Source organism: Salvelinus alpinus, chromosome 24, assembly GCF_045679555.1.
Source record: "Salvelinus alpinus chromosome 24, SLU_Salpinus.1, whole genome shotgun sequence".
NCBI classification, from domain to species: domain Eukaryota; kingdom Metazoa; phylum Chordata; class Actinopteri; order Salmoniformes; family Salmonidae; genus Salvelinus; species Salvelinus alpinus.
The window spans coordinates 3054569-3198747 of NC_092109.1; the positions used below are offsets into that span (position 1 = coordinate 3054569).

The 144179-nt window shown below is 42.6% G+C and overlaps 3 protein-coding genes across 5 annotated transcripts; all 3 read right to left on the reverse strand.

Annotated features, from left to right (window-relative positions):
* Positions 1–39202: 39202 nt before the first annotated feature.
* Positions 39203–59675, reverse strand: LOC139552013 (proteasome subunit beta type-7-like). The gene is made up of 8 exons (XM_071363349.1): positions 59470–59675; positions 58024–58117; positions 56329–56426; positions 55898–56038; positions 51229–51344; positions 44899–44957; positions 40588–40739; positions 39203–39450 (listed from the first exon to the last, which is right to left on the reverse strand). Exons 1-8 carry the CDS (start codon positions 59529–59531, stop codon positions 39339–39341), a joined length of 834 nt encoding a protein of 277 aa, XP_071219450.1. The 5' UTR covers positions 59532–59675; the 3' UTR covers positions 39203–39338.
* Positions 59676–82300: 22625 nt separating this feature from the next.
* Positions 82301–93514, reverse strand: LOC139552014 (zinc finger and BTB domain-containing protein 43-like). The gene is made up of 2 exons (XM_071363350.1): positions 93426–93514; positions 82301–91754 (listed from the first exon to the last, which is right to left on the reverse strand). Exon 2 carries the CDS (start codon positions 91733–91735, stop codon positions 90320–90322), a length of 1416 nt encoding a protein of 471 aa, XP_071219451.1. The 5' UTR covers positions 91736–91754; positions 93426–93514; the 3' UTR covers positions 82301–90319.
* Positions 93515–137460: 43946 nt separating this feature from the next.
* LOC139552015 (putative nuclease HARBI1) lies at positions 137461–141224 on the reverse strand. 3 transcript variants are annotated; one of them, XR_011670367.1, is made up of 10 exons: positions 140446–141223; positions 140182–140358; positions 140030–140091; positions 139861–139947; positions 139732–139773; positions 139490–139663; positions 139375–139410; positions 138723–139277; positions 138330–138441; positions 137461–138235 (listed from the first exon to the last, which is right to left on the reverse strand). XR_011670367.1 is itself a non-coding variant. In XM_071363351.1 (9 exons), the coding sequence occupies exons 7-9, from the start codon at positions 138789–138791 to the stop codon at positions 137865–137867; spliced, it is 552 nt and encodes a 183-aa protein (XP_071219452.1). In that variant the 5' UTR covers positions 138792–139277; positions 139375–139410; positions 139490–139663; positions 139732–139773; positions 139861–139947; positions 140030–140091; positions 140182–141223; the 3' UTR covers positions 137461–137864. The 3 variants fall into 3 exon arrangements, 1 of the variants encoding a protein (XP_071219452.1); XR_011670366.1 differs by having other exon boundaries at positions 138538–139277; positions 140182–141224; XM_071363351.1 differs by having other exon boundaries at positions 140182–141223.
* Between the last annotated feature and the right edge of the window lie 2955 nt (positions 141225–144179).

Below are 144179 nucleotides of genomic sequence, written 5' to 3' on the forward strand. Positions count from 1 at the left end.
CACAGGCGGGTGAGGCAGAAGGATGGATACACACTGCAGCCAGGGAGTCCTCAATGTAGGTCTCCACAGCCTTGGTCTCCGGACCCGACAGTGAATACTGCCCGGGAGAAGATCAAACCCGCAGTCATAGGGTCGATGTGGAAGTGGCCCGGGCCTTACTGAAAACCTCCCGGAGGTCGAGGCTACTTCCGAGCCCACAGGAAGACGTCCAGAGAAAGGCTGCGCCGACTTCAGGCAATGGGCGTGGCAGAACGGGCTCCAAACCTATGATAGCACCAGCAGTCCAGTCGATGAGGGGATTGTGTCGCTGGAGCCAAGAGAATCCCAATACCACGGGAACCTAAGGAGACTTAATGAGCATGAACTGTATAGCCTCGCCGCCTCGCTGTTCCCTGACACTCGCAGGTTGATGGGAGTTTTTTGTGGGTGACCCTGCCTGTAGAGCACCCATCCAGCGCTGTAGCATCCATGGGAATGGAGAGGGGCTGAGTGGGGATGCCCAGCTCTGACACCAGGGTAGTGTCCATGAAACTCTCATCGGCCCCAGAGTTGATGAATACCCGGAGAGATTTTGACTGGTTCCCCACGGCATGGAATGGGGTGGGGAAGGGGAGAAAGAAAGTTCTCTGTATGGCCCACCAGATTACTCGCACCTACCGGTGAGCTTGGTCTTTTAGAGGACAGGTAGACACAAAATGACCAGTAGTCCCGCAATACAGACAACTCTTTGTGTTAATTCTGCATAAACATTCAGCTTGGTGACAACCTATCTATGATGAGTTGCATCGGCTCGGGCAGAGGCAGCTCTTGGGGGAGCTCAGGTAGCCTCGGATTCTCTCGGAAACGTAGACGTCGGGGACTTCCGGGATGACTCAGAGGCGAGGTGGAATCCTTGGGCGGGTGAGGGTGACCGGAATCAGACCTCCTCTCCTTCCTACGTTCCCGTAGCCGCCCATCGATCCAGATGGTCAAGGCAATGCACGTGTCAAGATCCGGTTCATGTTCGTATACCTCGACGACATCCTCGTTTTCTCCAGCTCAGCCCAAGAACAAGTGCTCCACATCCAACAGATCCTCCAGAGCCTCCTGGAGAACCAGCTTTTTGTGAAAGTGGAAAAGGGCGAATTCCATCGCTCCACCATCTCCTTCCTTGGTCACATAATCCCTGTGGGTAATGTGCAGATGGATCCCGGTAAGGTGAGATCGGTGGTGGATTGGCCCCAACCTACGTCCAGAGTGCAGGTGCAACACTTCCTGGGATTTGCCCATTTTATCCGGGGTTACAGCACCCTGGCGTCCACATTTTCTGCACACCTCTCCCAAGGTTCCGTTCACGTGGTCCCCAGCTGCTGACCGGGCGTTCCTGGACTTCAAGCACCGCTTCACCACAGCTCCCATATTAGTCCATCCTGACCTGTTCCATCAGTTCGTGGTGGAGGCCGACGCTTTAGATGTCGGAGTGGGGACTGTCCTGTCCCAGCGTTCTGCCCTGGACCTTAAGATGCATCCCTGGCCTTCTTCTCCCATTGTCTTAACTTCTTGACGCTAGGGGTCAGATTCTTTTTTATTTTTAAAATAACGTTCCCAAGGTAAACTGACTATTTCTCAGGTCCAGATCGTAGAATATGCATATAATTTACAGATTAGGATAGAAAACACTCCAATGTTTCCAAAACTGTTAACTTCTCTAGGATAGGGGGCAGCAAATTCACTATTGGATAAATAGCATGCCCAATTTCAACTTCCTTCTACTCATCCCCAGAATATAAGATATGCATATTATTAGTAGATTTGGATAGAAAACACTCTGAGGTTTCTAAAACTGTTTGAATCATGTCTGTAAGTATAACAGAACTTATGTAGCAGGCAAAACCCAGAGGACTAACCATTATTTTATTTATTTTTTAAGTCACTGTCTGTTCAATGACGTTTCATTGGAATACTGGATTTCTAATCACCCTGTGTTCAGTTCCTACCGCTTCCACTGGATGTCACCACTCTTTGGAAATAGGTTGAGGTTATTCCTTTGTGCAATGAAGAAGTGAGGCCACCTGGAAACAGTGTAACGTCATGTGTACTGTTTGAGAGTTGCGCAAGACTAGAAAAGTAGCGTTAGTTTGTTGATCTCCTGTATTGAAAACAGATAGACCCGTCTTCAATTTGATCGATTATTAACGTTTACAAATACCTTAAGTTGTATTACAAAAGTAGTTTGAAATGTTTTGGCAAAGTTTAGAGGTAATTTTTGAGATATTTTGTAGTGACTTTGCGCAAATTGGAAGCAGTTTTTTTCTGGATCAACCGCGCCAAATAAATGGACAATTTGGATATATATGGACGGAATTAATCGAACAAAGGACCATTTGTGATGTTTATGGGACATATTGGAGTGCCAACAAAAGAATCTCGTCAAAGGTAAGGCATGATTTATATTTTATTTCTGCGTTTTGTGTCGTGCCTGCAGTGTTGAAATATGCTACACTCTCTTTGTTTACTGTTGTGCTATCATCAGATAATAGCATCTTATGCTTTCGCCGAAAAGCCTTTTTGAAATCTGACATGGTGGCTGGATTCACAACGAGTGTAGCTTTAATTTGGTATCTTACATGTGTGATTTAATGAAAGTTTGCGTCGGTAGCGTCCCACATATCCTAGAGAAGTTAAAATATTGTCTGTGAGCATAACAAAACTGATTCTGCAGGCGAAAACCTGAGAAAACCTAACCCGGAAGTGATATTAAAAAAAAATCTGTTTCCTGGCCAGTCTTTCTTCCATTTAAAGGGGTATCAACCAGATTCCTTTTCCAATGGCTTCCTCAGGCTGTGAGCATGCTGTAGACATATTTTCAGGCTTTTATTTGGAAAAATAAACAAGATCTTTCAAAAGTAGTCAGGTGTCCTCTGAATAGTTCCTGCGCGCGAGAGGGGAGCTCTCCATTTTCCTTTTCTCTCTTATTGAATAGGTTACGGTCCGGTTGAAATATTATTGATTATGTTTGTTAAAAACAACCTGAGGATTGATTATAAAAAACATTTGACATGTTGCTACGACAATTACGGATACGTTTTGGAATTTTCGTCGAACGGAACGAGGCTGTAGTTTTCTCAACATAACGCGCAACCCAAATGGCGTTTTTTTGTTATAAAAGTAATATTTATCGAACAAAAAGAACAATTGTTGTGTAACTGGGAGTCTCATGAGTGCAAACATCCGAAGATTATCAAAGGTAAGCGATTCATTTTATTGCTTTTCTGACTTTCGTGACCAAGCTAACCAAGCTAATATAAGGCTAACTGTTCTAGCATTGATTGATACACTCACAAAAGCTTAGATTGCTTTCGTTGCAAAGCATATTTTCAAAATCTGACACGATAGGTGGATTAACAACAAGCTAAACTGTGTTTTGGTATATTTCACTTGTGATTGCATGATTATAAATATTTTTTGAAATATTTTTTGTATCTGATACGTTTGGGAATTTTCTTCTGCCTTTCAGCACCGGAATGAGGCTGTAGTTTTCTCAACATAACGCGCAACCCAAATGGCGTTTTTTTGTTATAAAAGTAATATTTATCGAACAAAAATAACATTTATTGTGTAACTGGGAGTCTCGTGAGTGCAAACATCCGAAGATTATCAAAGGTAAGTGATTAATATTATTGCTTTTCTGACTTTCGTGACCATGCTAATTTGGGGCTAGCTGTTGTAGCATTGATTGATACACTCACAAAAGCTTGGATTTCTTTCGCTGTAAAGCATATTTTCAAAATCTGACACGATAGGTGGATTAACAACAAGCGAAGCTGTGTTTTGGTATATTTCACTTGTGATTGCATGATTATAAATATTTTTTGTAATATTTTTTAATTTGGCGCCCTGCAATTCAGCGGTTGTTTAGGAAAATGATCCCGTAATCGGGATCTGTGCGCAGAGAAGTTAACGCCACCGAGAGGAGTTACAATGTGGGGAATCGTGAGCTTCTCGTGTTGAAGATGGCATTGGAGACACGGGTTGGAGGGGACGGAACATCCATTCACTGTGTGGATGGATCACAAGAACCTGGAATATCTCTGCACTGCCAAGCGTCTCAATTCCAGGCAATTTCGGTGGGCCCTACTTTTCACCTGGTTCAACTTCTCCCTCTCCTACCGCCCGGCGTCCAAGAATGTCAAACCGGATATGCTTTTATGCCACTATAGTCACGCGGCTACACCCTCAGACACCGAGACCATCCTTCCTACCTCGTGTCTGGGGTTTGGCACTCATCTGGGGAATTGAGAACCAGGTCCGTGAAGCGCAGCGTTCCCAGCCAAACCCCGGGGGGGGGGGCAAATAACCAGAAGTTTTGGCTTGCCTGGCTTGCCTTGCCTGCCACCCGGGTTCCCGTCGGACCCTGGCCTTTGTGCAATAACGTTTTTGGTATCCCACCATGGTCCCTGACATCTTTGCGTTCTTCGCCGCCAGCACTATCTGTGCTCAGAATAAGACTCCTCGGCAAGCTCCGGCTGGCCTCCAACTACTTCCTGTCCCTCACCATCCCTGGTCACATAAATCCCTGGACTTTGTCACTGGTCTCCCCCATCTGATGGCAACACCGTTATCCTTACAGTGGTGGACCGGTTTTACAAAGCCGCCCATTTCATTCCTCTCCCCAAGCTACCCTCAGCCAAGGAGACAGCCTAGCTCATGGCACAGCACATCTTCCGGATCCATGGACATCCGGTGGACATGGTCTCCGACCAGGGTCCTCAGTTCTCGTCCCGGTTCTGGAAGGTGTTCTTCACGCTCATTAAGTCGTCGGCCAGCTGGTCCTCTGGGTTCCACCCCAAGTCTAACGGCCTTTCGGGGCGAGCCAATCAGGACCTGGAGACGACTCTTCGTTGTCTTGTCTCCGCCAACCCCACCACTTGGAGATCGTGTGGGTAGAGTACACCAGCAACACCCTTCCCTACTCAACCACTGGTCTCTCGTCTTTCGAGTGCTCGATGGGTTATCAGCCACCGCTCTTCCCTGAGCAAGAGGAGGAGGTCAGCATACCCTCAGCCCAGATGTTCATCCGCCGCTATCGCTGTACCTGGAAGAGAGCCTAGTCTGCTCTTCTCAAGACCAAATCAAATTTCATTGGTCACATACACATGATTAGCAGATGTTATTGCGGGTGTAGCGAAATGCTTGTGCTTCTAGCTCCAACAGTACAGTAATATCTAACAAGTAATATCTAACAAATTACGCAACATATACCCAAGCGATGACAGAGCGGAACGGACTAAGATACAGTAGAATAGTATAGAAAACAGTATATACATATGAGATGAGAAATGCAAGATATGTAAAAATTATTAAGTGAATGAGATACCGTAGAATAGTATAGAAAACAGTATATACACATGAGATGAGTAATGCCAGATATGTAAACATTAAGTGATTGAGATACCGTAGAATAGTATAGAATACAGTATATACATATGAGATGAGTAATGCCAAATATGTAAACATTATTAACCTCTCTAGGGTATGTGGAACGGTAGCGTCCCACCTCGTCAACAGCCAGTGAAACTGCAAGGCGCCAAATTCAAAACAACAGAAATCCCATAATTTAAATTCCTCAAACATACAAGTATTTTACACCATTTTAAAGATGCACTTGTTGTAAATCCAGCCAAAGTGTCCGATTTCAAAAAGGTTTTACGACGAAAGCACACCAAACGATTATGTTAGGTATGAGCCAAGTCAAAGAAAAAGACAGCCATTTTTCCAGCCAAAGAGAGGAGTAACAAAAAGCAGAAATAGACATAAAATTAATCACTAACCTTTGATGATCTTCATCAGATGACACTCTTTTGACTTCATGTTACACAATACATGTATGTTTTGTTCGGTAAAGTTCATATTTATATCCAAAAATCTGAGTTTAGGCAGGATGCTACTGTCTCACTTGGCAAAAAGCCTGAGAAAATGCAGAGCGCAAAATTAAAATTAATTACTATGAAAATTACTATAAAAATCAAACTTTCATTAAATCACACATGAAAGAGACCAAATTAAAGCTACACTGGTTGTGAATCCAGCCAACATGTCAGAATTCAAATAGGCTTTTCGGCGAAAGCAAACGATGCTATTATCTGAGGATAGCACAATAGTAAACAAAGAGAGATAAGCATATTTCAACCCTGCAGGCGCAACACAAAACGCAGAAATAAAAATATAATTCATGCCTTACCTTTGATGAGCTTCTGTTGTTGGCACTCCAACATCACAAATGGTCCTTTTGTTCGATTAATTCCGTCGATATATATCCAAAATGTCCATTTATTTGGCGCGTTTGATCCAGAAAAACACTGGTTCCAACTCGTGAAACGTGACTACAAAATATCTCAAAAGTTACCTGTAAACTTTGCCAAAACATTTGAAACTACTTTTGTAATACAACTTTAGGTATTTTTTTACGTAAATAATCGATAAAATTGAAGACGGGATGATCTGTGTTCAATACAGGATTAAAACAATCTGTAGCTAGCTTTCTGGTCATGCGCCTCTAACAAACAGTACACAACAAGTGACCCTGATTCAAAATGGCCGTACTTCTTCATTACACAAAGGAAAAACCCTCAACCACTTTCTAAAGACTGTTGACATCCAGTGGAAGTGGTAGGAACTGCAAGAAGGTCAATCTGTATTCCCAATGAAAATCCATTGAATAGAGAGACCTAAAAAAAAAACATTCTGAATGGTTTGTCCTCGGGGTTTCGCCTGCTAAATAAGTTCTGTTATACTCACAGACATGATTCAAACAGTTTTAGAAACTTCAGAGTGTTTTCTATCCAAATCTACTAACAATATGCATATCTTATCTTCTGGGGATGAGTAGCTGGCAGTTGAATTTGGTATGCTTTTCATCCAAACGTGAAAATGCTGCCCCCTATCCTAGAGAAGTTAACAATGTGTCGACACACAAGTTAACTTCTCTATCTTAGTACATACATTTCACACTTACTTCAGTAACCGGTTATGGGATAAAGAAATAAACAGACAAGTGTTTATATTTAATATAAGCAATATTTATTATACTTATCGATGTTATGGATGAGCGCGTTGTTTGTTTGTTCTGTTTCACTTTCTCTCCATCTCTGTAGCTTCCGGGTATGCTGGATAAGGACCCGAGCTAAGGGAATGGGCTGACTTTGTAATGCCTGTCCCGAATGGCTCATTAATGTAAATGGGCTTATTGAAAGACACTGTCAGTAGTGATGTAATTTTGTAAATGTTATGTTGTGATATTGTTTCATAAACGTGTTGCAATGTATATACTTTAGTATGTTTAGTTAAATGGAAAATGTAGGTTCGTATAGGTATTTGCTCAATTAATTAGGGTTAATTGTTCTGAGGGGAGGGGCTAGCCCTACAAAAGGAGCCTCTCTTTTAGTTCATGGGGAGGCATTTTGGATTGAGCTGTGGATGGGGTAGCATTGTTTTTAGCTGGCTCATAAGGTATATGTTTGATGGCGGTACTGTTGTTTTTGTTCCGTAATCACTTTGTAAATAAACACCCTTGCACAGAAGAACTTTTGCGGCGCCGCCATCTTTTATTTTGATAGAGGTTAGGTTTTCCAGTTTAGCCTTCTGGCCTACTCTACGTGACACCCTCCACAAGTACAAACAAGCGAAGCGTCAGTATAGAGACAAAGTGGAGTCGTAATTCAACGGCTCAGACACGAGAGGTATGTGGCAGGGTCTACAGTCAATCACGGACTACAAAAGAAAAACCAGCCCTGTCACTGGCCTCAGGAGGCTGAAGAAATTCGGCTTGTCAACAAAAACACTTACAAACTTTTACAGATGCACAATCGAGAGCATCCTGTCGAGCTGTATCACCGCCTGGTACGGCAACTGCTCCGCCCATAATCGTAAGGCTCTCCAGAGGGTAGTGAGGTCTGCACAACGCATCACCGGGTGCAAACTACCTGCCCTCCAGGACACCTACACCACCCGATGTCACAGGAAGGCCAAAAAGATCATCAAGGACAACAACCACCCGAGCCACTGCCTGTTCACCCCGCTATCATCCAGAAGGCGAGGTCAGTACAGGTGCATCAAAGCGGGAACCGAGAGACCATCAGACTGTTAAACAGCCATCACTAACATTGAGTGGTTGCTGCCAACATACTGACTCAACTCTAGCCACTTTAATAATGGAAAAATGTATGTAATCAATTTATCACTAGCCACTTTATATAATGCTTACATACCCTACATTACTCATCTCATATGTATATACTGTACGCTATACCATCTACTGCATCTTGCCATCTTGATGTAATTAAATGTATCACTAGCCACTTTAAACAATTCCACTTTATATGTTTTCATAACCTACATTACTCATCTCATATCTATATACTGTACTCTATACCATCTACTGCATCTTGCCATCGTGATGTAATGTATCACTAGCCACTTTAAACAATGGCACTTTATATAATGTTTTCCTACCCTACACTACTCATCTGATATGTATATACTGTACTCTATACCATCTACTGCATCTTGCCTATGCCGCTCGGGCATCATTCATATATTTTTATGTACATATTCGTATTCATTTCTTTACACTTGTGTGTATAAGGTAGTTGTTGTGAAATTGTTAGGTTAAATTACTTGTTAGATATTACTGCATGGTCGGAACTAGAAGCACAAGCATTTCGCTACACTCGCATTAACATCTGCTAACCATGTGTATGTGACAAATACATTTGATTTGATACAGTAAGAGCAAAATAATCAAAACATTTCCACACCCTAATTGTAGTCTAACCAATACCCAAAAGGAGATTCAGTGAAAATAAAAATCTTGTTGATTTATCAAGACCAGTCCTCATGCTTGTCTCAGAGCAGCGCTGTCTTGACCTCTGAATGTTGTATTTACATCAATCCACTTGCCTCTTCCATTAATTTTGAAAGAGTATTTGCCAGTACGCAACAATTTGTTTACCTTCATTAGCTTACTTGTTCCAATATTTCTGTTATTCAGTAATATTTATTCCCATAGTAGTTTGTTATGGATCCATATGGAAAATGACATGCGCAAGAGACGGTGATAATATTTTTCATGGTGTCCAGGTCAGGATAACCAAACATTTCTTTATTAATTAAAGAACCAGGCTCATCAAGGAGGTACTACTACGATTACACTGGTCAGCCGTAAGGGGAGTTTCCAATCTTCCACCCCTCTCCATGATATCCTGTTGTGGGGTGACCGGTCCAGAACTCTTCGGGTGCTCATAGACTCTGGGTCTGATGAGCTTTATGGACGCTACCCTGGTGTCAGAGCTGGGAATCCCTCTCCATTCCTATGGATCACTTTCTGTGCCTGGTCACATATATCCCTGGACTTCGTCACTGGTCTCCCCCCGTCTGATGGCAACACGGTTATCCTTACCTAAAGGACTCTCAGACAATGAAAAACAAGATTCTCTTTGGCCTGAATGCCAAGCATCACGTCTACAGGAAACCTGGCACCATCCCTACGGTGAAGCATGGTGGTAGCAGAATCATGCTGTGGGAATGTTTTTCAGAGGCAGGGACTGGGCGACTAGTCAGGATCAAGGGAAAGATGAACAGAGAAAAGTTGCAGAGAGATCCTTGAGCGCTCCAGAGCTCTCAGGACCTCAGACTGGGACGAATGTTTACCTTCCAACAGGACAATGACCCTAAGCACACAGCCAAGACAACACAGGACTGGCTTCAGGACAAGTCTCTGAATGTCCTTGAGTGGCCCAGCCAGAGCCCGGACTTGAATCCAATCGAAAATCTCTGGAGAGACCTGAAAATAGCTGTGCAGTGATGCTCCCCATCCTACCTGACAGAGCTTGAGAGGATTTGCAGAGAAGAATGGGAGAAATTCCCCAAATACAGGTGTTCCAAGCTTGTAGCTTCATACAAGCTTGGCAACAGCAATCATGCCCAAAAAGACTCGAGGCTGTAATCGCTGCCAAAGGTGCTTCAACAAAGTACTGAGTAAAGGGTCTGAATACTTATGTAGATGTGGTATTTCAGTTTTTTTTCTTTTTTTTTCTTTTTCTTTTTCTAAAAACATGTTTTGTCTTTGTCATTAGTGAGAGAAAAAACACGATTGAATCCATTTTGAATTCAGGCTGTAACACAACATGGAATAAGTCAAGGGTATGAATACTTTCTGAAGGCACTGTATATCCGGTCACAGTCAGAGTGACACCCGTAGAGGTCAGGAGGTGGGCTTTAAACTGGATGAAGGACTGCTGGAGGGAGAAAGATGAATGAGTATCTTTATGGAGGTATGGGCAATAGCTACCTACCTCAGATGGTATTGCTGCTCTGATACATAGTATCATTATGTGATAATAAAGGACCTTGAGCTCAATCAACCCAATCTTGCCGGTTCCCCAAAACTTTCTTCCTACAAATGATCACTTCTTCACAGTCACACAAATATAATATACTTCCCCTCTAATCACTTAGTCTGAATGTTGTAAAAATAAATCAAAATCAACTAAACACTCTAATTAAAACCCCTAAACAAGGCAAGATGTGCAAAATAAACTGTTTTTCCTCTCCTCCGTGGTAGAGGGCTGGGCCTTAGCCATTGTAATCCGGAGAATCCCCAGTCTGTTCTCCCCCCGACCATCACCCAGGTATTCTTGGGATGCTTAAAGTGCGCAGCGCTACCAGCTATTTTTGAATGCTGACGGGAGAAGGGGAAACAGCCGCAAGGGGCTGGAGCTGATGCATCACATATTAGTGTCGTCGCTAGCACTGTGCCTAATATAGATGCTCGCTCTCTTTTAAACGCGCTGTTTGTTTTCACTGGATGAGAGATTAAAGGAGAGCAGAAGACGACACCGTTTCTGAAAGCACCTCCTGGAGTCCCCCTGCTGCTGTTGCCATGATTATTTATTTGTTGATGTGTTTCTTAATTTGATCTGTAGAGAAGATTGAAATAAAAAAATACAGGGAAGATCTACTGCTGCAGTTTCCTACTTGGATTTTGATTTATTTGCTGGACAGGAACACTTGAAAAGTGAGATATGATTAATGTATAACAATTGTAATTGCGATACATTCCCCATCCAGGGTATATCTAAACAGAAGCCAAGCCAAACCTGTGTTAAAGTAGCATAATGCACAACCGCAACATGAGAGCCATAGCCTGCCGAGCTAAAGCCCGAGTGGTTAATTCCTCAATAGAACACCATGTAGGGGCACTACAGTCCCCACAATTGCCAAGTAAAACACTTTAGCTCCCCACTACACATCCATCCGGTTGGTTAAAGTCGCTGCCAGTTGGCAGAGGTCTCAGACTCCAGTAAGTGCCTACAACTGACTCATCAGTTGGGGGGGATCGGGGGAAGAGAGAGAGAAGGGAAGCCAAATGCGAAGGAAAAAAATGCTTTCCATTCTCGGGGAGACAGGGAGCAAGTCTTGGCCATGCCCATGCATGCTGTTATTTTGTAGCCCTTTCCTGCAGGCAAATGATCTAGTGGCCTCATGGATAGAATTATATTAATATTTTTCACAATGATAATTTTTCTGTGTCACAAGGTTTTGTTATATTTCAGTCTTCTGTGATGTATATAAAGTGTCAATTGAATAATAAACTCAAAATGGAATACATTTCAACTCTATATCTGACATGGTGCATGTGTCTTCTTGTTTTAAGATCATAACCTTGTGTGTGCGGTGTACACTTTTGTTTTAAAGTAGATTTGTTGAAGACTATCAAGAAACACTGATTAGGTTAATTAAGGAGCCATGTGTGGTCCTGTCATTTCTCATCATACTGGGTCATTTTGTGACTCATGTTTTCTTCCAACTAGGTTGTTTGTCATTTAAGTAGCTCCAACGAACTTGGCTAATTGCATCTCTGTCATCAATAGTAATGTAGTCACATTTTCACTCCTTACTTCCCTGTTCAGTGGAAAAGAGTAACAGAATAGGCTCCCTCTACGGACGAGTGCGAGGAACAAGAAAAGGGGTAAATCAATCGAATAATCCGCTTTAGTTTAACGCTGTCAAAACTGTCAAAGGTCCCGGACTGCATCCCCAGCTGAGTCTGGCAGGTCACCCGGGTGATCTCCTCCCATTCAGTGCCATTGACCCAGGCCCAGGGCAAAGCCAAGCCAACTGGAAGTCATTAATGTCGCTCAGTGACCACTGGGTAGCCATTGTCCTCGTAGTGCAGGATGAAAGCAGAGAATCCAGGGATCTAGGTCAGTGCCGGGGCCATCGGCAGCCAGTATTGGGCTATTGCTTTTAATTGCCTTAATCAGTTAAAGTGGGTGGGGCCAGAACGTGGTTTACAAGGACCATCCCCATTAACGCAGAATCCCCCCCATCTTTTAGATGTAGCAGATGTCAATCATTTTGCTCCCCCCTCACCCAGCCATCACTGTGTGGGGAAATGGGGAAGGGGGACTGGTTGTACCTACTACTATGAAGTTGAGAGTCTAATTAGGCTTGGTGCTTTAAGTTTGTGTGTGTGTGTGTGTGTCATTGAACATGGGTGTTGCAGGTTTGTATGAGTCGGTGTGTGTGACTGAGTGTGTGTCAGAAGCAGCCTTGAGTGCAGTATTGCTGTATAGGGGAGTGGCTCATCTGTCTGTCTGTGTCTGCCTGCCTGCCTGCCTGCCGCTGGTCTTGGAAGCTTTTACAATCGGCAGCCTTTATTGTGGCGCTGTCATGGGATGTGTGTCTGCGAGGGGCTTGGTTTGTGGTTGAGGCCCTGACACGAAAAGAAAGAGATGAGTGGAGTGAAAGCAGGCCGCGTCCTCATTTACAGTAAGCGGGAGAAGCAGCTCCCGCTGTGATCCTTTGATCTGCCCAAAAAGCCTCTGGTCTTTAGCATTAGACGATAAACAAGTCTTAAAGAGCAAAAAGCAGCTTTTAGTCAGACAACTGCTTGGGAATGGAGCACGCTTCATTATATAGCACTGCACAAGTGAAGATGGTCACAATAATATAGTGGGTGTGTGTGTGAACACACACTCAATATACTATACTATGCCACTTTCACATGCTAGTTGGAACTAGGAAACTCGAAAAAGTTGCTTTTGCCACATGTAATTATTTGCAGGAAATTGATAAAAATTAAGCCTGGTTTGTTGTAATGTGCTAAGGTAGGCCTACTGTACTTTTATATTTGTATGAGAGGGTTAATCATTGATAAATTCTAAATCAATTATATTTAATTACCTCTGAAATTCCATGAAAACGATAGAATGACAAAGTAAATAAATATGCAGGCTATAGCAGCCTATAGGTAGGTAAATGGTGATTTCGTCCCTGTCTTCTCTCTCTCTGTCAGTGAATAACTGCAGGTGTGTGTGCAGAGGCCGGTCGATCGGAGGCTTGACTACTTGATCGGGCCAAATCCGACATAAAAAGAACAGACACAGACAGAAAACTCTACCAGGGGTTGCTAAAACATCTGTCCTCAAAGCCGTTTGCTAATGTGCAACGCACTTGAACTGTCCGAGTGCTTAGCGTACAAAAAACGTACCATCTCTATTGCGGATGCACACAAGCTGATCCACTGGATGAGCCTTATCACACCAACGAGATAGAGGATCCACATTTACCATGTTTGCCTTTAATGTTCATAAAACTCCATGGACCCCCATCTGGTGCAGTGGAACTCAGAAATATATGTGGTTACTTGGTTACTGTGCTGTCCTTTCAGCACCACGATTCGAAGGACGCTCAGATTGCTTAAAGTAACCCTGATCAAGATCTGTTGCCTATGCCTAATAGTCCTACCCATCACATTAGTATTACAAATAGATTATAACTTATCACAATGGTGCTAGTTTAGGAAAGTTAGATCAAAGCTGAATCGATGTCTTGCAAGATCAGATAATGGTTCATTTGTATTTTAGCATAGTAGTAGTAATGTTACACCAGAAACATCTCCTCAGTCATTTCTTATCTGAAGCTTTGATTAAAACAAAAATAGGCCTACAAGAAAGGCTAATAGTTTGTCAACACCATCTGCTTTAATTTGCTCACGAAACAGTAAAACGTGAAGAAATGTCTTTCACGAATGACAGTGATGATGGACTATTTTGAAATGAGGTATGCCTAACTTGGTGTTTGAGACAATAGCTGTTGGCAAAGGCAGAAGTTGCAATTGGAGGATGGATTTTATGCATAGGGCTATTCTACAATGATATTCAATAGGCTACATCAGTCGGTACAAACACTGATTAAGAAATGATGATGTCGTAAAAAAAAAAAGAAGCTCCCTCACCTAAAATAAATTGCATTACACCGTTTAATTGTCTGCACATGCTTGTGAATTGTTGCATTATTTAAGAGTGCTAAGTGCTTTGGTTCCATTATTCAAATGTGTAATATGGTTAAGATGAAAAGTCACTTGCATAGTAGAAGCCCGCTTACTGGCAACACTGGGATGTTTACGGTAAATGTCTGTTGCCAAGCCCCAAACCCTATCTCGGCACAATTAAATGTACAAATTATGTAAATTGAAATCTAGTTGAGAAAAGCCCCTAAGCGAGAGAGAGAAATGTGTATAAGGAATGAGGCTGCTAAAATTGTAGTAGTTGCTGACGGCTTTGCTCCTCTCTCTCTCTTCCCCCTTCTCTCCCTCTCCTCCCTCTCCTCTTTTCCCCGCTGTGGGGGAGAGCTGGCCTCCATCCATCATCCCTTCACAGAGATGTAGTTCAGTGGGCCACTGTCAGTAAACCTGTTGTTTTCTAAAGAAACACTCACCCAGTCCAGGGACTTTGTTTTTCTGATATCTGAATTGTCTAAATACATGCGTTTAAAATACTGTATATATCTTTTTCTGTTTGTTTCAGCACAGAATGTGGGGGAGGGGCAGAAGAGGAGCAGGGCCTGGTGTGATAGAGGGTGAGAGAGAGAAAGTAGACAAACTCTCACAAGTTAGACAAACGTGTTGCTGCAATAGGTTATCTATCATTTCGTGGTAGTGTCTGTATTGACTGCATCAAATTGATGTAAAGAAGCTAGCTAGCTACACTAGCCAGCTAAGTTAGCTAGCAAATTGAGGGTATTTTGCTGCGCTCCCCATCCCTGTCTACAACAACAACCACTCTATTCATATTCAACAACAGCCTACCGGTTGGTTGATCATTGTAGCCTACTCCTTCTCATTTAGCCAAGTTAATTATAATTCCATTTTGCATTGATTAGAAATCTCCCACTTCACTGGCTACACATGGAGACTCTGACTGTACTGTAGGCTACCTGTACTGCCTTTTTTATGCGGCACACCCATAAAAACTGCCATAAAACTGTTGTTTTATTCATATTTGAAATGACATGGTATATCCTTGTAAACTCAGCAAAAAAATAAACGTCCTCTCACTGTCAACTGTGTTTACTTTCAGCAAACTTAACATGTGTAAATATTTGTATGAACATAACAAGATTCAACAACTGAGACATAAACTGAACAAGTTCCACAGACATGTGACTAACATAAATGGAATAATGTGTCCCTGAACAAAGGGGGGGTCAAAATCAAAAGTAACAGTCAGTATCTGGTGTGGCCACCAGCTGCATTAAGTACTGCAGTGCATCTCCTCCTCATGGACTGCACCAGATTTGCCAGTTCTTGCTGTGAGATGTTACCCCACTCTTCCACCAAGGCACCTGCAAGTTACCAGATATGTCTGGGGGGAATGGCCCTAGCCCTCACCCTCCAATCCAACAGGTCCCAGACGTGCTCAATGGGAATGTGATCCGGGCTTTTTGCTGGCCATGGCAGAACATGGACATTCCTGTCTTGCAGGAAATCACGCACAGAACGAGCAGTATGGGTGGTGGCATTGTCATGCTGGAGGGCCATGTCAGGATGAGCCTGCAGGAAGGGTACCACACGAGGGAGGAGGATATCTTCCATGGGACGCACAGCGTTGAGATTGCCTGCAATGACAACAAGCTCAGTCCGATGATGCTGTGGCACACTGCCCCAGACCATGACGGACCCTCCACCTCCACTTCAATCCAGCTTCAGAGTACAGGCCTTGGTGTAACGCTCCTTCCTTCGACGATAAACGCGAATCCGACCATCACCCCTGGTGAGACAAAACCGCGACTCGTCAGTGAAGAGCACTTTTTGCCAGTCCTGTCTGGTCCAGCGACGGTGGGTTTATGCCCGTAGGCGACGCTGTTGCCGGTGATGTCTGCTGAGGACCTGCCGTACAACAGGCCTACAAACCCTCAGTCCAGCCTCTCTCAGCCTAAGGCACGTTCACGCAGATGAGAAGTGACCCTGGTCATCTTTCTTTTGGTGTTTTTCAGAGTCAGTAGAAAGGTCTCTTTAGTGTCTTAAGTTTTCATAACTGTGACCTTAATTGCCTACCGTCTATACACTGTTAGTGTCTTATCAACCGTTCCACATGTGCATGTTCATTAATTGTTTATGGTTCATTGAACAAGCATGGGAAACAGTGTTTAAACCCTTTACAATGAAGATCTGAAGTTATTTCGATTTTTATGAATTACCTTTGAAAGACAGGGTCCTGAAAAAGGGACATTTCTTTTTATGGTGAGTTTATATGGAATCGGTGTTAAAGTGTTAAACCAATCAAAATATATCTCAAAGTAGCCACCCTTTGCCTTGATGACTGCTTTGCACACTCTTGGCATTATCTCAACCAGCTTCATGAGGTATTTACCTGGAATGCTTTTCAATTAACAGGTGTGCCTTGTTTAAAGTTCATTTGTGGAATTTCTTTCCTTCTTAATGCATTTCGGCCAATCAGTTGTGTTATGACAAGGTAGGGGTGGTATACAGAAGATAGCCCTATTTGGTAAAAGACCAAGTCCATATTATGGCAAGAACAGCTCAAATAAGCAAAGAGAAACAACAGTCCATAATTTAAGACATGAACTTTGAAGGTTTCTTCAAGTCGCAAACACCATCAAGTGCTATGATTAAAATGGCTCTCATGAGGGCCACCACAGGAAAGGAAGATCCAGAGTTACATCTGCTGAAGAGGATACATTCATTAGAGTTAACTGCACCTCAGATTGCAGCCCAAATAAATGCTTCACAGTTTAAGTATAAGAAACATCTCATTATCAACTGTTCAGAGGAGACTGTGTGAATCGGGCCTTAATGGTCAAATTGTTGCAAAGAAATGACTACTAAAGGACACCATTAAGAAGAGACTTGCTTGGGCCAAGAAACATTAGCAATATTATTAGACCGGTGGAGGCCAAATGTAATATTTTTGTTTTCAACTGCTGTGTCTTTGTGAGACACAGAGTAGGTGAACGGATGATCTCCGCATGTGTGGTTCCCACCGTAAAGCATGGAGGAGGAGGTGTTATGGTGTGGGGGTGCTTTGCTGGTGACACTGTCTGTGATTTATTTAGAATTCAAGGCACAATTAACCAGCATGTCTACCACAGCATTCTGCAGCGATTCTCCATCCCATCTGGTTTGCGCTTAGTGGGACTATCATTTGCTTTTCCACAGGACAATGACCCAAAACACACTTTCAGGCTGTGTAAGGGCTAACTGACCAAGAAGGAGCGTGATGGAGTGCTGCATCAGATATCATGGCCTCCACAATCAAATTGAGATGGTTTGGAATGAGTTGTCCCACAGAGTGAAGGAAAAGCAGCCAACAAGTGCTCAGCATACGTAGGAACTCCTTCAAGACTGTTGGAAAAGCATTCCTCATGAATCTGGTTGAGAGAATGCCAAGAGTGTGCAAAGCTGTCATCAAGTCAAAGGGTGGCTACTTTGAAGAATTTCAAATATAAAACATTTTGATTTGTTTAACACTTTTGTGATTACTACATAATTCTATATGTGTTATTTAATTGTTTTGATGTCTTCACTATTATTCCACAATGTAGAAAATAGTAAAAAATAAAGAAAAACCCTAGAATGAGTAGGTTTGTCCAAACTTTTGACTGGTACTGTATGCTGATGATATGGATATCAAAGAAAAATATCTCAAATTAATATGCAACTATTTAAACAACCTCATTAGCATGAGAAGCAAACATGTGTTTTACTTACCTATCTAAAAGTGGATATTTTCCTTCCCAAAAAATGTATTCCGCGCTCGAATCAAAACTTTGCTCACTTACAGAGTCCTCAAACGATATCATAACCACCATCGATAAAAGACAGTACTGTGCAGCCATCTTCATCAACCTGGCCAAGGCTTTAGACTCTGTCAATCACCGTATTCTTATCGGCAGACTCAATAGCCTTGGTTTCTCAAATGACTGCCTCGCCTGGTTCACCAACTACTTCTCAGATAGAGTTCAGTGTGTCAAATCGGAGGGCCTGTTCAATTCTCGGGCCAAACTCTTTTCTCTGTATATATCAATGATCTCGCTTTTGCTGCTGGTGATTCTCTGAACCACCTCTACGCAGACGACACCCTTCTGTATACATCGGGCCCTTCTTTGGTCACTGTGTTAACAAACCTCCAAACAAGCTTCAACCCCATACAACACTCCTTTCGTGGCCTCTAACTGCTTTAAAACTCCTGCTTTGGCTGCCTTAACTTCCAGTTCTCTGCTGCCAATGACTGGAACGAATTGCAAAAATCACTGAAGCTGGAGACTTATATCTCCCTGTCTAACTTTAAGCATCAGCTGTCAGAGCAGCTTACCAATCACTGTACCTGTACACAGCCAGTCTGTAAATAGCACACCCAACTACCTCAGCCCCATATTGTTATTTATCCTCTTGCTCTTTTGCACCCCAGTATCTCTACTTGCACATCATTATCTGCACATCATTCACTCCAGTGTTAATGCTAAATTGTAATTATTTTGCCTCTATGGCCTATTTATTACCTTACCTCCCTACTCTTCTACATTTGCACATACTGTACATAGATTTTTCTATTGTGTTAATGACTGTACGTTTGTTTATGTGTAACTCTGTGTTGTTGATTTTGTCGCACTGCTTTGCTATATATTGTCCAGGTCGCAGTTGTAAATGAGAACTTGTTCTCACCTGGTTAAATAAAGGTGAAATTAAATAAATAAATTAAAATAAATTAAAAACAGAGTCCTCATCTATTCATTCTGTGTCACTCTCCCGGTCAATTTCGGCAAGAATATCATCCAAATTTGCATACTTGGACTTCGAATTAGCTTTCCACTCTTAGTAGCCATGTTTTACTTTTCAGTTTTGAGAAAAGTTTGTAGAAGAGAATGAACCACTGCGTAACGTGAACTACCGTTCGTCCTGTTTGCTTTCCCCTTGAGAATGAACACTGTTGCGCACAGCTCTAGCATGATGGCTGTTTGTCGTACAGTGGGCGTTCACATACTGCGGGAAAGCCCAGCTCATTGGTTATCTATCTAGCTATATTTCAAAACTATAGGTGGTAATTTGACCAAGACACTGTCAATCAAGTGAACACCACTCGTCTCGTTGGTGCATAATGATCGCTGACCTTCATTGGCTAATTGACATGTTGTGTTGCCAATACGTAATGTAGAATGATACAACAAGCTTGGTTGCCTTCTAGAATGTCTGAGGATTGCACAGAAACTGACCTTGACCGGGTTAAAGAACATTTTGCCGAATAGATTTCATACATTGTTTTGTTGCAAGTTGAAAGAGTTGGAATTCATCGAAAACTCTGTATGCAACATGGATCGTGTAAGTATATAAAAAAATGTATTTTCTCAAATAAAACTATGCTATATTCTATCTCTGGGACCCTCAGGATGACAAATCAGAGCAAGATCACTGAATGTAAGTACATTATTTACTGTCAGAGGTGAACGTATCAAACCAGTTGCCTTGATAAAAGTGTTTTGTTGTTGTGCACTATCCTCAAAAAATAGCATGGTCTTTGTTTGCTGTAATAGCTACTGTAAATTGAACACTACAGATAGATTAACAATCATTTAAGCTTTCTGACAATATAAGACATGTCTATTTCCCGGAAAGTTGGTTGTTGTTTACAACGCCATTCTAGTCACATATCGCATATTGAGCAGCAACTGTCCCGATTTCAGGACACTGATCCTGCAGAAGTTTAACAAAGAAACAGCTACTCCTACTGTATATGCCTAATTTAGAGTTATGTATGTAACTTTAATTGTGATACAAATGTTGGGCTATATGTTCAGATTTTTTATACATTCTAAGGCTGCATGATGCAACTCTAATGATGATTTGAAAAAAGTTGCATGAAAGGCATGAGCTCTACCTATTTTTTTTACCCAGGTTGTACACACTTCATCAGTCTCTCATTCAGAATTTGGAAAGCACTTGATATTGCCTCAAATTTCCTGGCCGCATCCCTTTGTATGGCGATATTCCCCCTAAAGGAAACCATGCCTTTTGCAGCCATTTGCCGTTGTGCCTTTGGGCTGAATATAATAATTATAATTCCCTTCTCCCCGCTGCGTGCAGAAGCACCTCTCACTCACATGGCTCTCAGTCACGTGATCGGGTTGTAACTTCTGGTTCCAACTCACACTCAAACACGTAGATCCCCTGAATGAGGCTCACTTTCCAGCCCACTTTCCAGCTCACTCTCAAACACATAGATCCCCTGATTGCAGCTCACTCTCCAGATCCTAATCACCTGAATTCTGATCACCTGTTCACACACCTGTATGTCATTATCACACACTATTTAGTTCAGTTCTTTGCACCCCATCATTGTGAGGTATTGTTTGTTTTGTGGCACACTTCTAATCGGAGCTCTGTTTTTCCCGTGATTTACTCCTCCCGTGTATGATAGTTTTTGCCTGCCTCACTAACAACGCCTTTGGCCTATTCCATGCCTATACTTTAGCCTATCAGATTTCCTGTTATCAACCTATTGCCTGATCTCCCGGATGGCGTTACTAGCCTTTTCCCTGCCTGTACTGTTGTCTTTTTGGACCCCCTGTTTATGACCTTCTGCCTGCCCATGGACCCAGCTACCTGCCTCTTCCTGTGGTCCTTTACAAATAAACACCAGCTGCACCCTGCGCTTGAAACCGTCTCCCATCGTGTTCATTACACGGGTCTTTCTCATAGGCTACAAGTGAAGACAGACACATCGGGGAGGCAACTGTGCACGTCCTTATCCAATTCCGTGGCACCTATTCAAGATATTGGAAGAACTGTCCACATTTACTTTTCGTCAGCCAACAAGATGAGTAGGACTAACGAACAGTAAAAGCACTAGCCTATGTCAATCTACTATCCCCCATAGTACAAAAGTTGACCTATTCAGTGCGAGAAATAAATATTCCAAACATAGTCCTTGACAGTTGTGGGATGCGATAATGAGCCTGTCATTTTGTGTAGGTAATCCTGTCTAACGCTGCTTTTTTTCAAATGTATCGTGTAGTAAAACTTAAAAGACTCAACTATGCTAGTATCCATTTCAATAGAACGTCACTGCAACAACTGCTTCAGAGCACTCTCATCTGAGTGTGCCAGAGTGCAGAAGAACTGATGCATTTACAAATTAAATTGTTGCCAGGTGCACAGTTAGTCAACGCTCTGGACTACATGAAAACAGCCTAACCAGCTCTGCTAGGGTGAGTAAATGGGTCAGAGTTTGGGTTGGGGTTAAAGCTTAAGATGATTCTTATGGCATTGCACACGGTCAGCGTGAACCAGAGTGACTTGACACAACAACGGGCACGCAAGCAGTATAAACAAAACGGAAACGAAACAGAATGTCTTATTTAATGAAATGGTTTGCATTCTGCCGTGAAGCATTTATCCATGTACATGGGTAAGAGTCTAGCCACAGTTTCTAATTTTGTCAAAGTTGTTTTCATTGCCAGGTAAAGCTTACTGTTAGCTAGATAGCTGACAATAGATGGCTGGCTCGCTAGCTAACATTATGCTGATGATCTGTGTAGTAATGTTATCTCAGAATGCCATTTCACATTGCTAGTTATTGCTTAACATTAGCTAGCTAACTAGCTAACATTGAAACTATTTGGTTAACTTTAGCTAGCTATGACAATCGGTTTGTATTGCCAGTACTCTATGGATTAGAATTATGGTTCATTGTTTAGCTAGCATGTCTAAACAAAAGACTCCACTTCACCAGATGTTTACATGACCCATTAAGTTAGCCAGGTGTGTGTGATTAAAATATTTTTCAGCATCAGTAGAACATGCCTGACTCTCCTCCACCAGTCTTACAAGGAGAATGGTCTAATGCCTCCCATCAAGAAGAGAGCTGGCCCAAGCAAGCACAGGTTACACCTGAAGCATGAGGACTTGCAGCGAGTGGTGAACTTCATCAACAACCACGCAGAGGATAATGCAATAGTATTACCAGGACTCCACCCAGGACACAAACACTTTGGTGGAAAGCTGCTGCCATCCAATGTGACAAAAGCAGCAGTGTGGCGTCTCTACAAGGAATCAATGACAACACTTGGTATGTAAAGCATAAACAACACGTGTTGATTATTTAATTGATCTACAACATGATTGGCACTACTTTTATTAATCTCACATTATTTCTGTATTTTACAGTTACGTGTAGTCTGGTTGTGTGTTATAATTTTAACTTCCAGTTTCCAAGATTACATTTCTGTATGCAGTGCTGCTGCTCTGAACATTTGTAGGTATGTGAAACTTACCTGACAATGATCAACTACAATCAACTACTTGATTGATGAAGGCACGTCATCCAGCAAAGGCAGCAGCGCAGTCATCAACTACATGCACCAGTTCTTCACCGACTACGGAGTTGGGGAAACACGTGTGGACCTGAATTGTGAAAACTGCAGTGGCCAAAACAAGAACAAGTTTGTGCTCTGGTATTGTGCCAGGCGGACCATGCACAAGCCCCACCACAGTATGGACCTTCACTTCCTGATCACAGGCCACACCAAGTTTTCCCCCGACTGGTGCTTCAGCCTCATCAAGCAGCGCTTCAGAAAGACCCGAGTGAACACTTTGTCTGAGATTGCTGGTGACGTGAAGGACATCACTGTGACAGGGGTCAACATCCCACAGCTGGTTGGACTGGAGGATGGTACGGTGCTGGTGGAAAGCTATCTGCTGGCAACAATACCTGACTCCGTACTTCAGGCCGCTGCCACAGTTGAAGCAGTAGCAGCACATCAGGTGAATATCATTTTCATTGCATTGTATGAGGTTATTCTTCTTATCTAAACTTGGGAGGTGAATTGATGTTGTGCAGGGTTGTAATGTCTTCTGTTTTTTTTGTTATTCCCTGTTTTACAACTTCGATGCTCTGGAGCCTGGTGTTGTTGCCAAGGAGTGTTCGGACACACAGTTCATACGCATAATGTTAGCCAGCAAGCCAGCCATCTAACCACAGCTAACGTTAGCTAGCTAACAGCAAGCTTTAACCTGGGGTCTTTTGTTTAGACATGTCACGTTAACGTTAGCTAGCTAGCTAAACAATGAACTATAATCCCAATCCATAGATTAATGTTACTAGCAAAACAAACCGATTGTCATAGCTAGCTAAAGTTAACCAAATAGGTTCAATGTTAGCTAGTTCTATCATCCTCCAGGAAGTAGTCCATCACAACTTTTCCCCACTGACCTTTGTCGATAGTGCCTGACATATTCAGAGCAGAAATGTTATTGTGAGCAGTAGCAACATATTTGCAGTTCTCCATGGCTAACGGTATATATTTTGAAAAAACTGCAGTAGCAAGGATTATCTATGCATAATGAGCAGCTTAATTTATAGACATAAGATGCTACACCGCAGACCAATCTGAAACTCATCTCTCGGCATGTCCGGCCACTCATTATCTCAACCAATCATGGCTAGCGGGAGGGTTGCTTACTTTTTCTTTGGCTAAACCAACTAGGCTCGTAATTTAACAAAAATTATTCGTATTTACAGATGGCATAAAAGTTTGTTTTTAATGCACATGAAAGTTCACATGTTCGAGAAGGCATTTCTGCCAAAAAAACAAATTTTTATCAACAAAAAAAGTTTACTTTCAAACAGCTCTCCTGTGAAGTCGTGACTTGCGACATATGCCTAGTTTCCTGAAACGGGTCACAAACGGTCTGGATATTTATGTAAATCTGATATTTCAGAATTGTATTTGTAATAAATTTGCAACAATTTTGGCTTTGTCATTATGGGGTAATGTGTGTAGATTGATGAAATTATAATTATTTTTAATAGACTTTACAATAAGGCTGTAACGCAACAAAATGTGGAAAAGAAAAGTGGTCTGAATTCTTTCCGAATGCACTGTATGTGTAAACATTTTTGGATTTAGAATGGACTGTTATCATGCACCGGTCTCGAAACAGGGGCAGCGGGGGAAAAAACATGTAATCTTTGCACTTAAATAGCCAATGGAGGACGCTTTTCCCGTGGTTCATTTTCATGCCAGCCAGGTAGGTTATACTCTTGTTTTAAAGAGAAGCAATGTGCTTAATATTAGGAAGGTTGAGAAATAAATATAGTAGGCCTAGCCTATAAAAACTGATGGGATCCTCATCTTTTTAATAGAGGTCATCACTCTGTTTCCTCACGCAATTGCATAGCCTACAGAAATGTTGCGCAACATGAGCTCATGGGCTCTCATGAAGTGTTTGATTACATTTTCGATTACATTTGCATTGATGTCAGAGGGATTAGAGCGACAATAGAGTTCAGAGTACCAGGCAGTTAGCACGTTTGGTAGGCTACTAATGATCATCAACAGCATCAGAGCTTGGAGAAGCCTAATTAGTGACATATGATATCCAAGATGGCGCAGCAGTAAGACATGTTTGTTTTTGTCCTGTGTAAATAGTTTTTTTTCGGTTTTTGTATACATTTCAATGTATTTCAATCTCTTTTTTTTCATTTACGGATTAAATATATCTTCCCGCAACCCGCCTCACCCAATGTGGTACGGATCTGCTATTTTTTTTTAGACTTTATAACTGCAACCTTCATCAGAAGCTAGCCATCAGAAGCTAGCCAGCTAATTAGCTACTAGCTATTTAGTCATTGTTAGCCACTGCTAGCGGTCTTTACCTTTAGCTCAGACACCAGCCGCTTTAGCCCGGATAATACTTGCCAGTCAGCCCTGAGCATATCAGACTGCTTTTTCCCGACTACATCACTGGATTCCTGCCGCAAGCTCTGGACCATTACACCGGATCATGGCAGCTAGCTAGCTGCTACCGAGTGGTTATTGTGGCTAGCGCCCTTGTCCAGAAGCAAGCACCAGTTAGCCTCAAGCTAGCCTCGAGCTAGGCCCATCTCCCGGCTAGCAAACGAAGTACACCAACTACAATACCTCTCTTGCCATTTGGCCTGGACCCTTTGTCGACACGGAGTCCAGCCGATCCATCACGACTGATCTGCTGGTCTGCTGACGTAATTCGGCCGATGTGCTCTCAACCAGCCTCTGCGTCGTGGATGTCGGTGAAGAAGCATCTGCTAGCCCAGGCCCGCTAGCTTTTTTATGCTCGTCTAGCGTAGTAACGATTACCGAACGGCTCCCTGTTTCATCTATTGATGCTCATTGGACCCTATGATCACTCGGCTACACAGCTGATGCCTGCTGGACTGTTAACACGATACTTAATTTTGTTTATCAATCGTCCCCAGCCTCAAACTCAGGCCTTGTGTGTAGCTAACTGACCCTCTCTGCCCATTTATCACCATTTACCCGTTGTTGTTGTCTTAGCTGTTTACCATTGTTGTCTTACCTGTTGTTGTCTTAGCTCTCCCAAAAAACACCTGTGATTGCTTTATGCCTTGTATATTGTTGTTTAGGGTAGCTCTCATTGTTTTATTTTACTGCGGATCCCCCAGTCCCGCTCAACAGGCCTCAGATAGCTCCGTTGTCCCACCCCCAACACATGTGGAGACCGCACCTAGCTTAACTGGCGCCTGCAGAGATGCAACCTCTCTCATCATCACTCAATACCTAGGTTTACCTCCACTGTACTCACACCCTACCATACCCTTGTCTGTACATTACGCTATGAATCTTTCCTACAATGCGCAGAAACCTGCTCCTTTTATTCTCTGTTCCCAACGCAATAGACGACCAGTTCTTATAGTCTTTAGCCGTACCCTCATCCTACTCCTCCTCTGTTCCTCTGGTGATGTAAAGGTTGTGGTGGCATTTTCTTGTATTACCAAATGAGGAGAGAGAGACAAACTTCACACACCAGTCAGTTATACTTATACTACATCTTTAATAAACTTTAAGCTTTAGCCTTTGACTTTCAACAATTCACTATCTATAATGAATTTTGAGAGTCACTACAGAAAAATACTAAGATCTTTTATAGCCAAGATACACCCCTCTCAACTTACATGACGAACCAAAGATCTTAGGAACTCTTCACAAAGGGACTTTTACTTGAGAAAGCCAGATAGCATTCGCTATAAATTATCGCTCAGTTTGGTCTCTAAAACGAGGTTCTAATCTCGTTCCTGGTACTTCATAGTACAAAAACATTACCTCATCCAAGGCATAACTCAATTGTTAACTCTAAATACTCCCATCCCAAGTAAACCCCCTCTTGACCCCACTCCTGGACAAGCTCACTGAGGGCGAGTGAGCCTCTAGGTCATATACTATCCCAGGATAAGCGCACAGACATTGTGGAGACAAGTAATTGGTTCCCCATTAATCACGCCATCCCTTCACATGGTTTAAGAATAGGTAAAGACACATTCACATATGAAGACAATGTTCCATTCTGTCTTCTTCCCTTTCTGATATTCTGCATAGCACCAGGGACATGTGAAAGACAAGCCTGACCTCTCCACTCTCTGGGCCCCAAGTGACTGAGCCCTAGCTGAGGGAAAAGTGCCATTGCCAACACTATAGTCCAAAATGATCCATTCTAATGACACGTATCTCACATAAGCATATTATGTAAATAAAACATCTTATGTAAATAAAACATCTTATTTATCTATGTTTGCCAACTAATTCTGATTCATCCGCCACAAGGTCAACCCAGGCCCTGTGTGTCCCTAGGCGCTCTCATTTGTTGAATTCTGTAACTGTAAAAGCCTTGGGTTCATGCATGTTATCAGAAGCCTCCTCCCTAAGTTTGCTTTATTCACTGCTTTAGCACACTCCGCCAACCCTGATGTCCTTGCCGTGTCTGAATCCTGGCTTAGGAAGTCCACCAAAAATTCGGACATTTCCATCCCCAATTACAACATTTTCCGTCAAGATAGAACTGCTAAAGGGGGCGGAGTTGCAATCTACTGCAGAGATAGCCTGCAGAGTTCTGTCATACTATCCAGGTCTGTGCACAAACAGTTTGAGCTTCTACTTTTAAAAATCCATCTCGTCAGAAATAAGCCCCTAACTGTTGCTGCTTGTTATAGACCCCCCTCAGTTCCCAGCTGTGCCCTGGAACCATATGTAAATTGATTGACCCCATCTATCTTCAGAGTTCGTACTGTTAGGTGACCTAAACTAGGATATGCTTAACACCCCGGCCATCCTACAATCTAAGCTAGATGCCCTCAATCTCACACAAATTATCAAGGAACCTACCAGGTACAACCCCAAATCTGTTAACATGGGCACCCTCTTAGATACCACCCCTCATCACTGTCAAACGCTCCCTGAAACACTTCTGCGAGCAGGCCTCTCTAATCGACCTGGCCCGAGTACCCCCACACATTGACTCGGTACCGGTACCCCCTGTATATAGCCTTGTTACTTTTTATAATTTTTTACTTTAGTTTATTTAGTAAATATTTCTTAACTCTTGTTGGTTAAGGGCTTGTAAGTAAGCATTTCACAATAAGGTCTACACCTGTTGTATTCAGCGCATGCGACAAATACAATTTGATTTGATTTGAACAGGCATGTTATTATGTAGCCATAATACTCTCCTCTTCAACAGAGTGTATTATGGCTGGCTAGAGTACTGCACTTGTTGTGGTATACTGTAGCTATATTTGTGCTTGCGTTTTTCCAGGGAAGTATACTCAACAATACCAGATCATGTACAGTGGGCCATCCAATAGAAAACGTTTTTAAAAAATTTGCCATGGGGGAAAAAAATGAGTTTTTCTTTCTCAGTCTCTCCCTGTTACAATCTGTTATCTTCATAAATTAAAACACACCAGATAGAAAACTCCCACCACAGACCTTCTTGAACCTAGCTAAATTTCCAAAAACAAACAGTGTTATTAAAATTATATGACAGAGAGTTTTTCTGTTTAAATGTCAACCAACAGAGACCAGACTAGGGACTGGATTTAAATATTATCACAAAAGTATCGCGGAAGATCACGTTATAGCTCCATTTAAATTGAAAGGCAATGTTCTCGGCTCAATCGGAAATTACCTTTACATTTTAACGCAATCCGCTATACGGATTGAATCCAGCCCTAGAACATAGAACCTGGACTGACGCTTTTTCTTTCTCCTGGCACCTCACAGCAGTTGAACTACCCCAACGTGATTAAATATCTGAATATTGAGGACAAGCTCAACATCGTACTGGAGCTAGCAGACACCGGCGACCTCTCCCAGATGATCAAGGTGAGCGCCGAGGTTAGAGAGAGAGAGAGAGAGAGCGAGTGAAAGAGAGATTGTGTGCGTTTAAATGTCAACCAACAGAGACCAGACTAGGTGTTTGTTTGGAGAGATGCCATTTTTTGGGGGTGGGATGTGTGTGAGAGAGAGAGGGATGAGGAAAGGAGAGCCCAAGGCTCTGACACGTCTGACAGACAAGACCTCTCCTTAGCCTCGCTGAGGCTCCAACGGCCTGACACTGTCACACCCCATCACACACACACACACACACTCTCTCTCCTCATCGGTCCACCTTCATTTCTTCTTGACTTTCCTCATCTATTCTCTTCTCCTCTTTGTCCCTCTGCGCATCTGTTTTTCTCTACCTCTTCTTATCTCGCTCTCCTCTCCTCTTGCCTCTCTCTTGCCTCTGCATTTTCTTCTTATTTGTTCCTCATCTTTGCACGTTGTCCTCTCTTTGTCCGTCTCTCTTCTCAACTCATGTCCTTGTCTGTCCTGCTCCTCTCATTGCCACAAATCACTCATCTTTGTTATTTTCTCCTCGTCATCTCCCTTCCCCAATCGTCAGCTTTTCTCATGGATTATTGGCCAACCCTTCTCTCCCTCTCCAAGTCTCTACTTTTCCTCCTTTTCTATTCTGTTCTTTTCTAGCTCTTCTTTCTCCCTGTTCCTGACATTTTTTTCTCTCCTAATTTTCTCTCTTAATTCACTCAACTTTACCCTTGAAGGCACTCAGTCTCTCCAGTTCACACACTGTACAGAACTGTACTCATAACGTGCAAATGTCTTTCGGGGCACCTTTCTCTCTCTGCAAAGTTCCCAAAAAGTTCAAATCCAAACTGTTCCCCATCTTCAGTTTGACTTTCTCCTTGTCTTTTCTTTTATCAAGGCATCATTATGATGTAGAAAGAGATTCCTAATTCTAGGCTCTCAGCTCAACCAATATGCAGATCAGTCAAAAACATCTCTTGCTGGCGGCAAATTTCATAGCTATCATTAAAATACGCGCTTAATTCCAACAAAAAAAAACAGAAGTTTGGTGGCAGTAAAAAGCGGGAAGAAAATAAACATTTGTTGTTTTGGGTCATTAAACAAAGTTTTGGCAGTTTAATTAGCCAGATTAGTGTTAATTAGGTGCTTGGCTCTGTGCGTGGGTGGTGTCAACTCTCGTTAGGCTGCCTCTGCCAAATGGCTTCTCATTACATTTACATTTACATTTAAGTCATTTAGCAGACGCTCTTATCCAGAGCGACTTACATTACGCACTCAAACAGAGGCAGGGAAGGGGCTAAATGGTAATGCACAGATTAATAATTCTTCAGATATTCCACACTATTTTGGGGGCTGTCTGACATTGAATCAGGGGGTTTTGAGAGAGAGTGTGTAAGGGGAATACAGGTTTTCCTCGCAGCTGTTTCTATCTATTTTTTTCTAACTTCCTCTTCCTCCCTCTCCTTTAAGAAAAAGATGCGGCTCATCCTGGAGAGGACAATATGGAAATATTTTGTCCAACTGTGCAGCACCCTGGAGCACATGCACTCCCGCAGAGTCATGCACCGTGGTAAACTACCACTCATTCACTAATTCTTCCTCTTTTTTTTTTATCTCTCCCACTACCTCCACCTTTTTTCTCTTACGACTTTTAAACCAATGTTTTTCCACCAATTTTAGCAAAGCCCACCTACCTTTGCCAACTTTTCTTTATTCAGTATATTAAATGCATTGCCAGCGACAAAGCCTCTAATTTTATTTCCGCCGAACGACCTAGTCATGATTGCGGTTCAATTCTGCCTGCTTAGTTTGAAATGTAGCCGTAACGATGAGGCGGCTTTACACTCAGTTCCCATTACTACTGTCCCTCCTGGCAGTTCTAAACTTTGCGAGGTATGTCACTTCACCCATCCCTTCGCATAGCCAACCACATTCACTGTTTTCTTAACCAGAACTGGATGGACCAATAAAGAATTACTGTGGGAATAAATATCACTGTGTGACGAAAATATTGGAATAAAGTAGGGCAATGCAATTGAAGGCATCAAATTCTTGCTTAGGCCTACTGAAACTCCCAAAGTCATCCAATGTAATACATTTTAAGCAATAGCCTACCAGTGCGTGGTCAACTATTTCAGCACGGTTTTGTGCTGCTTTGGGGATTTGTCTTGATAAATCAATCAATGTCAGATTTATCTTTTCACAAAATCTCTTTTTGGATATTGTTTAAGCTACAATTAGGCTGTGGCAATGTTAGCTAAATTGAGGCGAGTGTGGCTCATGATCATCTTGTCTAGATGGCTCATTTATTTATCAGAACATTTTGTTAGCACTTTATTACTTACAGTATTCAGCTTAACAGGTGGATTATTTTGCTCTTCGCTTGCAGTCGCTTAGTATCCTAGGCCTACTCCCTACCTAAAGCCTGTGACTTGCCTTAATCAATCTATGTGATTGTGTTTCACGGACTCTCCATCTGTATAGTCGGTTCATTCTGTGGCTGGGTAAATCGGTGAAGGTGGTATAGCTCATCGATCCGTTTGCTCTATCTATCACTGATCAGAAACATTTAGCATGCATTAATGTAAGCTAAATAACGTGCAGGCCTATTAGTTTGCTCGATCACATAGGCAACTCCAAAAGCCAGCAGAGGTTGTGAAATATGAAAACGAGACACATCTATATTTGAGTCTCAAATATAGATTGCTATTTTTTTTCCAATCGGTATCATGATGAAGATACTCTCAATGTAAAACCCTACGCCTGCTCCTTAACAAAGCGGAGTGAGGGAGGCAAACAGATGAAACATAGATGAAAAAGCATGGGCTTGCCTTGGGAAAGTCTGTCTGTAAAGGGGATCTCTATCATTCCTCCCTTATTTCCTCCTATGGCTTGAGAGGAAATGCAGCCAGGTCACCCGTGAAACAAGTCAGTGTTCGACATCCATCCATCGATTTTGTTTTTAGCCTGTCCCAAACCTTAACCCTTAACCAGTTGGAGTTAATGCCTAACCTTAAGACTTCAGAGTTTAGGCCTAAACTTAAATTAAAAAAAAAAAAATCCCTAACCCTACCACCCCTCCCCTAATTGGAGTAGAGTAATGGACAACAATACTTAGGCTTCTACTTACAGCTAATACATATTATATATATTTTACGGACACAGTATATTTGACGTTAGTTTGCTTTTTTAATGCTAAACTTAACCCTAACCTTAACATTTTGAGTTAACCCATAAGAATCGAAGTCCTGTCTAAGCCATGGGGGGGGAGGGGGGTACATCTAAGCTATATGGAATTGATTTAAGAAGGTCCTATTAAGGATTATTTTGCTATTTGATTTGGAATTTTAAGACCCCTTGAAACATTTTTATTTGGCCTTACTGCTATTAGCCCATACAAATGCATTGAATAGCAGATTCACTACATGGGACAACAGATAATAAAGCACGTTTGTTCTGAAGTGTCTGTCCTATATCTGAGAGATATAAGAAAGATCAGGATACTATACATTTTTTAAACATGTATTTAACCCTTATTTTTGTCACTAAACAATCTCCATATATACTTCCATACATTTTTTCAACTGGTACCGGGGGACCTTCAGACGAGTCTTGTGAGGCCTGTGGGCGTCCTAGAGCAAAACAACCGACATGTACGTGGGAGTCTCGTCTTTCCACAGAGGGGTCATATTAACGTGAAGCCCAAACGGTTCAGACGCTACAGACAGAAGTTAGCAGATCGGGTGTACCGACCTCAGACGAGTCCCATCAAGCCTGTAGACATCCCAGAGCACTTTACATTTGTATTTTTTTATTTCAAAAAAATAATCCCTTAAACACACCCCTCCCCTAATTGGAGTAAACTAATGGAAAACAACACTTCCATCTATATACTGTACATTTTATGGACAAGGTATACTTTACATGAGTTCTCTTTTTTTATGCTAAACTTAACCTGAAACACTTCGAAATTTGTCAATTTGAACAACTTCGAAATGTGGTGTTTGAGAAACATGGATGAACATATAATTCTGACATCAGACTGTGAGAGCTTGTTGAGGAAATGTGTTTCCTAGGCAGGTAAGTGAGTTCTCTGGTGGGAGGGATTCAGGTCAGAGTAGATACAGGAAACAGATTAGAGTAGGGGTAGCATTTTTGCCATGACATCAGCTCCAGCCTTGCCACAGGTTTATCTCTCACAGGAAGAGGTGAGGCTGGGTCAGAGGCAGTCAACAACACAATCGCCGGTCAGATCGTTGAAACCACAGTGCCCCACACATCCACTCACACAATCGAGGGAATAGTTTTGCCATAGCCGACTATAACGGGGACAAGTGCCAACAGAGGGTCCTTAGGTTGAGAAACACTCACCTAGAAGATTAAATGTATTTTATAATCTTAAAAGGAACATAAAACTACCATATCAATGCAAAGACATTAGATGTCTATTCTATATGATAATCCCAGTATTGTTAACAGCCAGGGCTCCCTTAAAAGTGAATTCTATCTCAATGGGACTCATCTGAATACAGAAACAATCCAAAAATAACTGGCTGTCTGTTCTCTCTCTCTGACAGACATCAAGTTGGATAGGAAGTGTTGATCTTATACATGACAGCTTCTTCACCCTTAGCTAGGGCAAACTCTCACGATTTATTGTCCACTGAAAAAAATATAAACGCAAGATGGAACAACTTCAAAGATTCATATAAGGAAATCAGCCAATAAATTCATCAGGCCCTAATCTATTGATTTAACAGGACTGGAAATACAGATATGCATCTGTTGGTCACAGATACCTTAAAAAAAAAGTAGGGGCGTGGATCAGAAACCACCATTTGCCTCATGCAGCGTGACACATCTCCTTCGCATAGAGTTGATCAGGCTGTTGATTGTGGCCTGTGGAATGTTGTCCCACTCTTCAATGGCTCAAGTGCGAAGTTGCTGGATATTGGCGGGAACTGGAACGTGTACTGTCGTACACGTCGATCCAGAGCATCCCAAACGTGCTCAATGGGTGACGTGGCTGGTGAGTATGCAGGCCATGGAAGAACTGGGCCTCAAGAGCTCGTCACGGTATCTCTGTGCATTCAAATGCAATTGTGTTCGTTGTCCATTGCTTATGGCTGCTCATACCATACCCATGGAGCACTCTGTTCCCAACGTTGACATCAGCAAACCGATCGCCCACACGATGCCATGTCTGCCTGGTACAGTTGAAACAGGGGATTATGCTGTAAAGAGCACACTTCTCCAGCGTGCCAGTGGCCATCGAAGGTTAGCATTTGCCCACTGTTGGTTTTCGGCGCCGATCTGCAGTCAGGTCAAGACCCTGGTGAGGACGACAAGCATGCAGATGAGCTTCCCTGAGAAGGTTTCTGACAGTTTGTGCAGAAGTTCTTGCAAACCCACAGTTTCATCAGCTGTCGGGGTGGCTAGACTCAGACGATCCCACAGGTGAAGAAGCCGGATGTGGAGGTCCTGAGCTGGCGTCGTTACACATGGTCTGCTGTTGTGAGGCCAGTAGGACGTACTGCCATATTCTCTAAAATGACGTTGATGCGGCTTATGATAGAGAAATGCACATTAAATTATCTGGCAACAGATCTGGTGGACATTCCTGCAGTCAGCATGCCAATTGCATGCTCCCCCAACTTGAGACGAGATGTTGTGTGACAAAACTGTACATTTTAAAGTGGCCTTTTATTGTCCCCAGCACCTGTGTAATGATCATGCTGTTTAAATCAGCTTCTTGATATGCCACACCTGTCAGATGGATGGATTGTCTTGGCAAAGGAGAAATCCCACTAACAGGGATGTAAACAAATTTGTGCACAACATTTGAGAGAAATAAGCTTTTTGTCTTGTCTAGGAGTTCTGAAAGTCCTCTTCGGTCTGTTAGAATATTTTTGATGGACTGTAACATGTCGTACAATGACCAATACACTGAATGGCTTCTTGTGTCGTCCACAGTTGCGAGACCTGGTCAGCATGTGCATCAGCCCTGACCAGCGCCCTGACATCGTGTTTGTCCTGCAGATATCCAAACAGATGCAGCTGTGGACCTCCAGCACAAGCCCCAGGATCCCTCCACTAAGCGCCTCAGTCCTCTGAGTGGACCCCTATCCTGACGACTGAACCTCAGACCACCAGACCCACTGCTAACCTGCCTGGCTTGGTCTCACTGGGACCTGGTTGTTTAGTTCGTGTCTCAGCAATCGAGAAACTGATGAGACGATGGAGACTTTGGCATGTCTGGACTGAGCTGTTTTGCCAATTCTTTTCTTTCTCTTCAAATGACTATTTGCAATGACTATTGCTTTTGTCCTCAATGGCCTGGGGAGTCGCTTTGACGGTGATAATGGGACATTGTGTTTTTAGACTATTGCTGTGATTCTGGCAAATGAAGGCATCTTGTCTGGCCTCTTCACTAACGGAAGAGAGCTCTGTCTCATGATGATGTCACAGAGGGTACTCCAATCAGCTAGGCAGGCCTTTTTTGACTAGGCAGGGGTTGCGTTCCAAACCGATCCCCTGTCTCTTTCAGGTAAACCATGTGGATTCACTCAATTTTCCTGTGACATGTTGAACCGAAAGCTTAGATACAAATATACATTTTTTTGCTTTATTGTTTTAGTCCACACATTTACCATTGTTTAGAAATCATGCTTACTTTTTATGTTGCTTTAAATAACTCGGATCTGTATTTTGCATATCATTGTGTAATGTCATTTGTGATCCTAAGGAGGAATTTGGTTGAGTAGGCTTTGTTTCAAAATTAACCTTACCATACATGCAAAGCATTTTGGAGTCAACGCTAGATCCTCCCAGGTCACACCTCTAGTGAGTTCTCTGTGACATCATGAGAAGACGCTTGCTACCACAACCAAGGAAAGAGGCGCTGGTTTGAAATGGACTTCAGGACTTGATGATACAATGTCTTCCTTTTCAAGGACATCAAATGGCATAACATGCCACATTTTTCCAGTGCTGATTAGACACAAAAGTATGTGGACACCCCTGCAAATTAGTGGATTTGGCTATTTAGGCCCCCCCTCTGATAACCAGGTGGTGAATCGCATCTCTGCATGTCTGGCAGACATATCAGTGTGGATGACGGATCACCACCTCAAGCTGAACCTCGGCAAGACGGAGCTGCTCTTCCTCCCGGGGAAGGACTGCCCGTTCCATGATCTCGCCATCACGGTTGACAACTCCATTGTGTACTCCTCCGAAGGTGCTAAGAACCTTGGCGTGATCCTGGACAACACCCTGTCGTTCTCAACTAACATCAAGGCGGTGACCCGTTCCTGTAGGTTCATGCTCTACAACATTCGCAGAGTACGACCCTGCCTCACGCAGGAAGCGGCGCAGGTCCTAATCCAGGCACTTGTCATCTCCCGTCTGGATTACTGCAACTCGCTGTTGGCTGGGCTCCCTGCCTGTGCCATTAAACCCCTACAACTCATCCAGAACGCCGCAGCCCGTCTGGTGTTCAACTTTCCCAAGTTCTCTCACGTCACCCCGCTCCTCCGCTCTCTCCACTGGCTTCCAGTTGAAGCTCGCATCCGCTACAAGACCATGGTGCTTGCCTACGGAGCTGTGAGGGGAACGGCACCTCCATACCTTCAGGCTCTGATCAGGCCCTACACCCAAACAAGGGCACTGCGTTCATCCACCTCTGGCCTGCTCGCCTCCCTACCTCTGAGGAAGTACAGTTCCCGCTCAGCCCAGTCAAAACTGTTCGCTGCTCTGGCACCCCAATGGTGGAACAAACTCCCTCACGACGCCAGGTCAGCGGAGTCAATCACCACCTTCCGGAGACACCTGAAACCCCACCTCTTTAAGGAATACCTAGGATAGGATAAAGTAATCCTTCTAACCCCCCCCCCTTAAAAGAGTTAGATGCACTATTGTAAAGTGGTTGTTCCACTGGATATCATAAGGTGAATGCACCAATTTGTAAGTCGCTCTGGATAAGAGCGTCTGCTAAATGACTTAAATGTAAATGTATTTCAGCCACACCCATTGTTGACAGGTGTATAAAATCGACCACACAGCCATGTTATCTCAATAGACAAATATTGGCAGTAGAATGGCCTTACTGAAGAGCTCAGTGACTTTCAATGTAGCACTGTCATAGGATGCCACCTTTCCAACAAGTTAGTTCATCAAATTTCTCCCCTGCTAGAGCACAATGCCAAGCGTCAGCTGGAGTGGTGTAAAGTTCGCCACCATTGGACTCTGTAGCAGTGGAAACGCGTTCCCTGGAGTGACGAATCACGCTTCACCATCTGGAAGTCCAAATCTGAGTTTGGGGGATGCCAGGAGAACGCTACCTGCCCAAATGCATAGTGCCAACTGTAAAGTTTGGTGGATGAGGAATAATGGTCTGGGGCTGTTCTTCATGGTTAGGACTAGGCCCCTTAGTTCCAGTGAAGAGAAATCTTAACACTACAGCATACAATGACATTCTAGACGATTCTGTGCTTCCAACTTTGTGGCAACAGTTTGCCCTTTCCTGTTTCAGCATGACAATGCCTCCGTGCATAAAGTGAGGTCCATACAGAAAGGGTTTATCAAGATCAGTGTGGAAGAACTTGACTGGCCTGAACAGAGCCCTGACCTTAACCCATCTAACACCTTTGGGATGAATTGGAACCTCCGACTGCGAGCCAGGCCTAATCGCCTAACATCAGTGCCCAACTTCACGAATGCTCTTGCGGCTGAATGGAAGCAAGTCCCTGCAGCAATGATCCAACATCTAGTGGAAAGCCTTCCCAGAAAAGCTGAGGCTGTTATTGCAAAGGGGGGACCAACTCCATAGTATTGCCCGTGATTTTGGAATGAGATGTTCGACAAACAGGTGTCCACATACTTTTTAAGGCTCATGGCCTGAGTTTTGTAAAACTTTAGATTACATTTTTCAATTATGGTTATTTGCAGGTAACTGATTGGGGGATGGATGTTTGTTTGTTGTTGCTTGATGCAATGTCATAGAGCTGGCACAATTACCATATAAGTGACGGATATGGATAAAGACCTGTCATGAAAATGAAATAACCATCAAAACCGGTTAAAAACAACAAAAAACTGTGAAACAAACAGCTGACTGAAGACAGGATGGCCGGTCATTCGTGCGCTTGAGTCCGTTTCTGCTCTAACATGGACTCTATATAACGTGATTAAACTTTGTTGCTCCTTGCTGAAACAAGCAGTGTTGTAGCAAATGGTTGCCTAGACAACATCCCCCTCTCTTCAGCAGCAGCATATGAGGTCTGGGGCAGAGGAGAAAATGTGCATTTTTTTTTATTTTTTTGCTAGTCAAACGGTTATTACGGTGACCAGTCATTTTTTTTATACATTCAGACGAACACAAACATCATCCCACCTGCTCACACCCTCATATCCAGCACCTGCATCATTCTCTGCCACATGGCCTCAAACTGCACCATTTTGTTTGTCGCCCACTCACTCTCAACACTTAAAGCATTTTACCAACAACGGAGGATTGGTTGATTTCCGGTTTAAGCATACATTTTTTCAAGATGATTGACAAGAAAAATATCATCCAACACATTGGGTATCTCAATGCACCCTCATATGCCATGTCTTGAAATATGCAGAGACGGATTAAAAGTACATTTACATTAGCTGACCAATAACATTCATCCAAAAGTACACGACCGTCACAGCCCTAATGCCATATTGTAATTGCGTTGATAATGAAAATGCAGTTGACTGTGTACTTATGACTTCATTCATTGAAGCGTTTGATTTTGTTAGACAAAGATACTTTACATGTAGGAAAAGCAAGATAAGAACAGTTAGAATAATGCTTATCAAAACATTTAGAAAATGTATGTTTGAGCTGGTACATCGCAGTACCAAAGTACAAAGCATGTTTGAAGATTACCTTAACTTGACACCTAGTAGAATTGTATTATGTTTCTGCCTTGACAGCATTATGCAATCAGGTGAACATAAAGATGCTAGATGGAGAGGGCAAAAAACACAGTACTAATATGTTAGCAATTCTACCAGACTTGTAAAATATTAGCACTTGCAACTACTTTATTGTTTATTGCAATGATTTTTCACTCAGACGTACTGTGTGGAGGCAATAACTTTCATTTGGGGATTTGACATACATTTTTGTGATTTGTGGAATTTCATTCAAGTGTTTCCCTTTTTGCATTTTGTAGTAGATAAGTGGAAAATGTGTGGCGGCTTCTTACTTACATTAGACCCAATTTCAATTCCTTTCTTACCCGAAGTGTGTTTGCGTCATAAGGCAGCGAGTTATATTTCACAACCTACAATGTAAGCTGTCAAAATAAGGAATTTGATAAGTGACTTGATTTACAAGGAATATGGAGGATTGTCCTATATTGACTAGACTAAACTGACTGCAATCTGTCACAATCCTGGAACACCACTGACATTTGTTGACCTGTGATCTTTAGATACTCACCCAAGAGATATCCATCGTCTGCACCAAAGTGTTTTATGCAGCAGGATCAAGTAACTCACTAGCAGACTACTAAATACTATAAGGAACTCATATTTCCCGTTTTACTTTTTTTTATAGATTTCCTAAAACAGACATTGACTTGTTATTCATATTATCTCTAACTTTAGCATAAATAATAATTCAAGTATTTGTCAAACTGCCAGCTAAGCAATTCAATAAGAGATGACATGTTCAAACACTTAGGACACATTTAAGACTTAAGAACTCAAACGTTTTATTATAAACCATGAAAAAACATGCCATTTTCACTGAAGAAAGTAAGGGCGAAGTTGGGGAGGGACATCAGAACAGTCACAATAGTAATTAGCAGAATGTTAGTGATGCTTCAAGAGGTATCCATAGTCTGTATGGTCTCCTCCACCACCTCCAGATCCAATTTGGTCACAGCCTTCGTCAGGACTCCGGTTGTTCCTCGCTTGTACTTGTAATTACCGGTTCTGATTGGAAAAAGAAAGACATTTGTTTCCAAAATATTATTGATTCAACACAGCAGAGACAGGTCTGATGAGCTTCCCGGGAGCTGGTTCTTGGACGCAAAATGAAATGTTACAACGGATGTTAAACACAAAAATGGCTTCCACCAGTCGCATAACTCTGGAGAATCCATCTTTATTTTTCTCTACTGCGACACAGCCACGGGCCTTTGTTGGGTTTACGACAAAAACAACAACAACCATGCAAATAAGTTGTTCTATGTGAAATTCAACACAAGCAGCTTTAGAGGGCAAGATAAGGGTACGCACTTGCTGGGTTAAGTGTGTTAGTAGTCAAACGGAGTACTCAGAGGTGGGTGAGACAACGCTATGGTAAAGTCTACTGCACTCCACACAGACCTGTGTCTTTATTACTCACTGGTGGGGCAAGGCTTCAAGCTCATACACACGTCTTCAAACAAAAACAGGCCAAAGTGTTGAGTCATTCAACATGTCAAAAGGTAATGCATTCTTAACAGATTAAAGGCCACAAAATTATTACAACTCATTCAGAAACGAGACTAGATTATTCAAAAGATGCACTGCTATGGGGGAAAAATATTCTCCGTCATGGGTAAATAAAGGTTTGGAAGTGACCGCACTCTCAAAACGTGCAGTGGTTTGGAAGTGACTGCACTCTCAAAACGTGCAGTGGTTTGGAAGTGACCGCACTCTCAAAACGTGCAGTGGTTTGGAAGTGACCGCACTCTCAAAACGTGCAGTGGTTTGGAAGTGACCGCACTCTCAAAACGTGCAGTGGTTTGGAAGTGACCGCACTCTCAAAACGTGCAGTGGTTTGGAAGTGACCGCACTCTCAAAACGTGCAGTGGTTTGGAAGTGACCGCACTCTCAAAACGTGCAGTGGTTTGGAAGTGACCGCACTCTCAAAACGTGCAGTGGTTTGTGCCACTTGCGATTGTGTTCTTATTAGAGGCAATTCTTCAGTACATAATTGTGTTCTACACATTATAGATTCTGACAAGTGTGGACCATCGCAGCCACACATTGGGGACTACCAAGGGAACAGCATGGAGACAAGCAATGGGACAGTCTGGGGGGGACCACGTTACGGGAAATTATGAGGTGGGTAGTTGGCTCTACCTGACCCCTTTCTTGTTGGCCATGTCGTGGGGCCTCAGGTAGTCCACCCTGCCCTTGGTGATGACACACAGGTCAATGTTGCTGCCCGAGCCCAGATCGTTGAAGATGCCGGCCGCGATGGCATCCCGAACCAGCCGCTTGGCATCTTCCTCCTAAAGAGAGAACAAACATCAACACCATCATTACTGTAACCATGATCATCAATCTCATTGTGTATTGAGTGAATTAATCCAATGCGTATTCATTCAATTACTGCTTCAGATTGAGAGGATAGAGGAGCCCTTAGTATAAACCTTTTGCACACGTCCGTCACATCGTTGTGCTTGGATGAAATGGGCTAGAGCTGCTGCTTCTTCTTATGGGAAGAAAACAACTCAAGTTGAGCTGTAAGTAGCGAGTGGTGAGTCCCAACAAGCTAAAAATGCCATGGGAAAAGCAAGGGCTCCCTCTTATTGGCCATCACTGGTAACAGCAGTAGAGCCTTCCTGAAGTAGAGATAAATGCTGATTTCCAGCATTCCTCTCAAGGCCCTGTGATAAAAAGCATAACTTGACGGATGCATTTAACAATGGCTAGGTGAGGAGCCGTGCTCCCAGGTGAGCTCTTCCACAGAGACTCTCCAAGGTGGATGCCATTGCCATCTCATAGCGCATTAATGTGCTTCAAAAGAAGGTAGGATTCATATAGCCCCAAAAAATGCTGCATCACAATCAATAAAATATATATTTATTTTACATTGGGAGCACCAGTGCTACTCCTGATTATTATTAGTATGTTTTTGTTGTTGCTCTGACTGTACATGTGCTAAGTTGTTTTAGATTTTAAAAAAGGTAGCAAAGAAAACAGTCTATGACTTGGGTGACTGGTCTCTGACAATTTTATGGGCTTTCCTCTGACACCACCTATTATATAGGTCCTGGATGGCAGGAAGCTTGGCCCCAGTGATGTTAAAAACATCCTAAAGATTGATTCAATACATCGTTTGACATGTTTCTACTTACTGTAACGGAACTTTTTGACATTTCGTCTGCTTTTAGTGAACGCGCTTCGTGACTTTGGATTTGTTTACCAAACGCGCTAACAAAAGTAGCTATTTGGACATAAATGATGGATATTACCGAACAAATCAAACATTTGTGGAACTGGGATTCCTGAGAGTGCATTCTGATGAAGATCATCAAAGGAAGTGAATATTTATAATGTTATTTCTGACTTCTGTTGACTGCACAATATGGCGGATATATTTTTGTCTTGATTGGGCTCTGAGCGCCGGCCTCAGATTATTGCATGGTGTGCTTTTTCCGTAAAGCTTTTTTGAAATCTGACACAGCGGTTGCAATAAGGAGAAGTGGATCTAAAATTCCATGTATAACACTTGATCTTTGATCAACGTTTATTATGAGTATTTCTGGAAATTGATGTGGCTCTCTGCAAAATCACTGGATGTTTTTGGGACTACTGAACATAACGCGCCAATGTATACTGACATTTTTGGATATAAATATGAACTTTACCGAACAAAACATACATGTATTGTGTAACATGAAGTCCTATGAGTGTCATCTGGTGAAGATCAAAGGTTAGTGATTCATTTTACCTCTATTTCTGCTTTTTGTGACTCCTGTCTTTGGCTGGAAAAATGGCTGTGTTTTTCTGTGATTTGGTGGTGACCTAACAATCATTTGTGGTGCTTTCGCTGTAAAGCCTTTTTGAAATCGGACACTGTGGTGGGATTAACAACAAGATTACCTTTAAAATGGTATAAAATACTTGTATGTTAGAGGAATTTTAATTATGGGATTTCTTTTGTTTTGAATTTGGCGCCCTGCAGTTTCACTGGCTGTTGACGCTAGCGTCCCACATACCCTAGTGAGGTTAAGAACAAATTCTTATTTTCAATGATGGCCTAAGAACAGTGGGTTAAAGGCCTTGTTCACGGGCAGAACAAAAGATTTTTACCTTGTCAGCTCAGGGATTCGATCTTGCAACTTTTCGGTTACTAGTCCAACGCTCTAACCACTAGGCTACCTGCCGCCCCAACGAAGTCTATGGTATCTACTAGCATGCTAGCAGTTAGCATAGACTTCGTCATTGCGTTAACGCTAGTCATTGCGTTAACGCAACTTCCTGCACACAGAGACATTCAAATTGTATCCATGACGAAAAAGTATTTTGGCCTTACTGCTATTAGCCCATACAAAAGCATTGAACAACAGATAGTACCAAAACAAATCTAAAAGGAAGTTTGTTCTGAAGTGTCTGTCCTAGATCTGAGAGATATAAGATCAGGAAACATTAAATTATAAAAATAAAAAAAATCATGTATTTAACCCCATATTTTAGGCACTAAAACAGTCTCCATATATACTTCCATAACTGGTTTCAACTGGTCCCGGGGGACCTTCAGATGACTCGTGAAGCTTTTGGGCATCCTAGAGCAAAACAACCTACATGTACGTGTTCTCATGAGTCTCACCTTTCCACAGAGGTGTCATATTAGTGTGTGGCCCAAACTGTTCGGACGCTACAGACGGAAGTTGGCAGATCAGCTGTACCGACTTGAGGAGACCCAAGACGCTTGTGTGTGTGGGGGGGGGGGGGGGGGGGTCATAGAGCAAAACGGAGAACACCATCGCATTCGTGCAAGTCACCTAGAGTGGTGATAGTTTTTAGGCCAAACTGTTCGGACCCTACAGACTTTTGTGAGAAGACCGTTTTTCGGGATGTCTCATGCTCTGACAAACTCTAGCTCTTTCACCAGTGTTACATAGGCGGATGCGGTGGACTGAGAGGCATCCAATGCAAAAAAAAATGGATACACTATATAGACAAAAAGTATGTGGACACCCCTTCAAATTAGTGGATTTGGCTATTTCAGCCACACCCTTGTATAAAATCGATCACACAGTCAAGCAATCTCCATAGACAAACATTGGCAGTTGAATGGCCTTACTGAAGAGTTCATTGACTTTCAATGTGGCACTGTCATTGGATGCCACCTTTCCAACAAGTCAGTTCATCCAATTTCTGCTCTGGTCAACTGTAAGTGCTGATATTGTGAAGTGGAAACGTCTAGGAGAAACAACGGCTCAGTTGCGAAGTGGTAGGTCACAAGCTACCAGAATGGGACTACCGAGTGCTGAAGAGCGTAAAAATCATCTGTCCTCGGTTGCAACACTCACTACAGAGTTCCAACTGTCGCTGCACACAAGCCTAAGATCACCAAGCGCATTGCCAAGCGTTGGCTGGAGTGGTGTAAAGCTTGCCGCCATTGACTCTGGAGCAGTGGAACCGCACTCTGGAGTGACGAATCACGCTTTCAGTCCGACGGTCTTGCAGTACGACGGACAAATCTGGGATTGGTGGATGCCAGAACACTACCTGCCTCAATGATTAGTGTCAACTGTAAAGTTTGGTGGAGAAGGAATAATGGTATGGGGCTGTTTTTCATGGTTCGGGTTAGGCCCCTTAGCTCCAATGAAGGGAAATCTTAATGCTACAGAATACAATGACATTCTCGATGATTCAGTGCTCTCAAATTTGTGGCAACAATTTGTGGTTAAGGCCCTTTCCTGTTTCAGCATGATAATGCCCCCGTGCACAAAGTGTGGTCCATACAGAAATTATTTGTCGAGATTGTGCAGGCCAGTCAAGTTCTTCCGCACCAGAGATCTGACCTCAACGAAAACCTTTGGGATGAATTGGAACGCCGACTACGTTCATTAACACCTGCTCTTTCCATGATAAACAGACCAGGTGAATCCAGGTGAAAGCTATGATCCCTTATTGATGTCACTTCAATCAGTGTAGATTAAGGGGAGGAGAGAGGTTAAAACATTAAGCTTTGGGACAAGGATTGTGTATGTGTACCATTCAGAGGGTGACTGGGCAAGGGAAAATATATAAGCGGCTTTGAACGGAGCTCACTGGTTTGTGTCAAGAACTGCAACGCTGCTGGGTTTTTCACGCTCAACAGTTTACCGTGTGTATCAAGAATGGTCCACCACTCAAAGAACATCCAGCCAACTTGACACAACTGTGGGAAACATTGGAGTCGACATGGGCCAGCATCCCTGTGGAATGTATTCGTCACCTTGTGGAGTCCATGCCTCAACGAATTGACGCAGTTCTGAGGGCACTCAGTGTATTTTCTGCAGTTGTATCATAGTTTACTTATTTCAAGTTGTGAGTTTGATTATTATTGCTTAAAATAGAAAAGTCATTACGCAAAATACAGGCAAGGTATGGCCTCCATTATGACATTTGAAGATGTGTGTGGTGGATGTACAAAATGGGCCAGGTCCAACTCACCTCCATGTCTTGCTTATAGCGGTCCTCAAACACTGCCATGGCAGCCAGAGAGCCAGAACCTGGGAGAGAGCAGACACACAACAACTGCATGGTTAATGACTGTTGGAATGACAAAAAAATTACACAAGTAACCAAGATGAGACCAACAGTCAGTGACCAAGACGTGGACCGAATAGTTTACAACAGTTGCAGTGGTAAGTAAATGTTGAGGACCACACATACAGCTTTGAGAAACACTTAAAAATGCTTCTTACAACAAAAGGTCCCTCACAAAACTTCCTACTGGTAACCATGACTGAATGGCTATCTGGTCCAGGTTTCAGCTGATCTTGCTTATTTTGAACGCACACTTCTTTAAAAACCATCTCTCCCTAACGGAGTCTCTGGCGTCCATTTTATAAAGCACATCAGACATGTGGGGCAATTAGCCCGCTGAAGAAAGTGCTTATCTGTGACAAAAGCAAGATGCAGGAAGTTGAAAAATCCCTTTGTTTTGGTGGAGACAGGCCATTAGGACTTCTCTACAGCTGTGTCTTAACTTAAGAGGGAAACGGAGAAGATTTACCTACATTTTTCAATCCCTTTAGGAGATTTAGTCTTGTTTTCTCCCTTCCCTTCTCCCTCTCTTTAATCCCACAGCATCCATCATGCCATCCTCCTCTCCGTGCTGCCAATATCTTGTTTCATAGCCAGGTTCCCGGGGGAGGCATTAAGAAGCACACCAGCTGAGTTTTGCTGTGGTTTTCCCAGTATGGTAGAAGGTGAAAAGGAGAGTAAAGGCCTGGAGACCAGTTGCTTGGCTACCCAAACTCAGCTCTGGCGAAATCCTACGCCTTGCCATACGGACGTTAGTTTATTCTTCACAATGAATCTGGATCTGAGGAATTTCCCCGATGATTTCTAGAACGCACACACATTCAAACCGTTTTGATTGGTCCCAGAAACCAATGGGTTGGGCCATAGCTAGAACACACGTGGGTAAAGCAGCATTTTGAACATTCGTCATTGGCTTTGATCCTCTGATTGGTTAGAGATGATCCACTCGCTGATTACTTTGTTTTGTAAAACACCCCACATTGACGTAACAGCAAACGACTTCAATGATGGCAGTCGTAGACTGAAGTATGTAGCAACGGCAGAAATTAGTTTGAGTCGTCAGGCAGAGACCAGTGCACCCGTGTTTTCCATAAGCGCCTAAAAAAAACTGACGATAATTCATTGTCAGACGGCTACCTTCTCCACTTCATAAGTTAACTAGTCTTATTTTCAATTAAAAGGATACAATCCCTAGACAGAGAAGTCTTCATAGCCAGCCGGCCCTGGAGACGCATGAGGCGGTGCACAATTGGCCCAGCGTCGTCTGGGTTAGGCTAGCCGGGATTTCATTGTCCCATCGCGCTCTAGCGACTCCTTGTGGCGGGCCAGGCACCTGCAAGACGACTTTGGTTGCAGTTCTATGGCGTTTCCTCTGACACATTGGTGCGGCTGGCTTTCGGGTTAAGCGAGCAGTGTGTCAAGAAAACGTTTTTAAAAAGGCTGTACAGCATTCCCCTGCTAGAATGAACAATATGCATCTTCTACCAATCCATTGATAGGACAGGTGTCGGTCAATCAATAAGTGAGCAATGACAGGGAAGCGGCTGGTTTGTCAGTGATGTCTGTCCCATTTCGTCGTACAGGTGTTATTTCTTGTGCGCTTTGGTTGGCTACAGTAAAATGTATTTTAACAGAAGGAGAGCATGAAGCTTATTCATTGTCTTCCGTGAGTGAATTAATCGTTTTTCAACCACTCCACAAATTTCTTGTTAACAAACTATAGTTTTGGCAAGTCGGTTAGGACACCTACTTTGTGCATGACACAAACAATTTTCCAACAATTGTTTACAGATTATTTCACTTACAATTCCAGTGTGTCAGAAGTTTACATACACTAAGTTGACTGTGTCTTTAAACAGCTTGGAAAATTCCAGAAAATTATGTCATGGCTTTAGAAGCTTCTGATAGGCTAATTGACATCATTTGAGTCAATTGGAGTCAATTGGACATCCACTGGTACAGTGGATGTCTTTCAAGGCTTACTGTCAAACTCAGTGCCTCTTTGCTTAACATCATGGGGAAATCAAAAGAAATCAGCCGAAACCCCAGAAAATAAATTGTAGACCTCCACAAGTCTGGTTCATCCTTGGGAGCAATTTCTGAAAGCCTGAAGGTACCACGTTCATCTGTACAAACAATAGTACGCACGTATAAACACCATGGGACCACGCAGCCGTCATACCGCTCAGGAAGGAGACGTGTTCTGTCTCCTAGAGATGAACGTACTTGTATGAAAAGTGCAAATCAATCCCACAACAACAGCAAAGGACCTTGTGAAGATGCTGGAGGAAACAGGTACAAAATTATCTATATCCACAGTAAAACGAGTCCTATATTGACATAACCTGAAAGTCCACTCAGCAAGGAAGAAGCCACTGCTCCAAAACAACCATAAAAAAGCCAGACTACGGTTTGCAACTGCACATGGGGACAAAGATCATACTTTTTGGAGAAATGTCCTCTGGTCTGATAAAACAAAAATAGAACTGTTTGGCCATAATGTGGTGTCAGGAAAATAACCTCACACTCAACGTCAACAAAACAAAGAAGATGATTGTGGACTTCAGGAAACAGCAGAGGGAGCACCCCCCTATCCACATCGACGGGACAGTAGTGGAGAAGGTGGAAAGTTAAGTTCCTCGGTGTACACATCACGGACAAACTGAATTGGTCCACCCACACAGACAGCGTTGTGAAGAAGGCGCAGCAGCGCCTCTTCAACCTCAGGAGGCTGAAGAAATTCGGCTTGTCACCAAAAGCACTCAAACTTCTACAGATGCACAATCGAGAGCATCCTGTCGGGCTGTATCACCGCCTGGTACGGCAACTGCTCCGCCCACAACCGTAAGGCTCTCCAGAGGGTAGTGAGGTCTGCACAACGCATCACCGGGGGCAAACTACCTGCCCTCCAGGACACCTACACCACCCGATGTCACAGGAAGGCCATAAAGATCATCAAGGACAACAACCACCCGAGCCACTGCCTGTTCACCCCGCTATCATCCAGAAGGCGAGGTCAGTACAGGTGCATCAAAGCAGGGACCGAGAGACTGAAAAACAGCTTCTATCTCAAGGCCATCAGACTGTTAAACAGCCACCACTAACATTTAGTGGCCGCTGTCAACATACTGACTCAACTCCAGCCACTTTAATAATGGGAATTGATGGAAATTATGTAAAAATGTACCACTAGCCACTTTAAACAATGCCACTTAATATAATGTTTACATACCCTACATTACTCATCTCATATGTATATGTATATACTGTACTGTATATCATCCACTGCATCTTGCCATCTTTATGTAATACATGTATCACTAGCCACTTTAAACTATGCCACTTTATGTTTACATACCCTACATTACTCATCTCATATGTATATACTGTACTCTATACCATCTACTGCATCTTGCCTATGCCGTTCTGTACCATCACTCATTCATATATCTTTATGTACATATTCTTTATCCCTTTACACTTGTGTGTATAAGGTAGTAGTTGTGGAATTGTTAGGTTAGATTACTTGTTGGTTATTACTGCATTGTCGGAACTAGAAGCACAAGCATTTCGCTACACTCGCATTAACATCTGCTAACCATGTGTATGTGACAAATAAAATTTGATTTGATGTCCATCGTTATGTTTGGAGGAAAAAGGGGGATGCTTGCAAGCCGAAGAACACCATCCCAACCGTGAAGCACGGGGGTGGCAGCATCATGTTGTGGGGGTGCTTTGCTGCAGGAGGGACAGGTGCACTTCACAAAATAGATGGCATCATGAGGTAGAAAGATTATGTGGATATATTGAAGCAACATCTCAAGACATCAGTCAGGAAGTTAAAGCTTGCTCACAAATGGGTCTTCCAAATGGACAATGAGACCAAGCATACTTCCAAAGTTGTGGCAAAATGGCTTAAGGACAACAATGTCAAGGTATTGGAGTGGCCATCACAAAGCCCTGACCTCAATCATATAGAAAATTTGTGGGCAGAAGTGAAAAAGCGTGTGCGAGCAAGGAAGCCTACAAACCTGACTCAGTTACACCAGCTCTGTCAGGAGGAATGTGCCAACTTATTGTGGGAAGCTTGTGGAAGGCTACTTGAAACATTTGACCCAAGTTAAACAATTTAAAAGGCAATGCTACCAAATACTAATTGAGTATGTAAACTTCTGACACATTGGGAATGTGATGAAAGAAATTAAAGCTGAAATAAATCACTCTACTATTATTCTGTCATTTCACATTATTAAAATAAAAAGTGGTGATCCTAACTGACCTAAGATAGGGAATTTTTACAAAGATTAAAATCAGGAATTGTGAAAAACTGAGTTTAAATGTGTCTGTAAACTTCCGACTTCAACTGTATGTGGTAACAATGAGTTGAAATCTACGTATTATTTTGTGGCACATTCATTTATTTTCATAGGCCTACAGTCAGCCACGGAGTTGACGCGCATAGGCTATTTACAGTTCTTTGATTGACGACCGAACAGCTTGTGTTGACTAGTTTATAAAAGGTGTCGAATTGACTGAATTCCAGCTCCTATATCCCTTTGTTATTCATAAAACCTACCAAAGACCTTGTTTGTATTTTCCTAGGACCCGAAACCCATGTCGAGACTTGCCAGTGGCAGCTAAAGTGACTTGTTTGCCATTGTAGTCAAGTGATGAGTTGTTTGCGAATGAATAGCGGATCTTTTAGATGAACGGTACCGAAACAGCGAGAGAGTCTTTCCTTTGGCTCCCTAATTTTCATACTGGTAGGCTACTACTGCTTTTTCAGCGATGATCTGAAAATAAATTATGAAAACTATTGATGAAGAATTTGAATCCTTACTGCAGGAGCAATAGGTAGTAGAGAGAGACTCATTCTGGTCCAAAAAGCTAATAATGTCATGATGCATAAATTGTATTATTATTAAAGATACTGATATAGCCCTACTGATATGATTGAGGTGTTGACAATGGAGTAGACAACTGTGGTTTCTGTGTAGCAATTGTGTGGGCGAGCAGTTTGCCTATCTGCAGTAAAATCAGGAGGGCATTTAGATAGATTTCCAATTCAACAAGACAGGGGAACTAAGTAGTTTGACAAAGTTTAATAGTCAGTAACTAGTCTTTAAAATATAGCTAGCAATTATATAGCTAGTTATTTTCTATAAACCCAGCTAGTCCACTTTGCTAAGCTAAGACGAACTCACCTCAGACTTATGGTGGGAATTAACGTTAGCTAGCTTTCCCCCCAGCAGTTTCAATCTAGCGAACAAGTTAATCTTAATGGCATTTTCTCAACTCCATCAACTAGATGGATAGTTAGCGAACATATTTGTTTTCCCTCGCATCTAAAAGCTGCCTGATAGAGCTGGCCAGTTGATAGTAAAGTAGAGTGAATGATAGTCAGCTAGCTGCAATGCCAATGTCTAGCCAGGAAGGAGTTCATATAATGTAGACTTACCGGTGAACAACAGTGTGCACTTCTACCACTGCCCAGTCTAATCGACCGCTTGCTGAACACGGAGGTTTGAGCAATTTTATCCATTCATCGCTTGATATTTTCAACTTTTGCCATAGCCAGTTGGCAAGCATACTAAAATATCCCCTTTGCCAGTCAAAATATTTAAGAACTGTTGCAGTGGCGTAAACGACAGGGTTTGAATGGACACTGCCAAGATTTGAAATAGCTGTGTTGAAAACATCCTCACTCACATCTTCCATGTTTACTAGTTGGCGCGTGTCCACACATATCATAAACAAGGGTGAAATTAGCAGAAGGAAGGGAATTGGCAGTGTTTCCTTTTGCGAGGGAGGAGACTTCGCTTCTTCCTTCACACAACGGAAATCACAATTTCACAACACATCCCCCCAGAAGTTACACGGGAAGTGACAAACTTTGCAAGAATTTTACTTCTGGGTAACCGAGATTAGGGGTTAAGGTGACTAGGCAACAGGATAGATAGATAAATATGTAGTAGCAGCAGCGTATGTGGCAAACGCTGTCAAAAGAGGTCAATGCAGATAGTCCAGGTAGCTGAGGTCTGAAGCACCTCCTTCAAACAAAGTGATAATCCGAGAGAGCAAGAGTGCAGATATAGAGTGCGAGAAGAGGGATACAAAGTGATTAGGGAAAAAAGGAAAGAGAAAGAGGATAGGAGATGGAGAGCAACAGATTACAAGAAAAATTGTTGGAAAGAAATGAGAGCGGTAACGGTAAGTATTAGCTGGCAGACTCACCCATGGTGACGTAGGGCAACCTGTCGGTGGAGCCGTGGGGGTAGATGCTATAGAGATGGGGGCCATTGCAGTCCATTCCACCCAGAACCAGGGCAGCACCGATGTGGCCTTGGTATCTGAGGACGCAAACAGGGGTGTCAATTGGGTATGGCAGTCGCTTTACACTAGCTCAACACCAACAATTTAAAATAGGCTACTAAAATCATTCCAATCCTGAATAAAAGGAAACTGCAGTTTAGATGCCTAGGACCAGGAGGGGAGGCGGTTTGTATGGCTGGCTGGTTTTATGGAGATTAGAGACATATATATAATAACAACAAGATGCTCATATCTCCGTCCTTACAATCAGAGTCATTGTCCCAAAGGCAGAAAGGCAGACGACAAGCTTAGGTCCAAAATAAGCCCATAGAAAAGCATTGGGCTTATTTTTGACAGATTTTTGGCGAGAGTGAAAGCACTTGCTTCGCCTCTTCCTCTCTGTGGAGTGTGCATCGACGCAGCTGCAGGGAACAGCAGGACGTTTAATCAACATATTGCAGAAGATGGCTGTAGTAGATGGCTTTGGCTGTGTAACTGTTGTTTGACTTGGCATGAAACTAAACTAGAGATTGAATTCCGGCGCTGAGCTAGTGCATAGCAGGGAGCTAATTCTTGTATAACGTGTTTGTAGAATGTTAAGTCCCCTGTTGACTGAGGTGAATGAAGCTGAAATGTATATTTTTGGGTGTAGTTCCCCTAAATTTAAGTGCCACCAGCCAGAGACCGTTGTTTTGTTAGTATTGTTTCTGTAGCACTCATGTGATTGCAGACTTTGCAAAACAAATGACCACTGGATTGATGGAAATAATCATATTCTGCCAGGTAGCCATAGACTACTTTATAGTTAACATTTAATTGAGAAGGTTTTGGGGAAAGCTTTTCCATCTCTACCAGAAGTTGGTCATCAATAGCATCATTGCCAATGCCTACACCGGTGTAGACCAGTGGTCACCAACCTTTTCTTAGTCAAGATCACAGAGTTAAAGTGCAAGCAGAGATCTACCGCTCATATCGATACTTTTCTACTCATTCGTTACAGCTGCAATGCTGGTTGTAGCATGAGTGGAAGTAGGAAGAAGATGCATTTTATGGCTTATAAAAGTGTTGAATAAAAAAGTGTGTTGACAGTGCCGAGTAAGAAATGAAACACGAACACACTCAAAAACAGCAGCTCTTTGCTGTATTCATTGAATCTCACTCTAGTCATGGTTTTAAACGTCTTGACATCTCACAGTATCAGCTTTACAGTATCAGCCATCCATTTTGCCAGCGGTAGGCATATAGTGCACTTGGATTTCCTCTCAGGCCCCGCTGGTAAGGCAAAGTTTGTACCTACAGCCACATGAAATGTTAACACTTGGCCTACCTGGCCCGCAGTGCAGTTGAATCCCGTGCACCTACCGCCAACAGCGCGAGATGAAAAAAAAAAAAAAAAAAAGGAACGCAAGGCTTTATCCTTGGGTTTTTTACATAAATGTTTGGCGATTGACTAGGCATGCCTTGGAGATCAACCAGTTGGTGACCACTGCTGTGGGGCAGTCCTGTGCCGTTTCAGAAAGTTGCAGGAAAATATGAATCACTGATGCATTTTGTTCATTTCTTATGATTAACTAGGGCAAATTAACTAGGCAAACTAGTTAAAAACATTTGAGTCCCTACACACCCGGTATTACTGTTACAGGTACAGTTGATTTCAGGTTCCCATTCCTTTGATACATACAATGCATTGCAAAATAATTCAGACCCCCTCAGATTTCTTCTAGGGCTGTCCACGATAAAAAATAAAAAGTATGTCGACCGAGAGTCATTCTGTAATTTCGACCAACTCAAGCTTGGTTCCCATCTTTGATAGTGTCGCCATAATATTTGAATTGAGGAAGTGTGATCATAATCATTAGGATATTTTATCTATACGTCGTAAATGCCCCCAAGCCTTCAGATGTGAGCTAAACAGTGCACTTGCACTTTAGATGCATTTTAAGGCTATGGATGCAAAAGTGAATGCTTGTATGCTGCTTTGCAATCTATTAACAGTAAGGGTTACATTAAAATAGGCGCAATATTTCTTACTGATGCATTTGGCAATATTCAATTCATAGACAAAACATATGAACAAAAGCATTCACTGTGTAAGTTAATACATGTAGGCCCTTCATATATAGGCTATTTATCAAATCAGTTATTGTTCTCTTGCTCAAACCGTGAGCAACAGCTGTCAAACTCAGACATTTCTCTGAAAACACAGGGATGTCGATTCACATGGGACTAGTATTATCGGAGGACCTAGGAGTTCGCAAAAATAGAGTAGGTTACTCTGGCTGGAATTGTTAGTCTCCTGCCATGTTACAAATTTACTGACATGGAAGATTCGGACGGGACTAAAATAACAGATATGGTGTTTGGGCTTGTGCAGATAACAATAACCGATCACCCCCAGTAAAACTAATCGTGTCCGAATAGGGCTTAAGGCAAGGGCTGTTTCCTCCTATATGCTGCCTCACCCACATTGTTTTCAATCCCAATATGCTGGTTATTTTTGCAATTATGCACATAGCAACATAGGGAAAGACGCCAATTCTACGGCGCACTGAAGATTATGTTCCAGAAACGAGGACAGCGATCATATCCAAAGCGGGAGAAAGTACATTTGTTAAAAAATATTCGATTGATTAGTGCTGCACCATTAATTCAGTATCGCGTCTTAGAGTGATGGACTGTGCCATCCCTGTGGCTTCCGCAATGGATTAGTCCACTGAGACAAGAGCCAATCAGACAGGTGAAAATGATAATAATTGTGACTGCTCGACTAAAGAAATCTTGGTCGACCAACAGCATATCGACCAAACAATCGATCAGTCGACTAAATGGGATCAGCCCTAATTTTTTCAAAATACTCTAATGTCAAAGTGGAAGAATATACACTACATACACAAAACTATGTAAACACCGCTTCAAATTGTTGGATTTGGCTATTTCAGCCACAACCGTTGCTGACAGGTGTATAAAATTGAGCACACTGCCATGCAATCTCCATAGCCTAACATTTGCAGTAAAATGGCCTTACTGAAGATCTCAGTGACTTTCAACGTGACACCGTCATAGAATGCCACATTTCCAATTTCCAGCACAGTTGCCCCGGTCAACTGTGCTGTTATTGTGAAGTGGAAACATCTAGGAGCAACAACGGCTTAGTCTCAAAATGGTAGGCCACACAATTGCACAAAATGGGACCGCTGAGTGCTGAAGCGCGAAAAAAAAATGCCTGTCCTCGGTTGCAACACCGAGTTCCAAACTGCCTCTGGAAGCAACGTCAGCACAAGAACTGTTAGTCGGGAGCTTCATGAAATGGGTTTCCATGGCCATGCAGCCGCACGCACACAAGCCTAAGATCACCACGTGCAATGCCAAGCGTCGGTTGGACTGGTGTAAAGCTTGCCGCCATTGGACTCTGGAGCAGTGGAAACGTGTTCTCTAGAGTGATGAATCACGCTTCAGCAAGTCCCAGCAGATAATGTTCCAAAATCTATTGGAAACCCTTCCCAGAAGAGTAGAGGCTGTTATAGCAGCGAGGGGGGGGAATTCCACATTAATGCCCATGATTTTAGGATGAGATGTTCAACTTACATATTTTTTCATGAACTAAAATATAATCGTTGCATAAGTATTCAGCCCCTTTGTTTAGGCAAGCCTAAATTAGTTTAAGACTAACAAATCCCATAAATTACATAGACATAATAGGGGTTGACATGATTTTTTAATGACTAACTCTTCCTTTGACCCCCATACATACATATGTAAGGTCCATCAGTCAAGTATTGAATTTCAAGCACAGATTCAACTTAAAATTGAACCTTTATTTAACTAGGCAAGTCAGCGGAGAACAAATTCTTATTTACAATGACAACCTACACCGGCCAAACCCGGATGACGCTGGGCCAATTGTGCGGCGTACTATGGGACTCCCTATCACGGGCAGTTGTGATATAGCCTCAAAGAAGGGCAGTGGTTAGTAGATGGGCAACAATAACAAATCAGAAATTGAATACATCACCTTAAGCATGGTCAAGTTAATAATTATGCTGTGGATTATAAATTAAACCACCCAGACACATCAAAGATATAATCATCCTTCTGAACTGAGCTGTAGGACAGGAAAGAAAGTGCTCAGAGATGTTACCATGAGGCAATTGGTGATTTTAAAACAGCTACAGGGTTTAATGTCTGTGATGGTAGAAAACTGAGAATGGTAGAAAACTGAGAATGGATCAACATTGTAGTGACTCAACAATAGGGACCTAAATGACAGAGTGAAAAGAAGAATACTCATATACAGAATAAAAATATTCACAGCAACACACTTTTTGGCCTAAATACAAAGACATTGGGAGAGGAATTCACCTTTCAGCAGGAAAATAACTTACAACACAAGGCCAAATAATCTACACTATAGTAATTTACCAAGACGTCAGTGAATGTTCCTGGGTGGCAAAGTTACAGTTTTGACTTAAATCTGCTTCAAAATCTATGGCAAAACTGGCCTGCCAAGATCCCAACATCTTGACAGAACTTGAAGAATTTTGAAAAGAATAACGAGCAAATATTGCACAATCTCATTGGATGGGTGGTGTACCTGAACAGCATCTGCTTGAGCATGCGGTTGGCAGTGGCCACGCGGGGCAAACGGCCCGTGGACAGGGAGTGCAGCTCCAGGTTGGAAGAGATGATCTGGGTGGTCATCTCAGTGTCTGCCGCTGTGCCCGCTCCACAGCAACTGGATGGACACAAAACATGACACAGTGGAGCCTAGGATTACGGCGTTGACATGCATTTATGAAACTAAGCTTTAAATAAATGTTGATATCATGTGACGCGTCAGTTATTGTCTAAAGACTAAGACAACAGCACGTATTCCGTGTATAGTTCACTGAAGCACAGCGATACAATGTCATTCACACATCAACCATTATCATACCTGTTACACAGTGGTACACCACAATACTGTCAAGCCATTCACACAAATAATCTAAAAACAGAATTTAAAAAACAAAGGGGGCCACTTACTAGATGTTGGGGGAGATGTAGTGGATCTTGGAGCAGTTCTTATCTGCCACAATCATGCCTTCTGTGGCCCTGGTGTCAGCACCAAGAACTAGCCCATCCTTCAGGGATGAAAACAACGTTCAAGCAAATAGTATAAATAGCTATTTTTGGAAAACATTTTTGGAAAAGAGTAGCCACATTGCATGCATTTCTTGCTTAATGTTTGATAGCTCTGAAGTAAAAAATAAAATAAAAAAAAGTCATACATGACATCACATTTAACCAGATACAGGATAACAGGATGGTGGAATCATAGAGCGCTCAGTCTGAATTTGGGCTATTTCAGGAAAACTTACCATGCCTTATCAGTACATTTTTGGAGTGTGATCTTTATCACTTTGGTAGAGGTGAAATACACTGACCAAAAATATATACGCAACATGTAAAGTGTTGGTCCCATGTTTCGTGAACTGAAATAAAAGATCCCAGAAATATTCCAGAAGCACAAAATGCTTATTTCTCTAAAATGTTGGGCATAAATTTGTTTACATCCCTGTTAGTGAGCATTTCTCCTTTGCCAAGATAATCCATCCACCTGACAGGTGTGGCATATCAAGAAACTGATTAAACAGCATAATCACTACACAGGTGGACCTTGTGCTGGGGGACAATAAAAGGCCACTAAAATGTGCAGTTTTGTCACAACACAATTCCACAGATGTCTCAAGTTTTGAGGGAGCCTGCAAATGGCATGCTGCCTGCAAGAATGTCCACCAGAGCTGTTACCAGAGAATTGATGTTCATATTTATACCATAAGCCGCCTCCGTTGTTTTAGAGAATTTGTCAGTACTTCCAACCGGCCTCACAACTTCAGTTTGCTGAAGTCAACATTGTCAGAGTTCCCCATGGTGGCAGTGGGGTTATGTACGAAAGCATGTTCCAGTTCCCACCAATATCCAACAATTTCGCACAGCCATTAAAGAGGAGTGTTACAACATTTCACAGGCCACAATCAACAGCCTGATCAACTCTATGCAAAGGAGATGAAGAGCTGCATGAGACAAACCGTGGTCACACCAGATACTGACTGGTTTTCTGAACTACTCCCTACTTTTGTTTTGCCCCCTTTTCTCCCCAATTGCGATCTTGTCTCATCGCTGCAACTCCCAACGGCTCGGGAGAGGCTAAGGTCGAGTCATGCATCCTCAGAAGCTTGACCTGCCAAACCACGCTTCTTAACACCTGCCCGCTTTACCCAGAAGCCAGACACACCAATGTGTCGGAGGAAACAGACAGCCAACTGACACCTGAAGTCAGCCTGCAGGCGCCCAAGTCCGCCACAAGGAGTCTCTAGAGCGCAATGAGCCAAGTAAAGCCCTCCCCGGCCAAACTTGGGGACGCTGGGCCACATGTGCGCCGCCCTATGGGACTCCCGGTCATGGCTGGTTTTGACCCGGGTTCAAACCCGGGTCTGTAGTGACGCCTCAAGGACTGGGATGCAGTGCCTTAGACCGCTACGCCACTCGGGTGGCCCCTACTTTTTTTTAAAGGTATCTGTGACCAACATATGCGTATTTGTATTCCCAGTCATGTGAAATCCATAGATTACAGCCCAATTTATTTATACGAACTGTAACTCAGTCAAATCTTTGAAATGTTTTTGTTCAGTATAGATGCATAAGGTGAGAACGTTATGTAAACAAAGTCATCTTTACTTTAAAAACAACCCCAACGATTGTGGTTCCTGTTTTCCGGGCAGCAGGCATCCTACATCCTACTTTGGTAACTTCAGTTTCCAAGACCGCATTCCTAAAACAAGAAACATGGTCAGAAACAGACTGTGCTAGAAAGTAATGGACACATGATAGCTATGTAGTCTGTCACTATTAACACGAATGTGGACAAAATGATGCGGTAATTCAATATCCAATGTAATGGTAAATATTCTACACCCATTGCACACAACAATCTTAAATAGCTATCAATTTACCTGGGCAGACTGTAGCTAGTTTGATAATCTGCTGCATTATTGGTGTGGGTTGCCTGACAGACTGTGATACCTCTGGTTAACAGTCAGATTAATGGCTACACGTTTGTTAGAACATTTCCTCTCACAATCTCTACAAGCCAGAACATTGAATACAATTATATGTTAACTTACTTTATCCGTTGTCCATGTGGTTTTGCAGGTAGGAATGCGAGACAATATATCCACAGGAAAGTATAATTAAATCAACTTTTCAAAGCCTGGTGGTGCATTTATTTTTTTATCGCATTTGTAGAACCATGTAAACACCTCGCCGAGCTCGGCAAGTATGCATGAGTCTTCTGCGTGTATTTTTATATCGTGTGCATGTTTTACGTGATGGAAATATGAATCCACTACCAGCGCTTAGAAAAGTTAATGCAAATATACTTCCCTGTGGATACATTTGTTTGTCTCACATTCCTACCTGAAAAAGGACCAACCACACTCAAAACCGGTAAAGTTCAAATATAATTTTATTCAAGTTTCTGAGGTAACGTTAGTGAGTGTAAACTTTCCTGATCCAAACGCACATTTTTGCTCGATGTAGAATTCAATGGAATTCAACGTCGGGTATTCAGGCTACGGCTGCGTATGCGTGTTTGAGTGCAAGAAGGCAAGCCAAGTCAACGGGAAATTAGGTGATACCAAAAATGTGACAACTCAATATACATTTTCATTATGAAATTCAACACTGCAGTGACTAAACAATTGGTAGTCAGTTAAGTTAACTAACGTTCGCTGGCTAACTAAACTTTCTAACACAAGGCATGCATTGTTTTCCGCTAGCCGGCTAATACTAGCTACAATGAACGTTAGCTCTATAGCTACGCTAATTGTCAACAAACGGTGGCTAACTTTCAGTCAGGGTTATTTATGTGAGTTTGAAAACAGTTTATCAAAACGTAAAAATGTCGCAGCCTACGAAATCAGTTTGATGAATTAATGGAACATTCTAGGTAGAAAAAACAGCTTTTAGAAATGTCTGAGTCATTTAAGCAGGCCGTGAAGAGGATGGATTGGCAACATCAAATAACTCAGAGAATACATTTCAAAATTATTTCAATATTTCAAAGTCACAAAACATGTGGACATGCGCCGCGTTTTTAAAAATTAATTATCGATGAGTCCTTACCTCTTACAATTTTCGAAACTGAAACCTCCAAGCTGCGTCTGGCACACTGACAATGTCGACATTTTTCCTGTACTGAATTCCAGCTTCCGGGAAGCGTGCCTCACTAAAGCCAAAGAGGAAGAGGCGAAGCGAGAGGGATGACTGACTGAGGTATGAAGAACATAACTGGTCCCAAAACCTGTCTGCTCCAGCAGGTGACGTTTTTCGTTTTTTTCGCTCATCAAGCGATGAGTTTTTGTATGATGGTCCAAAAACTTTTAGCGAATACAACCACCAACGTTTTCTTATGGGAAGGTCGCCCTGGTAGTAGCTAGTTGTAGGTTTTTATACAGTAACATACCCAAGACCAATCTTTGAGTTAATTTGACCATTGGAAAAAAAAAGCTTAAATACGGCAATGCGGGTTGGATTGAATTGAGTCCCTAGTCTTTCATTTTCAAGAGCAACGATGCACTTTTTTCTTACCAACACAATAAATAACGCAATATATGGAAGAGTATTAGGGCCAAGTGAAGAGAAAAATAAATAATGAACGGCTATGGGTGTGGTACTTGGATATTTTTGGGGGCAGGACAGTACTTTAACCCTAAACCCTGTCTAAGCCGGTGTGTGTTTCTAAACTAACATATGGAATTGTTTTAAAGTGGTCATACCAAGGATTATTTAGCTATTTGATTTTGAATTTTAAGACCCCTTAAGGTACCAAAAATAATCTAAAAACAATTATTGGATGAAACATTAAATTTGACATTACTGCTATAAGCAAATAGAAAGACATTGAATAACAGATTCAGTACATGGAACAATAGAAACATCTAAAGGAAGTTTGTTCTGAAGTGTCTGTCCTATATCTGAGAGATATAAGAAAGAACAGGAAACATGTATTTTTAATTTTTTACATGTATTTATCCACTTTTATTTTTAACTGGTACCAGGACCTTCAGAGGAGTCTTCTGAGGCTTGTGGGCGTCCTAGAACAATAGAGTGGTCATAATAGTTTGAAGGCCAAACTGTTCGGAAGCTACATAGGATTTTGTGAGAAGACTGATTTTCGGGATGTCTCATGGTCTGACAAACACCTCTAGCTCTGGCACATTTCACCACAGATGCAGAAGGGCGATATCGGTGGATGCTGTGGTGGATTGAGACTCAGCCCATGCAACAAGAAAAACGATAATATCTAGTTTAAACAGACGGACTATGATGGGTATTTTTTATTATGTTAATTAGATTTCCACGAGGGCGCGTCCAATGTAGGCTAACATGCTAACCACACCGCTCGCGTCACGTGACGCTTGACGCGCTGCAAGTTCCACCTCTCCTATCTCCTCATTGGTTTTTAGGAGCATATACCCACGTGGGCGATTGAAAGATGAACTGAGGTCCACACTCCAGTCCAGTCGGTAGTGGTAATGCACCTTAAAGTTGGTTGACAACCGCCATATAAAATCCAAAGAAAAATAAGAAACCTGAAGGAGGAGAGATACTAGAAACAGGTAACATAACAACCCAAGGTTTATATTCCAGGACAAATTAGCTAGCAACAGCAAGCTAGCTGGCTAAATTGCCATAAATGTTTAATGCTTTTTGACATGTCCCCAAATTAATATTTAGAGAATAAAGTGGCAATATTTCAAGAATAAAGTAGAAATACCATTTTGTGAATAAATTGGCAATATATCGAGAATAAAGTTGGACCGAGTTTGGTAAATCCTGCCTTAGAGAGTAACAGCTAGGCCAGCAGCCTATTTGTCAAAACGAAAGGTTAACTTACAATTGTGTGCGTAATGGCATGGTGTTTTATGTACATTTCCAATGAAGTAACCTCATAGGCCTATGCTTATTATCTTGTGAATGCAAGTCACGGATTGCGTGGAGAAGGATACCGAGTCCCTGTCGGGCTCATGGGCTGCCCCCAAACCCCTGTCATGGACCTTGCACAGGGCAGGGGTTTGGGTAAAGCCCCGTCTGAGACACCAATTTTACGGCAGTGACGTGTATTCATACATGGATGCCAAGGGAAGCCAGGCTTCCCCAAAAAATTGACCAAGAAAACATACGTAATTCAATTCACAAGAGGCTGAATGTATCTCACCGGAGAAAGCATCAGAGCGAACGAAAAACGCCATCTATCTGCCTCTGTCTGGTCATAAAGAGAATGACATTGTTGCCGCCCGTAGCATTGAATTCAAGGGAAGCCAGCAAGCATTTGGCCTCCCTTGATGAAAAAAAGTATAAAATAATAGCCAATCACTATTGAGCTAAACTGAGCTAGCTCAACTGTGAATGGTCCTGGCACACCAAAAAAAAAGTGTCAAGGGAAGCCAGCTTGGATTTAGCATCACTCCTATCAAAACCCATTGAGAGCATATGTAATTGACAGAAAAACTTGAATTGTTGTATCTCGTTGTGTTGTTGTCCTCTGGTGGCTAGCTTGCCAGCTAGCTAAAATTTGCCCTTTCCTAAATTAGCCATGGATGGAGATAGGGATTTGGACTTGTGATTTAACTTAATTCTCCGTAATGGCCAATGATTATAACAGCGATTCGGATTCAACCATTAATTCATCCACTGTTTTGCCCCTGACCTGAGAGAATGAAAGTTCAATATGTAGCTAGATGTAGAAGGCTAATGTTAACTAGCTAAAGTATCCCATGAATGGAAGTTAGGCTAGCAAGGAAGCATTTTAGCCAGGTAGCCTAGGACTACAAAAAATAAAAGTGTTAACTGTACTGTATTACAGAGTGATAGACCGTTTTCCTTCACGAATGCACACGCACACAGAAATCAGGACCATTGACAGCTACATCATATTTAGCTTACGTTGATTGATCTAAATTGTTTATGGTATCTTATAGTGGGTTACTTTATTAGACTATGCAGTGGTGATTTGATGATGTTGAAATGTTTAAGTTGAAATGGTGCTGGAATAGTGGAGGCAGCTCCGGTTTTCTTTGTGACTTACATTAACTCTCTGTGGTTCTAAATCAATATTTGTTTAGTGGTCCGAAAATTTTGGAAACTTTAACTTGCTTGACCATGCTGTAGGTCATGTAACTGTCTGTTAATGTACATGCAATATGCTTTGTGGACTGGTTGCTTACCCAGTGATTATACCCACGCACCACTACTGTCCAAACCAAACCTTAATTTACTCGTTGTGACACACTCAGATTCCAAACTCAGTTTTAGACGATACTGGCTTTATGACCAAAATGTTCCTATTTATACTTTGTAGTAAATTTTGACACTGGAATAAATGTTTCTGACTCATATCAATGCCACATAAGACGTTTTCAAAGGGATTCATTCGTTTTTAGGTGCAGTCGCTCTTTAAAGGACAGGCTGTACCTTGCAGGGCTGGGTACTAGGTGGGAAGATGTCATAGGAAGAGAGGAACGATTGGTCCAAGAAAATCACTGTCACTTCCCCTTTAATTTTATAATTTGGGGGCAGTTCCATAAATAGTGAAGCAATTCTGCAGCCACTTGACCCATTGGAAATTGATGGAAGAGGATCCAGGATCCAGAAAAATCCCCTTTAAAGCTAGATTCCACAGTTGAAACAACAACAAAGGATCACTCTGCCTCTGTTTTGGTAAAAAGCTGAGGGATGGACCTGGAGAAATGTAACTACCCACTGGGCACACACTGGTTGAATCAATGTTGTTTCCACGTCATTTCAATGACGTTATGTTGAAGCAATGTGGTATAGACAAACTGATGTCTATGCCCAGTGGGCACTCTCAAATATCAATATCAAAATGATAGTTTTGAGGCAATATCGTGTTTGTTTACATTTACGATGTTTACAAACATTGGAGTAAAACAAGCTTATATTTTGGGTTCGACAGTTGAACTAAGCTCATGAAGCATTTATAAGTTAAGATTCTTCAAGAATCAATATCTCATACATTTTTAAGTAAAAAAAAGTGTGATCAATGATTCTTGCTTTAAAGCAAATTTACACCTACATTGGGAAGATTTTACCTGGTATATTGCACATACAGGGTTACTAAAACCATTAAAGGAGATTTGATGGAAACGTATAAATAGATAGAATTTGTAGATAATTGGCCCTCTTTCTGGGACTCACCCACAAACAGGACCAGGCCTGGTCTGCTGAGGAGTGACGGACTCCATCCTAGCTGGAGGGGTGATCTCATCTTATCCATGAACATAGACAGGGCTCTAACTCCTCTAGCTCCACAATGAGATAGGGTGCAGGCCAGGTAGTAGGCTGTTAGCCAGCCTGACAGCTTAGTGGAGTCTGCCACTAGCACAGTCAGTGTTGTCAGCTCAGCTATCCCCATTGAGACCGTGTCTGTGCCTCGACCTAGGTTGGGCAAAACTAAACATGGCCGTGTTCACCTTAGCAATCTCACTAGGATAAAGACCTCCTCCATTCCTGCCATTATTGAAAGAGATTGTTATATCTCACATCTCAAAATAGGGCTACTTAATATTAGATCCCTCACTCCCAAGGCAGTTATAGTCAATGAACTAATCACTGAGTATTCACGTTTTTGGTGACTTTAATTTTCACATGGACATGTCCACAGACCCACTCAAAAAGGCTTTCGGAGCAATCATCGACTCAGTGGGTTTTGCCCAACATGTCTCCAGACCTACTTACTGACACAGTAATACTCTGGACCTAGTTTTGTCCCGAGGAATAAATATTGTGGATCTTAATGTTTTTCTCATAATCCTGGACTATTGGACCACCATTTTATTACGTTTGCAATGGCAACAAATAATCTGCTTAGACCTCAACCGAGGATCCTCAAAAGCCATGCTATAAATTCTCAGACAACCCAAAGATTCATAGATGCCCTTCCAGACTCCCTCCACCTACCCAAGGACATCGGAGTACAAAAATCGGTTAACCACCTAACTGAGGAACTAAATTAACATATTAGACCAAAACATGCCAGGTTGCTGCCGGTGTGGACAGTGGTCTTAGCTGTACCCTGAATAATCAACCATTTAGACCAGTATAAGGACGGTAATCCAGACATCACAAATGGTTTAAAGCTAAAGACTTGTATACGTGCAGCGTGAGCTGAATACGTTACGAAATGGTTTAAAGACTACAATGTCAGAAAATGGTAAGACCCTCTGAAGAAGACTACACAGGAACATTCAGTCTGCAGCTGTTTATGCACTGTTAGCCTAGGAAACTCAAACGAAGGTGAGAGACAAGGAACAATTTCCTTGCCCCAGGAGGGCAAGTCATGACACTAGGGAGCTAGTTTCTTATGTATCTATAGGTATCTCTAGGCTATCTATTCTAAACAAACAGAGCGAAGGACATAGGCCGTCTCATCTTGCAGCAATTACAGCTGCAAGTCCCTTGGGGTATGTCTCTATAAGTTTGGCACATCTAGCCACTGGGATTTTTGCCAATTCTTCAAGGCAAAACTGCTCCAGCTCCTTCAAGTTGGATGGGTTCCGCTGGTGTACAGCAATCTTTAAGTCATAACACAGATTCTCAATTGGATTGAGGTCTGGGGCTTTGACTAGGCCATTCCAAGACATTTCAAATGTTTCCCCTTAAACCACTCGAGTGTTGCTTAGCAGTATGCTTAGGGTCATTTTCCTGCTGGAAGGTGAACCTCCGTCCCAGTCTCAAATCTCTGGAAGACTGAAACAGGTTTCCCTCAAGAATTTCCCTGTATTTAGCACCATCCATCATTCCTTCAATTCTGGCCAGTTTCCCAGTCCCTGCTGATGAAAAACATCCTTACAGCATGATGCTGCCACCACCATGCTTCCCTATGGGGATGGTGTTCTCGGGGTGATGAGAGGTGTTGGGTTTGCGCCAGATATAGCGTTTTCCTTGATGGCTAAAAAGCTCAATTTTAGTCTCATCTAACCAGAGTACCTTCTTCCATATGTTTGAGGAGTCTCCCACAGGCCTTTTGGCGAACACCGGATGTATTTGCTTCTTTTTTTCTTTAAGAAATTGCTTTTTTCTGGCCACTCTTCCGTAAAGCCCAGCTCTGTGGAATGTACGGCTTAAAGTGGTTCTATGGACAGATACTCCAATCTCCACTGTGGAGCTTTGCAGCTCCTTCAGGTTTATCTTAGGTCTCTTTGTTGCCTCTCTGATTAATGCCCTCCTTGCCTGGTCCATGAGTTTTGGTGGGCGGCCCTCTCTTGGCAGGTTTGTTGTGGTGCCATATTCTTTCCATTTTTAATAATGGATTTAATGGTGCTCCGTGGGATGTTCAAAGTTTCAGATATATTTTATAACCCAACCCTGATCTGTACTTCTCCACAACTTTGTCCCTGACCTGTTTGGAGAGCTCCTTGGTCTTCATGGTGCCGCTTGCTTGGTGGTGTGCCTTGCTTAGTGGTGTTGCAGACTCTGGGGCCTTTCAGAACAAGGGTATATATACTGATATTATGTGACAGATCATGTGTCACTTAGATTGCACACAGGTGGACTTTATTTAACTAATTATATGACTTCTGAAGGTAATTGGTTGCACCAGATCTTATTTGGGGGCTTCATAGCAAAGGGGTTGAATACATTTGCACGCACCACTTTTCTGTTTGTTTTTTTATTTTAATTATTTTTTGAAATAAGTTTTTTTTTTCTCACTTCACCAATGTGGACTATATTTGTGTATGTCCATTACATGAAATCCAAATAAAAATCCATTTAAATTACAGGTTGTAATGCAACAAAATAGGAAAAATGCCAAAGGGGATGAATACTTTTGCAAGGCACTATATGTAGTAATCAATGTATAATCTATCCTGTGTGTGTGTTTATGTAATTCTGTGTGATTATTTAGTTAGTAAATAAATAATTAAGCCAAGTTGTGTATCGCTGATTCATCATGGAGACTAGGGTTCGTGCAGATTTTTTGGATATTACGATGTTCAGAATGAGAATTGAGATATATGGAAGAAGGTACTCTGGTTGAGATATATAATAATTGAACGTGGTGGAACGGAAATGGTGCTCCACCAAACCGGAAGTCTTCCGACTAGCTTGGAAAGACAGTAACGTGCAATATCGAAGAGCCCTCACTGCTGCTCGATCATCCTATTTTTCCAACTTAATTGAGGAGAATAAGAACAATCCAACATTTTTGATACTGTCGTGAAGCTAACTTAAAAGCAGAATTCCCCTAGAGAGGATGGCTTTCACTTCAGCAGTGATAAATTCATGAACTTCTCTTGACACATTCATGAAAATTGTAATGGCCTCTAAACCTTCAAGCTGCATACTGGACCCTATTCCAACTAAACTACTGAAAGAGCTGCTTCCTGTGCTTGGCCCTCCTATGTTGAACATAATAAACAGCTCCCTAACCACCGGATGTGTACCAAACTCACGAAAAGGTGCAGTAACAAAGCCTCTTTTGAAAAAGCCAAACCTTGACCCAGAAAATATAAAAAACTATCGGCCTATATCGAATTTCCCATTCCTCTCAATTAAAAAAAAAAAAAGCTGCAGCAACTCACTGCCTCCCTGAAGACAAACAATGTATATGAAACACTTCAGTCTGGTTTTAGACCCCATCATTGCACTGAGACTGCACTCGCGAAGGTGGTAAATTACCTTTTAATGGCGTCAGACCAAGACTCTAAATCTTTGCTTGTGCTCTTAGACCTTAGTGCTGCTTTTGACACTATCGATCACCACATTCTTTTGGAGAGATTGTAAAGCCAAATTGGTCTACACGGACAAGTTCTGACCTGGTTTAGATCTTATCTATCGGAAAGATATCAGTTTGTCTCTGTGGATGGTATGTCCTCTGACAAATCAACTGTAAGTTTCGGTGTTCCTCAAGGTTCCGTTTTAGGACCATTATTGCTTTCACTATATATTTTACCTCTTGTGGATGTCATTCGGAAACATAATGTTAACTTTCACTGCTATGCGGACGATACACAGCTGTACATTTCGATGAAACATGGGGAAGCTCCAAAATTGCCCTCCATGAAAGCCTTTTTTAACTTTTAAACTCGGACAAAACAGAGATGCTAGTTCTAGGTCCCAAGAAACAAAGAGATCTTCTGTTGGATCTGACAATTATTCTTGATGGTTGTACAGTCATCTCAAATAAAACTGTGAAGGACTTTGGCATTACTCTGGACCCTGATCTCTCTTTTGACGAACATATCAAGAATATTTCAAGGACAGCTTTTTTTCATCTTTGTAGACATTGCAAAAATCTGAAACTTTCTGTCCAAAAAAGCATCCATGCTTTTGTCACTTCTAGATTAGACTACTGCAATGCTCTACTTTCCGGCTACCAGGATAAAGCACAAAATAAACTTCAGTTAGTGCTAAACACACCTGCTAGAATCCTGACTAGAACCTCCAAAAAATATCATATTACTCCAGTGCTAGCCTCTCTACACTGGCTGCCTGTTAAGGCTAGGGCTGATTTCAAGGATTTACTGCTAACCTACAAAGCATTAGATGGGCTTGTCCTACCTATCTCTCCGATTTGGTCCTGCCGTACATACCTACACATACGCTATGGTCACAAGACGCAGGCCTCCTTATTGTCCCAATAATTTCTAAGCAAACAGCTGGAAGCATGGCTTTCTCCTATAGAGCTGCGTTTTTATGGAATGGTCTGCCTACCCATGTGAGAGACGCAGACTCGGTCTCGACTGTCGTGACGTGACGATCATTAATGTGATGACATGCTATTTATCGAATAATTAACTATGTTTAATTATAAAGTGATTAAATTAATCATGTAACAATTAACTCATTAGTAACCTGGGGCATCACGGGAAAAGTTTAATGAGTTACCGTTTCCGAAATTAACTCAAGAATATCAGAATCTCTATCATAGCAGTCAATCATTTCCTCATATCAGTCTCACTCTGAACGTCGTTGACTTCAAATCTGCATGAACCTTAGTCTAAATGATGATTCAGCGATACACTAATTGGCTTAATTATTTATTTGCTAACTAACTAAATAATCACACAGAATTACATAAACACACACAATATAGCTTGAATTGATTACTAACATAATGCAATGAAAAGTCCCTAGTGGACAAACCCGATATTAAGGCTTGTTACACAATGAAAGGCATGAGGAAAGAAGGAGTGGGAGAAGGAGAGACAAAGTAATTCAACTATCATACATACAGTTGAACAATACCCTCATGGGAATGTGAATACTTTGCACATGAACAACCGCTCATTCGAAATGAATTGCAATGTATATATTTACGCTTAGATGTCTTTGTCTTTTTCTCTCTGTTGAAACTCCTCGATCCGTCTGTGATGAATAGTTTGACAGAAAGTTTCTGGTTGTGTAAGTCTCTGGCTGTCTACCAGAGGTCACAATGTCCTTAGTAGTTGTAGTAGTAGGCTTTCTTTGTTCTGGAAATGTTTGTTAGAATGGATACATCAGACATTTTAATGGTCGTTTGATAAGATCTTCCTCGTGTCTTTGCTCAAAATTCGACTACTTTATATGTAGAGCTGCAGGAGGTGCATGTCTTAGTCTAGTCTTCTTCACTCGTTGACTTTCAGAGGGTCTTGTAGTTTTAACCATTTGTCACATATTCAGCTCGCACTGCACAAACACTACGGTTCAAAAGTTTGGGGTCACTTAGGGAAATTTCCTTGTTTTCCATGAAATTAGTTGCAAAAGATTTTAATTGAAATAATAATTGTGTCCTTCAAACTTTGCTTTCCTCAAAGAATCCTCCATTTGCAGCAATTACAGCCTTGCAGACCTTTGGCATTCTAGTTGTCAATTTGTTGAGGTAATCTGAAGAGATTTCAATCCATGCTTCCTGAAGCACCTCCCACAAGTTGGATTGGTTTGATGGGCACTTCTTACGTACCATACGGTCAAGCTGCTCCCAAAACTGATCAAAAGGGTTGAGATCCGGTGACTGTGTTGGCCACTCCATTATAGACAGAATACCAGCAGACTGCTTCTTCCCTAATTAGTTCTTGCATAGTTTGGAGCTGTGCTTTGGGTCATTGTCCTGTTGTAGGAGGAAATTGGCTCCAATTAAGCCCTGTTTACAGGGTATGGCATGGCATTGCAAAATGGAGTGATAGCCGTCCTTCATCAAGACCCCGTTTACCCTGTACAAATCTCCCACTTTACCACCACCAAAGCAACCCCAGACCATCACATTGCCTCCACCATGCTTGACAGATGGTGTCAAAGACTCCTCCGGCATCTTTTCGGCATCTCACGAATGTTACTCTTTGTGATCCAAACACCTCAAACTTAGATTTGTCTGCCAATTACACTTTTTTCCAATCTTCCTCTGTCCAGTGTCTGTGTTCTTTTACCAATCTTAATCTTTTATTTTTATTGGCTAGTTAGAGATATGGCTTTTTCTTTGCAACTCTGCCTAGAAGGCCAGCATCCCAGAGTCGCCTCTTCACTGTTGACGTTGAGACTGGTGTTTTGCAGGTACTATTTAATGAAACTACCGAGTTGAGGACTTGTGAGGCATCTGTTTCTCAAACTAGACACTCTAATGTACTTGTCCTCTTGCTCAGTTGTGCACCGGGGCCTCCCACTCCTCTGTGAAGGGAGTAGTACCCAGCATTGTACAAGATCATCAGTTTCTTGGCAATTTCTCGCATGGAATAGCCTTCATTTCTCAGAACAAGAATAGACTGACGAGTTTCAGAAGAAAGTTCTTTGCTTTTTGAACCTGTAATCAAACCCACAAATGCTGATGCTCCAGATACTCAACTAGTCTAAAGAAGGCCAGTTTTATTTCTTCTTTAATCAGGACAACAGTTTCAGCTGTGCTAACATAATTGCAAAAGGGTTTTCTAATGATCAATTAGCCTTTTAAAATTATAAACTTGGATTAGCTAACACAACGTGCCATTGGAACAAAGGAGTGATGGTTGCTGATAATGGGCCTCTGTACGCCTATGTAGATATTACATAAAAAATCTGCCGTTTCCAGCTACAATAGTCATTTGCAACATTAACAATGTCTACACTGTATTTCTGATCAATTTGCTTTTCTTTCAAAAACAAGGACATTTCTAAGTGACCCCAAACTTTTGAACGGTAGTGTATGTTTAAACCCTTTTCCATGAACAGGGTCTACAATCATGTTTTAGGCAATATTCACCATGCCACTAGTTCAGCCCATGAAGGGAGAAACAATTTGTGTGTTATAATTGTATTTCAAATGTGAAATAACTTTTTTGGCTGATTTCCCTGAAAATGGTCCACAATCATGTTTTGGGCAATATCAACACTGCAACTACGTCAGTATATGACAGGAGAGACACAGTTTGTTTGTTACAAATGAGAAACATATTTTTAAACCATTTTCCATGAACAGGATCTAAAATCATGTTTTATGTTCAGCACTGGAAGGACTAATGTAGGATACTATATTTAATGTTTTCAAACTTGAAATAACTTTTTAAGCTGTTTTACATAAACTAAAATGGTCTAAAATCATGATTTAGGCAATATCCACCATGCCACAACTTCAGCATATGATGGGAGACACAGTTTGTGTGTTACAAATGTGAAAGAGTTAGGGTTAGGTTTGGGTTTAAGAGGGTTTCTGTTTATGCTGGTATCAAACCTTGGGTTGCACAGGCCTATGACAACTTTCTGTCCCGTTTCTATGTTGTACATCTGACCGGACTGGAGAGGGTGGGAGAACATGAGCCCGAGAGCTCCGAGGGGCCACCCATAACAGTTGGGTAACAGTTCAATAACAGGATGAAGATAATTATTAATAAAGTGCTGAGGGTAAAAAGGTTTAACTTTTTTTTATTTATTATATAATAAAATCGTAATAAAACATGCAAACTGGATCAATTAAATAAATAAATCATTAAATAAGTACATCATTGTAAATCCCACCAAGGGATGAAGTGCTACCAAGATAAGTGCTATGCTAAATTGCTTGATATAATACAATTAAATATAAAAAAGACAAAACCAGATTGAGCAAATAAATACATCATTTTTTATTTGAACTTCCTCCTCGTGTTGGTGGCCCCTCCAGCTCTCTTAATTAGGCCCTCACTAACTCCCACAGTCAATGCTTCATACTACTCCTTACTATTCATACCAAGTGGAGCCAAGGTCTTAAGTTTTGATATCCACCTGGATTCAGCTGCTCTTCCCTGGCCTGTGGTCCAGGAAGCTTTCATCTCCAGATTCATCTCCAGATGAAACCCACTCTGAATTCCTGGAGTGGGTATGTTGTGTTTGGGTGAAAGCGACTTTGAGTCTGGAATGAAGGAGTCTGTTTATGTCAGAGAAGGTGCTGATAATGGGTATAATCTGGGGTTCTGTGTCTGTTGGGGAAATAGGAACAGTGGGTCTGGGAAAAGTCTGAGGGTGGAGGACAGGGATAGGATGGGGGGGATAGGTATACGGACCCAGAATCGGGAAAGGGATAAGAATAGATGTGGGCGTTTCGCCCAGGTTAGAAGTCAGTGCCTGGTCCAGAGTTCTGCAGGGAAAGTTATGGAGGTTAGGGTTAAGGTTAGGGTTAGGGTTGGGGTTCGGGTTAAGGTTAGGGGGAATCAGGCAATCTGTTCTGGGTGAGGTCTGCCAGTGTGTTAGGGTTGGGCGGATCAAGCATTCTGTTCTGGGTAAAGCCTGTTAGTGTGTTTGCCTTTATATACCTCAATGACCGCTTTGAGCATCCCCTCTTCCCCAATACACTAAAGAGGGTCTGTGTGGCTGAATTAAAGTATTTCTGTTGTGTACGTAGTCTATGAAATCGAATGAGTTGTGATTTGACAATGCCAGTGAACGTGTGTTTTGGGTGATAACTGGACTTGTGGAGTAGGGCGTGTGTGTCTGTGTCCTTGAAATATACTTTTGTTTGTAAAGAGACGTGTCAGTATCTGGGGAAAAAAGGTTGTGTCCAAGAAGTCGATTGTATGTGTGTGAATGACATATTTAACTGTTATGGTAGGATGATTGTTATTTAGTATTTCAATGAATGTTGTGAAATGTACCAGATCATGTTCCCACACTCCGAAGATATCATCCAGGTATCGTCTATAAAACATGGGACGCAATGGGCATTTAGCCAAGGCTGTCAACTCCCAGTCTGCCATATAAATATTAGCATAGGCTGGCGCAAACCTTTTACCCATCGCCGTCCCATGAATCTGTAAGTAGTGTTTATTATTGAATGTGAAATCATTGTCTCTTAATCCAAGTTGTAGAAGCTGTAGGAGGTGTGAGTCTGGTCTATCTGGATCTGGATATCTCCGGAGTGCAGATTTCACTGCTGCTAAACCTGACAAAATATCTATGTTGGTGTTGTCACGTTCTGACCCTAGTTCTTTTGTATTTCTTTGTTTTAGTTGGTCAGGGCGTGAGTTGGGTGGGTTCTATGTGTTGTGTTTCTATGTGGGGTTTTCGTTTGGCCTGATATGGTTCTCAATCAGAGGCAGGTGTTTGTCATTGGTCTCTGATTGGGAGCCATATTTAGGTAGCCTGTTTTGTAGTGTGTTTTGTGGGTGATTGTTCCTGTTATGTTGTTCATGGTCGTGTGTTCACTATTTCGGGACTGTAGCGTCTTCGTTTATTCCGTTTGTTTATTGTTTTGTTCTTTCTTAAAAGTATCCAAAAAAATATGAATACTCACCACGCTGCACATTTCCTACTCCTCAGATGAGGAGGACGAAGACTACCATTACAGAATCACTCACCAAGAAAGGACCAAGCAGCGTGGTGACGAGAGGCAGCGATACCTGGAGAACTGGACTTGGGAGGAGATATTAGACGGAAAGGGACCCTGGGCACAGGCTGGGGAATATCGCCGCCCCAAAGCAGAGCTGGAGGCAGCGAAAGCCGAGAGGCGGCAGTATGAGGAAGCAGCACGAAAGCGGGGATGGAAGCCCGAGAGGCAGCCCCAAACATTTCTTGGGGGGGGGGGGACATGGGGGGTGTGGCTAAGCCAGGTAGGAGACCTGAGCCAACTCCCCGTGCTTACCGTAAGGAGCCGAGGATGGAACCAGAGCCAGTCGGGGTGGAATTAGAGGTGAGCAAGGGGAGTGAAGCAGAGACAGTGAAGGAATTAATGGGGAGATTGGAGGAGAGAGAAATGAGGGAGTTGCTGTGTTTGTGCATGATGCACGACATCCGCCCGACGGAGCGTGTCCGGGATTTGATGTCACCTGAGTCAGCTCTCCATACTCGTCCTGAGGTGCGTGCTAGCCGTCTGGTGAAGACTGTGCCAGCCCCACGCACCAGGCCTCCTGTGCGCCTCCCTAGCCCTGCACGTCCTGTGGCACCTCTACGCATCAGCTCTCCTGTGGCAGCCCCACGCATCAGCTCTCCTGTGGCAGCCCCACGCACCAGCTCTCCTGTGGCAGCCCCACGCACCAGCCCTCTGGTGCCGGCGCCACGTACCAGGCCTCCTGTTCCTGCTCCCCGCACTCGCCCTGAGGTGCGTGTTCCCAGCCCGGTACCACCAGTTCCGGCACCACGCACCAGGCCTACTGTGCGCCTCCAGGGTCCAGTATGCCCTGTTCCTGCTCCCGCACTCGCCCTGAGGTGCGTGTTCCCAGCCCGGTACCACCAGTTCCGGCACCACGCACCAGGCCTACTGTGCGCCTCCAGTGTCCAGTATGCCCTGTTCCTGCTCCCCGCACTGAGCCGCCCGTCCGTCCAGCGCCGCCTGAGCCGCCCGTCTGTCCAGCGCCGCCTGAGCCGCCCGTCCGTCCAGCGCCGCCTGAGCCGCCCGTCAGTCCAGCGCCGCCTGAGCCGCCCGTCCGTCCAGCGCCGCCTGAGCCGCCCGTCCGTCCAGAGCCGCCCATCCGTCCAGAGCCGCCCGTCTGTCCTGAGCCGCTAGAGCCGCCCGCCAGTCAGGAGCCGCCAGAGCCGCCCGCCAGGAGCCGCCAGAGCCGCCCGCCAGTCAGGAGCAGCCAGGGCCGCCCGCCAGTCAGGAGCAGCCAGAGCCGCCCGCCAGTCAGGAGCTGCCAGAGCCGTCCGCCAGTCAGGAGCTGCCAGAGCCGCCTGCCAGTCTGGAGCTGCTCTTCAGTCCGGAGCTGCCCTTCAGTCCGGAGTTGCCTTTCAGTCCTGAGCTACCCCTCAGTCCTGAGCTGCCCATCAGTCCTGAGCTGCCCATCAGTCCGGAGCTGCCCCTCAGTCCGGAGCTGCCCGTCCCTCTGGAGGTCCCCATAGTCAGAATGCAGTGGTGTGGGGATAAAAGTGAGTCCCCTCTCCAGCAGTCGAGTCTCAGAGGGTGATAAGTGAAATGTGGATGAAAGATTAAGGATGTTTGTGTCTTGGTGGAGGGGCTGTGATGTAGGCATACCCTCCCTCACTATTTTAGCTGTTCCATCCAATGTTTAAGTATTTTTGCCGCCGTATCTGATGTCCAATGTGTGTTGCCTTTCTCTGTGTGGAAATCTAAATGGTGGATTTCTAATAGGGGGTTGTAGTGTGTGACGATGTGTGAGTTAATATATTTCAGCAGGTTTGTTGTTTCTCTGACAGGTGGGGTGAGTAATTGATGATGAGGAAGTAAATAGTTGCATTGGGATACATCGCTGTTGCTTTACTGTGAAGTGATTGCAGTTGTCCTATGGGTGTTTGTTTCTGTGTTTGCACTTTGTTGTTCAAGCCCAGAGACAGCACAACCACCTTGGTGTTGTGATTTGCGGTAGATTTTGCCAAGAACCCGGCAATGTGGTGGAACTGTGCTCCGGGATAGCTATCAATTTGGATGTGTTTGTATGGATGTTAAGGTATTCTGCTCAAGTTTGAATCTCCAATGATGGCAATCGGGTTTGTGAGATTTTATTTGCCAATCATACATTTTTCTGTTTGTCATGTGTCATGGGATGTTCTAATCATGTGAAAGAGACTTTGTCATTTCTTCAAACAATCATCCTTATTTAATATCGAGTAATTATTGCAATAATGAAGCTGGTCGACCACACACTCGGAAGTGTGTGTTGCCGAGAGCTTAACCTTACAGAGGAATCCTGGTTCTTGTATATCTGACGCTAAAAATGCTTAGTCATTGCTGGTTCCACCCCTCCCATGCAGATTGGGGGCATCATAAGCCACCTCGGGTTCATCTTGTGGTTATCTGCACCTGGTGTTGTTTTAACCCCCAACCTGGCTTAGTTTCCCAGATGCAAGAATGATTAGGGACAATGAGAGATTGTTCTACTCCTAAGCTATCTCGAGTAAAACCCATGTCCTTGACCATATGCCCAAATTAGCTGCAGGGAGCGAGAGAGGAGACTATGCCTTTACAAAAACACAGCATTAGTAGAACAGAAATGTCTTACTATTTGTTAAGTATTAATTGTTAATTATTAATATTAAAACAAATCAGTTTTTTCTCTCACACATGTCATGTCTAGTGGGCCGGTACAAGAGTGGGGGGGGGGGGGGGGGGCTGGGGATGTTGGGGTGGAGTATCTTTGTGAAGGCAAGGGGGAGTGTCTCACAGTAGGCTCTGGAAGAACCCTATTTTTTGGAGACAGACTAAGTGGGGTGGGTAAGAGGTATCTGGTGTGTGGAGAGGTTAGTATTGGGGGAAGGTTCAGAAGGGAAAACTGTTGGGATTGGTTTTCCCCTTGTTTTCTCCCATCATCACAACTTTTTCCACCTTTACTCCTCTTTCCATAATCACCACCTCAGAGGGGTTTTGTGGTGTATTTGTTTGGGCCTCTGTGGGAACAAAAGTGGAGATGTTAGTGTCTGACCCAGAGAGGTCAGAAATGTTTAGATCAGAATGAATGGCTACATTACTGATAATTGGTGTTTGGGGTGATTGTACTGTCTCCAGGGCCACAGTCAATGTGGGGGCATTCCGGGAGTCAAGTTGACTGCAGAGCCTGTGAATCACCTGCACCTGGACCGTAATGGTCTTAGTCTGGGCCGTGGTGTGTTTTGGCTGCACCATGGACTGGAGAGTTGGAAATTCCTCCTCTCTTAACTCAAAATCTACCACAAATTCATCAGGGTCAGGTAGTGGGGAGGTAATTACCTGGGGTTAGGCAAGGGGACCCCTATTAGGAGTTGGGGAAGGTAAGGGTGGTATGTTATCTAAGGCCTTAGCCAGTGTCGGAGCTACGGGCATGGTAGCAGTGCCAGGTGAGGACATAGAGTACCAAGCCAAGGATGGAGGTGAGGCTTGTTTGCTAAGGACGTACCTAGAAGCCGAAGTTGGTACTTTTTTAATTTCTCCAAGTCTGGGAGCTGGTCGAGAGGCCCGTGCTAAGGCGAGTCGAGTGAACCCAGAGTGGAGGGTAGTGTCTTGGCTAAGGCCTGTGGGGAGGACCCTGAAGTTATAGTTGGTAAGCTGGTCTTGACTCTGGCTTGTGGAGGGGACCATGAGGGTTGAGTAGGTGGTCTGGCCTGTGCTAAAGCTTGGTTATTTTCAGTCTCGGGGGTTGTGATAGGAGGAAGGGAATGGTGTTTGGTTGCTAGTGCTCAAGCACTAGTGGATGGTGAATCCTCTAACAGTGATTGCACTATGGGAACTGTACTGTCACGTAATTTGTGCTTACTGCTGTCTGGAAGGCGCTATTGTTGAACGGGAAGCCTGTAGGGGATAGAGTGTTTAGTATTGCCTGGTAGTGTTCGCACAATATATGCATATTTGCTGACATCCATTTTTTTGTATAGTCAGCTACTTTCTGCTTTGTCTCTATGTTAGGGGATGATGGTTTAATGAAGTCTGTAAGTTTAGTGACCTGTTTCATCATCCCAACTGGAAATGTCTGAGTGTTGAGTGCATGATTTGTTTGTGGGGAATGGCTTGTATCAGTTTGAAGTAGGTCTTGGTTGTATATCGAGTGGAAGATGTTATGTCGGCTGTTGTGTTTTGTACTGTAGTGTGGGTGTTTGTCTCCCCCTCCTGAGGAAGGGTGTTTAAAACCCGGCTAATGTTCAGTCACATACAAATTATAGTTGTTGGATTATGTTTACTGCCTTCCGTGGGTGATAAAACCTGGAAAAAGGGGTATTAGCACAGATGGATGTTACAACCAACTTGACTGTTATACTGTGAAAGTGGTGAATTCCTTTAAAGTTTTATGGATTCATTATCCTTTTTGTGTTGGCTGGGAGCGACCCAGGTAGTTTGTGTTGTTTGTTATCTTATTGATTTCTGCATTGTGTTCTTAGGTTGTCTTCGGTTGTTGGTTCTTTTTAAGTTGTATCTTGTTTCCTCCCAATAGCTGGATTAAAATTTGACTTTATTATTACAACTTCCAAAAGATAATTAAAATAAGTTCACTATATCAAACACAATTTAAAAAAGGCCTGACGTTTCACATACATAATGCTTCTTCAGAGGCTAAGAGTGAAAGGATATAAATCTTAGTTGGAAGGGGTTTGGGGGTGGGTTCAACCAGTTACAAGAAGGGTATTGGTTCATATTTACCTCTGTTATTCTTTCTGGGAGAATGATGTGTCCTAGTTTGATTGGATCTTAAATTATTGTTTGCTAGCTTCTTATGGCTGGGTGGCAGTATTGAGTAGCTTGGATGAATAAGGTGCTCAGAGTAAACTGCCTGCTACTCAGTCCCAGAAGCTAAGATATGCATATTATTAGTATATTTGGATAGAAAACACTCTGACGTTTCTAAAACTGTTTGAATGATGTCTGTGAGTATAACAGAACTCATATGGCAGGTAAAAACCTGAGAAAAATCCAACCAGGAAGTGGGAAATCTGAGGTTTTTAGGTTTGCCTATCCAATATACAGTGGTCATATTGGTCATATTGCACTTCCTAAGGCTTCCACTAGATGTCAACAGTCTTTAGAACCTTGTTTGATGCTTCTACTGTGAAGAATGAGGGAAGGAGAGCTCTTTGAGTCAGGTGTCTGGCATGAGCTGAACATGCGTGCTCACGTGAGAGCGACCTGCTTTCCATTGCATTTCTGAAGACAAAGGAATTCTCCGGTTGAAACATTATTGAAAATGTATGTTAAAAACATCCTAAAAATTGATTCTATACATCATTTGACATGTTTCTACGAACTGTAATGGAATTGTTTGACTTTTCGTCTGACCTGTGCGTCATGAATTTGGATTACTGGACTGAACGCGTAAACAAAATGAAGGTATTTGGACATAAATTATGGACTATACCGAACAAAACAAACATTTATTGTGGAACTGAGATTCCTGGGAGTGCATTCTGATGATGATCATCAAAGGTAAGTGAATATTTATAATGCTATTTCTGACTTCTGTTGACTCCAAAACATGGTGGATATCTTTATGGCTAATTTGGGCTCTGAGTACTGTACTCAGATTATAGCATGGTGTGCTTTTTCCGTGAAGTTTTTTTGAAATCTGACACAGCGGTTGCATTAAGGAGAAGTTTATCTAAAGTTCCATGTTTAATACTTGTATCTTTTATCAATGTTTATTATGAGTATTCCTGTAAATTGATGTGGCTCTCTGCAAAATCACCGGATGTTTTGGAGGCAAAACATTACTGAACGTAATGCGCCAATGTAAACTAAGATTTTTGGATATAAATATGAACTTTATCGAACAAAACATACATGTATTGTGTAACATGAAGTCCTATGAGTGTCATCTGATGAAGATCATCAAAGGTTAGTGATTCATTTTATCTCTATTTCTGCTTTTTGTGACTCCTCTCTTTGGCTGGAAAAATGGCTGGGATTTTCTGTGACTAGGTGCAGACCTAACATAATCGTTTAGTGTGCTTTCGTCGTAAAGTCTTTTTGAAATCGGACACTGTGGTGGGATTAACAACAAGTTTATCTTTAAAATGATGTAAAATACTTGTATGTCTGAGGAATTTTAATTATGAGATTTCTGTTGTTTTGAATTTGGCGCCCTGCACTTTCACTGGCTGTTGTCATATCGATCCCGTTAACAGGATCTCAGCCGTAAGAAGCTAGTTAAGCAAATGAATGCACATTTAAATCATTATAGTATAGCTTATAAACTAGTTATGTAATTCTAAGACCTGTTTACAGTTGGTCTAGTGTATGTAGCTTAAACTGTTAAAGAGCTCTACCATTTTAAAAACCAACTATTTTAAGCCATTGACAGCCATTTCGTTTTATGCAATTTCAAATAGTTATAATGCACAGTAGTAATGTTCGGTGGCAGGACTTCAGCTATTATAAGACCTTCCGTGTAAAAAAAACAAACCTGGAAATTATAAAAACTATATTCGCTTTTGGCTGAAGCCGAAAACGACAGGAAATTCAAAAGCTAATTTGACCTATGCACTAACAAGGCTTTTCAGCATAAGCAGTTTGACTCCTGCTAGAGTACTGTAGCTTTTCTGATCTACTGTACTTCAACAACAGATGTACTCACATTGGATAGGTTGATTAGGACTCAAACCTTCTCTCAAACAGCCTAATATGTACTCCTAGAGTAGGAGGAGTAATGGATCCCAGAAAGAGTAACTGCTGCTTTCGCAACAGCTTACGGGGATCCTAATAAAATACCAAATGTAAACATGTTTTTCAGGTAAGACACACATGCAATCTGCCATCTGGAAATCTGTTCAATATTCCTAATCTTGATATATGGTTCTTAAAAGGGGCAATCTGCAGTTCAAACAACAAAGCCGGGCACCCAACCACTGTTTTGGCAAAAAGCTGAATAATTGGTGGTGGAGAAATAATAATAATGTAACCACTCTCCCATATAACTATGGATACAAAATGACAATTTTAACCATATTCAGAGGCAAAACCGTGTTTGTTTCAAATTACATTGTTTACAAACAATTGAGTAGAACAAGCATATATTTTGGGTTCTGATGGGATATGACAATTGGACTAAGCACATGAGGCATTTAATATATAAGTTATATTCTTCAAGTATCAATGGGTATGTGTAAATAAGTCATAAGTAAAGAAATTGATTAAGCAATTACAAATTGACCCTTTAAATACTATAACTTATAAATGCCTCAAGTGCATAGCGCAACTGTCTTACCCTAACATAACCCAAAATATAAGGTTGCATTACTCCATTGTTTATAACAGGAACATAAACCATGTATAGCTTGAAAATATGTTCAAAAGCTGTCAACTAACTTGTCTCAGTAGGCTTATGTATTAGGCTTGGTCAAATGTAGGGTTTAAGGAGCTGTTTTGCAGACACAGATTACACCTAGTCCTGGACCATAAATGTTCCATCGATCTTGCTTTTTAATCCAGGACTAGGCTTAATCTGGGTCTGGGAAAACCTCCCCATAGTGTTTAAATGAGTGGAATGGGATTATGTTTTACATGAAAAAACACATTTATATTACCAAGTACATGAAAGTGGTAAACCTACTCTAGGAGTACATATTAGGCTGTTTGAGAGAAGGTTTGAGTCCTAATCAACCTATCCAATGTGAGTACATCTGTTGTTGATGTACAATAGATAATAACGCTACAGTACTCTAGTAGTAGTCAAGCTGCTTATGCTGCAAAGCCTTTTGCATAGGTCAAATAAGCTTTAGAATTTCCTGTCTTTTTCAGCTTCCGACAAAAGCTAATATTTCACTTAAAACATCGTTTTTTGTATCGATAGTATTATACAGTATACTACAAAATGTTGTTATAAGCACTACACAATTGAGGAATACTACAGTGTGTAGTATAGAATTCTACAGAATACTACAAAAGTCTATAGTCAGTACTACAAGATTGAGGGATACTAGCGTAGGATTCTACAGTATATTACAGTTTGCTTCAGAATTCTATAGTAAGTACTACAGTATTCTATAGTAAACTGTAGTATTCATTTGTGGGGTTGCATGGAGGGACATGTCAATGCTGAATTATGGCACTTTAAGCAAGTCTTTATTCCTCTTAAATATCTGATTTATTGAATTTTCCACATTGTCTATATTAAAAAGGGCACTTCCTTTAATATAACAGACTCTTAAAATGCAATACTGGTTTACAATTTTTACATAAAATATAAAAGGTATGCAAAAGACACTCTTTTAATGGAACGACCTGTAACGGTCTGTGGCTTCCTAGTCTAGTGGTCAATATGGAACCTGAGACTCAGCACGCATTGAAATGAGAAGTGAAAGTGAGTGATTAGTTACAGTGCCTTTAGTTACAATCTATTTAATCCATTTTGAATTCAGGCTGTAACACAACAAAATGTGGAATAAGTCAAGGGGAATGAATACTTCCTGAAGGAAGTAAAGCATCATACTTTCACAAAGGTGACATGATCAGTATGAGGATTATGTCATGTGGGTCAACCACACGCGGTAATAGGAAAGGTAATAGGAAATACTTACTACATTCTGTGGTTGTCACAATAACAGTATCGCAATACTCTGAAGTATCTTAGAATGGAAACACAACATGAAGCTGACCTAATTTCTTGAGAATTTTTTTCAAATGTTGCAAACACGCAGTTCAACATTGCAGCTGACTTTAAAGGTGAGTCGAGACTGACTGATTTACAAATCCCCTTGGTTAATAAATAACCACTCTGTCAGTCACAAGTTACCCATGATACATGACGGTTTTTATGTTCTCAAACACGGCCAAAGCCTTGTGTTGTCACCTAGAGTCACATTTGTTTATTCCCAAGCTATATCACACAATATTTTACATACAGCAGGTTTTTTAAAGGACCATAGAGTTCAGTCTGCTTTATGTTTTATTTTTGCCATGGAAAACTCAGTGCCGTGGTATCGCAATACTGGTATCAAGACAACCCTACATTATTTGACCGTCTCAAAATACACCACCCTGTGGTAGGGTGTCATAGGTTGTTCCATTTACACAGCATAAGAGAAATAGCCCACAGGTAATATCATTTAAATAATTAATTTAACCTAATGAAGTAGAGTTTTCCAAACAACATCACCTAAGAAATGTTACACAGGGCGCAAACTTTTATTGCTGAAAACATTTTGTTTGTACAAAACATTCACAAAGTTCTTCTGTAAGAAGAAAATATCCAAAATGGTGACAAAGAAAGTTTTAGGAAAGAGTTCTGGAAAAATGTGAGCAACTTTTATTAGATAGTCAAATCTAAAGACACATGCTAATTTATGTGTGAGGTAGTTTTAATTTCACCACTAATATAATATAATAAAAGCAGAAACATCTTCCCAAACAAGCTCAATTGGTCCTATTACTTTGCTCTTTATTTTCCCAGGACACCTGTAATACAGTCACAAAAGTAGCAACTAACTACTGCTAAATCTCAGACTGTTCACTTTAATTTGATTTAACAGTACCTAGGCCTATCATTGAGGAATTTATTTTCAATTGATGATTAGATGACATTTCTCCAGATAACCCGAAAACCTACAGAACTTCTGATAAATGCAATGTGGCAGCAAATACCGTAGCATCATTTCAAATACCATATTTTGTACCGCATACAGTAGACATAGAGTTCCTACTTTGAATTAAAATGCACCAATGTTAGCTTTCACATGAAAAAGACCGTCACTCTAAAATGATTGTCTTTTGTTTCGTTAGCAGCCGATACAAAAAATACAATTTGCATACTTGTAATCAAGAATGCTGAAATATTATGAAAAATTACCTGTTCCAGACACTTGCAATACCTTTGTTGGTCCAGGTTATTTTCACCTTACAGCAGGACAATAACCTAAAACACAAGGCTGATCAGACACTGGAGTTGCTTACCAAGATGACATTGAATGTTCCTGAGTGTCCTAGTTACAGTTTTGACTTAAATCTACTTGAAAATATATGGCAAGACTTGACAATTGTCATCTAGCAATGATCAACAACCAACTTGACAGAGCTTGAATATTTTTTAAGAATAATGTGCAAATATTGTACAATCTAGGTGTGCAAAGCTCTTAGAGATTTACCCAGAAAGACTCACAGCTGTAATCACTGTCAAAGGTGATTCTAACATGTGTTGACTCAGGGGTGTGAATACTTATGCAAATGAGATATTTCTGTATTTCATTTTCAATACATTTGCAAACATTTCTAAAAACATGTTTGATCATGGAACCTGATCAAGGGATACTAACATGTGTAGTATCATATTGTACAGTATACTACAAAATGTCATCACTAATATAAAGGAAGCAAAAGCAGAAACATCTTCCAAAACAAATTCAGTTGGTCCTGTTGTTTAATCATTATGTTTTTTATCCTCAAAATGAAGATAGTTTGCTTTTTATTTCCCAGGGCACCCGTAATACATAGTCACAAAAGTAGCAACTAGTGCAAAATCTTAGACTGTCCACTTTATTTTTCTTTAACAATACCTAGAAAGCTATTGGTGAACAGATTGTGGCATATTCCTCGTTGTGGTGGTGTAAGTACCAATTGTCACCTTTTTTACAAAACATTTTAGGATTCAAGGATCATATCTTAAATGCAAAATCCATTAATGCGTGCTGATTAAAAAATAACAATATATCAACAATGTCAGTCATAAATTATCTAAAAACAATATTTATTAGGCTATAAGAGTAGTAAGAAACCACAAACTATATTCAATATGTTGATTATCAGATGTTGTGTAACTACAAACTACCGTACAGTAATCTTTTTGTGCATTTGTACATTTATTTATACCTACTTCCCAAAAATATAGTTAAATATTTTATGATAAATATGTTGAGGTTTTAGTATATGTAATTGAGGTTTCCAGTTAAACATATAACATCAATCAAATCATGTTTGAATTGAAATAGTATAAACTGTAAAACAAACCTAGCAAGCAAAACAGCCTACTTGAACCGCAAAATTCTTATGACTTATCCCAGGCATAATTTAAAAATGAGGTATACTACCTTTCTTGTATTGTTTTTCACATAACTCTTTATGTGGCTGACTGTACAAAAGTGTGAAGAGACTATCTAGCAGGTAGCCTACTGGCAAAAAGTCACGAGAAAGGCATGCTCTGGTTCAAAATAGGTTTAAGTGCCTTTAAGAATACTATTTCCAAAACTGAAATGCATGACTCATTAAACTTAAAGTAACTGTCCCGGGAAAACCTAACTTTTAAAAGTATATATTCCGTTAACTCATACCCAAATAATTTTGTTGACTCGTCTTAAAAACACTTAAAAAACTCCACCTCAAACTTGTATCTCAAACAAATACTTGCTATTTACTCATAGAGAATGATGTCATCCTGCCTCATTGGCTGAGCAGGGCAATCTTCAGTCAACTTGCATCAACATTTTTAATGACCGGTATACACCCACACCATTCTGTTGTTGGGGTACGCACACACAATTCCAACCCAGAAAAGCTGCGTTTTAACATGCTTAATTACCCATTTTTGGAAGGAAAAGTATTTCACTCAAATTGTCATTAATTTTAGGGTCATATTTCATAGAAATCTGGAACCACTGGATGGTTACTTTAAGTATGTTCAATATGTCAAAAACATGTGCCAATATCATAAGTACTATTCCAATTACATAGCTCAACAGCCTCACAAGTTATATTGACCTAACTTGGGCTACACAGTACATTGGCACACCTTAAACAATACTCACCATCATTGAACCTACCATCATTTTCTACAACTGTACAAGTATGTCAAAGATACACTGTCTCATTTACATGATTCCACTCCCAAAACCATGAATAAATAAACTATTAATACACGATGAACAGGAGAATCCCTGATTTTCAAGGTGACAGATATGAAAAGTCATCGGAGGATAAACAAGTACGGTTTCAAAATGGCAACTCCTCTGTGGAATGGCTGGCTAACTGACAAGATAAATGGCACTACTCTCCAACATCCAGTCCTGAGAGCGAAAAAAACGCCCTACCACATAGTTAACAAAAGAAAGGCCCATATATGGTTTAAACCCAGTAAATATAATGGCTTTAGCCAGTGTGCTATTGATGTGTCTATGTGAGAACCTTGAGGTAACATGGTACCCACATTAGTGTGACCAAACCCATTCGTGCTTCAAAGTCTATTTACAGTGCCTTCAGAATGTATTCACACCCCTCGACTTTTTCCACATTTGGTTGTGTTACAGAATTAATTAAAACATTTATTAAATGTAGATTTTTTTTGTCACTGGCCTACACACAGTACCTGATCATGTCAAACGTTGAATCATGTTTATAAATTTTTTACTAATTAATAAAAAATGAAAAGCAGAAATGTCTTGTGTCAATAAGTATTCAACTCTTTTGTAATGGCACGCCTAAATAAGTTCAGAAGTACACATTTGCTTAAAAGCCACATAATACGTTGCATGGACTATGTGCAATAATAGTGTTGAACATAATTTTTGAATGACTACCTCATATCTGTACCCCACACATACAAATAATTGTATGGTCCCTCAGTCAAGCAGTGAATTTCAAACACAGATTCAACCACAAAGAACAGGGAGGTTTTCCAATGCCTCGCAAAGAACGGCACCTATTGGTAGATGGGTTCCAAAAAAAAAAACACACACATTAAATATCCCTTTGAGCATGGTGAAATTATTAATTACACTTTGGATGGTGTATCAATAAACCCTGTCACTACAAAGATACAGGCGTCTTTCCGAATTCAGTTGCCGGAGAGGAAGGAAACCGCTCAGGGATTTTACCATGAGGCCAATGGTGACTTAAAACAGTTACAGCGTTTAATGGCTGTGATAGGCGAAAACTGAGGATGGATCAACAACATTGTAGTTACTCCACAAAACTAACCTAATTGACAGAGGGAAAAGAAGGAAGCCTGTACAGAATAAAAATATTCCAAAGCATGCATCCTGTTTGCAAAAAGGCACTAAAGTAATACTGCAAAAAATGTGGTAAAGCAATTAACTTTTTTGTCCTGAATACAAAGTGTTATGTTTGGGGCAAATCCAATAGAACACATTACAAAGTATCAATCTCCATATTTTCAAGCATACTGGTGGCTGCATCATGTTATGGGTATGCTTGTAATCGTTAAGGACTGGGGAATTTTTCAGGATAAAAAAATAAACTAAATGGTGCTAAGCACAGGCAAAATCCTAAAAGAAAACCCGGTTCAGTCTATTTTCCACCAGACACTGGGAGATTAATTCACCTTTCAGCAGGACAAAAACCTAAAACAAGCCCAAATCTACACTGGAGTTGCTTACCAAGAAGACAATAAATCTTCCCGAGTGGCCGAGTTCCAATTTTGACTTTAATCTTCTTGAAAATCTATGGCAAGACCTGATAACGGTTGTCTAGCAATGATCAACAACCAATTTGACAGAGCTTGAATTTTGAAAAGAATAACACGCAAAAGTTGCACAATCCAGGTGTGGAAAGCTCTTAGAAACTTACCCAGAAAGACTCACAGCTGCTACAAAGTATTGACTCAGTGGTGTGAATACTTATGTAAATGAGATACTTCTGTATTGTATTTTCAATAAATTTGCTAACATTTCTAAAAACATGTTTGAACTTTTTCATTATGGGGTATTGTGTGGATGGGTGAGAAGTAGAAGAAATTAAATGTTTTGAATCCAGGCTGTAACACAACAAAATGTGGAATAAGTAAAAGGGTATGAATACTTTCTGAAGGCACTGTACATGCACTCCATGTTTCTCCTGTTAAGTAGCTTTAGCAGTCCACACACCACAATTTCTGAGGTTCTGATTCCGACTCGGCAGATCTGAGTTGCTGACTAGACTGCAAAGCTGGCGTCCCAGGATTCTGATCTTGGATCAGTTTGTATGTGACGGTTGGCTCAGGCCGCTGCCCCGTTGTAAGTCTATAGGGTAAATCCATTTGAAGTCAATCACTTTTTGACAGCATCCCTTTTGATTTAAACAACACTTTCAATACATGTTTGCCCATGGAAGAAGTGATCAGAAAGTGACTTTTTGGACCTGAATGCCCAAACATTCAGAAGATAAAGGTGCTCAAAGTTGACCCATGTCACCATACCATGAGACATCCCTGTCTTCATTACTGATTTTTTTTTAAAGATAAACGGTTGAGTTTGATGTCATTTAAAAGATGACAAAGTGTTGTCAAACTATTTCATGATTTACCTAAAATTATATTTAACCTTTTTCACTTGTGAGTTCCAAATATCTCTAACGGTCACACCAGCGTGAGTTGTTTTATACACGTGATGTCAGAATTGTTTAATTTTACCTTTATTTAACTAGGCAAGTCAGTTACGAACAAATTCTTATTTTCAATGACGGCCTAGGAACAGTGGGTTAACTGCCTTGTTCAGGGGCAGAACGACAGATTTTTACCTTGTCAGCTCGGGGATTAGATCTTGCAACCTTTCGTTTACTAGTCCAACGCTCTAAACACTAGACTACCTGCCACCCCAATGAATGCACTCAATGTTAATGAATGTGATCGTTCAGTAAGAGGACAGTTAGCCTATAGATAATTAGCAGGCTGCGAGGGTTATGTTTCAACTTGTCAATGTAAAATTATTTTCTAACAAGTTTTATTTTCTAACAACAGCTTGAATTCAGATGTGTTCCACCTTCTCATTAATTCACATAGAAGTAGCCCGTTTCACTGTTGTGGACAATTTATGTTTGAGACTTTACTGAACCGGACAAACTTCTCTCTTCGAGGAGAGCCCAAGCCAAGCACTTCCCCAGTGTTTCTGCAGATCAAGTCTGCAGACATTTGTGCAGTCTTGCACAAACTTTTTCCCCATGGCACATTTTCTGGCTGGTGCTCACATTGCCTTCATTGTTGTTTCCTTTACAAATAATAACTTTGGACTTGTGTGTGTTCCTATCAAAGTAAGTGCCTTATTTTCTGTATATCATGTTGTAGTTTCTACTGTAGCATACAGTATGTATGGAGCATAACGTATTTACTGTTTTATTCAGGTTTATAGTACTGGTGACAAAATGCATTCCAATTATTGCATAGATTGTAATTTTAATGGACACCTATGATGTAAAATACTATTTTGAAGGTTGTACTACTATTTTCCAGCTATGTATGGCTCCATGTTTGTTGAAATTTCACAATGCATTCTGGGTGTCACAGAAACGTCTGTTAGACCAAAGATGTTATAATGAGGTGAAGGAATGGTTCACTCATCTTTCGAGTAATCTTCCGAAAGTGAATGATCGCAGACGACACACCCCCTTCATCACGCATACTGCAAAACAGACCAAACTCATCTTGTCTCCTCTTATCTTTGGTTGACGCAGAAAACTAACATAGTGGCGCGTACAAACTACACATCGTCTAAATAGTTTAGATTTTTTGAAAGTATTTACTCTATTATTTCAATCAATGGTGAGCTCACCGTGATGTAATGAATTGTAAATAGTAATATGACCGCTTGTGTTATGTCAATCTTTCCTCAGTTAGTGCTAATACTAATGTAGCCTACATTTTCCATTTGGATGATTGTGTTATGCTGTCGCTACTTCTGTGAATGTCTCAACATTGTATCCAAAAATAAACTGGTCACATTCAGGATATAACTTTGAAAGGACTGTGTTTGTGCTAAATGTTTCTGTGAAAAAAAGAGTGTGGCTAGCTCAAACACTGACTGTTGCATCAATCGAAACTGAACGTTCTAAATAAGCGTTCTAATCACACTGGTTTGAGCGTACGCTGCAGGGATCACACCCGTTTGTTGGTACGTGTCAAAGGATAAAATAAAAAAAATAAAAACATTTTTTAAACCTTTAACTTTAATTATCAAAAAATGTGTAAACTCAGATTTTTTTTTTCTTCATATTTGGATATTTAGCTTAGGCCCTATTTCACATCATCTGAGGTTTTTGTGTTTTGCCCACCAACAGTTGAGACACAACTTGCTCTAGAATACAAGGTGGGTATCATTTCAATCATAGAAATTTAATGGACCTATCCCTTCAGACCACTGCAATTTAGCTGTGTTTAAAAAATAAATAAAACATATTTAACCTTTATATAACTAGGCAACTCACTACTGAATATCCTCCAGGTACACCACTGAAATGATAATTGAATAAAAATGTTAACTTCTAACTACTACCAGTCTACCACAAAGGTGACCGCCGGTCGACCCACCAATAAATGTAAACTTAAATGGTCATGTCTATTCTATTATCTATGTTTCCAATTATCTATGTTATCTATGCTCCGTCAAGATTGTGGCTTTGAGTCCCACGAGGGACAAGTACTTTTATTTTTAAATAAAAATAAATAAATAAATAAAATTACTCACTACTGTAAGTCGCTCTGGATAAGAGCATCTGCTAAATGACAAATGTAAAAATATAAATTCCTATGATTTCAATAGGTTTCCTATGGAGGATTGACAGTATAATGTAAAACAACAGATATTCCCACTCAAGTCAACATTCTCTGATGTCTGGACCTCCAACCATCTTTGTGGTTCCACTTGAAATTTAAATGTTATTCCCATTTTACTACATTTATTAGCCAAACCATTATACCCACCCTGTATTCAAGAGCATGTTGTGTCTCAACCGATGGCAGGCACAACACAAACACGTTAAAGGATGTAAAATAGGAGCTTCCACGTTTTTAGATCATTGACGTTAAAGGAAAAAATATATAAAATAGTTTGACAACCCTGTTTGTAAGATTTTCAAATTATATAAATCTAATCCGTTTATCTTTTCCAGTGATGAAGACATGGATGTCTTATGGTATGTTGGGGTATGAAAAATGGGTCAACTTTGACCACCTTTATCTCTTGTACATGTTGGCATTCAGGTAAAAGAAAAAGCTGTTTCTGAGCACTTCTACAATGGGCAAATATGTATGTAAGGTTTTGTTCAAATCAAAAGGGGTGGATTAACCCTATATCCACCTAAACTGGTCATCCAAGCAACTGTGTGTTAATCTGATCCAGGATCAGCAAATCTGGGCAGCCTGCTTAGTGAAACTGATACGGGACTGTGGGAGATGACGAGGTGAACTGTAGTTGGAAATCTGATCTGGGGTCAGCAGATCTGGGCAGCCTGCTCGTTGACGGCAGGCCGGGCCTGGTGGGCCCTGGTGCAGGAGGACGTGTGTCTGTTGAAGCTGTCCCGCCACATGAAGCGCTTGGCACACAGGCTGCACTCGTAAGGCTTTACACCCGTGTGAATCTTCATGTGGCCCACCAGGTGGTGCTTCATCTTGAAGCTCTTGCCGCACACGGCGCAGCCGTATGGCCGCAAGCCAAGGTGCATGCTCATGTGCCGGTCCCGTTGGCTCTTGTGGGTGAAACTCTTGCCACACTGGCAGGGGTACAATTTGTAGACCACTGAGGCAAAACCCGAGTGGGAGGTCTCTTCCTGGAGGCCACTGGGGTTTCCTTCCAAACCACCGCCACTCTCCTCACCCCCGGTTGCCCCTCCTAGCAGGTTGTTCTTCAGCCCAAGCGGGGTTCCTTCGGCCTTATCGGCGGAGAAGCCCTCCATGGAGGTGCCATAAAAGTCCAGCGGGTCCTCCTCCAGGCGATCCTCCAGCTGAGCTGCCAGCTTCTCGTCGATGCTGTGGCTCAGGGAGCTCTTGCTGGCCGAGGCCTGGGAGTGGCTAAAGTTCATCTGCTCGGGGTCAGTAACCGCTGGGTCCCCGCTAAACAGAGTCCCGCCGCCCCCGCAATCCTCACGCCTCTCTGACTTCACATGGACCCATTTTCTGTGGCCCATGATGCTGGGTGGGACGTAGGCTGGTCTGGAGTACTGGTAGTCCCCCTCACCAACCTCCTCGTCATCCCCGTCCTGGCTGGTGGCCTCGCTACCTGAGCCGTCGTGGTCGACCGGCGGAGAGCAGCTGCCGCCGGGCTGGATGCTGTTGTTCTCCAGAGAGGATGGGGAGAAGCTGTTCTCCAGGAGCTGATCCATTTCCATCTTGGCAAAGCCCTCCACTGCTACTCCGCCGGCCTCCAGGCCCATGGAGTCATCCCCAGGGCTGTGGTAGCTGCTGTCCCCAGGGGAAGGCCTGTCCCCAAGCCCACCAGAAGACTTGTGCGCTAATGTTCTTGCGCCGCTTCCTACCACCTCTAACAGCTCAGTGCACTTGTCCACTACGTGCCACATCTGGAGGAAGCTTGCTGCAGTGAGGAACGCTACCACTTCGCCAGCCGGTAGGTGCAGGGTGCCTGTGTAGCAAGAGAGGAGGAGGCGTTCGAACACACATGGGTGCATGACGTCGGGTAAAACACAGCGGGCGCTGTTTTTGAGGAGGACCTGGTCGCAGAAGTAGGGCGAACTGGCGGCCAGGACGGCCCGGTGAGCGCGGTACTGGTGGCCCTGGATGACCACGATGATGTCACAAAGCTGGCCTCTCTGCCGTTGCTGGTTGAGCTTCTGAAGCAGGGATCCGGAGAAGTTTGGGAAGTCCACGCGGAGCACGTTACCCTCGGACTCCATGGCAGCCAGGGTTCTAGATCTAGAACATGTAGAACATCAACAAGTCATTCATTATGTTGAAGTTAAATATGTGGGTTCTAGATCTAGAGCACATAGGTATTAAGGTACTGTAACGACCCTGGGTTTATAAGCGCGGAAATCGACCCTGCCGCACGAGCATGCTTTTGCGGCACAGTCGATAGCGCGCCGGACCTCGGGCTAGAAGATCGAGGGTTCGAGACCTGCTCCCTGCTGTTTCATTACAGTACATAGGCCTAGTACTTTGCAATCGACTCATGTTTTAACTTTGCGAGCACAGTTTCTATGATTTTCCTTATATCACTGACAAAACAGAAAAATGCACTTTCACTCCCACTTAGCTAGATGTGATAAAAGCACAATACTTGTGATTAATTTATTTTAAACTGGCATGGATAGTTAGACAAATATTTCATAATTCTATTAATCATGAGATCACATGGAGTAGCTAGAACTTGCTAAAGATGGCCATAAAATTTACATAAGTGGGATGTACTCACTAACCACCTTCGATCCACAGTTTTCATGTGAGCAAAGTAATACTGTACAAAAACGATTGTTCTTATTATTACGAAAATGAATGACAACTGTGATGGAAACAGGAAGGTTCGGTACAATTTTATAAATGCCTACAGATAACGTGTTCATTCCACATGGTGGGACCTTTTTGTGTCGGTAAAATGTATTATGCGGGAAATGGCGGTGGAAACGCCTTCATGCGCAAATACCGGTTTAAAAACCATCATATTGAAGCAAACTTGGGAGTCACGCGAAGATATGGTGTGTGGTCCTCTCACTACGACTCGGGAAACCATGCAGTTTATTAGGTTACAGATTAAGTTAATTATGAGGAACTTCACAGGGTGCTGAAAGTGCACGCTATGAGCTTCATGGTCCTTTCCAATAAATATCGAGGGACTCATTCTGGTGACATGATGATCGATGCTTGACAAAAACAAATATCCATAATAATCTCATAATGTAGACTAGCCTACGCGCACTGTATCTGCGAGCTGATGGTTAGAACGCATGTGCCAAGACCATAGTAGGCAGGCTATTTAGGCAACAGTTTTTGTGACAAAACTATTGGTTGAGTTGAAAATGCGATGGAAACACATTTAGATTTGTATTCTGTACATGAAAACGCAATACAAATGTAATGCTGTGTGTCTACGTCATCAAGCACTGTTTTTTCTCCGCAACAAGTCAGTTTTGGTGGAAACACTCCACTTGACGGAAAATGCAAATATTTTCTTTATGCAGATTTTAGAATATTCGCATGAAATCTGTCGCCAATAAGATGGAAACCTAGCTAATGATACTCAATGATAGAAGCTGTTACCAAGCAAATACAATTGAATACTCACAATGAAGAAAAAACGTAGGTAAGCAATATAGGTTTGGATTTCAACATCTGCAAACTGTTATGTGCAGATTTGCATTCAGAACACTGTGTGCAAGTGTAAACATTTCCATTTCCCGTGTGATTCACAAGATGCTGAAAAAACAATGTTGCAGAAGCTGGCTAGCTGAGCTATGGCGCTAACCCAAGTAGAATGCACTGAATACATCAAATTCTTACGATCATGATGAATTCCTAGGTTTTCAAGAATTACTGACCATACGTACATATCTATGAGTCGTACATGCATGAAAAATAGAGTTGTCTCACCTTTGATTTCATTTTGATCTTTTGATTTAGAATACAACAGTCACCTCTCTTCCGAGTTCCACCGGATTTCTTTCAGTTTACGTCATCACGTAGCCAAGAATCGCATGGCGCGTTATGAGCAATGTAAACAAACCCGCCGGCAGCCCGCCCCCACTGTCTGGTTTCCACAAGATAACACAGCGACAGTCAGATTCACAGTCACAAATCAAATCAAATCGAATGTTATTTGTCACATGTGCCCAATACAACAAGTGTAGACCTTACCGTGAAATGCTTATTTACAAGCCCTTAACCAACAACGCAGTTCAAGAAATAGAGTTAAGAAAAAAATGACTGAATAAAATATAGTAAAAAAATTAATAAAAACGAACACAATAAAATAACAATACCGAGGCTATATAAAAGGGGTACCGGTACCGAGTAAATGTGTTAGTCGAGGTAATTTGTACATGTAGGTAGGGGTAAAGTGACTATGCATAGATAATAAACAGAGAGTAACAGCAATGCAAAATCAAATGTAAATAGTCCGGGTGGCCATTTTATTAATCGTTCAGCAGTCTTATGGCTTGGGGGTAGAAGCTGTTAAGGAGCCTTTTGGACCTAGACTTGGCGTTCCGGTACTGCTTGCCGTGCGGTAGCAGAGGGAACAGTCTATGACTTGGGTGACTGAAGTCTAAGGCAATTTTTGGGGCCTTCCTCTGACACAGCCAAGTTAGTATATAGTGTCTTACAGCTGGATGCCGAGCAGTTCCCATACCAGGCGGTGATGCAACCGGGCAGGATGCTCTCGATGGTGCAGCTGTAGAGCTTTTCTAGGATCTGGGGACCCATGCCAAATCTTTTCAGTCTCCTGAGGGGGGAGTCAACTTTTGCTACAAAAATGTGCTTTTAGGTCTTAATTTAAGGTTAGGCATAAGGTTAGCAGTGTGGTTAAGGTTAAGTTTAGATTTAAAATCAGGTCTTAACTATTGACGACCCAACTGTCTGGGTTGCCATATCAGTTAGAATTGCTGGTCAGGGTTCCGGAAGGTTGTAGGAAGTTTATCTGACATATTCTTACTCCTGTAGATTCCTAATGTTGACCTACAACAATGTCTTTATTGTAAATTGTAAAAGTTGAAATAATGAAAGATATGACTTTCAAATTACATGTTTCTGTTAATCTCATCCTATATCAACAAAATGAGAAACAAAATACTCCCTTGTTTGTGCAATGTAGTGAGACGATGAGCTGATATTTGACAGAAAAAATAAGAGGGAAACAGTTATTTGATAGGCCTATTCTTCCAACCTCATTCATACATCTTTGTAAGAAAATAAAATTGGCTTATTTATGAAATGAGGTGTGAACAACAGCAGGTGGCACTATTGAATGAACCAAGAGAGCTTTCAGATGACTGCATGTCCGTTTGGGATCTTTCACAGGGCAGGCCTAACCAGTGAACTGTACTAATGTCTTGACCCGTTAAAAGTAAAGAATGACGAAATGTCATATTTCTCTGATGACAGTCATTATGCATTATAATATGGTTTGAACACTCGACACCTTACCCCTTTGCTCCACCATTACAGTCAACTAATTGTATAAATAAGAGAAAAAAATTTTTTCCCTTGCGCAATTAGCTCCAGACAATTATCGTAAATCCAAGATTCCTTGACACGGCACACACGCACACACAAAACACACATACACACACACAGAGGTGTCATGCCTATAAGGGTCCCTCAGATTTGTCCAGTATATACAGTTGAAGTCAGAAGTTTACATACACATAGGTTGGAGTCATTAAAACTCGCTTTTCAACCACTCCACACATTTCTTGTTAACAAACTATAGTTTTGGCAAGTCGGTTAGGACATCTACTTTGTGCATGACACAAGTAATTTTTCCAACAATTGTTTACAGACAGATTATTTAATTTATAATTCACTGCATCACAATTCCAGTGGGTCAGAAGTTTACATACACTAAGCTGACTGTCTTTAAACAGCTTGGAAAATTCCAGAAAATGATGTCATGGCTTTAGAAGCTTCTGATAGGCTAATTGACCTCATTTGAGTCAATTGAGGTGTACCTGTGGATGTATTTCAAGGCCTACCTTCAAACTCAGTGACTCTTTGCTTGACATCATGGGAAAATCAAAAGAAATGAGCCAAGATCTCAGGAAAAAAAATTGTAGACCACCACAAGCCTGGTTCATCCGTGGGAGCAAAGTACAAATCAATCCCAGAACAACAGCAAAGGACCTTGTGAAGATGCTGGAGGAAACAGGTACAAAAGTATCACAGTAAAACGAGTCCTATATCGACATAACCTGAAAGGCCGCTCAGCAAGGAAGAAGCCACTGCTCCAAAACCGCCATAAAAAAGCCAGACTACGGCTTGCAACTGAACATGGGGACAAAGATCGTACTTTTTGGAGAAATGTCCTCTGGTCTGATGAAACCAAAATGGAACTGTTTGGCTATAATGACCATCGTTATGTTTGGATGAAAAAGGGGGAGGTTTGCAAGCCGAAGAACACCATCCCAACCGTGAAGCACGGGGATAACAGCATCATGTTGTGGGGGTGCTTTGCTGCAGGAGGGCCTGGTGCATTTTACAAAATAGATGGCATCATGAGGAGGGAAAATTATGTGGATATATTGAAGCAACATCTCAAGACATCAGTCAGGAAGTTAAAGCTTGGTCACAAATGGGTCTTCCAAATGGACATGACCCCAAGCATACTTCCAAAGTTGTGGCAAAATGGCTTTAGGACAACAAAGTCAAGGTATTGGAGTGGCCATCACAAAGCCCTCACCTCAATCCTATAGAAAATTTGTGGGCAGAACTGAAAAAGCGTGTGCGAGCAAGGAGGGTTACAAACCTGACACAGTTACACCAGCTCTGTCAGGAGGAATGGGCCAAAATTCACCCAACTCATTGTGGGAAGCTTTTGGAAGGTTACCTGGAACATTTGACCCAGGTTAAACAATTTAAAGGCAATGCTACCAAATACTAACTGAGTGTATGTAAACTTCTCACCCACTGGGAATGTGATGAAATAAATAAAAGCTGAAATAAATAATTCTCTCTATTATTTTGACATTTCACATTCTTAAAATAAGGTGGTGATACTACCTGACCTAAGACAAGGAATTTTTACTAGGATTAAATATCAGGAATTGTGAAAAACTGAGTATAAATGTATTTGGCTAAGGTGTATGTAAACTTCCGACTTCATCTGTATGTATGGGGGGAAAAACATGTTAAATGGGTTCCATCGCATCCTCAACTCTACTGATCATACCAAAAATGTTGTGTTAGTTATATAGCGAGTGTCTCCACTCTGGGAATGGCACATAAACTCTAGCCAACAGCGCCAGTTGCTGTTGGCTAGAGCTCACATATAGCCTACATGATAGGATTATTATTATGGACAAAATAGTTTAATTATTTTTATTTGGCAGCCTAGCTTCTATGATCATGTCACCAGAATATGACCAATATCATGTCACCAATAAATATCGAGACCCTTGATATTTACTGGAAAGGAGCATCAAGCTCATCACCTTGCACTTTCACCACCCTGTGAAGTTCATAATTTATTTAATCTGTGGTATTAAATGACTTTCCAGACGAGTCGTAGTGGGAAGAGTACACAACATGTCATCGCGTGACTCCAAGTTTACTTGGATATGGTGGTTATTATATCAATATTTGCGCATAAATGTGTTTCCACCGGCATTACTCACATAATTAATTTTACTGACACAAAAATATCGTACCTAGTGTTGTTTTGTCGTCATTTGGAAAGAGTACCGAAAATGTTCTGTTTCCATCAGGCCTGTCATGACATTTTTTATCCAACATGTACTTTACTCGCACTAAAAGGTTGGAAACCGGGTTAGTGTGAGATCAGTTTTATTGGATAATAATCTTTTCAAACATAATGCATTCTTCTGATTCCTCCCTTCAGGTGCTGATTCCCTAACCCTAACCCAATGCAGATATTCTGGGTAGCCAATGTGCGGGGGCACCTGTTGGTCAGGCTAATTGAGGTGTTCATGAATATATAGTTAAAGTGACTGCATATATGATAAACAGAGAGTAGCAGCAGCGTAAAATAGGGTTTGGGGGAGAGGGGCACACAATGCAAATAGTCCGAGTAGCCATTTGATTATCTGTTCAGGAGTTTTATGGCTTGGGGGTAAAAACTGTTGAGAAGCCTTTTGGTCCTAGACTTGGCGCTCCGGTACCGCTTGCCATGCGGTAGTAGAGAGAACATTCTATGACTGGGGTGGCTGGGGTCTTTGATCATTTTTAGGGCCTTCCTCTGACACCGCCTGGTGTAGAGGTCCTGGATGGCAGGCATCTTAGCCCCAGTGATGTACTGGGTCGTACGCACTACCCTCTGTAGAGCCTTGCGGTTGGAGGCCGAGCAGTTGCCGTACCAGGCAGTGATGCAACCAGTCAGGATGCTCTCGATGTTGCAGCTGTAGAACCTTTTGAGGATCTGAGGGCCCATGCCAAATCTTTTAAGTTTCCTGAGGGGGAATAGGCTTTGTCGTGCCCTCTTCACGATTGTCTTGGTGTGTTTGGACCATTCGAGTTTGTTGGTGATGTGGACACCAAGGAACTTGAAGCTCTCAACCTGCTCCACTTCAGCCCCGTCGATGAGAATGGGGGCGTGCTCAGTCCTCCTTTTCCTGTAGTCCACAATCATCTCCTTAGTCTTGGTTACGTTGAGGGATAGGTTGTTATTCTGGCACCACCCGGCCAGGTCTCTGACCTCCTCCCCATAGGCTGTCTCGTCATTGTCAGTGATCAGGCCTACCACTGTTGTGTCGTCTGCAAACTTAATGATGGTGTTGGAGTCGTGCCTGGCCAGGCAGTCGTGAGTGAACAGGGAGTACAGGAGGGGACTGAGCATGCACCCCTGGGGGGCTCCAGTTTTGAGGATCAGCGTGGCAGATGTGTTGCTACCTACTATCACCACCTGGGGGCGGCCTGTCAGGAAGTCCAGGATCCAGTTGCAGAGGGAGGTGTTTAGTCCCAGGATCCTTAGCTTAGTGATGAGCTTTGAGGGTACTATGGTGTTGAATGCTGAGCTGTAGTCAATGAATAGAATTCTCACGTAGGTGTTCCTTTTGTCCAGGTGGGAAAGGGCAGTGTGGAGTGCAATAGAGCTTGCATCATCTGTGGATCTGTTTGGGCGGTATGCATATTGAAGTGGGTCTAGGGTTTCTGGGATAATGGTGTTGATGTGAGCCATTACCAGCCTTTCAAAGCACTTCATGGCTACGGACGTGAGTGCTACGGGTCTGTAGTCATTTAGGTAGGTTGCCTTAGTGTTCTTGGGCACAGGGACTATGGTGGTCTGCTTGAAACATGTTGGTATTACAAACTCAATTAGGGACATGTTGAAAATGTCAGTGAAGACATCTGCCAGTTGGTCAGCACATGCCCGGAGCACACGTCCTAGTAATCCGTCTGGCCCCGCAGCCTTGTGTATGTTGACCTGTTTAAAGGTCTTACTCATATCGGCTACAGAGAGCGTGATCACACAGTCGTCTGGAACAGCTGATGCTCTCATGCATGCCTCAGTGTTGCTTGCCTCGAAGCGAGCATAGAAGTGATTCAGCTCGTCTGGTAGGCTCGTGTCACTGGGCAGCTCGCGGTTGTGCTTCCCTTTGTAGTCTGTAATAGTTTGCAAGCCCTGCCTCATCCGACGAGCGTCAGAGCCGGTGTAGTATGATTCAATCTTAGCCCTGTATTGACGCTTTGCCTGTTTGATGGTTCGTCGCAGGGCATAGCAGGATTTCTTGTCAGCTTCTGGGTTAGAGTCCCGCACCTTGAAAGCGGCAGCTCTACCCTTTAGCTCAGTGCGAATGTTGCCTGTAATCCATGGCTTCTGGTTGGGGTATGTAAGTATAGTCACTGTGGGAACGACGTCCTCGATGCACTTATTGATAAAGCCAGTGACTGATGTGGTGTTTTCCTCAATGTCATCGGAAGAATCCCGGAACATGTTCCAGTCTGTGATAGCAAAACAGTCCTGTAGTTTAGCATCCGCTTCATCTGAACACTTTTTTATAGCCCGAGTCACTGGTGCTTCCTGCTTTAATTTTTGCTTTTAAGCAGGAATCAGGAGGATAGAGTTGTGGTCGGATTTACCAAATGGAGGGCGAGGGAGAGCTTTGTACGCGTCTCTGTGTGTGGAGTACAGGTGATCTCGAATTCTTTTCCTTCTGGTTGCACATTTAACATGTTGATAGAGATTTGGTAGAACTGATTTAAGTTTCCATGCATTAAAGTCTCCGGCCACTAGGAGCGCCGCCTCTGGGTGAGTGGTTTCCTGTTTGTTGATTTCTTTATACAGCTGACTGAGTGCGGTCTTAGTGCCAGCATCTGTTTGTGTTGGTAAATAAACAGACATGAAAAGTATAGCTGAGAACTCTCTAGGCAAGTAGTGTGGCCTGCAATTTATCACAATATACTCTACTTCAGGTGAGCAAAATCTAGAGACTTCCTTAGATTTCGTGCACCAGCTGTTGTTTACAAATATGCACAGACCGCCCCCCCCCCCCCCCCCCTCGTCTTACCAGAGTGTGCTGTTCTATCCTGCCGGTGCAGCGTATATCCCGCTAGCTGAATATCCATGTCGTCATTCAGGCACGATTCCGTGAAACATAGGATATTACAGTTTTTGATGTCCCGTTGGTAGGATATTCGTGATCGTACCTCGTCTAGTTTATTGTCCAATAACTGCACGTTGGCGAGTAATATTGACTGTGGGTCCTGACGAGGCATCCGGCTCTTCGTCCTCTGTACCTGTGTTGCTTCCTCTTGCGAATAACTGGGATGTCAGCCCTGCCGGGTGTTTGGAGAATATCATGTGGGTCTTGCTTGTTGTTGAAAAAATCTAATCCGAGGTGAGTGATCGCTGTCCTGATATCCAGAAGCTCTTTTCTGCCGTAAAATACGGTTGCAGAAACATTATGTACAAAATAAGTTACAAATAACGCAAAAAACCCCCCACATAATAGCACAATTGGTTGGGCGCCTGTAAAACTGCTGCTATTTCTTCCAGCGCCATGCCTGCCCTTGATCTGTCGTTTTGCCTGCCCCCTGTTCTACAAATAAACTTTTGTTACTTCGATACTGTCTGCATCTGGGTCTTCCCTGAAACGTGAAACACAGTAATAATAATAATTGTTAGCTTATTTTAGACAGAGGATTTAAAACTAAGAAAAAGAGGACATAACACCTACCACTGGTCAAGAAACTATATTATGGCATTCTATATGTTTATGGTCATTTAACCCCCCAAATTTGTTAAAGGTACTGTGTTCTGAAACCTTTGCAGGCAGTTTTGGACATTGAACAACATCTCTGCATAATTCCCTTTGAAAAGAGAACTACTTCATTCATTAAAGCAATAGCTTCAATTGATGTACACTACCGTTCAAAAGTTTGGGGTCACTTAGAAATGTCCTTGTTTTTGAAAGAAAAGGACATTTTGAAAGAAAAGCACATTTTTTGTCCATTAAAATAACATGAAATTGATCAGAAATGCAGTGTAGACATTGTTAATGTTGTAAATGACTATTGTAGCTGGATTTTTTATGGAATATCTACATAGGCGTACAGAGGCCCATTATCAGCAACCATCACTCCTGTGTTCCAATGGCACGTTGTGTTAGCTAATCCAAGTTTATAATTTTAAAAGGCTAATTGATCATTAGAAAACCCTTTTGCAATTATGTTAGCACAGCTGAAAACTGTTGTTCTGATTAAAGAAGCAATAAAACTGGCCTTCTTTAGACTAGTTGAGTATCTGGATCATCAAATCAAATTTTATTTGTCACATACACATGGTTAGCAGATGTTAATGCGAGTGTAGCGAAATGCTTGTGCTTCTAGTTCCGACAATGCAGTAATAACCAACGAGTAATCTAACCTAACAATTCCACAACTACTACCTTATACACACAAGTGTAAAGGGATAAAGAATATGTACATAAAGATATATGAATGAGTGATGGTACAGAACGGCATAGGCAAGATGCAGTAGATGGTATCGAGTACAGTTTAAATACATATGAGATGAGTAATGTAGGGTATGTAAACATAAACGTGCTTCTTGTCACTACAGGGGGTGCTGTTTCAACTTCGACATTTTGCGTCTCCAAATTAAACTGCCTCGTACTCAATTCTTGCTCGTACAATATGCATATTATTATTACTATTGGATAGAAAACAATCTCTAGTTTCTAAAACCGTTTGAATTATGTCTGTGGGTGAACCAGAACTCTTTCTACAGCGAAAATCATGACAGGACATGCGAAGGTCTGAAAACTAGGCTCTGATCTCGGATCAGTTTAAAACTCTGTGTGTGCCCTATGGATCGAAATGAACTGCACCCGCCTTCCCCTGGATGTCAGTAACCAATGAGAAGTGGAATGGAATCTCTACGTATTTCTCAGAGTTTATAAAAGGCAATGGAGTGACATGTCCCTTCTTTTCGTCGCTCGCCAAGGCGCAAGAGGGGACATCAGAATGGCATGTTGAATAGCTCTTGTTATCGGGCTAAGATATATCCGTCTGTGATTTAATTCGAAATAGGTGTTAGAAACATCATAACGAAGTTATTTGAAACCGATTTATATCAGTTTATGCGAGTATATTGCTATTTTTGGAATTTTCGTAGTATTGCGTTTGAGGATTTGGACATGTGTGTGCCAGGTAGCTACTATTAGCTGCTAGTTCCGACGTTGAAGTGGACGTTTTACAACAAAGCAACGATTCTTTTGGTCAAAAGGACACCTTGCCCAAGATTCTGATGGAAGCTCGTCCAAAAGTAAGAACTATTTATGATTTTATTCCGTATTTATGTGGAAAAATGTAAACGCATTTTTCGGCCAATATTGCGGCACTAGTCTGGCTGTAACGCACACTGTATGTCAAGTAAGGTTAATTTTTAAAATCTAAATCAGCGGTTGCATTAATAACCAATGCATCTTTCATTAGCTGTCCAACCTGTATTTTTTTTGTCAATCTAATCGATAAATAATCGTAAACTTAGGTGCCCTTCCAAGATGGCGCCGGCCAGAATGCATGCCATGTTTTGACTGATTACATAGCATAACCACGATTTGTGATGCTAAATATGCACATTTTCGAACAAACTCTATATGCATTGTGTAATATGATGTTACAGGACTGTCATCTGAAGAATTCTGAGAAGGTTAGTGAAAAAATTTATATATTTTGGTGGTGATAACGTTATCGCGCTTTTTGCCTCGAATCAATGCTGGGGTGATGTTAGCTCATGTGGTATGCTAATATAACGATATATTGTGTTTTTGCTGTAAAACACTTAGAAAATCTGAAATATTGTCTGGATTCACAAGATGTTGGGCTTTCATTTGCTGTACGCTGTGTATTTTTCAGAAATGTTTTAAGATGAGTAATTAGGTAATACACGTTGCTCTCTGTAGTTATTCTAGTCGCTTTGGGTGAGTTTTGTGATAGTGGCTGCAATGGTAAACTGTGATTTATACCTGAAAAATGCAAATTTTTCTAAAAAAACATATGCTATACCATAAATATGTTATCAGACTGTCATCTTATGAAGTTGTTTCTTGGTTAGTGGCTATATATATCTTTATTTAGTCGAATTAGTGATAGCTACTGATGGAGTAAAAAAATGGTGGACAAAAAAAAGTTGTGTCTTTTGCTATGGTGGTTAGCTAATAGAAATACATATTTTGTCTTCCCTGTAAAACATTTAAAAAATCAGAAATGATGGCTGGATTCACAAGATGTTGGGCTTTCATTTGCTGTATGCTGTGTATTTTTCAGAAATGTTTTAGGATGAGTATTTTGGTAGTTGACGTCGGACTCTGTAATTATTCCGGCTGCTTCCAACGCTATTTCAGATTGCAGCTGCAATGTAGAACTGTGATTTATACCTGAAATATGCACATTTTTCAAAAAAAAACATATGCTATACCATAAATATGTTATCAGACTGTCATCTTATGAAGTTTTTTCTTGGTTAGTGGCTATATATATCTTTATTTAGTCGAATTAGTGATAGCTACTGATGGAGTAAAAAAATGGTGGACAAAAAAAAGTTGTGTCTTTTGCTATGGTGGTTAGCTAATAGAAATACATATTTTGTCTTCCCTGTAAAACATTAAAAAAATCGGAAATGATGGCTGGATTCACAAGATCTGTATCTTTCATTTGGTGTCTTGGACTTGTGATTTCATGAACATTTGATTATATGATATCCCTGTCGCTTTAGGCTAGGCTATGCTAGTCAGCTTTTTTGATGGGGGGGATCCCGGATCCGGGTTTGTGACTCGTTAGAGGTTTTAACAGTCTGATGGCCTTGAGATAGAAGCTGTTTTTCAGTCTCTCGGTTTCCTCAGCATTTGTGGGTTCGATTACAGGCTCAAAATGGCTAGAAACAAAGAACTTTCTCATGAAACTCGTCAGTCTATTCTTGTTCTGACAAATGACGGCTATTCCATGCGAGAAATTGCCAAGAATCTGAAGATCTTGTACAACGCTGTGTACTACTCCATACACAGAACAGTGCAAACTGGCGCTAACCAGAATAGAAAGAGGAGTGGGAGGCCCCGGTGCACAACTGAGCAAGAGGACAAGTACGTTAGAGTGTCTAGCTTGAGAAACAGACGCCTCACAAGTCCTCAACTGGCAGCTTCATTAAATAGTACCCGCAAAACACCAGTCTCAACGTTAACAGTGAACAGGCAACTCCGGAAAGATGGCCTTTAAGGCAGAGAAAAAGCCATATCTCAGACTGGCCAATAAAAATATAATATTAAGATTGGCAAAAGTACACAGACACTGGACAGAGGAAGAAATGCAAGAACATTCATGTGTCCAGTTATCTGTGGTTTAGGAGAATATTCCATCAACATCCCACCAAAAACACACAGAACATGGTTGCCATGTCCTCAGAACACAAGATCATGTTCTAGACACCAAAGAAACGCCCTGTTTCTTTCATGGCATGTTGTATATTTTGGGTGGAGTATTAAACCCCCCTATTACGAATTCCTGCGCCTGTCTCCAATCATTTATACAACGTGACATTTTCTTCTGGACAGGACCTATACTGGCCCAATAAGCACATGTCCTAGAGATATCCCTTATTCAGACTGTAACGGCAGATTTCCTCCTCTTCGTCTGAAGAGGAGGTGTAGCAGGGATCGGACCAAAACGCAGCGTGGTAAGTGTCCATGTTTTAATAGAAACAACTGAACATGATACAATACAAAATAACAAAGAGAATCTAACCGAAAACAGTCCCGTGTGGCACAAACACTGACACAGGAAACAAACACCCAAAAAACCAACAGTGAAAACAGGCTACCTAAATATGGTTCCCAATCAGAGACAATGAATGACAGCTGTCTCTGATTGAGAACCATATCAGGCCAAACTAGAAAACCCCACATAGAAACAGACAACATAGATAATACCCACCCAACTCACGCCCTGACCAACAAATAAAGACAAAACAAAGTAAATAAGGTCAGAAACCTGACACAGACAGTAATAAAAAAACTGAAATATCTTATGAAATACCTTATGATGTGGATAAACAACGACGAATAATATAGAGCTGGCTGGCTTCTCCGTGTTTCGGCAGGACAGAGCAGCTACGTCTGGTAAGACGAGAGGCGGGGGTGTGTTTCTATTTGTCAACAACTGCTGGTGCGTGACATCTAATGTTAAAGAAGTCTCAAGGTATTGCTTGTCTGAAATAGAATACCACATGATAAGCCGTAGACCACACTATCTACCAAGAAAGTTCTCATCTATCTTATTCGTAGCAATCTATTTACCACCACAAACCAATGCTGGCACTAAGACCGCACTCAACGAGCTGTATAAGGCCATAAGCAAACAAGAAAATGCTCATCCAGAAGTGGCGCTCCTAGTGGCCAGGGACTTTAATGCAGGCAAACTTATATCCATTTTACCTAATTTCTACCAGCATGTCACATGTGCAACCAGAGGGAAAAAAACTTTAGACCACCTTTAATCCACACACAGAGACGCATACAACGCTCTCCCTTGCCCTCCGTTTGGCATATCGGACAATAATTCTATCCTCCTGATTCCTGCTTGCAAGCAAAAACTAAGCAGGCAGTACCAGTGACTCACTCAATACGGAAATGGTCAGATGACGCTGATGCTACACTACAGGACTGTTTTGTTAGCACAGACTGAAATATGTTCCGGGATTAATCCAATGGCATTGAGGAGTATACCACCTCAGTCACCGGCTTCATCAATAAGCGCTTCGACGACATCGTCCCCACAGTGACCGTACGTACATATCCCAACCAGAAGCCATGGATTACAGGTAACATCCGCACCGAGCTAAAGGCCGGAGCTGCCGCTTTCAAGGAGCGGGAGACTAATCCGGACGCTTATAAGAAATCCTGGTATGACCTCAGATGAACCATCAAACAGGCAAAGCGTCAATACAGGACTAAGATTGAATCCTACTATACCGGTTCTGACACTCGTCGGATGTGGCAGGGCTTGAAAACTATTACGGACTACAAAGGGAAACCTAGCCGCGAGCTGCCCAGTGACACAAGCCTACCAGATGAGCTAAATGCCTTTTACGCTCACTCCTAGGCAAGCAACACTAGAGCATGCATGAGAGCACCTGCTGTTCCGGACGACTGTGTGATCAGGCTCTCCAAAGCCGATGTGAGCAAGACCTTTAAACAGGTCAACATTCACAAAGCCGCGGGGCCAGACGGATTACCAGGACATGTACTCAAAGCATGTGTGGACCAACTGGCAAGGGTCTTCACTGATATTTTCAACCTCTGCCTGATTGAGTCTGTAATATCTACATATTTCAAACAGACCACTTTAGTCACTGTGCCCAAGAAAGCGAAGGTAACCTGCCTAAATTATTACTGCCCCATAGCACTCACGTCGGTAGCCATGAATGGCTTTGAAAGGCTGGTTATGGCTCACATCAACACCATCATGCCAGAAACCCTAGATCCACTCCAATTCGCATACCGCCCCAACAGATCCACAGATGACGCAATCTCAATCGCACTCCACACTGCCCTTTCCCACCTGGACAAAACAAACACCTATGTGAGAATGCTGTTCATTGACTACAGCTCAGCATTCAACACCATAGTGCCCACAAAGCTCATCACTAAGCTAAGGACTCTGTGACTAAACACCTCCCTCTGAAACTGGATCCTGGACTTCAAGATGGGCCGCCCCCAGGTGGTAAGGGTAGGCAACAACACATTTGACAAGCTGATCCTCAACACTGGGGCCCTTCAGGGGTGCGTGCTTAGTTCCCTCCTGTTCTCCCTGTTCATACACAACTGCGTGGCCAAGCACGACTCCAACACCATCATTAAGTTTGCTGATGACACAACAATGGAAGGCCTTATCCCTGACAACAATGAGACAGCCTATAGGGAGGTGGTCAGACACCTGGCCGGGTGGTGCCAGGACAACAACCTCTCCCTCAATGTGACCAAGACAAAGGAGCTGATCGTGGACTATAGGAAAAGAAGGGCCAAACGTGCCCCCATTAACATCGACGGGGCTGAAGTGGAGCGGGTCGAGAGTTAAGTTCCTTGGTGTCCACATCACCAACAAACTATCATGGTCTAAACACACCAATACAGTTGTAAAGAGGGCACGACCACACCTTTTCCCCCAGGAGACTGAAAAGATTTGGCATGGGTCCCCAGATCCTCAAAAAGTTCTACAGCTGCTCCATCAAGAGCATCCTGACTGGTTGCATCACTGCCTGGTATCGCAACTGCTCGGCATCTGACCATAAGGCGCTACAGAGGGCAGTGCGAACGGCCCAGTACATCACTGGGGACAAGCTTCCTGACATCCATGACCTGTTTACTAGACGGTGTCATATGAAGGCCCAAAAAATTGTCAAAGACTCCAATCACCCAAGTCATAAACGGTTGTCTCTGCTACCGCACGGCAAGTAGTACCGGAGTGTCAAGTCAAAGACCAAAAGGCTCCTTAACAGCTTCTACCCTCAAGCCATAAGACTGCTGAACAATTAATCAAATGGCCACCCGGACTATTGACATTGACATCCCCCCTTTGTTTTTACACTGCTGCTACTCGCTGTTTATTATCTCTGCATACTCACTTTACAAATGACCTTGACTAATCTATACCCCTTCACATTGACTCAGTACCAGTAACCCCTGTAGATTGCCTTGTTATTGTTATGTAATTTTCTTGTGTTACTTTTTGATTATAATTTTTTTTAATAACTAGTTTATTTATTAAATAGTTAACTCTTTATTGAACTGCATTGTTGGTTAAGGGCTTGTAATTAAGCATTTTACGGTAAGGTAACATGGCACATGTGACAAATACAATTTGATTTGATTAGGGCATTTGTAATTGGCCTGGGTTCGAGACCTTCTAGTGGAATCACACTACACTCACCTTCTTTGCAAAATATGTTAAGGTCATTATTTGGTGACAGTTACAACACAACTATCTGATCTAATTAAAATTAGTTTCTCATTGAAAGATTGTAATCTGTTGGATTTCCCCTTGAGCACAAAGCATGAATTATGACAACATTTCCATTACCTCATAAATTATCAGTAATTATTAATTCTATATAGCCGAGCATTTCAAAGAGACCTCCTATAGCCTTTTTCAAATCTACACAGCATTTACAATGTAGAACAAACGTGTGTCATTGACAAACTCCTTTGAATTAGATCAGATAGGTGTGTTGTAACTGTTGCCAAATGTCATCAAGCTCTAAAAGTCTAGGCCTTTAGGGGAAGGGGGGGGGGGGGGGCACTCTACAAGGACTGGTAAGGGATTAGAGAGTTGGTAGATGATGATTTATTGATGTCTGGTGTCTGTAAATAGTACAGAGTATCTATGCTATAAATGGATGTGGTTTGATGGATGTAGTTTCCCACTGGGCAAAAACTGGTTGAATCAACGTTTCCATATAATTTCAACAACAAATAAATGTATGTGATGAAAAAAAAAAAGTCTCAATACTTTTTAGCTCTTGGCTACTTTTGCTTCCAATGATACATTAAATGTTGCTTCCACATAGGCTTGCCTGGGCTCGATCACCAACAGGTGATAACGACCGACTTACTGCATGCGCTTGCCTTAATGGTGCCAAATTAGGATCATCAAGAGGTGAAACTGGCTAATAAGACGGCCGAGACAAAGACGCTATAGAAATCTGTCTTGGCGTTTGATGAAGCGTTAAGGTACTGACATACCTGTCTTATTAGCCAGTTGATCCTGTTGATGCTTTTAAAAGGTTGGGCCTTGGCTCCTTATTCAAGCTATTGTGTTTATGTTATTTGAATGATACCCCATTTCATGGGTGCATACTCTATAGGTTAGGCTGTACAGTCCAATATGAATGCTCAATACACACAATAGGTTGACTGGTGTGCTAATGTGGCTCATTTCACAGTCCTGTAATAAGAGCTATGAGGCTACTATTGGTGTAAACTCTACATAGTTATGTTTTGTGGGTGTTACTGAGTAGGCTAATACCCCATTTAATGGGTGCAAACTCCATAGGTAAAGCTGTACAGTCCAATATAAATGTCAATACACAATAGACTGACTGTGGAGGTTATTTCCCCACAGTCAAAGTCCTGCAATAAGAGCTATGATGCTAATATTTCTGTAACCTCTTTGGAATTGTAATTAGTAGGTGTCACTGAGTAGGCTGATACCTATGGGATGTGCACCCATGGAATGGGGGGGGTGAGGCTGTACACCAAATAGAGCAATGAGCCAGATATTTCACCGGATGTATAAATGCGAAGTATCCGGTTGGCGTTTCCACTCACTACCAAATATGGTGATGAGAGGAAGACCAGTAGCTGGCAGCAGGAGAAGATGGAGCGAGATGGATTTTAGCCGACATTCTGCAATTTTCTGTTTCAAAAACTAGGATCTGTAACAAACCGTGTGAACTGCATTTTGCAGACTTTACCCTTTGTCAATTTTTTTCAAATTGTGTTGTTTAGATGGAGTGCAAGGGCGAATTGAGTGATCGCACATGCGCACTTCACAGAGTAAGCGTTACCTAACAGAAATATGCAAATAAATGCTTGAACGCGCCAATAGGATCGCACTAGTCTTATTTAGATTTTTTGTGTGTCTGCGGAGCAGAAGAAGCATGTTTTAAGACTAAAAAGATATTGGAGTGGAATGTTTCCTGTATGGATTTCTGTAGCAGGGCGCCTGTCAATGGGGTTATTTCTCGGGTGGCGCAAGAAATAAAGGCAGAGGATATAACTGAAGACCTCGATGGAGTGGTTGGTGCACGTCGACTGACCTGTATAGTAGATGGAGAAAATAAATGGGCTTCATCCATGCTACTGTTCTTTGATGAAGAGTCTCCATTCTTATATAAAGTTAGTATTCATGAGATACCCTATACAGGCTTTAATGTACAAGCACCTTCAGTGTCATGAATGTAAAAGATTTGGTCATGTTTCAAGTGTGCGCAGAAGGGAAGATGCCAGATGAAGTGAAATGCTGCAACTGTGGAGGTGAACTTGCACCTGAATTCCTGGAGTGCCTTTTTAGGGTTAAGGAGACTGAGGTGGCAAAAGTAAGGGGTGCTTAGCATGTATCCTATCTGGAGGCAGTGAGAAGATTGGAAGGAACGAGTGGCAGGGAAGAAACAATGGTAGAAGAGCCACCACGACCAGTGAAGTTTTCTCATCGAGCGAGGGATAGTGAAATGCTACATGTTACAAAGGTGGACTTTGAATAATTTATTTCAATGGTCATAAGAAGTCTAAGAAAATTGGAATCGTTGCAGCTAACATTTTTTGGGGTCTTCGTGATTTCATAGCCGAGGCCGTGAAGAAATTCTGTCGGTGAATGTTCCCACCATCACAGGCACCTGAGCCTGTGTAGGGATGTATTTTGGAGTGGACTGTGATTGAAGAAGTGGGGTACGTTTTGTTAGTTGACGTGTTTAATTTTGTATTTTGTATGATGTTGTTTTCCCGCAATGTTTTTTTGTCATTTCTTATTCAAGACCCTGTCCAGCTGGTGGCGGTAATGCACCATTAACATTGGATGCCAACCACCATTAAAACCCATCGAAGAAGTAGAATCTCACTAGCTCATTTATTTGTTTTTATTTTATTTAACCAGGCAAGTCAGTTAAGAATAAATTCTTATTTACAATGATGGCCTACCAAAAGGCAAAAGGCTTCCTGCGGGGACAGGGGTTTAAAAATATAAATAAAAATATAGGACAAAACACACATTACGACAAAAGAGACAACACAACACTACATAAAGGGAGACCGAAGACAACAACATAGCATGGCAGCAACACATGACAACACAGCATGGTAGCAACACAACAACAACATGGTAGCAACACAACATGGCAGCAATAAAACACGGTACAAACATTATTGGGCACTGTAACGGCTGTCTAATGCCTCCTCCTCGGATGAGGAGAAGGAGTAAGGGTCGGACCAAAATGCAGCGTTGTATGTAGACATAATGAATTTAATAAATGAAAGACGAAACACGAAGAACACTTGAATTGATTACAAAATAACAAACGACGTAGACTGACCTGAACAAGAACTTACATAAACACGAAGAACGCATGAAACAGGAACAGACTACCTAAACGAACGAACAAACGAAACAGTCCCGTGTGGTGCAAACAGACACAGGAACAGTCACCCACAAACAAACAGTGAGAACAGCCTACCTTAATATGGTTCTCAATCAGAGGAAACGTCAAACACCCGCCTCAAATTGAGAACCATATCAGGCAACACATTTAACCTAACATAGAAACACTTAACATAGAATGCCCACCCCAACTCACGCCCTGACCAACTAAACACATACAAAAACAAGGAAAACAGGTCAGGAACGTGACAGAACCCCCCCCTCAAGGTGCGAACTCCGGGCGCACCACCTAAAGTCTAGGGGAGGGTCTGGGTGGGCATCTGTCCACGGTGGCGGCTCCGGCTCCGGACGTGGTCCCCACCCCACCATAGTCAAACCCCGCTTCTGTATCTTCCTCCAAATGGCCACCCTCCAAATTAACCCCACCGGACTAAGGGGCAGCACCGGACTAAGGGGCAACACCGGACTAAGGGGCAGCACCGGAATGAGGGGCAGCACCGGACTAAGGGGCAGCACCGGACTAAGGGGCAGCTCCGGACTGAGGGGCTTGTCATGGCTGGCTGACGGCTCTGGCTGCTCATGGCTGGCGGACGGCTCTGGCTGCTCATGGCTGGCGGACGGCTCTGGCCGCTCATGGCTGGCGGACGGCTCTGGCCGCTCATGGCTGGCGGACGGCTCTGGCCGCTCATGGCTGGCGGAAAGCTCTGGCCGCTCATGGCTGGCGGAAGGCTCTGGCCGCTCATGGCTGGCGGAAGGCTCTGGCCGCTCATGTCTGGCGGAAGGCTCTGGCCGCTCATGGCTGGCGGAAGGCTCTGGCCGCTCATGGCTGGCGGAAGGCTCTGGCCGCTCCTGTCTGGCGGAAGGCTCTGGCCGCTCCTGTCTGGCGGAAGGCTCTGGCCGCTCCTGTCTGGCGGAAGGCTCTGGCCGCTCCTGTCTGGCGGAAGGCTCTGGCTGCTCCTGTCTGGCGGAAGGCTCTGGCGGCTCCTGTCTGGCGGAAGGCTCTGGCGGCTCCTGTCTGGCGGAAGGCTCTGGCGGCTCCTGTCTGGCGGAAGGCTCTGGCGGCTCCTGTCTGGCGGAAGGCTCTGGCGGCTCCTGTCTGGCGGACGGCTCTGAAGGCTCAGTACAGACGGGCGGCTTCGAAGGCTCAGTACAGACGGGCGGCTTTGAAGGCTCAGTACAGACGGGCAGTTCAGGTGGCGCTTGGCAGACGGACAGCTCAGACGGCGTTGGGCAGACGGGCAGTTCAGGTGCCGCTGGGCAGACGGGCAGTTCAGGCGCCGCTGGGCAGACGGCAGACTCTGGCCAGCTGAGGCGCACTGTAGGCCTGGTGCGTGGTGCCGGAACTGGAGGTACCGGGCTAAGGACACGCACCTTCAGGCTAGTGCGGGGAGCAGCAACAGGACGCACAGGACTCTGGAGGTGCACAGGAGGCTTGGTGCGTGGTACCGGAACTGGAGGTACTGGGCTGGAGACACGCACCACAGGGCTAGTGCGTGGAGGAGGAACAGGGCTCTGGAGACACACAGGAGGCTTGGTGCGTGGTGCCGGAACTGGTGGTACCGGGCTGAAGACACGCACCATAGGGCTAGTGCCTGGAGGAGGAACAGGGCTCTGGAGACGCACAGGAGGCTTGGTGCGTGGTGCCGGCACTGGTGGTACTGGGCTGGGGCGGGGACGTGGCGCCGGATATACCGGACCATGCAGGCGTACTGGCTCCCTTGAGCACTGAGCTTGCCCAACCTTACCTGGTTGTATGCTCCCCGTAGCCCGACCAGTGCGGGGAGGTGGAATAACCCGCACTGGGCTGTGTAGGCGAACCGGGGACACCATGCGTAAGGCTGGTGCCATGTATGCCGGCCCGAGGAGACGCACTGGTGGCCAGATGCGTTGGGCCGGCTTCATGACATCCGGCTCAATACTCAATCTAGCCCTGCCTGTGCGGGGAGGTGGAATAACCCGCACCGGGCGATGCACACGTACAGGAGACACCATGCGCTCTACCGCATAACACGGTGTCTGCCCGTACTCTCGCTCTCCACGGTAAGCTCGGGGAGTTGGCGCAGGTCTCCTACCTGACCTCGCCACACTCCCTTGTAGCCACCCCCCCAAGAAATTTTTGGGCTTGACTCTCCGGCTTCCAGCCTCGCTTACGTGCTGCCTCCATTCGCCGGGATCCCTCCTCACACTGCGCCAGAGAATCCCAGGCGGGCTCCGGCACTCTCCTTGGGTCGATCGCCCACCTGTCGATCTCCTCCCACGTAGTGTAGCCCAGATCCTTCTCCTGCTTCCGTGCTGCCTCCTCATACAGCCGCCTCTCGGCTTTAGCTGCCTCCAGCTCTTCACGAGGGCGGCGATATTCTCCTGGCTGTGCCCATGGACCTTTACCGTCCAATATTTCCTCCCATGTCCATGAATCCTGCGATCGCTGTTGCTTTCTCCCACGCCGCTTGGTCCTAAGTAGGTGGTTGATTCTGTCATGGCTGTCTAATGCCTCCTCCTTTAATGAGGAGAAGGAGTAAGGGTCGGACCAAAATGCAGCGTTGTATGTAGACATAATGAATTTAATAAATGAAAGACGAAACACGAAGAACACTTGAATTGATTACAAAATAACAAACGACGTAGACTGACCTGAACAAGAACTTACATAAACACGAAGAACGCATGAAACAGGAACAGACTACCTAAACGAACGAACAAACGAAACAGTCCCGTGTGGTGCAAACAGACACAGGAACAGTCACCCACAAACAAACAATGAGAACAGCCTACCTTAATATGGTTCTCAATCAGAGGACACGTCAAACACCTGCCTCTAATTGAGAACCATATCAGGCAACACATTTAACCCAACATAGAAACACTTAACATAGAATGCCCACCCCAACTCACGCCCTGACCAACTAAACACATACAAAAACAAGGAAAACAGGTCAGGAACGTGACAGGCACAGACAACAGCACAAAGGGCAAGAAGGTAGAGACAACAATACATCACACAAAGCAGCCACAACCGTTAGTAAGAGTGTCCATGATTGAGTCTTTGAATGAAGAGATTGAGATAAAACTGTCCAGTTTGAGTGTTTGTTGTAGCTTGTTCCAGTCGCTAACTGCAGCGAACTGAAAAGACAAGCGACCCAGGGATGTGTGTGCTTTGGGGACCTTTAACAGAATGTGACTGGCAGAACGGGTGTTGTATGTGGAGGATGAGAGCTGCAGTAGATATCTCAGATAGGAGGGAGTGAGGCCTAAGAGGGTTTTATAAATAAGTATCTACCAGTGGGTCTTGCGACGGGTATACAGAGATGACCAGTTTACAGAAGAATATAGAGTGCAGTGATTAATGTGTTTTGACTGTTATTGTTTTAGATACAAAACACAATTTAAAAATGTAAGTTAGTAAAACACTTTTATTTCACTAAATGTAGGCTAAATGCAAACACTTCTGGAACTTCTGGAAGCACAGACCCATCCTGCAAAGAGGCACAGAATACGTAGAGCACCCAAAAGATGTTTCTAAACATCTCCCAGTCTTTGCCCTGATGCACACCACACACCCTCTTGCACCCTTTAAACTTCACCAGGCAGTGAACCGCTTTCAAATGATGAGTAACAAATCTGTCCATACCCCCTGGTGCCACACTAAGCTTCTCGCTTCCTCCAACTGTAGCCATCACAAAGTGAATGCACAAACTGCATTTTTAATGCCTTCAGGGACCAGGACCTGTGATTTTTGCAAAGGGGCCTTTGCAGGGACCCCAACACTGGTCTACTGACACTGCCCTCAGTGTACCATACATAGGTATGGTACACCGCTTTGAGCCGCTCTGTAGTTACATTCAAATTCAACAAATGAGACCGAAAAATCGCACCAATTAAGCTGTGCGGTAAAATGGTGAGACTTGGGGCAGACACACTGCATGGAAACGTAGGCTCCCCTCTCTGGTGTGCTCTTCCTCGCTCTCCCCCTCCACGTCTTCCTCTCTAATACTTGATAGGGCCTCTTCGATACTTGTAAAATTATTGGGCCTCCTTGCACTTTCTCTTGATCTATGGGCCATAGAACTCTATAGGGCTTCTGTAACATTTTTACCAAAAGTGCTTTCTTGTAACGTGACTTATCTATTTGCACATCCCATGTCCACCTGTGAACCATTTTTATTGCTAGAAAACCGTAATTTAAGTAAATAAATGTTATTGATTTGGCAAATGGGCCTTCAAAATGTCCCATTCATCCTTATGGAATTACCCCTGATCTGTGTTTAAAATATGAAGACTTAGTAGTAGAGACTAGTCCTGAAATGGTGTTTAAAGTAGCATAATTGTATCTCTTTCCAACCTCAAGATAGGTTAATCTACTAAATACTGGTCCAAATCACCATACCACCCTGTGTAAAGTCAATTTAGGCACTGCATCCCAAGGCTTTGAACCAGTAATCAGTAGATTAGTTTTTTTTAACTAATTCAAAGCCCAATTTATAGCCAGACTCAGTAAGTGTAAATTCGAAGTCGGTTTGTGTTGGGGCAATGTAAAAAAATCAACGGAATATGTTAGCGTCAGACATACACAGCGAGGCCATCTGAATCATTGTTCTCGCGACAACAGCTCATCGATGACCGGTTTGAAAGGTGGCGGGAGCTCCGGAGTCAACGCCATCCGAGACGCGGTGCCAAAATGGCATTTCTGCTGGACAGGTAAGTTTGACACTAACCGATACAACTGATTTCTTGCTTGTAGCTAACGTTAGCTAATGTCTTCGTCAATGACTAGCCGGCAAAATAACATAATTAAGCAAACCATTACATTATTGTCTACTTCTAATGGTGACACTATTGAAACAAAGTGGTGGTTACATGGTCACAACGTTGTTACAAAATGACATGCTCTGCTCAGTTATTCTTTGCTCGATTACTACACTGAATCCACAGCTTTCTACACCAACTGTCAATTTGTTGTGTGATGTTACTAAGTAGCTACTGTTAGCTAGCTAACGTTATGTAAACATTGAGCAATCCATTTACAATGCCAGGATCTTTTGACAAATAGCATCTGGAATGTGATTGATATTGCAGTGGCAATCCCTTTCGTATTTCCCTCCATAGTTACCAGATTTGACTAAGAGGTCCATCCACCTGCACCCCTGCCCAAGTATGGAGCATTCGAAGTGCATTGGCATTGCTTCAAGCTTGAATGTGTCGGTCAGGTTAGATGGCATGACTTCGAACTAATTATAGCTTCTTTTTTTTACTTGTATGCATTGGTAACCTCCTCAATATCATATTATTTTACAGTGGGGATGACTTCCTAAAAGAAGATCCTGATATAGTGTTGATAAAACGTTTACAGGAGACAGGAGATCAAGTAGAGACAATAGGACGAGGTGGATAATTTTATAATAAGGCCGTTTTATTTAAGTGTAAAGATATCAGGCAAAAACGTGCACGGCCCCTTTCTGTCTAATTCTTATGGAATCGTCGGAGAAGAGGCCCCTCTAAGCAGTACATACAGATTATATAGGCAACAAGCAAAGTAGGTTGATCTTGTCGTCTGGCCTTCCGATTGGTCGATCTGGGTCGTGGGTAGTCCTGTTCGGCCTGATGTCGACGTTCCATTGGTTCTTCCCACAGTCCTTTGTCCTAGTCACATACAAAGGCATCCTGCATGTGCGTTTGTTTTCACAGGCCCTATTCATGGGGGAGGGGATGTGTGTGTGGGTCTGACAAAGTAGAGGGGATGGGTGCATGTTGTGCCAAGAATAGCTTATGTTGAGAAGTGGTTAAAACAAGTTACCAGTATCTTATACAATTTCTTACAAATCCCCCTCTTCACGTCTCACAAGAGACGTGACATAAAAGTAAAAAAAGACAAAGCTATGGGATAAAATTTGTCCGAGGACAAATTTTGTAATTCCCCCTCTTCACGTCTCACAAGAGACGTGACATAAAGGTTTCTTAGTCCTCAAATAGATAGACAGGTCCAGCTTCCCCATCATCAAGCAATGGGAACATTTGGGCCCTTTCCTGATTAGGGTCTATTGCGGCAGTGATAACACGGCTAGCAAGCGTCCGCGCACATGGAATGCAACAGCATCCACAAAGTACAAGAATGCCCGCAAAGACGGAAATAGATACTAGGATAGAGGAAACCAGCGTCTTATATTTACCAAAAGCATCCATCCATGAGTCCCACATAGAAGTGTCCACTCCAGAATGCTGTTTCATCTTACCATTAAGGGTACGAAGTCCCTCCAATGCTACAGTCAGACTCCCATTCGTAGCTGTGTTGTTGGGAATGAAAGTACAACACTGCTCACCAAACATTGCACAGACCCCCCCCCGGTTCAGCCAATAACATATCAACCGCGATTCTATTTTGAAATGCCATCAGGGACGTAGCTGCCAATTGTCCATGGACCGCCTCGAAGCCTTGTTGAGTCCAATTGCCCAGTTTCTGGACATTAAAATGAATGTAGTTAATTCTGTCCACATTTTTATTAACTGTACACCACCAACAGACAGAAGATTCAAACCCAGCTGTCACTTAGTCCACCAGTTTATATTCATCTGGCACCCCCTAGGGACACCACTAGCATCAATGTAAGTTGAGTCGTAAATAAGCAAGGACCAAAAAGGAGACCACTCCAATAACTACACCTGGAGTGGCCAACCACACATTAGTAACCCAAAAAACGAGAATATGTTAAACCCTCAGGTCCATCCCTCTATACAACCTGTACCAGGTGGGCTCGTCGCCACCCGGGAACTTCAAACCTTCACAACAGGGAGGACAAACATCACTTTTTATTCATTCGACAACATCAACTACAGCAAACCAAGGGTCCTCCTCTGTCAAGCCCACTTTCCTGCGGAAGCTTGTTTTCGTATCAGCCTCTCCAACTGGAGCATCAAGCAGCGGCATCATACCATAGGCCCTTTCCACATCTGTAACAGACTTCAAACAAGGTATGATGCAGGCAACACAAAAATGAAAAACAACAACTAGTGTCAGAAATCCAGTAATCATCATTGCAGTATACTTACCAAACCAACCACCCAGCCAGAGAACAGTCCACTCTCCTCCACACCTGCAAGACCCTTCATCTCCACTGATAACCTTGCCAACCCACTCAGAGCTTTTGAAATGCTCCCATCCGGACTAGTATTGTTTAGGGAAAAACGTGCAACACTGTTCTCCAATCATTTTACATACACCTCCCTGGTTGGCCAGAATCATGTCCAGTTCTAGTCTATTTTGTCTACTGGTTTGAGAGGTAGCCTCCAATCGTTCAGCCATCCCCGTAAGTACTGTGTGGGTGTAGTTTAACAAATCATTGTTGATTATAGTAGATATAATTGATCCAAGCATTCTGCTTAGCATCAACAATAGCTGGGCCAAACTGGGCAATAGATGCCACAGGCCATCATTCCTGTTTGATGTCTGGTATTCGTGGGGGACCCCTATTGGGACCCCAACAGGTTGGTGTGCATGTTATCTGTACCCTCGGACCAAGGAGCGTCACGGTTCTGCCGTCTCCTGGGTTGGTACCGAGTCTCTGTGTCATGTGCAGCTCCCAGAAGTTGATTAGCTGTAACCTCAATAATAGGCAATGGTGTTATCAGACTGGCCAAAACACATATGCAACGACAATTTCCTTTCAAAATGGGGGTCAACTGCCTGGCACGTCCACACATCCACCATACATCAGCAACACCTCTAGTTAATAGTGACATTAGTGATGCAGGCAGCAGTAGGGAACCTCCCATAGTCTCTACCTCTACCTGTACCAGTGTTACAGCTGTAATATCCTCCATATGCCTTAACTCCCCACGGTACCTTCTGGGGAGGTACTTCTGGGAACACAAAACTCAAGAGTTTTACACAAGGTTGAATTTGGCTTAAACTTTCCAATATACACATCCAACCTTCCACATTACTTAGGGCAAATGGGTGAGCAGCCAGAATAGGTCTGGCATGTCCACATACGACACAGTCCTTTCTATTAAGTATTCTGTAGGCCAACCACATATTCTCCCTTTCCTCATAACCAGTTTCAGTCCCCAATTGTTCACTATCTTAGATGTCTTTTATATTTATTACCTGTACCGGATTGGAGAGCTTAGGTGATGGCGTGGGACTTGGTCTTGAAGTGGTGGAGGAGGCCGGCTGAACCCTGGTCCGTTGGAACTGGTGGTGGTTCTGGCAACACTGCGATGGTAACATCCCCATCGTATCCTAATCAGACAGCTCAGGACTACAAGCAGTCCTGTAAAACCCCACCCTCTCCCAAAGAACACATCATCAGCCAGAGATCAAACAACACTTTCACTTCTATGAACGTACACAGTGAGGAAAGGTCGGGGTCAGGGAATTTTCATTAAGGAGTTGACCCCCGAGCTTTATTAGCAACAGTTCTTCTCCTTAACTCTGTGATCATTCGGCAGTGTCAGTGTGTCTCACCCTCCAAGTGCGATATGCCCCCAGGTCGAGTGAATCACCTTCTCCTTTAATTCACCTGCAACGCATAAAATCCTGGACATACAGATTTGGTTAACCACCAGTTTCTCATTTGTTTTATCTGATTATATGTTTACCTTCTATACCTATTTGTTAGCTATAATTTTGAATTTTACATTAGTTTATTTTCCAATAGGCCCCATCCTATCCTAGACCACAATGTACCCCTCCCCCGTTTGATACCTGGCTCTGGCCAGGTATCAACCTTACCTACTCTAAATAATGACTTAGTACATTATAATATAGAAACGTCCCATTCATTCGCCGCATATCCAATTCTCCCTTGGGCGTACATTCATATCTATTATTTTCCAATTCTCTGTCAAGTGACTTATCTACTTTAAAATGTATCTGTGCTGCTTATATATGTTAAACCCTTTCTCTCCTTTCTTATTTCACAGCCTACCTTGCTCATTTCCTGGTCCACCCTCCCCACTCTACTCTCAAACCTTCAAAGTCTCAACAGTGCGGGGTAGACCCATCTGTCTCCCTTTTTCTAATAATAGTCAATAACAACTATGTGTTCTTTTGCAATATTAACTAAGTGTCTCACTGTTTTGACTTTATCTATCCCAAATGGATTTAAAATAACAACATGTCTTATAGTGTCAATCTCTAAAGTCCTTACATAACCTTGATAAACCTATCTCTATCTTCTAATGGCCAAAACAAATGCTAACCTTATGGTCAAGAGTTATAAACTAGTATCCCAAATGACAGAAATTCATTATTCCCACTACATTCTCCCGTGAGTGATCAAGTCACCGGAAAATGCAATGAAAATAGGTCAAAAAGGTTACACCTACATTCGTGTTCCATACCATATCTAGGCATACCAAAAGAACCCTTTATCTTCTCAAAGTCCCTTGCCTAAATAAAACTCAGAAAGTAAAACTCCTATTCCAATATGAGTGTATTCTTTTAAGATATCTTGTCTCTGGGAACACGGAAAACCCCTTAACCCAAACGTTTACCACAAAAACAAAACCTAATAATTATGATAATACCCTTAAATCATTCGTTCTAAATTTCCCCGATGTTTCATGTAACACAACTGTGATAAACGTGTACTGTCCCTTTAAAAACTCCCTGCCAGCCATACCAGGTTGCGAGTCGTTCATTGTTCCCCTTTAATGAAAACAGATCACGTTTAGAATACGTTTACTTATTGTTCGAAGTCTCTGGTGTTACCTAAACAAAAACCAATAACTTTCAGCAACTTTTGAAAAGTATCTCAAAGCTATAATGTACACATTTTCCCTCTAAATGACACAACCAATTTTCTCTAGCATAATTTAATACGGCCACACCCGGTGGGGAAAGTACACATTTTATCCCGTTCCTCCTATAATACTCAATGCTAAATTCAAAGTTGTGGTTAAATATATGGATTTGCCAATCATTATCAAATGTTAAATATACAGGTTTAGTACTTTTATCAAATAGATTAGTATAGTTCAAATAAAGATATGCGTTTACTAGCGCTCAACCTGTGTTCAGAACGCAGCAACTAGCCAATATAATACCAAAAATGACTGTCTTATTCCTGCCTCTAGGCAAAACATCTAGTTACCCCAACTAAGTTTGGCAGCAAAACTATCGTATAAGTAAAATCGACTTCTCAACTTTCTCCATTCCAAAGTGTAAACTTAGCATATACTTCGCTAAATTTATATCGCATGTCACCCAATCCATAACAATAATATCATTAGTCTGTAAATTTAACCTGAATAAGTTATTAAACGTATTCTCTCTACTCCGAATTGGTTTTAAGTTTTTTCTCTGTCACCAGCACTCAAACAGGCTCCTGGGAGACCGTTGAGTGCTGCAATACTGCCATCTTCTGTCCATTCTCTGTATAGCTCTCCACCCCCAAACTATTCTAAGAGTTATGAGTGTGTGGAGGAATATCACAAATAAGGGGCCAGATATCCCTAGTCTTGCCCAGGGAGGGAGAAATGTCCCTCTAAATGGGCGAGGTTCCTTTTTCAGGGGAGGCGGAGTTTGATGCCGCATCCCCTGAGTCAGGAATGTCTTCATTTGGAATCGGATTTAAGCTGTTTAAATCAGCTCTGACTTCTGTCAGTCAGTGTTCTAGAAGGGATTGGGGCTGGAGTGCAATGTGTGAGGTGGTGCCAAGGTGCGCCTGATTTACCTTTGACCTGGACTGAGTGTGAAGTAACCTCCCTCACTTCGTACTGTCCAGTCCACCTGGGTTCTAGCCACTTTCTCTTGTGGACTTTTACCCCACCCAGTCACCAATTCTTTACCTTCCGTGGTGCCGGATCTCTCGTCAGCTCCCCTTCTTGGACCTTGTGAATCTGTTTGGAGAGAGCTGCAGAAAGTTCCGTCAATTATCAGACATTACAATTTGTTGTACATCAAGGGCGGGCATATGACCTCCCTCCCTTGGTGAACCAAGCATGAGGAGAGAGATGGGTGCCTGCACCTGGAGAGGCTCTCATGGCCAGCAACGCCAGGGGCAGGGCTTCAACCCAAATCAACTTCAAACCTGCACATACATTTGATTGGCGCGTTCCACGAGACTTTTGAGATTGTGGCCTGTACACTAACCCAAACTTGTGTACAATACCCAATCTTTCCTCCACCTGTCTCAGGTGTTGGTTACTGAAATGGGACCCGTTTGTCGGATCTGATTTGCCTTGGAACTCCATACCTTGGTATGAGTTCGGTTTGGAGCCACTTAATGATCGATTTTGCATCCTCCCTTGCTGTTGGTATTGCCTCAACCCATTTAGAGAACCTGTCTACCATAACTAACAGGTACCTATTTAGAGAACCTGTCTACCATAACTAACAGGTACCTTTTTCCATTTGTCACATTGTCTTGCCCCATATCTGTGTAATCTATGCTGATGTCCTGTTAACCCATTGTGGTCCAACAGTATGGACTGCTCCATGAGCATACGCTGAGTCGGTGTAGATGTTTACAGTCTTTCCTTCAGCTCTTTCCAGAGCTTGTGTCAACCCTATGAATACAGTTAACTGGGCTGATGCAGGTGTGTGATGATGGCAGATTCCAAAGTCACATGTGATCTATCCGGGAGCTGCTGCACCATTGCGTATGCTGCTATGTTCCCTTCCTCTCCTCTATAGCAGCATCCATCTGTGTATAACCATAGGTCCGGGTTGGTGAGTGGTTCGTTCCCCAGGTCAGGTCTCAGTTTCAGTTCTTGTGCAGCTCTTTCTGCACAGGAGTGGGGCAGACCTTCTTCAGCATTGAGTGCGTCTGCCATGTTTTTGTCAGTGTTGACAGATGTGATGTGTGATTGTGTGCATTTATTCTGGATTTTCTTTTTTCTTTCAGCGCTGAACGTGAATTCTTTGCTCATCAGATATGCTGCAACCCCATGGTGGGTGTGGATTTCCAATGTATGGCACATTATCATGTGGGCTGTTTTTCCAATAGCTTTTGCCACTGCAGCCACATACCTGGAGCATGTGGTTTGTCCTTCTTCAATGTGGTCCAGTTTGGAGGAGTGATACATCAACACTCAACTCTCCCCCTCTAGGTTCTGGAAAAGGATGGATGATGTAAATCCTTCTTTTTCAGAAACATCCAGAAGGAACTTGTTTTTTTTTTAGTCAGGTGCTGTTAAGGCTGCTGCCACTTAGAGATCTGTTTTCAAGAGTGCAAAAGCCTTTGATGGTACGAGCCCTCTCCACGTTCAACATCTTCTATCATAGATCTGGCCCGTGCCAGTGACTCCCTAAGGTCTCGCTCCTTTTAGGTGTCCTTCATGCACCACAAACACTGGTGCCTGTACCACAGCAGGGGTCAAAAAAGGGTTTTGAGGGAGGTGTGTAAATGGATTTTGAAAATAGGGAGGTGGTGTTATTTTCTCTCCCTGTGGCAGTTCCGGGTATAGTTGGGTGGGGGCCGATGGGGTTGCTATGGTGGTAGGTGGGGCATCATTATTGTTGGGCCTGCCTTCTTTGGTGTCAGTTGGGGCTTCAGTGGCCACCCCCATCATATCAGGTTTCCTGTACGGGAGTGCTCTTCTAATTTCTTCAATTGCCCAAATTCCTATTTTCAGCTCAGCCTCTGCTCTTTCCCTATGCTTTGTTCCTTCCTTTTTTAATAAGTGGTTCTTATTCCTTTCAACTTCACGTTCTATCCCTTCCTTCACTACTTCCTCTAATTCCTTCTCCATAGTGAGGAGTTGCCCTTTTGATGGGGCCACCCCACTGAGGTATCCTGCTTGGGTCCATTTTAGCCTCACACCTTCCCAAACCTTCTTAACTTCCTTATACTGCATCTTTCCCCCTGATCTATCTTTCATTCTCTGATCTAAGTATTCATTGAATTTGTGTTTGGGGACGGTGGTCGTGGCCATTTTGTCGTTAAGCTATGTCTGGCTCTATGCTATTTTGGTGCACTTAGCCCATCACTGGCCAAAACTAACAATGTATCTCTGGTGCTGACACAGTCTTATCTCTGGTGTCTGTCTCCCCCTTGTGTACAAAGAATGTTATTGCTTTATGTTTGGCGAATTAATTAAATACTTTCCCAAAGTATTTCGGCAATATCCTTTTGGAACACTCTACTAGTATTATCTAGCGCTTCTATTTTAAATATAATAATAATTTTAGGAACTATTTTCTAACAGTTATTATTCGTTTTCACTTTTTCGATTATTTAAATACTTTGCCAAAACATTTCAGAAATGTCCTTTCGGGACATTATATTAGTATATTCAAGCGTTTCTAGAATAAATATTTAATTAATTCTAGGACTCATTTTTCTCAAAAACTAATAAAAAACTCAAAACTCAAAAACTAACTTAATTAATTAAATATTTTCCCAAAGTATTTCAAACGTGTCCTTTTAGGACAATATATGGTGTATCCTAGCGCTTCTAGAATAATTATCAAATTAATTCTAACCCTTAAGGATTTACCAACAGCACCAGAGGGAAAAACCAGGTCAATTTATCAGCAGAAAAATAGCTGCTTCACAGCAGCTCCCACAATCTGACTCGGCGGTCACTTAAACACAGCCTCAACCTAGCATATGGCTAAATAGTAGCAATCGGTCTCGTGGAACGTTCAATCACTCACATTAATTTGGAACATACAATACCACATTAGATTTTCAGGTTTTAATACCTTCTACCATTAATTACGCTAACACAACTTAAACATACAATCATTAATTTCGCTAACACAACTTAAACATACAATATCACATTAGATTCGTCACGGTAACACCTAGTTGATCAATCTATTGCCCGCCTATTTGAATCGTATTTTTATTTTTATTTTTTTATGAGTCCTCACGTAACACTTTAGCTGATTGCCAATTCAACTATTGCACGACTATATGGATCTCATCTATTAATTATGGATTCGTCACGGTAACCCCTAGCTGGTCAACTTACAGCTATGGCCCGCCTATATGAATCGTATTTTTCTTTTTATTTCTGTGGATTCCTCACGGTAACCCCCTAGGACGTCAACTTTCCCCTGTGGCCCGTCTATTTGAATCCTTATAAGCTTATTCCTCACTTTACACCTAGTCTATCAACATATATACTAGTGCAAGACTATATGAACAAGTCTTTAACTATGATTACTCAGATATCTTTACACAATGCCTTAGATTCTAAACAATTCCACATAAATTTAGCAACAATTCACACTCACCTCAGTACTTCTGATCATTGAATTTAGATATTGGCTATAATACAATATGCAGATTTTGATTAAACCGGCTCTGCTTACCTTAATATTTTCGAGCTCTTTGATCAGTTTCCTGGGTGAGTTGAATCGCCGACGTCTCCCTCGAGCGGGTCACCTCTCCTTCTTGAATCTTTCTCCCACTCGCCTCCTGTCTCATCAACTCTCTATGGACCGAATTGTAAGGCTGTTAACCATCCTCTGCTTACCAAGTTTGTTGATAAAACGTTTACAGGAGACAGGAGATCAAGTAGAGACAATAGGACGAGGTGGATAATTTTATAATAAGGCCGTTTTATTTAAGTGTAAAGATATCAGGCAAAAACGTGCACGGCCCCTTTCTGTCTAATTCTTATGGAATCGTCGGAGAAGAGGCCCCTCTAAGCAGTACATACAGATTATATAGGCAACAAGCAAAGTAGGTTGATCTTGTCGTCTGGCCTTCCGATTGGTCGATCTGGGTCGTGGGTAGTCCTGTTCGGCCTGATGTCGACGTTCCATTGGTTCTTCCCACAGTCCTTTGTCCTAGTCACATCCAAAGGCATCCTGCATGTGCGTTTGTTTTCACAGGCCCTATTCATGGGGGAGGGGATGTGTGTGTGGGTCTGACAAAGTAGAGGGGATGGGTGCATGTTGTGCCAAGAATAGCTTATGTTGAGAAGTGGTTAAAACAAGTTACCAGTATCTTATACAATTTCTTACAATAGTCTTAAACGACTTATCCATACATGACAGGTAAGGTATTGTGAATGCATTTGAGAACTTGCAAAAATTAACATTTCATTCAAACATACATTATGTTGGCCTATGACACACATAAGTATGAACCAAATGAGTATTGTGGATGAGAATCAGTTCAGCAGTGTGTTGTAGCTTTCTGTTAACTTTTTTTAAAATATATATATATACACTGCTCAAAAAAATAAAGGGAACACTTAAACAACACAATGTAACTCCAAGTCAATCACACTTCTGTGAAATCAAACTGTCCACTTAGGAAGCAACACTGATTGACAATAAATTTCACATGCTGTTGTGCAAATGGAATAGACAACAGGTGGAAATTATAGGCAATTAGCAAGACACCCCCAATAAAGGAGTGATTCTGCAGGTGGTGACCACAGACCACTTCTCAGTTCCTATGCTTCCTGGCTGATGTTTTGGTCACTTTTGAATGCTGGCGGTGCTTTCACTCTAGTGGTAGCATGAGACGGAGTCTACAACCCACACAAGTGGCTCAGGTAGTGCAGCTCATCCAGGATGGCACATCAATGCGAGCTGTGGCAAGAAGTTTTGCTGTGTCTGTCAGCGTAGTGTCCAGAGCATGGAGGCGCTACCAGGAGACAGGCCAGTACATCAGGAGACGTGGAGGAGGCCGTAGGAGGGCAACAACCCAGCAGCAGGACTGCTACCTCCGCCTTTGTGCAAGGAGGAGCACTGCCAGAGCCCTGCAAAATGACCTCCAGCAGGCCACAAATGTGCATGTGTCTGCTCAAATGGTCAGAAACAGACTCCATGAGGGTGGTATGAGGGCCCGACGTCCACAGGTGGGGGTTGTGCTTACAGCCCAACACCGTGCAGGACGTTTGGCATTTGCCAGAGAACACCAAGATTGGCGAATTCGCCACTGGCGCCCTGTGCTCTTCACAGATGAAAGCAGGTTCACACTGAGCACATGTGACAGACGTGACAGAGTCTGGAGACGCCATGGAGAACGTTCTGCTGCCTGCAACATCCTCCAGCATGACCGGTTTGGCGGTGGGTCAGTCATGGTGTGGGGTGGCATTTCTTTGGGGGGCCGCACAGCCCTCCATGTGCTCGCCAGAGGTAGCCTGACTGCCATTAGGTACCGAGATGAGATCCTCAGACCCCTTGTGAGACCATATGCTGGTGCGGTTGGCCCTGGGTTCCTCCTAATGCAAGACAATGCTAGACCTCATGTGGCTGGAGTGTGTCAGCAGTTCCTGCAAGAGGAAGGCATTGATGCTATGGACTGGCCCGCCCGTTCCCCAGACCTGAATCCAATTGAGCACATCTGGGACATCATGTCTCGCTCCATCCACCAACGCCACGTTGCACCACAGACTGTCCAGGAGTTGGCGGATGCTTTAGTCCAGGTCTGGGAGGAGATCCCTCACCGCCACCTCATCAGGAGCATGCCCAGGCGTTGTAGGGAGGTCATACAGGCACGTGGAGGCCACACACACTACTGAGCCTCATTTTGACTTGTTTTAAGGACATTACATCAAAGTTGGATCAGCCTGTAGTGTGGTTTTCCACTTTAATTTTGAGTGTGACTCCAAATCCAGACCTCCATGGGTTGATAAATTTGATTTCCATTGATAATTTTTGTGTGATTTTGTTGTCAGCACATTCAACTATGTAAAGAAAAAAGTATTTAAGAAGAATATTTCATTCATTCAGATCTAGGATGTGTTATTTTAGTGTTCCCTTTATTTTTTTGAGCAGTGTATATATACTCTGAATGGAATCCTACAACTACAGTCTTTCAATCTGTAACAAATGGTCCAAAGGGAGGACAGGCCTGTTTTTAATTGCTATTAGAATTGTATGTGATCATTATTCTGCTATTTCTTGTAGTATTGATTGGGTAAAGGAAGCCATGGGAAGAGGCGATGGAAGAGTGTCATCATATGACAGTTGGATACCATCGGATGAGGAAGTGACATCGGAGGACATCTCTGACTACATCCGTCCTTTTTGTGTGAGGTAGGTCTCAACAATTTTTTTTTTACATTATAGACCTACTGATTGAGTGCTTACCTTGTTAAAATGTACTTATAAATGCCTCGTGCTTAGTTTAAATTTCGTACCCCCTCAGAACCCAAAACAAGCTTGTTTTACTCCAATGTTTGTAGAACTGACAGTGCCTTAGCGAAGGGGGTGCACATACTCCAAATCCGTAGCCTCAATGAGTTGTGCTTGATCATCTCTCTGAAGACACAGCGAGGATGGGAGGATGATGAAATGTCACAAATTCCCGACAAGTGTCGGGTCCTGTGCAAAGATGACATTGTGGGACAACATGCATATAACCTGAACTTGAGGGAATTGGTGTCATTTCTCAGACTCCAAATTGCTAATTGCCAAAAAGACGGCTTGTAAAGTCACAGCACCCTTCGAAGTGATAGTTAGATCAAAAGGCACAGCAACTATGATTGCATGGGTGAGAATTCCTTTCTTTGGTAGCGACATTTTCACTAGTAAAGCCTGAAGAAAAAAAAGGTATATTTCTGTTTCAGAGTTGTTCCAATGGTGTCACAGTTTGGAAGTGGAACTCCCAGCCAACGTCATCTTCAAAAGTTCATGATTTTCTCATTGTTTGTGAAACAAATGTAAAAACCATATCGTTCCTCGTAATGAAGTCTCTGTGAGAATTCCAAGAACAATCAGAACATACCAGCACATTTGTCTGGCCTTCCTGGTGTGAAATTGCCATTATTACATACGATAGGCATTTGAAAATTGTATTTGGTGTTTCAGCTGATGGTCGTATTTGGCAGTCCTGGCGATTGTGCCCAGTACTGTTCTTATACAGCAATGGAGAATGAGACCAAGGAAATCCTCTCCGTCGTGAGAATCGACATAAGGGAAACCCAGCGGAGCTCCTGCAGAATGGAGAAAAAGGGCTTTATAAGGACAATGGAAAAGCTGGTGACCCAAGTCCCACTGACTGAAGTGTGTACTGATGCCCACACCCCTGCCCTAATGAGTAAGTTAGGTTTCTTTTGAATTTAACAATACACAAACACAACTAGACAACAGATAATACATGGCTCTAATAGTATCAACTCATAGTAAATAAAAAATGATTTCTTCTCAATTGAATTCAAATTGTGTAATTGCACAGACTCAAACTCTCAAACATCACACACTGTAATGTGCATGTTTTTCTCCTCAGAACCAGAGACAGGCCCATACACAGAGGTGAAGCACTCGCTTGATGTGTGGCATGGGGCAAAGAACTTGGACAAAAATATTTATGCTGCAAATTATTTATATTGAGGAATTTATGCAATCCCCACTTTGGTTGTTATCTTTTACATATTTACGTTTCTAATTGTGAGAATTATCTTAAACCCCTTCTCAAGACATTCTCTTAAAGGCTTGGCAGCAGGCAGGGTACTCATCCTTCTCCAGTGCAGTATTTTTATTTATTTTTTCACCTTTATTTAACCAGGTAGGCCAGTTGAGAGAAAGTTCTCATTTACAACTGCAACCTGGCCAAGATGAAGCAAAGCAGTGCGACAAAAACAACACATAGTTACACATGGGATAAGATTAGGGAGGTAAGGCAATAAATAGGTCGTAGTGGCGAAATAATTACAATTTAGCATTAACACTGGCGTGATAGATGTGCAGATGAGGATGTGCAAGTAGAGATACTGGGGTGCAAAAGAGCAAAACATTATAATAATATGGGGATGAGGTAGTTGGGTGGGCTATTTACAGATGGGCTATGTACAGGTGCAGTGATCGGTAAGCTGCTCTGACAGCTGATGCTTAAAGTTAGTGAGGGAGATATGAGTCTCCAGCTTCAGTGATTTTTGCAATTCGTTCCAGTCATTGGCAACAGAGAACTGGAAGGAAAGGCGGCCAAAGTGGGTGTTGGCTTTGGGGATGACCAGTGAAATATACCTGCTGGAGCGCGTGCTACGGGTGGGTGTTGCTATAGTGACTAGTGAGCTGAAATAAGGCAGGGCTTTACCTAGCAAAGACTTACAGATTACCTGGAGCCAGTGGGTTTGGCGACGAATATATAGCGAGGGCCAGCCAACGAGAGCATACAGGTCGCAGTGGTGGGTAATATATGGGGCTTTGGTGACAAAACAGATGGCACTGTGATAGACTGCATCCAATTTGCTGAGTAGAGTGTTGGAGGCTATTTTGTAAATGAAACCAGATTGCATAGTGGAGAAAGTAGAGTGGGATTCGAAATGGTCGGTGATCTTTTTAACTTGGCTTTCGAAGACTTTAGAAAGGCAGGGCAGGATGGATATAAGTCTGTAATAGTTTGGGTCTAGAATGTCTCCCCCTTTTAAGAGTGGGATGACCGCGGCAGCTTTCCAAACTTTGTGGATATCAGACGATACGAGAGGTTGAACAGGCTAGTAATAGGGGTTCCAACAATTGTGGCGGATAGTTTTAGAAAGAGAGGGTCCAGATTGTCTAGCCCAGCTGATTTGTAGGGCTCCAGATTTTGCAGCTCTTTCAGAACATCAGCTATTTGGGTGAAGGAGAAGCGGGGTGCAGAGCTGTTGGTAGGGGTAGCCAGGTGGAAAGCATGGCCAGCCGTAGAAAAATGCTTATTGAAATTCTCGATTGTAGATTTATCGGTGGTGACATTGTTTCCTAGCCTCAGTGTAGTGGGCAGCTGGGAGGAGGTACTCTTATTCTCAATGGACTTTAGTGTCCCAAAACGTTTTGGAATTAGTGCTACAGGATGCAACTTTCTGTTTTGAAGAAGCTAGCCTTTGCTTTCCTAAATGACTGTGTATATTGGTTCCGTACTTGCCTGAAAAGTTGCATATGGCGGGGGCTATTTGATGCTAATGCAGTACGCCATGGGATGGTTTTGTGCTGGTCAAGGGCAGTCAAGTCTGGAGTGAACCAAGGGCTATATCTGTTCTTAGTTCTACATTCTTTGAATGGGGCATGCTTATTTAAGATGGTAAGGAAAGCCCTTTTAAAGAACAACCGGGCATCCTCTACTGACAGGATGAGGTCAATATCCTTCCAGGATACCCGGGCCAGGTCTATTAGTGATGAGGGGTGGTCGTTTGATTGCGGACCCATTACAGACGCAGGCAATGAGGCAGTGATCGCTGAAATCCTGGTTGAAGACAGCAGAGGTGTATTTAGAGGGCAAGTTGGTCAGGATGATATCTATGAGGGTACCCATGTTTACGGATTTATGGTTGTACCTGGTAGGTTCCTTGATAATTTGTGTGAGATTGAGGGCACCTAGCTTAGCTTGTAGGATGGCTGGGGTGTTAAGCATATGCCAGTTTAGGTCACCTAACAGTACGAACTCTGAAGATAGATGGGGGGGGTAATCAATTCACATATGGTGTCCAGGGCGCAGCTGGGTGCTGAGGGGGGTCTATAACAAGTGGCAACAGTGAGACTTATTTCTGTAAAGGTGGATTTGTTTGGGCACAGACCTGGATAGTATGACAGAACTCTGCAGGCTATCTCTGCAGTAGATTGCAACTCCGTCCTCTTTGGCAGTTCTATCTTGACGGAAAATGTTGTAGTTGGAATGGAAATTTCAGAATTTTTGGTGGCCTTCCTAAGCCAGGATTCAGACACGGCTAGGACATCAGGGTTGGCAGAGTGTGCTAAAGCAGTGAATAAAACAAACTTATGGAGGTGGCTTCTGATGTTAACATGGATGTAACCAAGACTTTTACGGTTACAGAAGTCAACAAATGAGAGCGCCTGGGGAATGGGTGTAGTACTGGGGGCTACAGGACCTGGGTTAACCTCTACATCACAAGAGGAACAGAGGAGGAGTAGGAGTAGGGTACGACTAAAGGCTATAAGAACTGGACGTCTAGTGCGTTGGGAACAGAGAATAAAAGGAGCAGGTTTCTGGGTGTGGTAGAATAGATTCAGGGCATAATATACAGACAAGGGTATGGTAGGATGTGAGTACAGTGGCGGTAAACCTATGCATTGAGTGATGATGAGAGAGGTTGCATCTCTGGAGGCACCAGTTTAGCCAGATGAGGTCTCCACATGTGTGGGGGGTGGGACAAAATAACTATCTTAGGCGTGTTGAGCGGGACTGGGGTCTCTGCAGTGAAATAAAACAATAACCGAAACAGCAATAGATGAGGCATATTGACATTAGAGAGAGGCATAAAGCAATCACAGGTGTTGATCGGGAGAGCTAAGACCACAACGAGTAAATGGCGATGAATGGGCAGAGAGGGTCAGTTAGGTCCACACAGGACCTGAGTTCGAGGCTGGGGCTGACAGATAAACAAAATGAGGTACCGTGTTAATGAACAATCCAGCAGGTGTAAGGACATTATCAACCACTTTTGGTGGCCCTGTAAGAAGGCTGGGACATATGAAGGGTTCATTGTAAGTGAAACTTTGACACTATAAACATCCAACTCTTGGATCAATTATATTTCATGGCTGGTATCGTACTGGACTGTAATTTCAGCGCTGTCATTACTTGGATTAATCATATGGCAGACTTTTGTGTTAATTAATGGTTTCTGATAAATGTTTTTCACTGTTGTAGAACCTATAGTTTTCACTGTTGTAGGGGAACATGAAAGGGCATTCGGCAGCTGTCAGCATGACAGTTTGCATGAACCTGGCACAAAATCATGGATGGAGGTTCAGCAGGCCACAAGACTCAAATTGTGCTCAACAAGAGGTGGTTTAAAGATATCCCCAAATGCCTAGCTTTTAGGTACTGTAAATTGTGTTTGTCATATTTTATATACAGTAAACAAATATATATACGCAACATGCAACAATTTCAGAGTTTACTGCGTTACTGTTCATATAAGGAAATCGGTCAATTGAAATAAATAAATTAGCCCCTAATCTATGGATTTAACAGGACTGGGAATACAGATATGCATCTGTTGGTCACAGATACCTTAAAAAAAACTATGCAGGCCATAGAAAATGGGGACCTTTTCGTCTTCTAGGAGTTGTGTACATAGGCCATGCATTATGCTGAAACATGAGGTGATGGCGGCGGATGAATGGCACGGCAATGGGCCTCAGGATCTCGTCACTTTATCTCTGTGCATTGAAATTGCCATCAGTAAAATACAATTGTGTTCGTTGGCCGTAGCTTATGCCTGCCCATACCGTAACCCCACTGCGGGGTACTCTGTTCATCCATGAAGAGCACACTTTTCCAGTGTGCCAGTGGCCATTGAAGGTGAGCATGTGTCCTATGAAGTCGGTTACGAAGCCAAACTGCATTCAGGTCAAGACAGTTGCGTGGACAACGGAACACGCAGATGAGCTTCCCTGAGACGGTTTCTGACAGTTTGTGCAGAACTTATTCTGTTGCGTGAACCCAGTTTTATCGGCTGTCTGGGTGGCTGGTCTCTGACGATCTCGCATGTGAAAAAGCAAGGATGTGGAGGTCCTGGACTGCGATCGTGAGGCCGGCTGGGCATTCTCTAAAACGACGGAGGCGGCTTCTGGTAGAGAAATTATCATTAAATTATCTGGCAACAGTTGTGGTGGACATTCCTGGAGTCAGCATGACAATTGCACACTCCCTCAAAACTTGAGATATGTGACAAAACTGCACATTTTAGTGGCCTTTTATTGTCCTCAGCACAAGGTGCACCGATCATGCTGAAATGCTTACTAACAGGGATGTGCACAGCATTTGAAAGAAATAAGCTTTTTGTGTGTATGTAGCATTACTGCAATCTTTTATTTCAGCTCATGAAACATGGGACCGTTCTGGGCATGCAGACTATTCTATACATCTCTGGTCAACCAGAACCTGCCGGAAGTTATTCAGTGCAACATCTTGAAATTGTAATACTAATGACTTTTTGCCATTCTCTGTTCTGTATCCTCAACTACTACAGAAACTTTAAAAGGGTACAGATTATGTTAAGTGCTTGTGAAGACCCCAAAACCCTAGTTACATCCCTGAGCTGCAAGCAGTTGTGGTGAGACAGAGGTTGGCATCCAACATAGGAATGCCAAAGATCAAGACTTGTGTAGCATGTATCCCAAGGTATCTTGGCCTTCCCCCTGACGTTCCACCACCACATGTCAGCCGGGGGCTAGGTATGAGAGATGAGAAAAAATAACTGTCTTTGGGTAGGGTCATAAAGGGTGTTTCTATATGTTTATTTTTCTTCCCAGGATCTGGACAGGTACTGTACATAGACTGGAATCCCCATGTCTGCAAGCAGACATACTGAATACCCCCCCAAAAATCCTATTGTTTCTTACAAATAACCACCATTATATTGTGTTATTGTACAATCCACTCTACTTAATTAGATGTCATTTGCTTATGTAAAGAACCTCATGTTATTGTACAGTCCCCTCTACTCAAGCCACCATTAAATTGACCTCATGAATGTTGTCTTGTGTCCAAATGATTTGTTCTATATGAAAATCTTTGCACTTACCCCATATTCAACCTTTTTTGTAAATTAAGCATTTTAAATACATGGACACATTTCTTTAGGTCAGTCAGCGTCTCTGATGCGCAACATGCAGGATCTTGGAATAACAATTCTGTGACACTGCTGCCAACAGATTAGCTGCTGGTAGGCAGCATGCCTGTACTCCAAACGGTATTTTCCCTGTTCCTACCCCCAAGCCATAAGACTCCTGAACATCTAATCAAATGGCTACCCAGAACATTTGCATTGCCCCTCCCTTCCCCACACCTCTGCTATCATCTATGCATAGTCACTTTACCAACTGGTGCCCCCGCACATTGACTTTAACGGTACCCCCCCGTATATAGTCTCGCTATTGTTGTTACTTTTATTTCTTTAACTGCATTGTTGGTTAGGGGCTTGTAAGTAAGCATTTCACTGTAAGGTCTACACCTTTTGCATTTGGCGCATGTGACTAATAAAATTTGATTTGATCCAGGGCAACATCATTCCTATAGACCCTGATGTTCCTCAGGTTTCCAGGCAGTAAGTGTATATGTGCGACGTTGTACTGATACAGGTGTTGGCCCCCCACCACAGCACTTAATGTCAGTTGGCATTTCACAACACCTGACACAGGTGCACCAAAAGGCACCTCCATCTCCCTTGTTAGCCTGGATGAAATGGACCACATCAAAAAGTGCTCCTGGTGTTCTCCAGCGTCGTCAAGACACCATGCCCTTTCTTTCCAACAGCTGTTCAAGATGGACCTAAAGTGAATGAGTAAAAAAATAAATACAAATGGTTTCATTTCCTACTTGACAATCTAGTCTAATCAGACATGATGTAACGTGGCTTATAAACCTCCACCTGTGCACGTCTAGCTTGATGACGATGATCAATCCTCTCCCTGTCAGCCAGGGATATTTCCCAGATTCTGCCTCTGCCCCCTCCACTGGCCCACTGTCTCTTCACTGGCTCTCAGCAATTCTCCATGGACCTTTGCCTCTGGCTCTCCTTCTCTGTGTAGGCCTGTGTGTGCCATGTTCAGGCAGCAGATTCACCTAAAAGCAATCATTCAAGAATCAGGATCACCTTAGCCGAGAAGTACATTTACCTGTACCAGAAATTTGACCTGGTTAAACAGAAATTTGCTGCCAGCAACTGACAAATATACTGTGAAAGAATAATTAGATAGGTCTGACATGGTAATATGTGCTGTAAATACTAGCTAACACATTGCATTTATATGGTCATTGGATATGATATTACCACTGATCTGATTTCTGTCGTGGAAGTAAGACGAACATGACTAATTAGCTAACACATTTCATGAAAACAAACATTGGACTACGACAAGCTTAGCTAACGTTAGCTGTCTAGCCAACAGCCAGAACATCCTGAACAGTTGCAGAAACTAGCTATTTTCTAGTACAAAGTGTAAAATAATGGCTAATTGCGTTAGATAATTGATTGTTTTATTCCATAAAGTACTCTTAGCAGTATTTTTGGTTACAGTCCAACAGGATTGACTATAATCATGAACACCACTACCGCAGAATGACAGTTGATGTAACGATAGTCGTAGTCGTTCTCCTCCTCAGACGAGGAGGAGCATGGATCAGAGAACCAATTTGCAGCGTGGTAGTTAGACATATTATTTATTTACAAAAAACAGACGAAGACGAAAAAACTCTTGAACAAAATACAAAACAACAAACGAAGTAGACAGACCTGGACTACGAACTTACATGTAACGAAGAACGCAGGAACAGGTACAAACTACAAACAAACCGAAACAGTCCCATGTGGCGCAACAGACACAGGAGACAACCACCCACAACAAACAATGTGAAAACACCTACCTTAATATGGTTCTCAATCAGAGGAGATGAAAACCACCTGCCTCTAATTGAGAACCATATCAGGTCACCCATTAACCAACATAGAAACACATAACATAGAATGCCCACCCACACTCACGCCCTGACTGACTAACACATACAAAAACAGAAAACAGGTCAGGAACGTGACAGTTGAGTTGTAAACGCCGCCTTGCTGAGAAAAATCGGCTGCAAATGTAAACAATGGAAAAAATAAACTTGTATTTCCAGTGCTGTTCCGTCAAAGCACTGAATAGGTCAAATCTTAGTTGAGAGAGAAACAAATCACACATTTTTATTTGGCACTTACTGAGTCGCTTTAAGCTACTTTAAAACACAATTTCAAGACTAGGGGCCTGTTGCACAAAACTAGGATAAGGGATTAAGCCAGGATATCTTGGTGATCCTGGCTCAATTGATCCGTAATCCGGTTGCACTAAAGATGGATAGGGGGCAGGAGGATATGTTATGGTATAAATTACCATGGAGATTTATTCTGTGGAGCTAGCCTGCTCCAGACCAGGCTAAATTCCAGGATCTATTTAATCTCATCCCTAATGTCAGTCAGCAGTCACCACAAATGGAAACCAATAGTTATTTCACTGCTCACTATACATTGTTATCACATATAACTAGACCCACTGTTATTATTTAAACGTTTGTGATCATGAATTTCAATGATTTTGGATAAAAAATGATTTTTAGATGATGTTGCTATCATTAGATAATTTACAGTTTCCCATAGACTATAAGGCTATATATAAAATGATAGAATATTAGGGCCACAGAGGGGAAAAAAACACAAGTCATAATATTGTAACCAGTTGTTTTAAAGGAGGACAGTTGTTAAAATGACAGATGTGGGGCATTTCGTGAAATTGTACTTCAGTATGGTTTCATAAACAAAGACATGCTGATGTGCCAGAATATTAAGTATCACATTGTCATAAGTATCAAAACTGTAAAAACAATATGTAGCTTTTCTGCAGAAAGAACCAGCCTCATAAATTTATGACTTTATCCTTTTTCTTCAGTGTGGCCCTAGTACTCTGTCATATAAACAAATACACATTCCATATGAATATAAAAACACAATGTGTAACATTATGTTCCTTTATTGAATAAGGACAAAACAAAGCAGGTAAACCATCAGCTCCTTTCGAAACTGAAGTCACAGTGACTCTACAAGATGGAAAGCACAGAATCCAAGCATATTATACAAAATGATACATACACATTCAAAGGTCTATATATAACACACCCTGCATGTCTGCACACTAAAATAAATGCAGGACAAATCCATACACATCAACTGAACAGACAAATGAATGGATGCAGTAGCCTCCCTGCAGCCTTGTATTACACACAGTATACCGCACAAACATCATAAGAGGCCAAATTCGTCAAAAAACGAACCCAAAAATACCCAAATTCCTCTGCCACCGCAGGACATATTTAACCAAAATTGAAAGCACACATACTAACTAAAATAATTCAACACATATTGGTCCCTCAGCAGCCGACCACTGTCGTCATCAGGGAAGATTGCCGGATTGTCCCAGTCCATGGCTGGTGGCACTCTGGGGGCCCTCTCCTTCCTCAGGCAGGCCACATTGTGGAGGACAGCACAAGCCACAGTAATATCACATGCCCTAACAGGGCTGACCCTTAATTTGTGAAGGCAGTGAAAGCGTGCCTTCAGGAGGCCAAAGGTCATTTCAACTCTGGCCCTGGTCCTGGCATGGGCATGGTTGTAGGCCTGCTGTGCTTCCTGGGGGTCTGTGAAAGGTGTCAGGAGAAAAGGCTGGCAGCCATACCCCCTGTCTCCCAGCAACACACCAGAGAATTCACCTGTCAACACAAAATCTCATCATTACTACCTCATAAACACAGTGATATTCTTGACACAGCCATGATGGTTATAAATAGGGGTTGTGTGGCTTACCTTGTGATAGGCACTGATAGATTTCAGAGGCCCGAAAGATTCTGGAGTCATGGACTGAGCCAGGCCATTTTGCCACAACATTGCTGATCACACAGTCAGCATTGCAGACCATCTGAAATCATAAGATGAGGAATATTACACCAATCAATGCACATCACTGGCAATGCAGAGTGTTCGTCAATGGACAATATCAAAAAGTTATGTTCACCTGAACATTAATGCTGTGAAAGGATTTCCTATTCACAAAATCGGCCTCATGGGCACCTGAGGGGGCTTTTATCCTTATGTGTGTGCAGTCCACTGCACCAATGACATTGGGGAAACCTGTCACACAAAGTAATGAGTATCCTACTATGTGTTAACAGTTGTCCTGTAATTTGTAGATCCTCTTACCTGCAATCCTATAGAACTCATCTTTGATGTCACAGAGTCTTCTGTGGCCAGGGAAGGAGATGAAGACATCTGCTAATGCTTTGATAGCCAGACACACACTCCTTATTGTGCGGCAAATTGTGGCCTTGTTCAGCTGTTCTGCATCCCCCACTGAGTACAGGAAGGCTCCACTAGCAAAAAAGCGCAAGGCCACACAAACCATTTGCTCCACACTCAGTGCATGGCTCCGTGCAGTGCGGTGCTTAATCCTGGGACCCAGTAGTCTGCATAGATACCTGATGCCATCTGCAGAAAACCTGTATCTTTCATATAGATGGTCATCAGGGAAGGCCAGTGGGTCCAACCGGTCCCTGAAGACCCTTTCTCGCCTGAAGGCTCTCCTCAGCACAAGTGCTTCTTCATCCACCACATCTCGCACGAATGGGCATGCCATTGTCAGAGCAGAAAGGAACACACAATTTTGGCCCTTCATATAGGCTAGTGGCCACACCTGGTGCTGGGGGGGTGGGCAAAAGAGGGCGATGCCTTATAACGATGACTTGGTTGTACTGATTGCTGGGAAAAAAAAAAAAACTTAGAAAGCTGCCACCGTCCTGTGTGCTCACAATAAGAGCTCATATGTCATGGCTCACTTGACTTTACGAGAATATACCTAATTTTTATTTTGAGCTGTGTCATCTTCTTGGAGCTGGGGGAGGAAAGAAAAATAATGATTAATACATTTGTGTTACAGTTAGCATACAGTGTACATTGAAGGCATATCTCACCTCCCTCTCAAGTTTTTTTATTTCAAGGTCCAGTTTCCTAATTGTCCTCTTTTTTATTTCGGACTCCAGTGCAAGATTTTCCATCTTTTTCTTCTTGTACTGAATGTCTATGTCTGCCAGTTCTATTTGGCGCCGGAGGTGGTTGCCATACAACTTTCTGATAGCTTGTGAGCTCTGTGAACACAATACAATTAGCGCAGCTGGAATTTGGCAGGATGTGGTGTCCTTTTATTAATACGCACTATGTTGCCAGGCTGGTTTTCCCACTGTATAGCATCTGGGTCCTGTAAAAGAAATTAGATTTTTTGATTTTGATGAGGACTCCTCACCATTGTAGAGTAAATAGTACTTTCACAGTCTTAACATGATACCTCATGCCTTCTGGAATCCAGAGAGATGGTCTCCTCCTCATCATCGTCTCCATCATGTGCTGTTGCTGCTGCACTGGGGCCTTCACCCTATCACATTTAATCGGATTCATATTGAAGCTAGTAGACAAGACATGCCAGGCCTACAGTATGCCTTTGATGGAGTACTCACTGGATCAGCATCGTCTGGTGCTTGTGCTGGTGGCTCTAACAGGAACACAGTGCTGCCAGACACTGCAAGGCAATAGGTAAACCAAAGTCAGACAGTCCAAATTGATTCAATATGAATGTGGTTGTATCCCATGTAGAGATGGAAGGACATACCTTGAATGAAGCGGGTGGCATCTTGGGAGGAACCTATGCTCGTCTCTTTCCCCCCAGGGATCCCCTCTAAGACGGGCCTGCCTTTATTTAGCTCCAAGGCCATGTCCTCTGCTGGGGTAAGGTCAGCCTTTGGTGACCCACCACCCGTGCCTTGTCTGTGGGTATTCTTTTTCACTGCTAAAACAGTACAGACAATGTGTGAGCAGGCACCTTCTGGGTACAATATATGCTTGTGCTTTGTTAAATATTAGTCAGGGACCATACCATTCTGCAGAATGTTCTTGTATTTGATTTTGACCTGCTGCCATGTCCGTTTTGGCCCGTTCATGTTTAATCTACACACACACACACACACACACACACACACACACACATTTAATGGAGTCACACTGCAAAAAATTACTTGGTATTTTTGTCTTGTTTTCAGTAAAAATATCAAAAAATTTATCATAGCTTTATACAGTGTGATGGAGTTACTTTACACAATTTCACTCATATCTGCAGTGCATTTCAATTAAAAATTTAACCGTTTCATAATTACAGTACAACTGCATTTTTGGAGATGTGAATTAAATATTTGAATTGTAATTGTGATGTTTCAGCGGAGCGGTGAGTGTGTAATTGTGCACTACTTACGCATTCAGGCGGTCTGCAATACTTTGCCACGCTTTTTCTCTTTGCTTTATCACTGTGGCGGTGTTGCCTTTCTTCTTAATTATATCTTTTACCTCCTCGTATGCCTCCATGAGGATTTGTGCTTCCGACGGGGAAAAGTACGCGGCTCTAGTTGCCATGGTAAATCAGTTAATCTGTGATCTGTGGCGGGGTCTATTTGAGTGAGCCGTGAGCGCGCACCTATCCAGGATTGGTTTCACCTGGCTTAATGAATCCGTGTCTGCTCATCCTGGCTTGGTCTTTGTGCAACCAATTAAGCCTGGACGCACATGTTTTGGCTTCATTGAGCTCAGCTGAGTCATTTATCCCGGATGTCTTAATTCTACTTTTGTGCAACAGGCCCCAGTTCCCACTTGACATATCCAAAGCATGTTTCTACTAAGTGTCCATATTTTACACAGGTCAGGGGGTTGTTCCATATGGATGAGTGGAATATTTTAAAAGGCCATTTAAATAAGCTTAACTCCACAGTAAAAGTGTCTGATGCTCTTAAGTTATAAATACAAGTGTATAGTTGCTTAGTGAAAAGGTTTCAGGATGTAACCTATTTGTGGCCTTGTTCGCTTAATGCAGTTATGGTTCATCTCAGGTGATTTATTGCATGAAATGACATTTTTAAAGGACTATTTGAGTCCGTAAGTCCACAGCCAAATCCTTTTGCATTCACACTGTACTTAGTGATAATACCATGCAAAGGGGAAGAGTGTAGGTCAAAGCCTTGGGCTGCAGTGCTTAGTTGACTTTGCACAGTGGTATGGTTTTTTGAACCAGTAATTAGTAGAATTTCTTAACATGTCTTATGCTTGGAAAGAGGATTAAGCTACTTTAAAAACACCATTCTGGGACAAGTTCCAAGTTGACATATTCAAAGCACATGTCTCTACTACTAAGTATTTATATTTCAGAGGTCAGGGGTCGTTCCATAAGGATGAATGGAACATTTAGAAATGTCTTTCGCCGTATCAATCACCTTTAATTTTCCTCAGTAAAAAGTTATCATGCAGTTATAAATTATAGATTCAAGTGTGTAGTTAAGTGAAAATGTTTTGGAATGTTACCTATTGTTAATTTTGCAGCGTTGTCTGCTTGGTGCAGTCAGGGCTAGTTATAGTAAGGTTTTTGATGGGTTTTAAAAGGGCCTATTTGTATGTAAATCTTACCATCTGAAGAAAAAGTAAATACAATATCAGTCAAAAGTTCAGGCACCTACTCATTCAAGGGTTTCTTTATTTTGACTATTTTCTACATTGTAGAATAGTGAACACAAACTATGTAATAAAAAAAAAGTGTTAAAACAAATCTAAATATTTCATATTTGAGATTTCTCAAAGTAGCCACCCTTTGCCTTAATTTAACAAGGCACAACTGTTGAAATGCATTCCACGTGACTACCTCATGAAGTTGGCTGAGAGAATGCCGCGTGTGCAAAGCTGTCAAGGCAACGGGTGGCTACTTTGAGAGACTGAGTCAAGACCAAGAACGTAGGTAGACAAGGGGTCGAGACCAGAAAAATGCGAGTCCAAATCAAGACCATGATTGTTAATTTGTCAAATCAGTTCAAAATGTCCAGTTTTTTTATGTTCATTCACTACATCACCAAAAGTATGTAGACACCTGCTCGTCGAACATCTCATTCCATAATCTCATTCCTTGCAAACTCAACGTACGGTGAGAGGGAGTTTTGTGGTTACTGAAGCGTTGCCTATAAGCTTCAGGCACCAACTCATAAGCCCAACACGGTTGTTTTAACTATATACTGTAAACCGTCTTCCAGGAAGAGAGCAGCTACTACCACACACTTTACGTCGTAACGGACGGCCAAACCTCGAGTGGCCAATGCAGCGCAGCGGCCACAAGTTCAAACGCAGAGAAATGGGAATCAACTTCCGACTCCCGGAATGGAGGGACTAAAGCAATATTTTTTACTCACATCGAAGTGGGCTTGATGACGGGCAGGTTGTGGAATCGCACTGGCGCCAGCGTCTAGCTCCAGTTGTGCCATTTCCAAACAGGCCAGCCTCACCTTTAGCCTAGCGGTCCCATCTGAACGACCTGAAGCAGAAAATATGCTCGAATCGGGGAAATGTAAAGGGGGTACAAGCAACCCCTTCTTCTACCCCCCTGAAGCCTCCCTCTCCTCCTTCAACAAGAAAATGTGTTCTCACCAAACCCTCCCTGACTAGCACCAACAGCTCAGCCTTTAGGGCTTTCTCAGGGATAAAGAGTCCATAATGGTCAGCTATAGCACAAAGGCCTACTTTACACAACCCTTCCAACGGATCAACAGAGGGCGCGTCAATAAACTGGGAGACTGCCGAGGCAGCCATTTTGTACACAGCAGCCTACTTAACACATGCAAACTAAACAAGTCACCCAAACTCACAACCACACCTCTACACCCATTATGTTACATACGCCTCTTGGAGGGGGGGGATCACAACACCCTGCTACACTCAAGTCCCCATGGAGTGAAAGAGGTATGGGATTGCAGGTGCAGGTAAGGATGACAGGCAGAGAATTTTACCATTAACAGGGAATTTAATCCTTCACACGGTAATTTGGGGAAAGGGGGCTGGACGGAACCAAAGCAAAGAAAGTAAAAGTTAAAGCCCCCTCTACCTTACTAGCACCACCTGGTGCCTAACCAAAATACAGGGGATGGTCCGCTCAGGTCTTACCTGGGGTGCATAGACAGAGTACATACTGCAGGTATATGTATGCCCGCAGGCCTCTTGCCTAAGCACTCTCAAGGTGCCTTCCCCCCTGGGAACAAAAACAGAGTAATAATAACGTAACATGAACAATTTCAATAATCAAAACACAGTCCTTGTGACAAAGACATAACTCAGCAGGACCATTTACAAAATACTACAAAAACTGTCTGCACAACAACCAGCACAGGAACTCACAGCCGCTCTCTCTGAGCAACAACCAATACAGGACATACCAATAAGCTCCCCCTCTGAGCAAAGGAACACTGGCTTTTATACAGCTGGAGAAGGAGTATGTCATTGCAGACAGCTGTATCCCTTGACGAGAGGGTGGGGTCAGCTCTTATCTGCAATGGGGCCGACCAACCAGCTGCTTGGGGGAATCCAGGAAGCCATTTCCTGAAATACACACACATACATACAAACCCACAACAACACAGAAACTGTGGAACGTAACACATGGGGATTAATATGGAGTTGGTCCACCCTTTGCTGCAATAACAGCCTCCACTCTTCTGGGCTGGCTTTCTACTAGATGTTGGAACGTTGCTGCAGGGACTTGCTTCCATTCAGCCACGAGCATAAGTGAGGTCGGGCACTAATGTTGGGCGA

What these genes read in the sequence shown, in the direction of transcription:
- LOC139552014 (XM_071363350.1), bottom strand. Translation starts at nt 91,735, where the DNA reads ATGGAGTCCGAGGGTAACGTGCTCCGCGTGGACTTCCCAAACTTCTCC.
- LOC139552013 (XM_071363349.1), bottom strand. Translation starts at nt 59,531, where the DNA reads ATGTCGACATTGTCAGTGTGCCAGACGCAGCTTGGAGGTTTCAGTTTC. An exon ending in TACATCTCCCCCAACATCTA is followed by an intron (nt 56,039 to 56,328) that starts GTAAGTGGCCCC and finishes GTGTCCATCCAG; the next exon opens with TTGCTGTGGAGCGGGCACAG. An exon ending in GTTGCCCTACGTCACCATGG is followed by an intron (nt 44,958 to 51,228) that starts GTGAGTCTGCCA and finishes GCTCTCTCCCAG; the next exon opens with GTTCTGGCTCTCTGGCTGCC.
- LOC139552015 (XM_071363351.1), bottom strand. Translation starts at nt 138,791, where the DNA reads ATGTCTTCATCTCCTTCCCTGGCCACAGAAGACTCTGTGACATCAAAG. An exon ending in TGAGTTCTATAGGATTGCAG is followed by an intron (nt 138,442 to 138,722) that starts GTAAGAGGATCT and finishes TTATGATTTCAG; the next exon opens with ATGGTCTGCAATGCTGACTG. An exon ending in CTATCAGTGCCTATCACAAG is followed by an intron (nt 138,236 to 138,329) that starts GTAAGCCACACA and finishes TTGTGTTGACAG; the next exon opens with GTGAATTCTCTGGTGTGTTG.